At 42.5% G+C, this 144,179-nt stretch overlaps 3 protein-coding genes across 8 annotated transcripts; 1 reads left to right on the plus strand and 2 right to left on the minus strand.

Annotated features, from left to right (window-relative positions):
* The first annotated feature begins 34,659 nt into the window (after nt 1-34,659).
* unc5b (unc-5 netrin receptor B) lies at nt 34,660-92,539 on the plus strand. 2 transcript variants are annotated; one of them, XM_061837706.1, is made up of 17 exons: nt 34,660-35,258; nt 74,936-75,166; nt 75,384-75,527; nt 75,780-75,883; nt 76,731-76,911; nt 77,487-77,654; nt 78,250-78,414; nt 80,102-80,134; nt 83,880-84,074; nt 84,496-84,855; nt 85,946-86,033; nt 86,230-86,404; nt 86,493-86,732; nt 88,134-88,283; nt 88,367-88,531; nt 88,633-88,811; nt 90,166-92,539. In XM_061837706.1, the coding sequence occupies exons 1-17, from the start codon at nt 35,174-35,176 to the stop codon at nt 90,329-90,331; spliced, it is 2,829 nt and encodes a 942-aa protein (XP_061693690.1). In that variant the 5' UTR covers nt 34,660-35,173; the 3' UTR covers nt 90,332-92,539. The 2 variants fall into 2 exon arrangements, with proteins under 2 accessions (XP_061693690.1, XP_061693691.1); XM_061837707.1 differs by lacking the exon at nt 80,102-80,134.
* Nucleotides 92,540-103,673: 11,134 nt separating this feature from the next.
* slc29a3 (solute carrier family 29 member 3) lies at nt 103,674-113,653 on the minus strand. 4 transcript variants are annotated; one of them, XM_061836739.1, is made up of 8 exons: nt 113,503-113,653; nt 109,851-109,924; nt 108,536-108,854; nt 107,356-107,438; nt 106,881-107,107; nt 105,562-105,724; nt 104,356-104,703; nt 104,106-104,245 (listed from the first exon to the last, which is right to left on the minus strand). In XM_061836739.1, exons 3-8 carry the CDS (start codon nt 108,818-108,820, stop codon nt 104,236-104,238), a joined length of 1,116 nt encoding a protein of 371 aa, XP_061692723.1. In that variant the 5' UTR covers nt 108,821-108,854; nt 109,851-109,924; nt 113,503-113,653; the 3' UTR covers nt 104,106-104,235. The 4 variants fall into 4 exon arrangements, with proteins under 4 accessions (XP_061692719.1, XP_061692720.1, XP_061692721.1 ...); XM_061836735.1 differs by having other exon boundaries at nt 103,674-104,703; XM_061836736.1 differs by having other exon boundaries at nt 103,674-104,703; nt 113,480-113,503.
* A 15,862-nt stretch (nt 113,654-129,515) lies between these two features.
* psap (prosaposin) lies at nt 129,516-141,080 on the minus strand. 2 transcript variants are annotated; one of them, XM_061837175.1, is made up of 14 exons: nt 140,878-141,080; nt 137,967-138,100; nt 137,732-137,806; nt 137,516-137,641; nt 137,051-137,245; nt 136,823-136,966; nt 133,541-133,597; nt 132,660-132,824; nt 132,428-132,520; nt 132,167-132,350; nt 131,357-131,520; nt 131,201-131,281; nt 130,999-131,106; nt 129,516-130,180 (listed from the first exon to the last, which is right to left on the minus strand). In XM_061837175.1, the coding sequence occupies exons 1-14, from the start codon at nt 140,909-140,911 to the stop codon at nt 130,145-130,147; spliced, it is 1,596 nt and encodes a 531-aa protein (XP_061693159.1). In that variant the 5' UTR covers nt 140,912-141,080; the 3' UTR covers nt 129,516-130,144. The 2 variants fall into 2 exon arrangements, with proteins under 2 accessions (XP_061693159.1, XP_061693158.1); XM_061837174.1 differs by having other exon boundaries at nt 137,967-138,103.
* Nucleotides 141,081-144,179: the final 3,099 nt, after the last annotated feature.

Raw genomic sequence — 144,179 nt, forward strand, 5'->3', positions numbered from 1 at the left:
GTACTAATTGGTAGTGGAGCCTTTAATTTAGAGATGAATGTGAGTCTAAGTAGTTGTCCGTGTCACACACTAAGCACACTCAGGGAGGGGCTAACCCCGAATCCACAGATGATTTTCTTGATTGCTCCCTGAAACCTGACTTTAAAGATACAGAATGAGTTGCTCTCTGTACACTAATTGTGCGGAAACTATGAACCGAGATAATCTGTGTGCAACCGGACAAACATGGAGGGGGCTCAATCCCCCAGGGGAAGACTTTGTACTAGCAAGTCCACAAAATGGACAGGGGACTTGGCACTATATTATTGCACCAAATTTATTTTTATTGCTGTTAATTTTGCTCTTTTTGCATCGATTCTGGGATATTCCAAGAACATCTTTTCCATGTTTTTGTTGTGTTGAAGACCAACAGCTTTTTTCTTTCTTTCTTTCTTTCTTTCTTTCTTTTTAACCTTTTTGGGTGCTGGTTTCTCTGGCCTTTTGTTTATTTGGTTAGCCAAATACAAGAAGGAGGATGAATTTAAGTGCAAGGTCTTAATTTTTTTTTTCCAATCAGGAAACCCAAATTGACTTTTTATATGAGTCAAATTGATCTTTGGCCTTAAGATGTGGCCTTGTGGAAATGTAATATGAAGGTGAGATCAAAACTGGAGGTTTGCTTCTCCAAGCTCAAAGGGATGGATATTTGAAACATTTTTGGGAGGTTATGTGGATTAGGATGGTTATGAGGATTATGAGCTTTTGGAGATTTCATCCAGGATGACCCACAAAAGGTGTTAAAGTTCATTGCTATGTGTCAATGGCATGGTCTGGCCACTGCCGTGGGTGGGGCTTCCTGTGAGGGGCGTGGCCAGATGGTGCCACCCCTGACAGCTGTCTCTCAGCTGTGTTGCATACGGGACACTGATTGACCAAGCGCTCAAGTTGTGAATGTGTCATCTGGATATGTTACTTCGGTGCGCATGCGTCACTGTATTCTGGGATACTCCGCTACTGTGCGTAAGATAGTGTAGAGCAGGGGTCAGGAACCTATGGCTCGCAAGCCACACCTGGCTCTTTTGGTGGTTGCATATGGCTCGGGGAGCCCTCATAACGACATACTGTATACAGTAGGGGTGCTGAATGTGTCCGTCGCGATCGACCAGTGGTGACAGGAAAAGCTCAGGAGTTAGTTGACATAATGATTCGGAGAAAGGTTGATATATTGTGCATCCAAGAGAGCAGGTGGAAAGGTAGGAAGGCTCGAAGTTTAGGAGCAGGGTTTAAATTATTCTACCACGGAGTAGATGGGTATAGAAATGGAGAAGGGGTTATTTTAAAGGAAGAGCTGGCTAACATCCTGGAAGTGAAAAGAGTATCAGATAGAGTGAGGAGCCTGAAATTTGAAAATGAAGGTGTTATGTATAATGTGACTAGCGGCTATACACATGTTGGCTTTGACCTTGAGTTGAAAGAGAAATTCTGGAAGGAACGAGACGAAGAAGTCCTGTACATCCCAGTCAGAGAGAGAAAGTTGTGATTGGTGCAGATTTCAATGGACATGTTGGCGAAGGAAACAGGGGCGATGAAGAACTGATGAGTAAGTACGGCATCCAACAAAGGAACTTTGAGGGTCAGATGGTGGTGGGCTTCGCAAAAAGGATGGAATTGGTAGTGGTGAACACTTATTTCCAGAAGAGACAGGAATATAGAGTGACCTACAAGAGCCGAGGTAAAAGCACGCAGACGATGTAATTTGAAAGAGGTTACTGACTGTAAGATAGTGGTGGGGGAGAGTGTAGCTTGACAGTATAGGATGGTGGTGTGTAAGATGACTCTGGTAACGGCTAGGAAGATTAAGAAGGCAAAGGTAGAACAGAGAATTATGTGGTGGAAGTTGAGAAAGGAAGAATGTTGTGTGGCTTCTCGGAAAGAGGTGAGACAGACTATAGACGTACAGGAAGAGCTCCCAGAAGACAGGAATACTACTGCCAAGGTTTTCAGAGAGGCAGGCAGGAAAGTACTTGGGGTGTCTTCTGGTAGGAAAGGGGAGAAGGAAATTTGGTGGTGGAACCCCAAAATACACGAAGTCATCCAATGAAAGAGATTAGCGAAGAAGTGGGACATGGAGAGGACTGAGGAGAGATGGAAGCAATACATTGAGATTCGACGAATGGCAAATGTAGAGATGTGGCGATGGCTAAACAAGAGGCATATGACAACATGTCCACCAGGTTGGATACGAAAGGAGAAAAGGATCTCTACAGGTTGGCCAGACAGAGAGACAGAGACAGGAAGGATGTGCCGCAAGTAAAGTTGATTAAGGATAGCGATGAACATATGTTGACTGATGCAAATAGTGTGTTAAGTAGATGGAAAGAGTACTTTGAGAAGTTAATGAATGAAGAGAATGGGAGAGAAGGTAAAGTAGAAGAGGCAAGCATGAATGACCAGGAAGTGACAGTGATTAGTAAGTGGGAAGTTAGAAAGGCACTGAACAGAATGAAAAATGGAAAGAGTTGGTCCTGATGACATACCAGTAGAGGTATGGAAGCAATTTGATAAGGTGGCTGTGGAGTTTTTGACCAACTTATTCAATAGAATATTAGCGGGAGAGAAGATGCGAGAAGAATGGAGGAAAAGTGTACTAGTTCCCATTTTTAAGAACAAAAGTGATGTTCAGAGCTGTGGAAACTACAGAGGAATAAATATGATGATCCACACAATGAAGTTATGGGGATAGAGTAGTGTAGGCTAGACTCAGGTCAGAAGTATCTGTGAGCAACAGTATGGTTTCATGCCTAGAAAGAGTACCATAGATGCATTATTTGCCTTGAGGATGCTCGCGGAAAAGTACAGTGAAGGTCAGAAGGAGCTACATTGTGTCTTTGTAGAGGAATGAAGATTAGCAGAAGTAAAACAGAGTATATGTGCATGAATGACAGGGGTGGTGGGGGAAGAGTGAAACTCCAGGGAGAAGAGATAGCAAGGATGGAAGACTTCAAATACTTGGGGTCAACAATACAGACCAATGAAGAGTGTGGTAAGGAGGTGAAGAAACGGGTCCAAGCGGGGTGGAACAGTTGGCGGAAGGTCTCTGGTGTTCTATGGGACAGAAGAGTCTCCGCTAGGATGAAGGGCAGTGGTGAGGCCGGCCACAATGTATGGATTAGAGATGGTGGCACTGAAGAAACAGCATGAAGCAGAACTGGAGGTGGAAGAAATGAAGATGTTGAAGTTCTCGCTAGGAGTGAGAAGGTTGGATAGGATTAGAAATGAGCTCATTAGAGGAACAGCCAAAGTTTGATGTTTTGGAGACAAGGTCAGAGAGAGCAGACTTGGATGGTTTGGACATGTTCAGAGGCGAGAGAGTGAGTATATTGGTAGAAGGATGCTAAGGATAGAGCTGCCAGGCAAAAAAGCGAGAGGAAGACCAAAGAAAAGGTTGATGGAGGGAGGACATGAATACTGTGGGTGTTAGTGAGGAAGATGCACGAGATAGGCTTATATGAAAAAAGATGACAAGCGGTGGCGACCCCTAATCGGGACAAGCTGAAAGGAAAAGAAGAAGGTTAGCAACAGTATAATGTTATTTAAATGAATTTAGAGACTTATTGTACTGTAAAATGTTGGTCTTACATAAAATGCACAAATACACTTGTATATGTCATGATCCTGCCACTACAGCATGAGCTGTGCAGGTGCCTGCGAGGGCGCGCTGATTGGGGTGCACACCTGCGTCTCATGCGGGTTGATTAGTCTGTGTATTTATATCACCCCGATGACGACTGGTCCTCCGCCAGTTCGTTGAGCTTTATGTCCCGTTCCAGCACTCTCGTATTCCTGACTGAACCTGTGTGTACCGACCTTCGTCCGTTCTCCGACCAACCCTGTAAGCCTGACTCCTTGAGACTTCTGCCTGCGTTGATTGTTTCCCCGTGTACCGACTCCTGCCTGTCCGCTCATCTGTTCTCGTCGCTCGACGTCCCAACTACCGCTGCTGCACCGGACTGCCTGCTCGATCCCCGACCTCTGCATACAATAAACGTGTCTCTTCTTGAACTACCTTGCGTCTTCCGAGTTCCTGCATTTGGGTCCTACCTCTCGTTCCAATGGGACGTGACAGTATATAGTTTTTGGAATTACATTTTAAAATATTTGGCATTTATGGCTTTCTCAGCCTAAAAGGTTGCCGACCCCTTGTGTAGAGTAATCCTTTGTCACAGCAAGTCTGTTCCCTTTAAGTTTGACTACATCTTGTCATGTTTCTTAGTTTGTCGTATAGTTATTGGACCTTGTTTCACTTTTTTTTTTTCAGGGGGGGGGGGATCTTGCCTAGCCCAGCGTTTTTGTGCCTCTGCCTTCTTGGACTGCTTAAACTCTGTATGCCCTTAGTTTTGAATGAAAGCACTGAACATTATGCCTTTGCCTGGGAGTCCTGCATTTGGGTCCACCCCCGTGCCGCTGGCTCTTGACAGCTATGCTTGTCTTAATTTTTTTGTCTTAGATATGTTGTTGCAATGTCTTTTTGTTAATGCTCCTTTTCCTTATCTTAAAAAGCTATTCACTAATTTTCTGTTTCACATCAGTCTGAAGAGAAGTAGCTTAAAATAATCGTTGTATTCTTGCTGTCCCTCAAGGCAAGTTCATAGCAAACACAGGAGCAGCTCAAATAAGTCTTGATGAGATGGTGGATGTTGCTTTTAGGGCTCTGTTGCCCTCACCAAGCAACATCATTACTGCGTTATTGATTTACAAAACGTAAGTGGTGCTAAGCATTAATAAGTCATGAAAGCCTTTCTCACTTCTTCAGTGAAAAACGATTTGTTATCCCCAGTAATCATTCTATAATGGATTGCTCAAATATACAGTGCAATGCTAATTAAACACCCATGCTTGGGATAATATATGAACACGAATGAATAGTGACTTTAATGTACCACAAATTCAAAACTCAAACATGTGGAACTGCTGACACTCTGGTGACATTTCCTCGGACGTATGAGCCGGTAGCGCAGCTTGCATAATATCTTCCGTGAAATACCTTTGTAGTTTTTACACAGCAATGAACCATCATGACATTTATTTATTTATTTTTATTTTTTTTTTTTGGGGGGGGGGCTCAAAGCATTTCTTTGCACCAAAATGAGCTTCATGTTTTTAATCTGACTTCTTTTAAAGCTCAAAAGTGGTGAAAAGAAGAAGAAACCCCAACGTTGTCTTGTGGACTGTCCTCTGGAGGTTCGCTGTACATCCATCAGGAAGTGCTACAGTGGAGCACGCCCAGCCTTACAATTGTCCTCATAAATTGTGTGTGTTTCGGGGTGCAGAAGGGCTAAGTGAGCAGTAAATAACAAGAAGCCTAGCTGCCATCCGCTCTGCCATGGCCACCTTTCCTGATGCTGTTTGGCCGCACAAGATTACCCAGAATTCCCAAGAGGGGTGTCTTCTTCCTGCATGTGATGAATGGACAAGAAGGAATGCAAACACACCTATGCCACCCGACATCTGACGCCATTCAGGTGAGGTCCTGAAACCTTGACATTTGAAATTGATGAGTTTCTTTATTCTGGAAAAAACAAAACTACAGTCTGTATCCACCCTTGTGTATGACGAAATCACTCTTTCAGATATCTTTAACTGCCTCCATTCTTCATTGTCACTCCTTTTTGTCCGGATCCCTATTGCCCTTTTTCGACCCCCCCCACCCCCCCCGCCCCCATAGTGTTTAGAAACAAGGGTTTAGACTCTGAAGGCGTACTTCAGATTATCTCTGATTGCGTTGTCAATTTCAAACAAATAAGCATATTTTCCAAAATATGCAATTGCTTTTTTTCACCTTAAGAACGATACGGTATCAAGTGGTAACAATGATGTAATTATAATTACCTAAACCCTATTTGTAGACATTGTTTATCAGTACATTAAAGGGTTAAGTTCAGTTCAGCATAAAGCCCGAGTAATTACAAATTGTAGTGTCTTAATTCTCTACATAGTATTAAGATGATTTCATGTTAACCGGGGACACAGTTTTCCAATAATTTGCATTCCAGTTTTCTCTGTGTGGGCTATTTTCATTTCTGGTTAGTTACACACAAACATGTGCCCAGTCTTGCTCTGTTGAAGTTTTTTATGACATTTTTGCTTCATGGTGTACTCTGGGATTTTTTTTCTTTTTTTTTTTTTTTCAAATGCGAGTCTTGGCTGAGCTAAAGTTGGAAACACTACTCTGTGCCGTTGAGTAAACAAACTAAAACTGTCATACTGCATCTGTTATTATTATTATTTTTTTAATTCACCATAATATGGTTGTTGTGTTGTGTGGTGCACCTGTTCCATTCGATTTAATCATAAGCGGCACATGCGAAACAAAAGTTATTTTTTGAGTTTTTGCTATGCAATTGTTTCACACAGTCAGCTGGAGGGGCTTCTTTGCCTTCTAAATGTAGACAGCTATAAGACAAAAGATGAATGGGTTCATGTTGGGACGTGGCGCCTCTTCTATTCTAAACAGTAGCTTACGTAAGAAGCCGACTTGGACAATTGACACCGTACATCAGTCGCATCTTTGTCTGGATGAATGGGGGAGAACACTGCGTCAAACTGCATACAGGAAAACCATGAACCGTCAAATTTTGGCACATAATTTAACGATTGTCTCCCAGGAGAAAGATCAAGGGAGCAGGCAGAAATACTAAATAAGACTCATCTGTGTCTCTCTTAAAGCTACTTTACCATGTGATACTCAATGAAATTCTCACATAAAATGTTGCTTTACTACTTTAGCGCCTTTGGATGAGGATAAAATGTCTCCAGATATCTTTATAGGCACTACATATCATGTACAGATCAATGCAATATCTAATCGTTTGACGTGTTACCTTTTTAGGAATATCGATTTCCACTGAGATCTGCATGAGGGCTCACTCGTGAGTGTATTGACAGTGGTGGTATTATGATATTGTGAAGGGAGCGCGGCGACGTCTTTGGCTCAAGGCAGATGCTCTCAATGGCACTGTTCTTGACCTTTTTGACCTTCTCCATAAACCGTATGGGCTTTAGTGTTGGTAAAACAAAATGGTCTGTACTTGAACCAGGGAAAGTTTCACTCATCTCCAGTCATTAACTCTAAGATGCCATTCAAGTGGATGATGAATTGATTTTTATTTCATTTTATTTTTTTTTGGGGGGGGGGGTCTATTTTATAGGAGAACTATATAGTGCCTTGTCACTATGGTGGTTCACTCAAAAGTACTGCTTTTTAATCTTGAAATATGGTCCAAAGTCAAGAAACGATTTATTGGCACAGCAGTGTTCATGTGCATGTCAAAATCATTTATTTTTCATCTTCGTTGGCTTCTTTGCAGGTGCGTACCTTTCACCAAAGACCAAAGACAAATTGTGTCACAAAATCACAATCATAAACATCATTTTTTCCCAGCCCAATACCACCACCAGTATTCACTATTCACCCATACCCAGTCCTGATATCCCTAGTACTTTTTTGATGTATCAAATTTCAATCAACATTATTGTAAACAAAGACCTTTTGTTCTTTGTGAGGCACAAAGAACAAACTGCTCCAGTGTTGGGCCAACTACCGACGAGGACTTACATTTTTTTTTTTGGTGTATCCCAAGTATCGGTAACTGGTTTTACCGGTCTTCACCAGTACTGTACACCTTGAAATTTGGCTGGTATCGGCTCAGTACCAAAACCTTAGTACTCATCCATCCCTAGAAATGTAATTATTTCATTATTCAGGGACCAGTGGTAGTCTGTAGAATACAGACAATCTGTTGTAAACATACAGCAAAAATGAAAATCAATTTCATTGTTAGCTCTTATTGAATTAGCACTGCATCGACTGATTCATAGGCTTTAGGTGTTCTAGTCTTTTCTCACACTGAGACAGTAAATCCAGTTAGTGTATGTCCAAAACAAAAGCTATTATAAGTTGCCATCCATCCCTCGCCAACTCTCAAGTTTTATGTTGTCCCTCTGCTAACTTGGGCATCCACAAAGAGACTCCCCGTCGTTACAATGACACCATGGATCTCATCACACACCCTCTATAAGTGGCCAAGCACACTGCATAAATGAAGGACTGAACACTGTCCCACACCCACCATCACTGCCAGCCCCTACTGCTGGATGAATTAGATTGCAGGCTTTTTAATAGGGCTTTTAATGGTTTATAAATTGCATGTAATGATTCCTTTTTCACTCCCTCCTCTTGCAGTGCTTTTTTTTTTTTTACAGCCGCTCTGCTTTCCAAAGGTGTGGGTGGGTTTTAATATCTGGTGGAAGGGGCAGAATGAGGAGGAGAAGCTAGACCCGCATAACTTCCTTCCTGTGCTTTTAACGTTTCCCCTGGCTACAGCGAAGGGAGTCATGGAAATAAAGCTGGACACTGATACTATCTGGCTGCTAGCGCATAACGGCTGTCAGATGACTGTGCTTCATAACTAAACAGGACACGGGAGTAGTGCAAATAATTTGGAGGGAAAGGTGGGGCAGGTGTGAAGGAGAGGCCACACATTTGGGAGAAAGAAAAACAAATGACAAAATTTAATACAGTAGCATATACAAGAGAGAAGACAAATCACTGACAATTTAATTTTATACATATATATACATATATATTCTTTCTTTTGCACATAGATTGTAATGAGTTTTACATACGTATATTTAATCTAAAAATAATAATAAAAAATTGCAATGAAGCATTAATCAAGCTGAAGGGAACGGTTTTCGTGCTGTGGGAGCCACTGACTGCAATTTGCTCTCACCTTTTATTTGCATATCTATACTTCATAATGCATTCATATCAACTGAAGAGGAAACATGATACGCTTAGGGGCACACTTCAAACATCCTCTTTTTGCTGCAGTGACTCGCATATAACGTTTAATTTCATTGACCCAATAAAATTATCCATCCCACAATTGTTCAATTAAGCCCCTCACTCACTGTTTGCTTTGCACTTCCTCAACTTTTGGAGAGTCGTAATTAGAGCAGTGTGGTAGGCTTCCAATTCCTGTTGCATCTGAATGGATAAATCTTTGAGATCTGAACCTACGCATTTGGGTACATAAAATCATTATAAAAGGAAACGAAAAGAGTCAGCTACGACATGCACATCAGCCTGTCATTCAGTCTGGGCTATTAAAACCTCACATAACTGCTTTAAATTTACTGTACAGTAAATATCAATACACATTTCTTTTTGTTAAAATATTTATGTATATTGTGTGATTATTGTTTTGTTGTGACTCCATTGCCTTCTGCCCTGTCCTTCCATCTATCCATCCATGTTCTGATCAGCGATGATCAGAAGCAAGGTGCACCCTGGACTTGTTGCCAGTCTATCACAAAGCACAAATATAAGCCCCACCACCCAAAAAATACTTAAACCCACATTGGCTATTTAATCATATAATGAATAATGGAATGTCTGTGGAAATGGGACCAGCCAAAGAAAAAAAGATTGCAACCACTGGGACGACATGCAGATGTTTGTGTCCCTTTTTCTGGACATGAGCTGGTACCAAGTGCAGAAATGACATTTAGGTAAAAGTACTGTCATCACCCAGCACTCAAACTAGCTCCAGAAAGACGTGCTTGCAGTTCTGTGTAGAAGTACTTCCACAGAACACTCACCTCAAACCCAACAATTTTGAGGATGAACTTCAAGCGAGATTGTGAGCCAGGCCAGCTACTAAAGTCGCAATGTTCCAATGACTAAAGTAAGTTAAAACACACCTGCCTCCATTTAAAGTGCATCTGTGGTACACCCCCAAAAGCTCAGATGTTCTAGTCGGCTTTTCCTGACATTTCTTTCTGCTTTCCCACAGAAGTATGAAGTTTGTGTGCTAACACTAATTGGTGTTATTTTGGAACTCTTCGTAATTCCCTCCACCTTGACTGAGGCGCCATTTCTAACTGAAATAAAGCAGTCATTCCAAACCATCAGGCTGCCACGATCATGGCTCATTGTATGCTGTTCTTTTGGTGATATAAAAGTGTTACATTTGTGCAAAGCATCCCTTTTTGGGGTCAGCATAGCACAGAAGTACTGCTATTAGAGGGTTGCTGGTTAACGCCCCTACCCGAACACGTGCCATCATTGTGTCATTGGGCACGACACTTAACCCGCATTGCCCCTGGATGCTGGTTGAATGTTTGGTGGTGATCGCAGGGGCGCAGGCACAGAATGGCAGCCACACTTTCATCAGACTGCCCCAGGGTAGTTGTAGCAGCACCACCAGAGAGTGTCAGTGATAAGAGAAAGAATGATGCGTCCAATTGGAAAGTGTCTTTTATATGTAGTACATAAGTTGAATGCATTATGATTATTGCCCAAGAGTTCATCCTTAGTTTCAGCTTTCTTCTAATCTTTTCATCAATTTTGGAGGGATGTCCAATTTTTATTAATATCACTGTTTTATTTTCTCCTTTTGATAATTACTGTCTTCCCTGATATTGTATATTTAATGACTTGAAATTTCTTTTGTACCCTTCACTTGACTGATTTGAAAAATTAGATCCAACCCTAACCCTAACCCTTCTGAAAAGAAATACTTTTAAAGCCCAATTGACACCAAAAGCATGATTTTTAATATGGTTTTTAATTTAAAAAAAAAAAAGGCAGCCAGAATAGATCCACCGTTTTTTCACCACACAACATGATTTTGACGTATATGGCTTTTTGTAACTCCCGCCATGAAAATCTTCTTGAGGGATTTGTTTTTGAGAAGAAGCAAGAAGTGACGTTATTTACAGACGCCTACTCAGGTGGGTTTGTGTGTTTATACAGTTTTACCTGTGGGAAGGTAGCTCGTTGCTCCTTCGTGTTAGCCAAAAGGCCAGTTCGATGTATTGCTGGATTTTGCTCGAATACTCGGGAGAATGGACTAACTCTTCACACTTTTCCAAAACACCCGGTTCGTCATGAAAAATGGATTGCACAGGTGCAAAGGACGAGAGCTTTGTTGGTTCCAAATGACAGGTAGGCAAGTATAGAGCTGTTAAAAAAAAATAATAGTTGGGGACGACGACGGCGGTTTAAAAACCACCGGCGTTGTTCATCGCCGACTGTGTTGTCCATCCGTCAGCGGCGTTGTTCATCGCCAACAGCGTCGGCATTATTCATCGCCGCTGCGGAGGTGGATCGGGCGGGGAGGTGGTTTGGCCGCGAATGGGTCCTCCTGGGAACGTTAATTACTGTCATACATACTGTTGGGGAGTCTGTTATTAGTTAGAAGTGATCCCCATATCATCTAAATATGGCTCAAAACGATAGGGTAATATTGTCCCGGTCACTTGACTCGATTGTGAGATGTTCTCTTCTTCAAAAAGAGCAGTGGCTCATTGTGGCCAGGCCACAGTGGGTCAGCAGAAGGGGTGTCGGAAAAATCTGAAAATCGCTGTTGCTCCTCTCCCATAGCGGGTGGCACAGCTCTTTTCAGTGGCGACTGTCCTAGTGTGATATCTGCAGATGATGTTGCAGGCGATATGGCTGCTACTGGGATGTCAAGTGAGACTTCCGCAACTTTGCGCATTAATGACAGGCTCTCTACTATTTATTTTTTGTATAGACTTTGAAGTGAATAATGTTATATGTATTTTTCATTACAATTTCTATTTTAGAATGTTTGTAGGGATTTCAGTTGGGGTTTAATCAAATGTGTTATGGTGGCAGGTGTCTGCTGAATTGCATTTAACAGGAGTTTGAGTAGGTATGAACTGAGCCACATCATCAGTTGTAAGAATGTGCACATTATCTCTTGGTTATTTTTACTTCCCTTCCTGAAAAGATTTTTTTTCGTTTGTTCTTTTTTAGCTAGATTGCATTTGAGTCATAGGTCATATTATCTGTTAAAAAAAAAAAAACTTTAAATGATTTTTCTTGGTCTCATTTTATCATATCACAAAAACATGCCATTTAAAAAAGGCTGTGTAAACTCTTTATATCCACAGTTTATACTTTCACCTTGTTGCAATGTATCGATGACAAAAATCATCTTCTTTTATCCAACTGAGAACAGGTAGGGAAGCAGTGTCGATAAATGTCCCACGCAGTGCTTTAAAGAATAGTTCAGACAATTGAGTTTGTCAAAGAGGGACTTCTATCCTAGTTTTCCTCAGCTTTCTCTCATTTCTGCTTTTTGATGCCCCAGACATTTGAGAGAAAGCGTTTCCAGCTCGAATGTGTGTGGATCATTATAAATAGACAATTTTGTGTTTGAAAAGTAGTTTGGATGGTTGGATGAAAAACAAAAAGTATTACAATATCTGGCTCCAAAGCTCTGGGCAGCATGAGAGAGATAAGATAGGTTTGGATTTTTAGAAAAGAGAAGAAATTCACAAAACAATCTACCAAGACAAGTAGTCAGCGTGACATAAAACACATACGTATGTTGCTATTATGATTTGCCTTTATTTACCACCAAAGTGTATTTCTATTTAACGCAGAACACTTGAGGGGCTGAATATAGCACTGAAATAAATGTAACCAAATCTTTTGCTGTCGGTAACTGATTGGCGTGTACAGCCTATGCTATGTGCAGTCTTTACCATTTTAAACACATGATGCAGTATGCGTTGGGCTTTTTCCTTCCTATCATTTGGATACTTGTTGAGCTCGGTTTTTCTATCCATCCATTTTCGTTACTGCTTTTCCTCACTGGGGTTGTGGCATGCTGGAGGCTGTCCCGGTTAACACTGGGAGATAGGCAGAGTGCACCCGGAACTGGTCGCCAGCTGTACAAGGCACATACTGAATACACAATCATTCGCACTCACATTCACACCTATTGGCAATTTAGACTTTTCAATCAAGCTGCCATCCATGCTTTTGGGCTGTGGGAGGAAACTGGAGTACCCAGATTTGAATTTGTACTTTGTAAAGCCCGTGAGTTAACATCCAAGATGGTGTTTCTCGAATCTCAAGATTTTGATATCCAAACCTTCTGCAGAATATTTGTGTGTGCCATTTGGTGAGTTATTTTTTGACACGTTGACTGCTTTATTTCGGATCTATTGTGGCGGTATATAAAAGAAAATCCTGGGGGAAAAAAAACATTGTTTGAAGTACTTAAAGACCAAACGAGATAAAGAGAAGTCATAAATGTGGGGAAAGTTAATGCTATTCCATAGGTGTCGAACTCAAGGCCCAGAGGGACCAATCCAGCCTGCCACATTATTTAATGATAGTTAGTGTCTGAGAAAGCAAAAACACACATAGTTTCTGTAAGATCAATGTATTTAAAATCCATTGGTTTAAGATGTATTCCCAGGAAAAGAGAGCAGCAGCACAAATGGCACCAGGCTGGGCCTCTTGATTGGGCTTGGCTGCATGCAGTGGACATTGGCTAAAAACAGCCAAACCTGAGATTAAAAGAGCCTTCTGCAAGGGATATTTAGTGCTCAAATTTGAAATTAATTAGGGGTGTTTATATACGTTGGAATCAATGATGATCCAAAACAAACACGATTTTTGGGCCTATCAGATGTTGACCTCAATTTTTAGCAGCCTGTCCCATAAAAGGAAACATGGTCAGTCGGTCATCCTGAGAAGGGAAGATAAAGAAGCAGAGACCTTGTGCGTCTATTGGTCGTTCCAAATGAATCCCATTGTTCACATTGGGTAAAGCTGTTTGAGTGGGGGGTTCAAGGTGAGGAAAGGGAGGAAGATGTTTTTTTCCTCATTACCACCTTCTGTTAGTATACCACATAATCACAAATCTGCACCTCTGCTAATCTTCCCACCTCCCTCTTTCTCTTTTTTTCGATGGCAGCCCCACCTGAAAAGCAGATCGCTAACAGGCAGAAGGAAGCCATCAAAGCATCGACTGCAGGAGCGTGCCTGGGCCCAGTCAGCATGACACAGGACAGTCCTTTGGGTGTGTTCAGCAGGGGCGAGAATAGAGTATCTGGGGAATGTCTTCTCCTCTGAATCCCTCCTTGATGATTCAGGATTACATGAGACATGCAGAGTGTAAAGCAAAAACATATTTCCGCACCAGTGGCGGTGATGGTATTCGTCAGCATATAGGATTTGGGAGATTAGTGGTGACGGTCGTCGCTTAGCTAAGACCAAGCTCACCTTGTCACAATGTTGGGGATAGCAAAACAGCTCAGTGAAGTGTGTTGCATTTTGCCATCATAGGTTAGTGTCTACTGTATTGATTTTCACTGATAAAAGCTATAGGATTCACCCCTGTACAGTAAATGTACACGTTCTCATTAACACTCACAGGGTCACGACATTAGGTACAACAGCTTAATCTGGTAGTAAAAATGTGCTGGTGCATATAATAATGCTCAGTCTTGACTGTATGTTTATTTTGGTTATCCATAGTATAATGTCGAATATGCTGTATCATACTGAGAGCTGAGTAGCCAAAGTCATCGACTGGCTCTCAGCATAATGCAGTTGGGGTATGTGAGAATAACAGAACAGTTGTTGGGTTGCTCTGTTATTTGCTATTACTGTTAAATTTAGCGCATATGGTGTTACAGTGAGACGGGAACAAAAGAAAGGGGGGAAATAGAAACAGTTTGTTGCCTGAACCACTTTTAACTGATCATATATGTCTCCCATCAAAAGCTATGAGCTGTTTAATAGTTCAAATATAACCTCTTCATTTGTCACAGGCAATAATTACATTGTATCTAAGCTTTAATGGCTATGTGCAAAATCATAATGTGAAATCTAACTCATTACTGTGTGCATGTGTGCGTGCATGCGTGGGTGGATTTCTGTGGGGTTACCATCCCGTCAAGGCGCTTGTCAAATTTATGACAACAACTCATCTTTTTAAACCTCCAATCTGTCGAACCTTCTGACCTCAGTGACTTTTTTTGTGAGTCTATTTGTGCGTTGTGTACTTTTTTTTTTGCTGTCTCTATCATGGCCCTCACCAGGGTTCAAAGCTGCACTATTGAAGACAATCAAAATCAATACTCAGACCAAAGCTATGTAGTACATTCTAATGAAGTAATAGGAGACGTTTATAGTGTATGCCCCCTGCATTCATATGCAGAGTTCATAACAGAATTCACTCCTTGAATATAAAATCTGCAATCAAGTCGGGACGAAAAGCATATAAAAAGTGGGTTTTTGTTTGTTTGTTTTCTTTATTTAATTTTTTTCGCGGCGGGGGGTGAATACAAAATACTGTAACATTAAACATGCAGGTCATAAATATTCTGCAATGGAGAATTCATTACAAATCCAAACAAATGTGAATTTGGAGAGCATCCCGGAGCAGACTGTAAGTGACCTTGGAGGTTCTTGTGTATTTGAGGACAAAGAGAGCCAAGAAGAAGTAACAATAAACAGTGTTTCTGGAAACATTGAAATATTGCATATCTTCTTCTTCTTCTTTTCCTTTCGGCTTGTCCCGTTAGGGGTCGCCACAGCGTGTCATCTTTTGCCATCTTAGCCTATCTCCTGCATCTTCCTCTCTAACCCCAACTGCCCTCATGTCTTCCCTCACCACATCCATAAACCTTCTCTTTGGTCTTCCTCTCGCTCTTTTGCCTGGGAGCTCCATCCTCAGCATCCTTCTACCAATATACTCACTCTCTCGCCTCTGGACATGTCCAAACCATCGAAGTCTGCTCTCTCGAATCTTGTCTCCAAAACATCCAGCTTTGGCTGTCCCTCTAATGAGCTCATTTCTAATCCTATCCAACCTGGTCACTCCGAACGAGAACCTCAACATCTTCATTTCTGCCACCTCCAGTTCAGCTTCCTGTTGTTTCTTCAGTGCCACCGTCTCTAATCCGTACATCATGGCCGGCCTCACCACTGTTTTGTAAACTTTGCCCTTCATCCTAGCAGACACTCTTCTGTCACATAACACACCAGACACCTTTCGCCAGCTGTTACAACCTGCTTGGACCCGTTTCTTCACTTCCTGACCACACTCTCCATTGCTCTGTATTGTTGACCCCAAGTATTTGAAGTCGTCCACCCTCGCTATCTCTTCTCCCTGTAGCCTCACTCTTCCCCCTCCACTTTTCTCATTCACGCACATATATTCTGTTTTACTTCGGCTAATCTTCATTCCTCTCCTTTCCAGTGCATGTCTCCATCTTTCTAATTGTTCCTCTGCATGCTCCCTGCTTTCATTGCATATCACAATATCATCTGCGAACATCATGGTCCAAGGGGATTCCAGTCTAACCTCATCTGTCAGCCTATCCATTACCACTGCAAACAGGAAGGGGCTCAGAGCTGATCCCTGATGCAGTCCCACCTCCACCTTAAATTCCTCTGTCACACCTAAGGCACACCTCACCATTGTTCTGCTGCCATCATACATGTCCTGTACTATTTTAACATACTTCTCTGCCACACCAGACTTACGCATGCAGTACCACATTTCCTCTCTTGGTACTCTGTCATAGGCTTTCCCTAGATCCACAAAGACACAATGTAGCTCCTTCTGACCTTCTCTGTACTTTTCCACGAGCATCCTCAAGGCAAATAATGCATCTGTGGTACTCTTTCTAGGCATGAAACCATACTGTTGCTCGCAGATACTTACTTCTGTCCTGAGTCTAGCCTCCACTACTCTTTCCCATAACTTCATTGTGTGGCTCATCAACTTTATTCCTCTATAGTTCCCACAGCTCTGAACATCCCCTTTGTTCTTAAAAATGGGAACTAGAACACTTTTCCTCCATTCTTCAGGCATCTTTTCGCCCGCTAGTATTCTGTTGAATAAGTTGGTCAAAAACTCCACAGCCATCTCTCCAAATTGCTTCCATACCTCTACCGGTATGTCATCAGGACCAACTGCCTTTCCATTTTTCATCCTTTGTAGTGCCTTTCTGACTTCCCCCTTAGTAATCATTTCCACTTCCTGGTCCTTCACTCTTGCCTCTTCAACTCTTCCTTCTCTCTCATTTTCTTCATTCATCAACTTCTCAAAGTATTCTTTCCATCTATTTAGCACACTACCGGCACCAGTCAACACATTTCCATCTCTATCCTTAATCACCCTAACCTTCTGCACATCCTTCCCATCTCTATCCCTCTGTCTGGCCAACCTGTAGAGATCCTTTTCTCCTTCTTTCGTGTCCAACCTGGTGTACATGTCTTCATATGCCTCTTGTTTAGCCTTTGCCACCTCTACCTTTGCCCTACGTCGCATCTCGATGTACTCCTTTCGCCTCTCCTCAGTCCTCTCAGTGTCCCACTTCTTCTTCGCTAATCTCTTTCCTTGTATGACTCCCTGTATTTTGGGGTTCCACCACTAAGTCTCCTTCTCCCCTTTCCTACCAGATGACACACCAAGTACTCTCCTGCCTGTCTCTCTGATCACCTTGGCTGTCGTCGTCCAGTCTTCCGGGAGCTTCGGTTGTCCATCGAGAGCCTGTCTCACCTCTTTCCGGAAGGCCGCACAACATTCTTCCTTTCTCAGCTTCCATCACATGGTTCTCTGCTCTACCTTTGTCTTCTTAATCTTCCTACCCACCACCAGAATCATCCTACACACTACCATCCTATGCTGTCGAGCTACACTCTCCCCTACCACTACTTTACAGTCAGTAACCTCCTTCAGATTACATCGTCTGCACAAAATATTATCTACCTGCGTGGTTCTACCTCCGCTCTTGTAGGTCACTATATGTTCCTCCCTCTTCTGGAAATAAGTGTTCACTGCAGCCATCTCCATCCTTTTTGGAAAGTCCACCACCATCTGTCCCTCAAAGTTCCTTTCCTGGATGCCGTACTTACCCATCACTTCTTCATCGCCCCTGTTTCCTTTACCAATATGTCCATTACAATCTGCACCAATCACCACTCTCTCACTGTCTGGGATGCTCAGAACTACTTCATCTAGTTCCTTCCAGAATTTTTCTTTCAACTCTAGGTCACATCCTACCTGTGGTGCATAGCCGCTAACCACATTATACATAATACCCTCAATTTCAAATTTTAGTCTCATCACTCGATCTGATACTCTGTTCACCTCCAAGACATTCTTAGCCAGCTCTTCCTTTAAAATAACCCCTACTCCATTTCTCTTCCCATTTACTCCGTGGTAGAATAATTTAAACCCTGCTCCCAAACTTCTAGCCTTACTACCTTTCCACCTGCTCTCTTGGATGCACAGAATATCAACCTTTCTCCTAATCATCATGTCAACCAACTCCTGAGCTTTTCCTGTCATAGTCCCAACATTCAAAGTCCCTACACTCAGTTGTAGGCTCTGTGCATTCCTCTTTTTCTTCTGACGCTGGATCCGGTTTCCTCCTCTTCTTTGTCTTCGACCCACAGTAGCTGAATTTCCACCGACGCCCTGCAGGTTAGCAGTGCCGGGGGCGGGCGTTGTTAACCCGGGCCACAACCGATCCGGTATGGGATTCGTTAGATGAACGCTCATATTTGTTTGGCACAGTTTTTACGCCGGATGCCCTTCCTGACGCAACCCTCTGCATTTATCCGGGCTTGGGACCGGCCTACAGATTGCACTGGTATGTGCCCCCCATAGGGCTGCATTTGAAATATTGCATATAGCAAAGGTTAAACATCAGTATAGTTCAAGCCCGCGGCATCGATTCACTTCGGAGACTGTAGACTGAATTGCCCAACAGTTCAAACAGACAAGGGGAGACATCGAAAAACAGTTTATGAGGGGAGGAGACTGTGCAGGTCCCCCAAGAGCCTCTGGGCACCTGCACTGGAAATTCTGTACCACCCAACCAATTGTGATCATTCTCAATATGGATTTAGCCCATACACAATCAAAGTGTTTGGTGATTTTCTCTTTGGTCTTGTCATGATCCTGCCGCTTCAGCACGAGCTGTGCGGGTGTCCGCCCAGCTGCGCTAATTGGGAGGCACACACCTGCGCCTCATGCGGGCTGATCATCCCCTGTATATATAGGACGCGGTGACGACTGGTCCTCCGCCAGTTCGTTGAGCTTTATGTCCCGTTCCAGCACTCTCGTATTCCTGATTGATCCTGTGTGTACCGACCTTCGTCCGTTCTCCGACCAACCTTGTAAGCCTGACTCCTTGATACTTCTGTCTGCATTGATTGTTTCCCCGTGTACCGACTCCTGCCTGTCCACTCATCTGTTCTCTTCGCCCGACGTCACAACTACCGCTGCTGCACCGGACTGCCTGCTCGATCCCCGACCTCTGCATACAATAAACGTGTCTTTTCTTGAACTACGTTGCGTCTTCCGAGTTCCTGCATTTGGGTCCTACTCCCGTTCCGATGGGACGTGACAGGTCTCTTGCTTATTCTCCTTTCTCAGCTGTGTTCTGTGTCAAACTCCCAGTGTGGGAATTCAGTGCTGCAGGTGACCAGTTACTTTTGCATGATGTTTACACGGTCTCAACTGAGAAGATTTCATCTCCCTGTTTAATTGCCCGAATAAATTAATTACTATTTGCAGATCATTACCCAAGTACAGTACATCCTAATAACCAGCACATATTTCTCAAATGTTGTCGAAAGGATGAACAGCCATGCTAAGTGGCATCTTGTGTCAACATAATGGCAATAATTTATGTGTGTTGTTCCCACTGCACCCCGAGAAGAGATATTAAACACATGATGCTATGTTTACATGGAATCCTGTATACAGGTTATTTTCATATAATTTGATCAGTAATTCTAAAAACACAATTTAAAAACATTTTTCAAGCTCCCTCAATTTTATATCTTAGTATATGCCATGCTATAATAATCACATTTAAGGTCCTATTTTTAAAAAGTTATTGTTGTTAGAGATTAAAAATGTTGTAATTCATATTTAAAGTCAAATCTTACTGACAGAGCAGATGGTCGTCCCATTGAAATACACCATGTTTTATCACGGTAAAGACAAGGGTGCATAATAGTAAAATAAAACTTCATAATAATTATGTGAGTTGTACAGTTTACATGTGTTTCCCTTCAAATTCTGTGGATAAAAGTGCATATTATATTCAGAAATCATACATATCCCAGTAATCCATCCATCCATTTTCTGTACTGCTTATCCTCAAGGGGGGGGGACGAGCGAACGAGAGCCCATCCCAGTTGACTCTGGGCAAGAGGCACAGTATATCATAAGCAGCTCGCAAGCCAATCGCAGGGCGGATACAAACAAACAAACAAACAACCATTCACGCTCATATTCACACCTATGGACAATTCTTCAATGAATGCATGTTTTTGGCATGTGGGAGAAAACTGGAGGGCCCAGAAAAAAAACACGCAGGCATGGGGAGAACATGCGAGCTCCACACAGGCGAGGCTGGACTGTGAGGCAGATGTGCTCACCAGTTGGTCACTTTAAAGCCAATCTCAGAAATATTTCATTTGCTGTTTGCTATTGTCCGAGTGCAGAAAACATGCTGAAAATCACAAAACTCATAGACGTGTTTCCTGTATGGCTTGGAAAAAAATATGACCTTTTGATTGATAACTTCCAATAAAGTAAATATCCATCCATCCATTTATTTCTTTTAACAGCTGTTTTCACAAGGGTTACATTCCAAGGACAATTTTCCATCTTCAATGAACCTAAGTTTCATCTTTTTGGACTGCAGGAGCAAGCCAGAGTACACAGAGAAAAACCATGCAAGCAAGCAAAACCTTGCAAAAGCCTCATAGGACGTCTGGAGCTGCCCTGTTTCTTTAAAAGAAAAGAATAGAAAATATAGACCACACACATAAACAAAATATCTGAAATGCACAACCACTGTCAAGGAATTTCTCTTAATGGTCATCGGCGCTTAAAAACTAAAAGCTGGTAGCTTCACACTCAACATAAGGCACATAAATGATGCTTAAATGTTCCCTTGCTCAATGTTTGTCCTCATGCTGAGAGAATTCAATAGCATGACAACGTGGGAGTGCATATAAAAAGCTTTCCTTTTGCATGCTAATCTGCCTGCAGGCCAAACGGAGTGCATGAGACGTCTTATCACTCCATGGAACTGAACAACAGAAGAAGAAGAAACAAAAACAAACAAAAAACAAAAAAAGTGAACTGAGCTCCACGTTGCTTGCAAAATTATGCAAGCAGTTATCGTCTCCCTACTTTCTTCCATCAGAAAAGTGATCCATTCTCTTTTCCGGGACCCAATACAAGAGGTGATGGAGTCGAAGAAGACTCACATTGGAATGGAAACACTTTGCCTGTACAACTTGGGGCTTAACTGAGAAGTTGGCACGCTCACTCCCAACCTACATCATCGAAGTGAACAAAAAAACAAAAGAGACAGAACATTTTTACTCAATGGCCCACAATTTGAATAGCGCTCCAGGGATTGCCAAAAGGGGAGGGATTAGCAGAGGTCTATCTCTTAGTTCTGGGAACTAATTAAGTAATTATGAAAGGCAGATGGTGGATGAAATATGCATGAGCCCCGATTACGATGTTGCTGATTGTGTAATCGAATTTCTCCTGGCACAATGACCCTGTCAGACAGGTAGAACACACACAGCTGATATTACGAGTACAGCATTAAGGTAATTGAAATTAGTATCTTATCAAAGTAATAATGATTTAACAGTAGATTACGGCTTTCCTGTTTATTGGCAAAGGAAATGTCGAAACCATGTATTTTCTCAATTTGCAGTTACGGTACAGGTGCCTCGGACCAAGTGAAAAAGTGATCAACCAACAAATTCCTTGTGTGTTGTTCCATACCTGGCCATGACATCTAATTCTGATTCTGATTCTGGAGCTGCTCCACCTGGAAGGCTGGATGGAGTAGAACCTTGCATTTCATGCTTTCAGATGGACGCGGATACGATTGTTTGTTTGGCTTTGGGGGAGGGATGCGTTTCACGTCGGTGCTGTTCCAGCCACACGTGGAAAGTAGTGCAATATTGATCAATTTACTGGTTAAATGATGGTTTGGTAATTTATCAGTTTGATGTTGATGAGGGACTTCGCACCCCACCCATCAATCAAAATGGCACAGTCTCATGCTATTTGTTTATCATGGGTTCTAGCACATCATCAAATGACTCCAGCACCAGTTTCGTCCACAACTTCAGGAAATTTAGGCCAGTGAAGACATTATGAATTTTTGCTGAGGATCTGGGTAGAGGTACTGCTACTGGAATTTAACGTTACAAATTTAATGTTAGTCAGTGGAGGAGTTTTGACTCTGGTCTTCCTCGCTCAAGTGTGTTGTTATGTCTACTGTTCATTTAAGCTGTTTCCTTTCTTTGGGGTCAAGAAGACATTTTTCTGAAAAATTCTCAAAGAGAAGAAGAAACACCAGCAGGCCTGAGGTCAGCAGCCAAAAGGTACACCACAAGGACAAATCATCTTTTCTTTTTGTGCACAACAAACGGCCAATACAGGCTCAAATCATGACCACAACTGTACACAAAATGTAAATATAGACGCAAAGTTTGTTCACTGACATCTGCATGTATCGACCCAAGTGCATTCTCTTCCTTTCATTTATTTAGCTCCTCTTTTTCCCTGTGTATTGATTCCTACATTTGAAAAATGTAATCACGTCGTACTGGTATCATATTGTTGCTATGGCCATTTGTGTCCTTCTGCACCCGTCCTCTGCTGGTCCTTAATAGCCTAGACTTTAAACTTAACGATCAGTGTAACAACACAGCTCTCAATATGCTTTAATTAAAAGAAAAGAAGGCCATTCATACAAATGCAACAAAGCCACAGTAGGAATATGGGCAAAAGCCTCGGCTCTTTGTATTTCTCTCTCGGATCTACTTCACTGGAGCACTGCAGTGGGAACCCCCAGTATTTAAACCGGTCCCCAGTGTTTGAACCGTGCTCACATGGCAGACCTGAAGCGGAAAGATGAGGGGACACATACAGAGATGAAAGACTGCTACGTGCCCTCCAAAGGGAATGTGGTAGCGCAGGAGCATGTTAACACAGACTTAGTTGTGTGCTTGTTCTTTTGTGTCATATCGTCACCCTTTAGTTGTGACTTTCAAGAGGCTGCTTGGAAGGTTGCAAACACCTCTTCATCAGATTCATCAGTGTTCTTGACCTCAAGGGATTCCTCTCTTACAGAAATGACTGAACTTTGATTGCATGACGAAGGAAGTCGCATCTCACATAAATGAGTTTTTATCCAGTGACGAGACAGTGATGTTGTTTCTGAAATTACATGTAGGTGCACAGATGCGTCTCGAGCATCAGGTGGCCACCCTTTCACCCCGGCCTCTTCTCTATAAGAAGGTTTGGCTATTGCTCCTTCAGTCAGTCTCAGCTTCTGATTAGGGTGCCACTGGATCACTGCTTGGGTGTCCTTTTTCAAACTTAAATGAAATAAAGCTGGACTTAACAGGCAGCAACCAGGTATTGTATACTGAGTCTGGGTTCTTATCATACTGGAAGTGTATTTGTTTAGAATAGTCTTCCCAAAATCTAAAATTGGCACTTAAAATTGTCAAACACATGGCTTGCAGGCCGACTCTCTCCCTGCACTAATGTTAGTGTGAAAAACACCCAAACTTTCATTTCTTTGAAAAATGAGTTCTCCCATCATTAAAACAATGCTCAAATCCAAGGCAATCATATAATATGGTCGGGTGATTTTGAGGGAGCCCACACGATATCCGCCAAGGGACAATTGTGTGCCGACTATATACACATCGTCTCGCCACACGCCTACTCTGAAAGCAAACACAATGCACCTTAGTTTCTGCCGAGTAAACATCATGGTGATTGATATGCTTTGGGCAATAATGTACTAATTTCTAACTCGTTTGCAATGGCACAATGTCAACGCGAATATCAGCGGAGCACAGGGAGGGGTAAAAACGTGCCCAGGGCAAATCTAAATGTTATCTTCCAGCGATATTTAAGCAACGTCTCTGTCTCTTCAGATGGAGCCAGAGCAATAACATTGGTGGTGTTTTTAAAGCTTCATAATTCACTTTGTTCAAACTCTGACTGTTTGCGTCCTTCGTTTCCCAAAAGGAAGACAAGGTATTTCAACATTATAACGGCCCCACTAAGGCCACCAATAACTACAATGTGGTCTGAAGTGAAAATAAGTTTGACACCCTGTTCCGCTATTGAAATGAAAATAATGAAATGATCAGGAAGGCATAGCATTTCTTGGCAAGGGGCTTTCTCCATTTGTTATTTTCACTATCATTAGTTTACAGTGTAAATACATATACAGTACCAGGCAAACGTTTGAATGCACCATCTTTGCATTGCATTAGAAAATGTGTCACAACCTCTGACGGGTAAAACATATGGTCATTTTCTCTCACACACAGGAAATATTTTACAATCTACATATAGGGTTATACAGTGTGTTAATACATACTGTACACAACATCAAACAAGGTACCCAATACCCTACTTTTTTCACAATATGTTAATGTGAGATTTACTCATGATTCTGGACTGTAAGATCAATACATTACTTTACAATATTTTAAAAATTTCAAGGGAACTTGGAGATCATGGCAGTGTAACATGAGTTTAACTTATCTACGTAGTTACCCCATTTTGTTGTATAAAACCAAGTTTATGTTAAAAGATATATTTCGGTCCCTGCTCATTCCTGACATTATTCAGCGCTGAATAATTTCCAGTACCTAATTTGCGGTTGTACTCTCACCAGACTCCATGATCTGCATGTATTAGTTTTCCACCTGTAACACTGATTTGCATCTAATGAAAAGTAAAAGGACCTCAACCGGCAGACCACAAAGACCCATGATTTTGATTGTAATTGCTGTTCAAATTCATGATGACATTGAAGGTTATGGTTTGATTTACATTTAAAAAAAAAAAACCTTGAAAAAAAATGCAGTTCTTCGAGCAAATGAGCCTTACTTTCACCACCCCTAACTCGTGTTATTCCACTGCTGCTTCCACACCCAGAAATGAGTTGACATTGCAATGCCGGGAGACCATGTGGGGACAAACAAAAGCGCCCCCACACCTGAGCTCTTTTTCAATCTAATAAGATGACCACTGACTGGCTGCCCAGTGAGGTCAGCCCCTGTTCTGCATTCCCAGCCTGCAGAAATTCATCCCATTATTACCATTTTAATTGACTATTTAGTATGGAAGCCATTGAGCCTGAACTCTTAGTAACAGAACAATTTACTGTAACCTTAATTTACATTTTGTGCCTGAAAATGTAAATAAATGAAGTCATAAAAGTACATCCATCGACTTCTTAATGATATGGAACAAAAACATGGTAGTAGTTAATCAAATTAATCATACGGAAAACGACAAACATTGTAATTTGCTTGTTTTTCTTTTGGTGCATAGTTTTGTAAAGCACTGCTTTATTTGGTTTTGTTTTTGCAGCTGCTGAGAAAGTACTTTGTGTTTTATTACATCGACAAATATACTGCCGCTTTATGAGTTTGGATGCAATTATCATACACTTTCCCAGGGTGAACTCTCCTGTGCCAAATTGAAAATGTATTAAACAGTGACATTAGAGTGTAACAACTCCTCCAAAAAGGAAATACTTACATTGCATATCCACTATATATGGATATATCCTCCACGCTTATCTTTTGGAGTTTTTGTTTTTTTTGGAGGTGGGACCAAGGCCTGCCAGTTGAGGCAGGTTACATCCTGTAACAACTGCTATTCCATTGCTTGACGAGCACTTAGGAAGAGACAACCAGTCATTCTCACATTCAAATGTCAAGCTGACTGTTATACAGTGGTTTTCTTTCTCTTTTTTTTTTAATGTACGGGGGAAAATAAACGGCAACACATTGCGCTGCTAAGGCCACCTCTGTTTTGATAAAAGTACTGTCATCTAAAATTCAATTTATCACAAATTAGCACACATGCTGCTCAAACAACATCAGCAGAAAATCTATCCCGCAACACAATCCCTTTCTGTGTTAAGATGTTGAGCTTTTGAAATGATTTGTTTCCCTATCAAATATACATTTAAATGTTATCGGTTCCGCTGTCAGTGTCTATAAACACCATTAAAAAAAAACGCATATGTGTTGAATTGAAATTATGTAAGTTTTCCCAGTTTTGATATTAGGTCATGAACTCAATATGCACTTGACTTATTCAAAGATTATTTTCACAGCTGCTTCTGCGCATGTAATTTTTCTACATTATTTGTCAGCCAAATGTAAAAAGAAATCAACCACTGTTGAGGCTTTTCCCTTTCTTTGGAATAACATGCATCATTCGCTTATATTTTGTGTGATGTCATGCATTACAGTGGCCCATCTTTTGGTGTAAAGCATCTAAAGTGATTCCTTTGATGTTCTGAACTGAAGCAATATACTGGCATTTCATCTGATGCCACTTAATACATGGTTTCTCCAAAAATGTCATAAAACTCATTAGACTTAAGAAATTGTACTGTTTTTCGAGACATCTTTTGTGTCCCTGGAAGTGCAGTAGTGGCAGCTCTCAGAATATTTTTTTCTGTTCTGGCTTGTCTGTATTCCTTCCAGATCAAGACTGTGATCAATAAAACTGGCCTCCTGGTCCCCCCAGCCGATTCTCACTTTCTCCCTTTACAACTTTATGCTACTTTTGGAGCCTGTGGTTGCATCCAAAGTGCATGCATTCCTTTGTCAACACTTCTCATTCTTTCTCTCTTCAAAACTCTTACAAGAGATAATTTTACTACATTTTCTCCCATGTGCTCTCTTGAGCTAATATCACATACGGTACAGTACATCCACTCACAGCCACTGAGTAATCATGAGGAAGGAGGTAGGGGTGAATAGGAGGGATGGATGGTCAAGAGAGATAAAGAAATAGAGACGTATACAAAGTGTGTTTCCACTCGCGGGTGCTTCCCTCCATCACAAAATCTGGAAGTTATTTGTTTAAAATGCAGTTGATGGCACATTTAAGGCCTTTTGTTGCCTTTTGAATCAGCCAAATACTGTACGTAGAGAGCTGAAACCATAATGTTGCTCATACGGAGAAAGTACTGACTTACAGTGTCCCAAAGCCCTCAGCAACCATTAAAAAAAAAGAAGCAGAGCAAATGTGCTGAGCAGCCAATATTATAAAGTGTACATAATGCTTCCCTTATGAAATATCATCACTCAACAATGCTCCGAAGTCCGTCATAATAAAAAAAAAAATTTGGTTTATAGTTCATATCAGGGCTAATAGACTGAAACATTACTTGGCACGGGCCCGCAGAGGGTGCGTCTCGTCCCACAAGAAAATCATTCTGGAACCCTGATTCATCTTAAGACGGGTACTGTGTACACACACTGACAATCGGGCCAGATTTCAGCATTTTCTCTCCCTTGCAATCAAAGTCAGGGAAGGCCCAATTTTCATGTCTCTGAGAGATTATCTTGATCCTTTAAGGACTAGCTGAAGACTTGAAAGCCTTCTACTCCAAATTCCAAGAGGATGTTTTCAGATGCACCAGTGACCACCATCACACCTCTGACTTCTTCACTGAGCATCTACGAACATGATGTGAGATGTATCTTCACCAACATAAGAACAACAAAGCGGCCTGGCCCAGAACTTCTTTTCTCATCCAGCCTCAATATCTGTGCGGACCAGCTCACTCCAGTCTTCACACAAATCTACATAAGATATGTGGAACTGTGTGAAGTACTATCAAACACTCCACCGTCATCCCAGTCCCCAAGAAACCTGCAATCTCAGGTCTGAATGATTACTGTCGCCCTGACGTCTGTGATCATGAAGTCCTTTGAAGACCCCATGCACGAGAACCTATGTGAGGAAAACGGCTCTGTGTTCAACACCATCACCCTGAACTCCTCTCCTCCAAGCTTCTCCAGCTCAGCGTCTCGTCTGCCATCCAGAGGATTTGCAACAGCTTCCTGGTTTGGTGCTGGCACAAAAAAAGGACAAACTCTGACTACAACGCTCAATCAAAAAACTGCTGAAAAAATTGTCATTAACCCCGTACCCTACCCTTGAGATCTGGCATGGTGCCAGAACTAAGACAAGAACTGCAAAATGCTCTCGGACCCTTCACATTCTGTTACCATCTCATCCAGCTCCTTCCGTCCGATCAGCGCTATTGAACAATGCACACCTAAACTAACTAAACTAAGTTAACTAAAACTTTGCCCCTCTTCCCAATATCTTCTTTAACTGTTAACTTACAATTCCATTATCATATTCTCCCATGTTGAGATTGTTGTCACATATTTGCAGACCTGTTGTTGACCAATACTGGTCAGGTGCTTGAAAATTATCTGGACCATTTTCACAACTGTCACTGCTCCAGATTATGACTCTACTCGTCGGTATGCGCTTTTTCAAATTTCTTGAAGTCTCTGCACCATTTGCCCAATGGTCACTTTACCAGATAATTGCTTTATTAGTGGTTTCAAACTGAAATGTAGAGGATTCTGCATCATTTGCACATCAGCATTACCATATTATTGCTAAGATGTTATTACTCAGTGATGCTTCACACTGTGTTTTTATGTCTCAAAAGTATTTTCTGTTGTCTTACCAGAGCGGCTGCGACTACCGGGGACAAATTCCTTTTGACATACTGTACCTGGCGAGTAAAGATCATTCTCATTCTGATTTGAAGCACAGACACATAAAAAAGACTTATGTATAAACAGGAGCCGTACGAGAGCAGAAGATATGTGCTTATTTATTACTGATTTTGTGCATCTCTTAAATTTAAAAAAATATGTATAATACTGTTTGAATGATTCCCCCACACAAAGCTCAACAAAACGTTCTGATTATGATTTTAATTCTATGATTCTTGACTACCAATGTTCTTCACTCTCTCTCCTTCCCGCATATTTAAGTTTAATTAGTGTTCACGCTCAGCTTGACTCTCTCCACTTTCACAACACCTCTATTCATCACATCCAATCAATGTAACACAAAGAGCTTAACAATATCAAAACAGTTGTGAAAAAACAATTATAAGGATAAAACAAAACAAAATCCGATTTGCTTATAGTTTCAAATAACTCAACCCAGCTTTCCACCCCCCGCCAACACATTATTGTCATTGACTAAAAAGAGCACAGCATTCACAACAGCTGGAAAAAAAAAGTATTAAAACTGATTTAAGGAAAAGACATCGTCCTTGAAGAAACACAAGAGCCCTTAAAACCCAAGTAAAGTAAAAGTAAGTGAAAAACTAAGAAATTGATTCTATAAAATAATAATAAACAACTATTTCTGGTGTGTAACCTATACAAAGCAAAGAGCAAAGGTGCTCTAGACTCTAAATTGCCCCAAGGCGTGATTGTGAGTGTAACTTTTGTCTGTTTCTACATGCCCTGTTATTGGCTAGCAACGAGTTCAGGGTGTACCCCGCCGCCACGCCCGATGACAGCTGAGATAGGCTCCAGCACTCCCGTGACACGTGTGAGGCTAAGTGGGTAAGAAAATAAAAGACTTCTTAAATCTTGGCCAATTATTTAGGATCAGTAACAATCAAGATGCATCTTAGTGGTACTCTGATGTTGTTTACTAAGGACATTGGAAGGGAAGCTTGGTCTCACCATTGTCATTAGTGTGGAAAGATGAATATTAGATTTCCTTTCTGATGTGAATACTTACCCAGCAATCATATCGCCTGCTGTTTCCAATTTAACATTTATATTACTTCTTATTTCAAGAAAAAAAGGTTTCGATTTCATTGGGCTATGGATTGCATGGGGAAAAAAAAAAGAAAACCTTGTGTGACTCATCTATCACACTACATCCCTCCACTGCGAGGCAGGGTGTCAGCAGACTTTCTCGGACAACAATCTGTGTAATTGTCCTCAGCATGACACATGCAATCAGCTAAAAGCCCTGAAGCTAACAGGCCCAGGTGTGTCCAGGGATTACACGGGTGGAGGACAGGTGAGGTCGATGAAAAGTGACAGGGAGATAAGCACACACATGCACACGCGCACACACACCACACACACTTACCACACACACCACCACCATCACCACCATCATCATCATCATCGGTTTCTTATTTAAAATAAAGGAGATGTACCATGGATTTTTTTTTCACTTTTCTTTTCAAAATACTCCAAGGATCAGGAAAAGGCACACTGATTCCACTTTTAGCACCCTGGTTGAAATCATTCCGTTTTGAGTGGTAGTTTGGCTTCATGCACTTGATCGGCTGGAGCGCTCACCCCACCCAGTGAACTGCAGCTTTCATTGCCGTGACAACTAGGGGCGGCACGAGTGGGTGGCTACTTGACCGCCTAGAGACAGCATCAATTGTATTTTCACTCGAGGAGGCAGCAAGTCGCCACACTGTCAAGTCGTCTCGCAGATCAGTGCATTCAGCAAAACTCAACCTCTGCTTATCAAAATTTTGCCTTTGACATGATAGCGTTTCACACGATCCGGTCTCATCGTCACATAAAAGTGGCGGTGGATCTTCACCCAGCCAAAATCCCAAGTCATTGTTCACAGAAACTCAGTGTTGAGGCAATATTTTGTTCATTAGTTAGCATTCACCATCATAGCCTGAAGCTCATTTACGTTCAATTAATACTGTATATGAAGCACAAAAATACAAAGAACCTTTCATGTTGAATCAATTTAATTGTGATCTTTTTTTCTTATTTGTATATGTGATTGCGTAGGTGTCCTTATGTTGTAGCGCATAGATTCCCCACCACTGGCTGTATGTAAGAAAAAAAACTCCAAGTGACTGACCTTAAACTTTCAACACATCTTCAGAAAGAGAAACTGGAGACCAAATCAGAAAGGCATCTTATTGTCTGTGGTTGTCTTCATTTTTCAAAAGGTTAATACTTATTGTGGTCTGCCAGAAGCCTGCAGCCTTTATTATTATCCTTTTTTTTCTTTTGCCTTATTCACTTGAACCACAATCTATTAAACAAGTTCTCCTCTGGGCTGGGGAAAAAAAAATTAGTCCGCTGAATAGGTCAACTTAATCATTCCTGAAAATAATATTCAATTATCGCATCTTCTGGAACACCTCTTCTATTTTTAGAGCCCCTCTGCTTTTCTGAGATATGCAGTTTGCACTCTTTTATGTCAAGCCTACAATACAATTCACTTGAGGGTCTGTAATACCAAACATTCCTCGATAATGAAAAACTATCTTCTTAATAATAGGTGTTTCTCTACATCACCTTTATGGTTCCATCCCCCAATACCTCGCCCACATTGCATTAAACAGTAGATGCCCTTGACTATTTTAATTAGAGAAGGTATCACCACGAGTCAAGAGAGTTACTGTCCTTTTAGGTCTTCAATTGTGGCTTCCTCTGCCTTTATTTGAATGCCTGGTCCTCACTGTCATTTCAAAGAAGTATTTTTCCCTTAGGTGGACGTCAGAGCTCTCAAGTTCTTCTATGCCAAGCTCATCCAATCATCTTTCTGGACCTTGCGTCAGCCACTGGAACAGAAAAGGTCCTTCCACAAACTATTTCTACAAAGCTGGCATTACCATACACAATACTGCCAGTTTTCCAAATGCAGTATGATCATTGTCATCATTATTATTACGATATTGTTGTGACTTGCTTGTAGAATGTTGAATCAGAATGTTTTTACTATTTTTCCCAAATTTTGACACTATGCCAAAACAGGTGTGTTACTCATTTTGTTAAGGTCCATTAAGGTGAAGATTTAATTTGTGGACAACAATGGTGGCACTATGGCCAATTGGTTAGTTTGAATGCTCTCCTAGTGCTTGTGCGTTTTTTCTTCAGGTTCTCCAGTTTCCTCCCACCTCCCAAAAACATGCACGGTAGGCTAATTGGAGACTCTAAATTGCCCGTAGGGGTGAATGTGAATGTATTTTTGTTTCAATGTGCCATGCGGTTGCCTGGAAATCAGTTCAGGGTGTACCCCGCCTCTCCCCCAGAATCAGGTGGGATGGGCTCCGGCCTAGTGAGGAGTCTAAAAAATGGATGATCACTTAACACACCCAATCGGCCTCCAGTGTGATCGAGGTTACACTCACTACACAAAAGTTTAAATTATCATATACAAGAAGGAAATAGCAATGGCACACATCCCACTTGGTGTCAGCAGCTTCGTTGCTTTTTGGGGAATACTACCTCGATAAGAATTGAGAGAAAAGCCAAAAGACTCCAACATAAAAGCAGCGAGTCGCTTCGGAAGAATGTTTGTTATGACTTCTGCCAATGGGGTGTCAGTGTGATGAACAAGCCTGGCTTCTTGTGCTGGCAAATTCCCTGAACTTTACCCACTGGCTCCAGGCACAACTGTCACACACACTTAATGAAGTGTAGTCAAGCATTTGCACTTTTTGGACAGCGTGTTCACAGCAACTTTCACATCATTGCATCACTGGGAATGTTGGCAAACAGAACAACAGTCTTGTTGTTATTTTGTTTTGTTTTGCTTTCCAACTTCAACATAGTTGACCGGGCTACGTCATAAGGTGAATATCATGTAACATAGATGAAGACGTCATAACTATGTTTGTGTATTATGAAAAACTGTCCATAGATCAAATTAAACTAGAATGTCACTTCGCAAATACAATTTTTACATGTTCATACTCACACTTTGGCTTGTTTTTAATTGATGCATTGTTTCCTCAAAATTAAATTTTGTTCATTAATCATCAGGAAGAGGAATAATAAGTAGTTCAATACTTAATTGGTTTTTACAAAGTTTTGCAGAGGGGTGGGACACGAACTCAGGGGGAAATCATTACACTTTGCCAGTGAGTCGGTTAGTTGGTGAGAAATGTTTTTTTCACCAATCTTGCTAAAGTTTGACTCATCTTGCCAGGTTAAAGAAGTGAGAAAAGGTGTTTTCTTGCCTTTCTCTTGGTATGCGGCATCTACAGTAATTCATGCCTGACCCTTCACAGTTTAGTGAAAGAGTAGACAGTTGAAAATGACATAATTTTACCCCAAGTTCCATGGCACATAGATTAATCCTGATACCCAGATGTGATGCATGAAATAGTCCATGATTTACAAAAAGATTTAATGTCAACTTTAACAACACAAATTTAGAAATTGTGTTTCATCTCAATTACTTTTTCATCATTTAAAAATAATATTGTGTGATAATTTTAGTTCATGAAATCTAGACATCCGATGCAACTTTATTTAAAAGATTCATCCATCAGTGCATCTTCTACCACTTATCTGTTTTTTATTATCATTATCCACCCGCCCACCTATTTTCTGAGCTGCTTATCCTCACGAGTGTTGCGGGAGTGCTGGAGCCTATCCCAGCTGTCAACGGGCAGGAATCGGGGTCCACCCCGAACTGGTTGCCAGCCAATCGCGGGGAACATGGACACCCGGAGAAAACCCATGCAGGCACGGGGAGAACATGCAAACTCCACACAGGGGGGGGCGGGACCAAACTCTGGACCTCAGAACTGTGAGGCAAACACTTTACAGCTGCGCCACCGTGCCACCCATTATTTTTTTTTAATTATTATTATCATCATCATCATCATTATTATTGGCAATGCTACAAAATATCCAGAAGTAGAAAAATCCTCATGCCATTCCGCTCCATCTAGTCACATTCATCCATCCATTTTCTTTACTGTTTATTCTGTTAAGGGCCACAAGAACGATCCCCATCTGATTTGAAGGTAAAGGGCCGACTACACTTCGGACAGGTTCCCATTCAAAGGGCACAGAGAGAGATCATTCCTATTCACACCACCGCTGTGACGGAACTGGACCCATGTACCAGCACTGAAGTCAGGCGAATTTACCACCACCACATCAGAGACTCCTCTCTAGTTTAAAAAAAAAAAAAAAAAAAAAAAAAAAAACAACAACACTATGTATTTTTTTTTTAAATCCCAATTTATAACATAATAGATGGGCAATAACTTTGCAGGACCTTCCAATCTGTAATACATCCTTCTCACACACCATCAAGTGCATTTACAAGCAGTTCTTCGCTGTAGTGTCAATGTAATTGTTGTCCCAATTCAGTATCCTCGAGGTGTCCACTCATTAATCGGGCCACCCACGATACCGTCATGCAGTCCATGAAATCCGTCGTCATCCACGTAAGGGTGTAGGCTCATTAATGAAAGGCTGCTCCCTTGTGGCCACCGGGGGTACATTTGCGTAGGAGAAGAGCTGAATTGACAGGAAAGCATCATAATCGAGCGTCAGATGCATTATGATTGGTGAAAGCTTGCAGGACGATAGATAGATAGATAGATAGATAGATAGATAGATAGATAGATAGATAGATAGATAGATAGATAGATAGATAGATAGATAGATAGATAGATAGATAGATAGATAGATAGATAGTAGATAGATAGATAGATAGATAGATAGATAGATAGATAGATAGATAGATGATAGATAGATAGATATAGATAGATAGATAGATAGATAGATAGATAGATAGATAGATAGATAGATAGATAGATAGATAGATAGTAGATAGATAGATAGATAGATAGATAGATAGATAGATAGATAGATAGATAGATAGAAGATAGATAGATAGATAGAATGGGTGATTGGCTGATTGACTGATTGATTTTGTGGTGGATGCAAAGGGTCCGAGTTTTCTGTCTCGCTGCTGTGCAAGGTATTTCCTCGCCGCTTGCTCTGAACTTCCATTCACTTGTTCAGTCGTCAGTGCGATGATGATGATGATGATGATGATGGGGGGGGGGTCGCAACGTGATTGGCCAGGCGGAGGCTGCTCGTCCGGTTTGTGTGGCTCCTCGTGTGGGTGCTCTGCTTGTTTACACCTGGCGGAGCGGAAACAAGTTCAGAGTGCCTCCAGCGGACTCGGGCGTCCAGTCTGCGTTGAACAGGGCTATCGAACAGCACCGTTTGTCGGAGCGAGTATTTTCATGTTCACGTTAAGCCAAGGAGTGGCTTTTTTTATTTTTCAATGTTTTATGTTTTGGTCCAGGACGTTGGCCGTTCATTACACAGTCGCGTCCAAAGTTTTTGGTGACTTTTTTTTTTTTCAAAGCGTCTTTTTTGCCTGTTGTTCAAATCAAATCTTAGCCTGAAAGTTACTGGGGATATTGTCAATTTGCTTCGATATCGCCTTTTTTGTCCAATTTTGACACTGGAGGAAAAGTACGCCGTTCCGTTTTTGTTGTCGCTGTTGTAGCGGATGCGTTTACTGTCACTTCATGGTGGGACTGGACTGTGTTTGATATTCTCCTGCTTCACTTTTCTAAACAAGAGAGACACTTGGCGTGGCCAAACACGCCGTGCGAGCAACCCACGGACGCTTTCCAGCAGCGTAGCCCAGAAACGATGCTCTCTGTTCGGATGCAGCGTGGACAAGCTTACGGTCCGATTGTGCTTTTGATCTTGGTCGGGGGATATGTGGTGCAAACTGGTAAGCCCCAAAATTCAACCTTATTGACTTAAGACTATTACACACTATGATACATAAAACAATTTAATAGCACTGTGGTGTTATTCTGGTTAATAAATTAAATACTCAAACAGAATAACCACAATTGCCTTCCAAAATTACTTCTGGAATGTAGTTTGATTTGATGGAATTAAAAGCCTTGCACTTTGTATGAGCCCATCCTTTCATCTACCTAGAAGTATAATTAAAAATAAATCCCCCCACTGTAAATTAACTTAGGTGCACCATAAAATAGTTATATTTTTATTATTATTTTCATTGTCGCTTTTTTTTTTTTAAAGAGGGGGGAAATGGTTATATGAGTTGGTTAAGTAGCTTTTAATTCATTGAGCTGCTCATCAAACATCATTAGAGCTGCATTACATGAAGTGAGTGTTGCAGGCTTGGGGATTGTTCCACACATACACACAGACAGCTCACATGGAGATTCTTGACTTGGCGCAAATGCCAGGTCACTGTAGGTGAGCTAATGGGACTTGGACACTGTGGCAACAATGGTTCTCTCCTGTTAGTCCAGTTTAGAACCCTGGATGTTCCTCCTTTGCTTTTGTCAGCTTGAAATACAAGAAATACTGTATGTGAGGGTTTTTAGTGAATTGTGGATTAAACTCTGTTTGCAGTAACAACAAATTTTGCAAAAAGATTATCTAAAAACCACTCCAGTGAGTACAGAAGTTTTGTTTTGGCATTAATGGCAGAAGTAATGGGACACTGGCCTGTAAGTTTTTCTAGGTCTGTGCTTATTTCCTTGTCTGACCCCTCCCTGGATGCACAATACATGTCCGTATTATATCCCTAACAGGCAGAGCAGAAAAGCAGCTTACGTTTATTAAAATTGTAGACTGTTCAGAAATGCTTACATGATAGATGTAGATATTAACTGTGTGTCGTATTGCAGTCAGGTCCTGTAAGGGTAGCAGTGCTAGGAGTAGGAGGCATGAGGGACAATAGCTCAGTTTGTATCTTAGAAGAGAGCGAGCCATACTGTATATAGTATTTAGGGAAAGACACGGTGGGACACTTTTGTGTACTCCACTGGGTTCTGTGTTGTTCACTGGCTGGATGTACTTTCATTATGGCAATAAGGTCTTAGTGGTGATATACTCATGGATTAGGTCTTACTGTTGTCACTTGTGTGGAGTAACTTTTGTGTTGTCGTTATCTGCGACGTCATTTGATGTACTGCCATGTGGGATGTGTGTTATACAATGTTTGCAAGACATTACGATTAAATGCAGAGAAGACCCTGGGGGGTGTGGGTGGGAGGAATGCCAACAAAGCCAAGCGTATTGAAGTACGCAGTTGAGTATTGATATAACGTGTCAAACACTCCCTTGAAGATCTGGATGGATGCTGTTAAGTGTGTTAATCTTCTTTCTCTTGAACAACAGTTGAGTGTTTCAAAGACTCCTGTAACCAAAAGCCCAAACTGTATTATGGGTCAAAAGATAGCTTTTTCAATCAGAAGCAAGCATGATAATTGTGAAAAAGCTAACACAGTGAAGCAGGTGCTTGCCATTCTTAAAAATGCTTACAATTTAATGATGTTTGGAATGTGCTCTGGATTAGGTGCTTAAACTCATAAACAGTGTTGGAGTTGAGGAGGTGGTGGTGCTCAATCGAATAGGTGACTGAAAACTTTGGTGAATAAAGTGAGAGAGAGCTGTTCTGATCGGAATTGTTTGTCAGGCTCGGGCATGTCCTGTCCCGGAGCAATGCATTAGTTTTATGGCCATCAGGCGGCAGCGGGTGGGATCGCTGGCCAGCCACTGGCCTCTCTGCTGTATTATTCATATGTGCAAAGTGGTCTTTGTTAATATTTAAAAATGTGCTTATGATGCTCACATTGTGGACAGCAAAGGAGCAAGAAATGGGGCGGTAACAGCTGCTTAGCTCTCACCGGCGCAACTGACCCGGGGGGGTTGCTGGGGTTTGTGAAGGATTTTAGGGTACCGAAAGGCTTTTAAAGACAAGATGAAAGAGTGGCTGTTCTAACAAGTGTGCCAATTGCACCCAGAGGATGTGAGCATGCTACAAAAGAATTTCAAAGGTTGAAGGCGATCCATTTCAGGACTCTGGTCTACTTCCAATATGCTCAGATTTGGAAACAATTTATCCCATAGGAAGTCATGAAAATAGATAAGGAACATTGCCAGGGTCTGTCGCCATCATAAAACCAAAGTTTTCATTTTAATTGTCTTCCATGTGAATGTAAAAAGTTTTTTAAAATGAATGAAATTCCCTTTGATGACAAACAGGTGTGTATAAAGTGTTATGGTGGTCGAATTGTTTGCACACCTGCCTCACAGTTCCGAGGGCTGGGGTTTCAAATCCAGGCCTCGCCTGTGTGGCGTTTGCATGTTCTCCCTGTGCCTGCGTGGGTGTTCTCCAGTTAACCCGGTTTACTCCCACATCCCAAAAACTTGCGTGATAGGTTGATTGAAGACTGAATTACCTGTAGGTGTAAATGTGTGTGAGAATGGTTGTTTGTTTCTATGTGCCCTGCGATTGACTGGCGACCAGTTCAAGGTCTTCCCACCTCTCACCCGCAGTTAGCTGTGATGGGTTGCAGCATAACAGCAACCGTAGTGAGGATAAGCAGTCCAGAAAATGGGTGGATGCACTGTGAATATTAAAGGAAGCCATATAGCGTTAATCTTTCTATGCCGGCAGAATTGAGCCCTGGTAGTGACGAAAGAGAAGTCCCACAATATTTTGATGAAATGTTGCATGACTTCAAACATGATGACAGTGTGATATATAATTTTTAAATGACTTCCCTACAAAACTTGTTTTCTATATTGTATGACCCATAGGGATTGAAATATGTCGGTGTCACTTCCTATAAACTTAGAGGCGATCCAATGGTTCGGGCAGAACCAGAACGATATAGGATGAATATGCCAGTGGCACTGAAAGCTAGATTGATATCTCAGGGCTTGGCTTTTAAATATTCTTCATGAGAAGAAAAATGTTCCACAGCAGTGCCATTCAAGCATCATTAAACCTCTGGCACAGACTGAACAATGAGGCTATGAGGAGGATGAGAAGGTGAAAAAGAGCAATATTAGAACTTGCAAAGCAGCAAAAGGACCCGAGGTTTAGACTAAAGAAGGATAGAATCAGTTGTGGAGGGGCTCAAGCACAGAGCAGAAAGTGAAAAAGACATACAGAAATCCTCTCGAGAGATGCGTTTATTAAGGCTCTTATCGATGGAGAGAGCTCACAGTATAAGAGTAGACATGTTTAATACTTTGCCAATATTGTGCATGTTAGGCCGAACCATAAATCTGCTGCAAATAGTGAAGGAGCAAAAGAGCGAGGTAAATGGAGTCGGAAGCTGACAATGAAGAATGGAAAGAAGTGTGAGCGACACAGGACCATTTCAGACAACTGGGCTGACTGGAGATGAATATACTTTATTATTTACTTCCAATTTAGACTGGTAACAAATGAACCTGTTCATTCCAATAGTTTGCATTTATATATCAAAAAAAAAAAAAAAAAAGAATGGACAGGAATTCTTTTCAAAATGTCATTTTATACCAACTTGTCTGCCCGGGTCCTTCGGCATACAATGCTAGAATGTTTCAACTTAATGGAAAAGCTCAAGTGCATTTTTTTTTAGTTGCAGAAATTTTTTTGATATGACTTATTATTTTAGGGAAATTAGAGAACAGTGATGGATACAATACTTGCAAAACCCATTGATTAGATGGGAATTGGATGAATGAATGATGATGGGGGGATGTTTGTGGCAGATGGGAGCTGAGTTGCTGCTGGGGCGGCATGACAGGATCCCCCACCGCCCCTCTATCCTGCCCTTTGGAGGGGGGTGGGACATGGGTGGGACTGGCGGGGAAATGGGAAGAAAACCTCTGTGGGGTTCAATTGTACTTTGGATGAATAGGAGACTTCATAGGGGTTTTTATGCCCCTTTTTCTGGGGTGAAGGGTGTGGCAGGAGGCACACACTCGGAACTCATTTAGAAGTAGTAGTAGTAGTAGTGGTAATAAGGAATAGTTCGTAACTATTATGTGTGTAAGAGATTCTTTATGTCACAAATTGCATAATTCACTCAATCACAGGATCTGACCACACCTGCATCCTTTAGCTAAAATATCCTGCTTATTAAAATCCAAGTTATGACTTTTACACTTGAAATAAATAAGACAGCAACCCCGCACATACGAAAGGGAGCCTCTTTGAAGAAGTCAGATTTGTATATATTAATGTGGGATACCTGCTGGTGCACTGAAGTGAGTGGAGGAATTTTCATTTGAGATCTCAGCAGTACTGGGAGCATCGTGACCAATAGGATAAGGACTCACTACAGGGGGCCATGCCTGATCCTGAGCAACACCCTTCGAAGAGATGGACTCACACACACACACTCACACACACACACGTACACACACACACACTCGGCCTCGGTGAGATCCATAGATCAGAGGCACTGTCATCACTTGATTGGCTGGTCCTGTGGTCCAGCACTCGGCATGTGTCCCTGCCCTAGAAGTTCTTTCAGGCCATGCAGATTTCTCCTTATCTTCTTAGCAGAAGCTTTTTGTCTTCAAGAAGCCATTTGGAGCCAAGTTCACTCCGAGCTTAGACCAAAGTCAATCTGTTAATGCTTGTGTTTGGGCCTGTTTGTATGCGACTGTGTCTGGAGCCTTGGCTTAACCGGAGGAAAACTCTGCTTAAAGCATGTTAATAAGATACTGCGGTAGGGTAGCAAATGTGCTGCATTAGAAACACAGATGGGAGTCACACAAGCATGCTGATGTAGTTTTTTAATTTGATCTTTTGAATCTAACACTCTAAGCTACACTCCACATTAATAAATTGCCTCCTCTCATCGCCATTTCCTCTTCCTCTTCCTTCCTTCACTTGATCGTCTCATCGGGCGTATTTATAGCTTTATAGTCCCACATATAACAATCTCTGTCATCCATATCAGTGTCACACCATCATTTTTTAGCAAGTCAGCTCTCAGAGTTTGGGAATTGCTCTTTAAAAAGCTCCATGAAGAATCCCATTTCTGAGAGTGTAATGCTTATTAGGGTCCCAGCTGCCCTCAGGGTGTTTCTGAATGTGGGAGGTGTTTGAGTTGCCAGGGGTCGGTAAGACAAGGATGTTAGGGGAGAGCTTTGTCCTGTGTGGAAGTGGATATGGGTGACACCCCCATGTGAAGTGGGAAGGGGCTTCTAACACCACAGAGTGTACACTGAGCAGCTGGGGTGTAAAAAGTAGGGGAATGACACTGAGACCTCCCCGAAGTAATGGCCACACTGAGCATATGAGTCCATATCTTCAGCTCTTAAATGAACTGGATGTGTATGCCAACAGCATGACTTTGAAACAGTGTATCGTTCCTTTCAAGCCCTCCCCTCACCTTGTGTTTTTAAGTCAAACGTAATGTTTGTAAGTGGGCGTTCCTGATTAGCCGCATGTCAGCAGTGAGTTTTGGTATTGGGATTGAGGTGGAGTTAAGACACCATATGTTGCTCCATTGCTCACTCTGCCTGTCAATAATTGAGCATTGATTTGCATCTTAGTCAGAGGTTACAAGGTTTCACCTCAGTTTCAGATTTTGTCAAAGATGGTATTTGAGCATAACGTCATGCATGCACACCGTGGGCGAGATGTGCGGTCTCACACCATTTTCAGAAGAACAAGTGAGTCCATTTTTTATAATAATTTCTTTATTGTCTGTTGAAGTAATTTTTATGAGCACAATTTATCTCCTCATTATTATTGGATTTATGGATATTCTGCCTAGCAAAAAGTGTCATGTCCCTGCCGTCCAGTCCTGGCTGGGCATGGCCAGCTGATTGGGAGGCGCACACCTGCGGCTCATACGATCTGATGAACCCCAGTATAAGTAGGTCCCTGGGGACGACTGGTCCTTCACCAGATCGTTGCAAATCATGCCCCGTTCCTGCACTCTCATATCTCCAATCGTGAACCCGTGTGTACCGACCTCCGCCTGTTCTCCGACCGACCCCGTAAGCCTGACTCCTTTGACACTTCTGCCTTCTTTGATCGATCTCCCGTGCACCGACTCCTGCCTGCCCGCGGACCGGCTCTCCACGCCCGACGTCCTGACTACCGCTGCCGCACCTGACTGCATGCCTGATCCCCAACCTTGGAACAATAAACATTTTTCCCGAATTACCTCTGCGTCTCCCGAGTTCTGCATTTGGGTCCTCCCTCCGTATCGAGGGGTCATGACAAAAAGTGATCATGCAAAATGTATGCTGTGAGCAGGACAAAAATAACAATTGTTTGCTGTTTCAATGTAATGGCCATTACAAAAATTTGCTGTCTGTGTGAGAATTTGGAATATGAAACAGCAGGGCTGACAGTTCAGGAACATATAGTTTTTACTGTATTTTACTGTTTGGTGCTTTGCCAGTTTTTAGGAATGTGAAAATGAAAGTGGCTCAAACTCTGGCACCTTTGTAGGTAATCCAACATTTCTTGGAGCAATATTAGTGAAATAAAATAAAGAAAAACAAGATCTGCCCTTCCTCACTCTTTAATTCCCCTACCATCATCTCTTCCAGGACTTAAATCTTTCTACTTGTCCAACTTTTTTTTTTGACTGGAAGCTTCTAGAAGCACTTTCCTTGAATGCAACTCTTAATCACAAGATGACAGGCCCATCTTGACCCGATTTGTGTGGATGTACAAGTCTTTGCAATGGCAGCACGCTGATGGGAATCCAGCCATATTACATAGGTATTACTCCATTTTCGGCATTAGGTCAGAGTAGGGTCACAATCCCAATCTCAATCAGTGACACACACGCACATTCTTGCCTTGCCAAGATTTCAGATTGCACAGGATGCAAACTTGGTTATCCACCTGCTTCATTCCCCATGCCAGGTGAGCACGGCACATGCTCCAAGCATCTACCTGATTGATGAACTAGGGATTGTTTTAAAATGGACGCCATGTGTGAAGTATCAGGACAAGGTCCGTCCGGATGTGGCAGATGTCCTTGCATGTAGTTAAGGTGAGATTTAAGTGTGCATCAAATGTGTCAGTGGGCGTGTGTGTTTCAAGCCTCTTACCTGCTGCTGACCAGATGGGCTCAGCAGCCGACCTCACGCTCACCTCCCCCTGCCACTCTGCTTAGATTAGCTAGTGAGCTGAGCTAAGGCACGCAGGTATTATGATAGATACATCAGCAGACACCCCCCTTCTCTACTGCACCCAACCTTGAGCACAGAAATAGTCAGCCCTTTTCTCGATAGGAAATATTGAAAATGGGTGTTTTGAAAACGTGTGTTTCATATGGTTGATTGGGTCGCACCCACAACCAGTAGTTAATGGGGATTATGAAAGCAGATGGACAGCCATGCTGACTGGTGAGGGTTCATTAACTTTGTGTGTTTCTGCTCTGATAAGTGCTTCTGTTGAGAGCCAGTAAAGTGTATGTGCATGCTTGTGTGCATGCGTGCATAGTTGTGCGTGTGTTGGGGGACATATAGAGATTGCACATATCACTATCAAATGTAGTACTGACCTTAATAAAACAACGATCTTATTTCGACTCGATTTGTTGGCCATACTGTGGGTGTCTCTTTTTTCCCCCTTTAAAAACATTAACCAGTAATGACATTAGTTAAAGTTCAGCACTTTCCTTGGACCTTTAAACGGGGAGGGTTGGTATTATGCCTGAAAGGCCATGGGAAAAATATCACTGAAGAATTATGATTGAACATGATGCAATATGTTCGGCAGAGGACCATTTCCAGTGCTTTTCGGTGCTGTAATGTGGGAGATGAATAGGTATAGTTATAGTGGGGTCATTAAACACTGAGCAATGCCCGTCTATGGATTCAACCTTCACGCTGCATTCAACACCAGCACTCCTCTTTCATGACTTAATAAATGTAACATGGGTTTGTGCAGGGACAGACATACCTGTGGAGAGCCAGACAGACGGACTGGCAGCTTCCTTGGCAGATGGGTTGTTTGTAGCCCTCTCCCTGGAGGCCTTTGTACCACAGTTGGACCGGCGAACACAGTATCCTGCAGGGTTGGCAGCAATGGGATGTGCAGTAAAACCAGAGGGGAAGAAAAATGAAAAGGAATGTAGAGTTTCAACAATAATGTCTCTTCTCTATCGGTAAATTTGATCGACACATAGCTGGCTTCTTTAGTCCTGCTAAAGTTACAGCGTCTCGTGTTCAACAGTGATAAGCTATTTCTCGGTCTGGCACAGGAACCTCCTGGAGTCTATAAAGGTTTTTTGGCAGCATCTCATTGGCAGTGAGACTCCAGGATGGGTTTTTTTCCCTCTAGAGTCAGATGGTACACAGGAACTTAGATTTTCAAAGGCCCCAGGATGCTACCACGCCCTGCCCATAAAAAGTCCATCATACAGCATACAACTAACATTAACCATAACGGGGTATTTTAAATTCTATGTTTGGTTCAAATTAAACAAACGTACTACAATACAAGGTGTGTCAGAACACTTCTATGACTGGTGTCACAAAAGGTGTATTTTAAATCCAGATGAGAAGCTGTAAGTTTTCCTCTTCGATGTATTCTTCCAAGAGTCTGACACACATTCTTAGGCTTCTGTGCTGCAGGTTTCTTCAACACGGCGATGTGTTTAAGCAACTGTGGGATGCTCAGGATATTGTGAGCAGTCGTATTTTCATGTTAAAGCAGCCACAAGTTGTCCTGCCACAACTGTCGCCTCTTCTCATGCACTGATCACAATGTCGACATGCGTTTTGACATTTGTACTTTGGCTTTAAAATCTTTCTTTTAATCTTTTATGGCACCAGTCCTTAAACTTTTCTGTTTCACCTCTTTTGTCATTAACGAAAAAGCTCTCGTATCCTCAATAGTGTCAAGTGGGGGGGCTGTTGTCATGCTTATCCTTGCTATTATTGTAATCCATATTTGGGTTCAGGCACACACACAAACAAAAACAGCAAACGACACGATTCTTCTCACAGCTCACGTATAGCAAATGATCACTTGCAAGTCAATCAGATTACCAAACATTATGAGAAAATTCAGACAACTACTTGTTGCAGTTTACTTACATTTATGCCCAAAAAGTTTTCGAGTTGAGGGTTTTTCTGCAGAACATCAGCACCTTTTATTGGCTAAGGAACAGTACTCGGTGTCAAATATGTTGAAAATCAACTTAACATGTTCCCAAGTGTTAATACTGAGGTGTTGAGTCCTTGTTATTTTGCCTTGTTTTACCTGTGTCTCATTGAACAGAACAATGCTCCTCAGAGGACTAGCAGTTGTGGACACCTTCACTGCTCTAGTTGAACTTCCCAGAGCCGATGTCACGTTGTTCTACTTTTGTGTTCATGTTATTCCCCACTGACACCTTTCTCAGAGTGCATATGCATGGATACCTGCAAAGGACCTTACAGTTCAGTAAGCTTTTATGTTGACAGGCTGGTCCTCACGCTGTCCCTCTGAATACTCTGTAAGAAATCTCTGTCCATCTTAAAACACTCAGCAATGGGTTCCATAAAAAAAAAGTAACACGGAATTTTACACATCTTGAAGCAAACAACAGAAAACTGCAAGGATAATGAAAGAGAGTGGATAGAAGTAAACAAGAGACAGGGGAAGTTTATTAAAATCTAACAGACACTCTGTAACCTTTTGTCCTTCGATTATCTTTCTTTACCCCTCTTTCAGGAAAAGAAATGATTACATGCCTGTGTCTCTTGTCTTTCATCTCTGTGCGAAGAGGACAGGAATGAAGGTCTTCTGTAGCGTGTAATTACACTGAGACATGCTGGATGAGGGAGTCTGTCTCTACAAACAAAATAGCAGCTCCCTCTAACCTCCCTAAGTACCTCTTGATGGGGTAAGATCTGAAACAAGAGGTTTATGCCCGCGGGCCCCTTGTCTTTACCTGCCACTTATGGCGGGCTAACAAGTACGATTACAAGTTTATTTATTTCATTAGGTGCGCTGACACTAACTTATGCGTGGCTTGACTCCAGCCTTGTGGGAAAGAAACACAAAGCCCCACCATTAATTTCAAGCATAGACTCATAATTATGACATGTTTAAAGGCCGGTGTTCCAGTCTTGCCCATGAGTCATGTCGCTGAAGGCTCATGGAAGGGCAGATTTTTATGGCCTTACACTAGTATTGGCTCAACCTCTAATTGCCTCGAAGCACATTTGCAGTCTAGGAAGGTAATAATGGGCTCTTTGGAGGCACTTTAAATGAGAAAGCCATGGCACTGTCTGACTTAGTTGTGCTCAAAGTAGTGCTGATACCTCTAGATGGCTTTTTTAAGAGTAATATTGCAATTTTGTGTGCATGATCATACACTTACACAACACTGGAAATTGTGAACTTCTGAGCAGTGCCGCTGATCTCGTCAGCCATTTCTGAAATGGACTATTTTAATGCATCAAATTGCATTCCTTCAAACTGAGATGGAATGGAAATAAACAGAGTTAAAGTACCTGTTAGTGTTTATAAAGTAAGTGGCTGTAGAAGCCATGACAAGTCTACTACCCTCTTCTTTTTTGAGACATGATACAAAGATCCTCCAGTGAGGTCAAGCAGCTCATTGTTAGAGAGCTGGAATTGACCTGAATGTATTGAACATTTCTTTTGTATTTTTTTTTCCATGTGTAAAGCCGCCCCTATTCTTTGAGACTTATCTGTTTCTATGAACTCACTGCGAAATGAAGTGAGCCCCGCACAAACAGACTTTGCGTCGTACAATGGAGCAGGTTCTTCTATTTCACTTAGCTGAAGCAGCTGAATGGACTCTGAATAGACATTAAGTTGTGCGGCCGTGCATGCTGGACAATAGCTGGCTAAGCAGAAAGGCAGCCAGTGACATCAAGGTCTCCTCAGGCCTTGTCCACATAGACCCCTGAACCCAGACCACACAACGTCAGCCCCCAACTACTAAGGCAATCAACACATGCACATCGCAGTTGGTTATTTATTACATTAGTTATTACAAACTCAATTCCAATGAAGTCCCAGCAAGCACGGGGAGAACATGCAAACACCACACAGGTAGGATCAGGATTTGAACTGTGAGGCCAACGCTCTAACCCAGGGGTCTCAAACTGGCGGCCCAGGGGCCATATGTGGCCCAAGAGACGATATTTTGTGCTCCCAGCTCCTTAATATGAAAGTTTAATGTCCGTGAAGCCCTCGAGTTTTATTTTTATGAATGGCACTTTTACATTGTTGTGTGCGGCGCTGCCAATCAGAGTGGGGTGTATGGCTATTGGGGGCCTGCCTTTGATCTGGCTTTGTACAAGTAGAGAAACCTTTTTAGTGAGTGAAATTTACAGCAGATTGACATGGAGAGTTTTTGTAGTTTTGCACAGGAAGTGTTTACACCAGCATCCATGTTTATCTGATTTTGTGTTAAAAAGTAAAGTGTACATTTCAGAAGATTGGATTTATTTTTAATTTCCAATTTAAATTGTGTGTGTGCATGCATTTGCATCTGTGGCTCTGCCTCAGCCAGATTCTGCCCACAGCGGCCCCGGGGTAAATTTAGTTTGAGACTCCTACTCTAACCAATCGCTCTACCGTGCCGCCAATTTAAAATTATGTTTTTGTTTTTTTATGTTTTTAACAATAATCATTAACTTGGAGTTCTATGGATGAAACCTGTTCCAAACAAGCCGGGTAAGGGTCACGTTTACCACTGTGTTACATTACCTTTTCAGTGACTCACATTTGAAAAATGTACAGGTGTGGTCAGTCATGCTCGCAGATTTAAAGTTTTGGGTGTGCTCCACCAGTCATGCCCGCATATAAAGTTGCAGGTGTGATTAGGGATGGAATCTCAAGACCTTAAAATAACTTACTGGATTAATATAACATGACTTTAAATTAAAAATAAAATACATAAGTAATATAGAAAACAAAAATTTCAAACTCAAAATTATTAATTCCAATTTCAATTGATATTAGTAGAAAATGATACAAAATGGTGTTTAAAATTTTTCATCAATAAAAATTCTTGATCTGACAAACTTTATCTGAAGAAAAGTTAAATGCACTGGCCTGTCAAGGAATGAACACGAACGGTCTATAACCGCAATGTTTAAAAAATTCAGAAAGTTTATTTCAACGTAATCGGGTAATAGTGCCAACAAGCTAGTGATACATTGTAACAAACATTCCTCTCAGCAATCGTGAAATATTAATAATATTAATAATCTAGCGTAATTTACGACACTATCTATTGTCAATCCACTGTTCAACACTAAGTTTTTGCATTATTCCTGCAATAAAGATTCTCCTCTTTTTACTGCTCAACCATTTACAGAAAGTTTTATCAAAATCAAACAATTCTTCTTCGGGGCCTTCAATTTGAACGATTAACAACTCATTTACACTTTCTGTTTTGAGACAGTTCGTTAAGGACGTCTTTACAATGTTATGCCTGCTGAAGCCACGTTCTACATCAACTACGTCTTCGCAGTTTCAGCAAACTTGTGATCAGATGTCTGCTGATGCTTCACAAAGTCATCCAACTTCAGCACCACCGATGATTTTCAGCGTGTCAGAACATTTTTTTCCCACTGTCAAAACACCATTGGCAGAAAAAAATTGAGTCCCTCAATTTGAGCCACTTGAATTTAGAAAACCATTCCTGGCGAGTCTTTTGCCTCTGCCCTGCATGGGGAGTAGATTTTCCAACAGCAGACAAAGTTGTGTTGGGCCTCTTTCCCGCGTAATGGGCATCCGTCAAAGTTGGCAGCTGAGAAGCTGCACTTATACCACTGCCATCCTTTGTTTTTGGAAGATAATCCTGAAGATTTATAAATTTTCCGTAGCATCCACAGGTAGCATGAACTGATGACGAGAAAGTGTGTGTTTGACACGGAACCCGGATGCAGTTGTGTCTGATGTAAAGAATTATTTGCTCAACTTTCGGTATAGCTTCCAACGAAACTTTCGTCACACTAAAGCCAGGAATCAAATATGAATTATTGTGATATACATAAAAGTCTATAACAATACAGAATCGTATGCTAGGATAAACAGACAATTCACGTTTGCCAATTTTTTTGGCCGTTTTAAAACTTTTCTCGCCAGACTCAGTATGTGTTCGCATATGGCGAGGGCCCTGTAACTTCTGAACATGCTCAGTACGGTTAACTTGCATTTCCTGTTTCCGGGTGAATACTGATTGTTTAGGAGCAGGCTTGTTTAGTTGTTTATGAAATAAAATTAAATGTCAATAAATTAATGTCAAGACTACACAAAATAAGCAACGTCTTTCAATGTCTATTTTTTCTACTCGTAACAAATTTTATGCGTGTGATTTTTAGTGCTCGACTGTGCAGATCACAGTGACTGCCTTTTCTTTTAACAATATTCAATAAACATTGCAGGTGGAAATCTTTACCTTTCTTCCTTGATGTATACCCTCAGCTGTTCAAAATTCCGGGGTCTCCATTGGGGAACTTAATGCTTCATAATGTGTCACATATTTTCAGGAGAGAGATCTGGACTGCAAGCATGCCAGTCTAGTACCCACACTCTTTTACCACAATCCCACGCTGTTGTTACATATGCAAAATGTGGTTTGGCATTGTCTCGCTGAAGTAAGCAGGAGTGTCCATGAAAAAGATGTTCCTTGGATGGCAACATATGTTTCTCCAAAACATGTATGTACCTTTCAGCAATGATGGTGCCTTCACAGAAGTGTAAGTTCCAGAATTTCTCTTTCAACTCTAGGTCACATCCTACCTGTGGTGACTGGAGCCGGTAGTGTACTAAATAGATGGAAAGAATACTTTGAGAAGTTGATGAATGAAGAAAATGAGAGAGAAGGAAGAGTTGAAGAGGCAAGAGTGAAGGACCAGGAAGTGGAAATGATTACTAAGGGGGAAGTCAGAAAGGCACTACAAATGATGAAAAATGGAAAGGCAGTTGGTCCTGATGACATACCAGTAGAGGTATGGAAGCAATTTGGAGAGATGGCTGTGGAGTTTTTGACCAACTTATTCAACAGAATACTAGCGGGCGAAAAGATGCCTGAAGAATGGAGGAAAAGTGTTCTAGTTCCCATTTTTAAGAACAAAGGGGATGTTCAGAGCTGTGGGAACTATAGAGGAATAAAGTTGATGAGCCACACAATGAAGTTATGGGAAAGAGTAGTGGAGGCTAGACTCATTTTTTTATAAGCAGATGATATTGTCATATGCAGAGGAACAATTGGAAAGATGGAGACATGCACTGGAGAGGAATGAAGATTACCCGAATTAAAACAGAATATATGTGCGTGAATGAGAAAAGTAGAGGGGGAAGAGTGAAACTCCAGGGAGAAGAGATAGCGAGGGTGAACGACTTCAAATACTTGGGGTCAAGAATACAGAGCAATGGAGAGTGTGGTCAGGAAGTGAAGAAACGGGTCCAAGCAGGTTGGAACAGCTGGCGAAAGGTGTCTGGTGTGTTATGTGACAGAAGAGTGTCTGCTATGATGAAGGGCAAAGTTTACAAAACAGTGGTGAGGCCGGCCATGATGTACGGATTAGAGACGGTGGCACTGAAGAAACAACAGGAAGCTGAACTGGAGGTGGCAGAAATGAAGATGTTGAGGTTCTCGCTCGGAGTGACCAGGTTGGATAGGATTAGAAATGAGCTCATTAGAGGGACAGCCAAAGCTGGATGTTTTGGAGACAAGATTCGAGAGAGCAGACTTCGATGGTTTGGACATGTCCAGAGGCGAGAGAGTGAGTATATTGGTAGAAGGATGCTGAGGATGGAGCTCCCAGGCAAAAGAGCGAGAGGAAGACCAAAGAGAAGGTTTATGGATGTGGTGAGGGAAGACATGAGGGCAGTTGGGGTTAGAGAGGAAGATGCAGGAGATAGGCTAAGATGGCAAAAGATGACACGCTGTGGCGACCCCTAACAGGACAAGCCGAAAGGAAAAGAAGAAGAAGAAGAAGATAACCCAAAGACGAATTCGTCATTGACAGTTTCCTATTTTCGTGTTACATATCACACTTGTGTGCAGAATCTGTATATGTATCTGTATAGCCATTTGTGAACCGCCGTATGAAGGAAAAGAAGAAGGCGAGGCTTGATTTACGAGTTGTTTCTCTCGTTTTGTTTGTGTAACGTCACAGTCCGCGAACAAAGGGACACGTTTGTGCAGTCAGATCATTCCAAAATATCGCTCAACACAGATCAAGTGTGTCAATCATTCACACGTAGCTATGTTAATGCAAGCGAAGAACTGCTAATTCATTTATATGAGACATGTATTGAAAATCAAATATAGGGCTTACGTTCGTGCAAACATATCTGTTCCGGTTGATGGATTCAGTTGATCATGCGGTCTTCCACAAAGTTTGATCCATCGAAGACATTTTTCGTACTGGGTCTTCGGTTTTGGAAAGGGTACAAATCGAACTCCACCAACTAGCCTTTCAGGATACCTGTCGTCACTATTATAAAGTCCGTGACTACACCTCTTAACCATATCTATTGTTAAAGAACCCAAATACGCGATAAAACGCTAACAAGCTATACTGGACCATGCAACGTTGTCTGAGGGAAGTGGGGGTCCCAAAAAGGGGCGTGGTTTATGCAGATCTCTGGCCTCTGATTGGTCAGCGATGCGGATGACGCAATTTGTACGGACCCCTCTGTACAGGGCACTTAACCACGCCTCCTGAAGTGACGTCACGCCACGTGCGCTCACATAAGACAAACAGTAAAAATGGCAAATACAATACAATACATTCTGAACTGAGACAGACTCTATGGTTCTGATTTCATTCAAATCAACGATATATTATAGATTCTAAATACAATAGATTCTTAACTGAGAGAGACGCCATGCTTCTGATTTCATTCAATCATTCACACGTAGCAATGTTATGCTAGCGGAGAACGTCTCATTCATTTATACGAGATGTGTATTAAAAATCAAATTTAGGGCATATCTTCGTGCAAACACAGTCTGGTTAAGCTTCGGCCGCGAGCCAGCAAGAAAGCGACACGTTTGTGCAGTCCGATCATCGCTAAATATCGCTCAACAAAGAATAAGTGTGTCAATCGTTCACACGTAGCAGTGTTATGCTAGCGGAGAATGTCTCATTCATTTATACGAGACGTGTATTAAAAATAAAATTTAGGGCATATCTTCGCGCAAACACCGTCTGGTTAGGCTTCTGGCCGCGAGCCAGCAAGAAATCAATACGTTTGTGCAGTCCGGTCATCGCTAAATATCGCTCAACAAAGAATAAGTGTGTCAATCGTTCACACGCAGCAGCGTTATGCTAGCGAAGAACTTCGAATTCATTCATACGAGACATGTATTGAAAATCAAATATAGGGGATACCTTCGTGCAAACATATGTGTTCCGGTTGATATTAGATGGATTTAGTTGATGATGCGGTCTTCCACAAAGTTTGATCCATCGAAGGCATTTTTCGTACTGGGTATTCGGTTTTGGAAAGGGTACGAATTGAACTCCACCAACTAGCCTTTCAGGATACCTGTCGTCACTATTACAAAGTCCGTGACTACACCTCTTAACCATATTTTTTGTTAAATAACCCAAATACGCGATAAAACGCTAACTAACCCTATACTGGACCATGCAATGTTGTCTGAGAAAATGGCGGGAGCAAAAATGGGCTTTGGTTTATGCAGATCTCTGGCCTCTGATTGGTCAGTGACGCGGATTGCGCAATATCCACGGAGGGGTCAATTGGGACTAACACAGCCCCATACGATCACGGATGCTGGCTTTTGAACTTTTCATCCAAAATGGTTCTTTTCCTCTTTGGCCCGAGCGACACTATTTCCACAATTTCCAAAAGGAATTTAAAATGCTGACTCATCGGACCACAGGTCATTTTCCAAGTTGCATCAGTCCATCTTAGATGAGCTCGGGCCGAGAGAAGCATTTCTGGGTGTTGTTGATAAATGGCTTTAAGTTTGCATTGTAGAGTTTTACAACCAGTTCAGGGCTCCAGCATTCCCCATACTGCTTGTGAGGATAAGCCCCAAAGAAAACGGATGGATGGATGTAGAGTTTTAAGTTGCACTTATGGCTGTAGCGCTCATCTATATTTACTGACTTTTTCTGAAGTGTTCATGAGCCCATGTGGTATCTTTTACACATTGGTGGCGGTTTTTGATGCTTTGCCGCCTGAGGAATCGAAGTGTTGGTGTTAGGCCTTGCCGCTTACCTGCAGGGATTCTTCCAGATTCACTGAACCATTTGATAATATTATGAACCGTAGATGATGAAATCCTAAATTCCTTGGAACTGTATGTTCAGGAACATTCTCCATAAACGGTTGGGCTATTTTCTCACACACTTGTTCACAAAGAGGTGAACCTCACCCCGTATTTGCCTGCGAATGCTTCACTGGAATTGTTTTGTTGTTGTTGTTGTTGTTTTTATCAATTCTTATTTGATTTTGTATTGTGTTCCATGTGACCTGTACATACATAACATAATGGCAAATTTAATTTCAAATAAGGACTAAGGTACTATATTAATCCTCACAAGAATGCTCAGTGTGGCTTCTTGGCTGCCCAAAAATCCACTGTAAATGCCACAATATAGAATAAACATCCACACATAGGCAATGTGGCTTTCCTCTGTACTGTATTTGGAGTGGCAACCCAACTCCCTATTTGTGTTTATTCTGGGGATTATTCAGACCTAATCTCTTTAGAGCATAATTCAGATTAGATTTTGTGTTGTTATTATTATTGCTATGTCCACTCTCTACAGTCCTGCTGGGAAATCCTGGCTGCCTTCGTGCTCCTGTGTTTTGAAAATTGATTAAAACTGGTGACCAATGCCCTAGATAGCGTAGGCTTTGAAGCGTGGATGGAAAAAAAACACAAGCAAACACAAATGTTACTGTACTCTATTTTTTAAAAAACATGTATCCACTTGTGGAACTGTGGCAGAAACCTGGCACAGTAGCAGCCAGTATAGAAAATCCCCTTTGCTCTTCGTGCATTACTTCAGTATTGATTGAACATCAGAAATGTAGTCACGAATGTTCAACATTATGCTGAAATATAAAATGGGTGCCTCAATCGACCAGCGTTCCGGACAGTTATTTCTTATTGAAAAGTTGAAAACTGACATGTCAGATTGATCTTTTTTTTTTTTTTTTTACATCTCAAAAGAGCTGAAAGAGTCATGACAAAGTTTAAAAAAAAACTTCTTTGGACATTCTGGGTGTCATTCATATTCATTAGAAGCAAATCAGATCAACAAATATGAGTAAACTGCCTAGCATCATCTTGAAAAGTGGTCAGTCGTTCCTACTGAAACCAGCTTTGGTTCTGATCAAACTGTTGCTAACACAGCATTCACTTCTCAAATTTAGCTTTGTGTATTTTCAAGAGTATATTTACACGCCATCTGTTTTTGCGTCTGTTTAAATGTGTTGAAAGTACCTCAGTTGTGCCTATATGAGAAAAAACAAATTGTAAAATACTGTAAAATGAAAGGTCAATATATTTGGAAACACTAAACTTCCATCGTTTTCACTTTCCAGATGGAAAACATGTAGAAAATCCCTGAATCCCAGAAACATGTGACCTGCACTTTGCATCCTTCTAGTGCTCCCCTTTACTTGCTTGTTTTTCTCAATTAAGATGAATTATAGAATTGCGAGGGGGGGACAGGGACGAGGAGAGCTTATTGTGATATTACCCTGCGGCGTTCAATCTATGAGCTGGTGAGAGAAATGTAGAGCGCTGTGGATATTTTGGTCTCAGTGCTTCACACCCCCTGGATTCTTAATGGACCACATGATATGCAACTTTAGCCAAGGCCTGTGCAAGTGGGAGCGAAGATGGAAAATGGAAGAGCAGGCAAAGATTGGAATTATTGCTCTTATGTGGTCACGGAGGAGATAAAGGGAGTTAGATGCGGGAGATGTCATCCACATTTTGTGCTTGCTGTTGGCGACTTAAAGGTAGAGCATGCTGCAGTGTACTTTTCATTACTTTGTACTTCTCTAGAGGCTCAGGCGCGTGTGTGTATGTTTATTTTTGTATGTGTGCATCGTGTGTGCGCTTTGCTGTCTTTGTCACACTCTTCATTCACTCTGATAGCGTCACCTCTTCTGTCCTCCAACCCCATTTCCCATTCTTTTTATTTACCCCGCTGATTGTGTTCATTGTCTCAACTGCTATTAAAGTGATTGGAGACAACAATATGTATTCCGCCCCTGAATAATATTTAATGAGGAGAGATCCCAGATAAATAACTAGAGGTTATATTTTCTTGTTGTGCGGGGACACAACAGTGGAGTGGAGACCATTTCTCCACTCCAGTGGATGGAATAAAGAGAGAGGATTTTTACGGCGGCCATAAATAAGAGGTCAAGAGTCACAGACAGGTTTGGTACGCCATGGCGTAGGACCTTTGTATACATGGTCAGTGATCTGGTGGGCTTGTTTCGTCAGTGTGCTGCGAGCTGAACCGTGCCGACATTATAATGTTGGAGAGCAGAGTGTTGTGGCGTTAACACAACATTGACTGACTGACTCACAATTATTTTCTATCGTATGAGTGTAACGCTGCAAAGCTGCTTCAACAAAATCCAACCTCCGTGCACATCCTGGATGATCATACCGTTTTTCAATCAGCTATCATGTTTTGCTTTGTTTGGTCGACATACGCTGTACTTGTACTTGGTTTACGTTGATGTCTGCTGATGTACCCGTCATAATAGTTTTGATGCTCTGGTTGACCACCCAAACTGGCACACTACTTGTTTGGACATTTCAAGGTGAAGTTGTTAATACAGCAGGAGTCGTATTTCTCAAGCATGGAGAAATCCACAAATGATGATGACTTTCTTGGTAGTGACTACATTTATAGGTAGAATCACAATTTAAACAAGTACAGCACCTTTAAAGCTCAACTGACATCCCTATATACATTTTAAAATAGATATTGTTATGAAAACTACATACAATATTATTCACTTCAATACCTATCCGGAAAAAAAATGAGCAGAGAGTGTGTCATTTGTTCGCAAAGTTGCGGAAGTCTCACTCGACGTCCCGGTGGAAGCCATATTGCCTGCTACGTCATTTACAGCTGTCACCTGGGACAGTCGGCATTGAGAAGACGCTGTGCCACCCGCTATGGCAGATGAACAAGAGAGATTTTTGTATTTTTTTTTTGCACATTCTGAGACTGAATATCTTTTTTGAAGAAGAGAACATCTCAGAAGCAAGTCAAGTGACCGGGGCCACATTTATTACCTTATCGTTTTGAGCCCTATTAGACGATATGTGGATGACTTCTAACTGACAAAAGACTCCCCGATAGACGGACGAGGAGGACGAGGAACCCGATCAAATATTGAAAATGACTTGTGTATGTTGCATACTCAGGAGGATCCATGCCGGTCGAAGTAACTAGTACCCAGACACCGGTGGCTGGTGGGGTGGAGAGCTCCTTTCCACCTCCCCGCCCGATCCACCTCTGCATCGAGGCTAACACTGGAGTGTCTGCCAGCAGTTGACGATGACGCCAGGCTGGCGGACAACGACGATGCCGGAGTACTTTATGAAGTTATTATGACATGGATCTTTTGTTACGTTCTGAGATGAAAGATTACGTCGTCAGATGCAGATGGAGATTTTTATGATTGTTGCTTTTGGAGAAGTTGTTCGAGTTTGATGACTATATGTCTAGTTAGCTAGTTAGCTCGTGTTACATGCTAGTAAACTGTCTTTGTACTTCTACTTTACTGTTTTGTGTTGTATTGTCTTAAACGCAATACAAGTGCTTTGTTATATGTTGCCACCTTGATCAAAGGGATTTATTATAAAGTCACATGTAACATATGCTATAAACTGTGAGACAAATTAGTCCCCCCCATCTATTATTTTTTTAATAGCCCTGTACACGCCTACCTCTCATTTAGAATCCACAAAGCTCTCATCCTTAGCACCTGTGCAATCCATTTTTCACGACGAACCAGGTGTTGACTGAATCCATCCTCCCGAGTGTTCGAGCAAAATCCAGCAATACAACGACTCAGCATCTTGGCTAACACGATGAAAAAAAAACGTAATTTTTCGCCGGTACAATATGTATAAACCAATATAAACACTCGACCCCGCTACTGTAAAAAACATCACTTCCTGGTCCTTCTCCAACACAAATGCCTCGAGAGGATTTTCATGGGAGATGCAAAAATCCATATACGACAACATCATGACGTGTGGTGAAATTCTTATTTTTTTATTGAAAACATACTAAAAAATCATGCTTTACATGTTGGTAGACCTTTGAGTTCAATCACAATTCATATCTGTAGACCATTAGATTTGCAAACAATTTTCCTCATTAGAAGTCATGGGAAAAGAATCTGTTCCAGGAGCAAATTCTCACCATCATCAAACCTATACATGCAATGTTTTAAATAGACTTTTTACATTCTTAACATTTATGCCTCATGAAGTATCAGCTTGGAAGTAAGGTTTTGTGCAACATGAGTGGCGCATTTCCCCTACTGTCGACTGTTTCAACTATAAATAGCTAACCATTGCAACAAAGCCAGCATAACGCATGCGATACAAACCCTTCCGTAACAGCTTTGAATATAATGTCATTGTTTACGGTGGGTATTCAAACTTTACAATGTGCAAAAATGATGCTGCCAATTATGGTGTTAAGTATGGACTGTACATAAATTTGTATTTGCCCTAAATTTAGATGGCGACCAGTCCTGGCTCTCGCCCAAAATTAGCCGCCATATACTCCAGCTCAACTGTGACCCTAATGAGGATAAGCGGTAAACAAATTGGATAAATGCTTAAATTGTAATAGTTGAGCTTCTTTGCATCTATGAACAAATGACAATGATTTACTGTGAGTTACTTTCCCTGCGTTACCTTTTTGCCTCCATAAAGTGATCACCTTTGCATTTCTGTATCTTATATAGTTCAACACACAGCATTAATTTTGCAAGACAATCACTGGAAAGGACTTTTACGGAATGTTGACATAAATGACAAAAATGAACTAACTAAGTAAAATAACCCTTAAACTGCAATGTAATTTTTCGGCTGCCTGACAAATCCCACATCGGATGACGTTTAACGGGAGCAAGTCGTCTCCCATATGCTGTGTGCTAATGCTCTTTTGTGTATGTAGAGTATTTCTCCCAGTCGTGCCACTCCCGACCCGTCATACCTTTTATCTATCAGACGTTATGAGTCATCCTATAGCGTCAGACGGAGCAGCTGCCACCAGCTTCTTTGGCTTGCATTCCACCTTATTAGATTTCAAGAAAGAATCCACAATTCTGTTTGTTACTCTAGCCCAGTTTGGCGTTTCCAAGCCTACTTTAGTAAGTTCATTTATCTACTCTCTAAGCAGGACCTTCTTTTGCTTTTTCATCTTTAAGTAATCAATAGTGCTTCTACGAAAGCAGGTCGCCTCGGCTCCTGTGGCTCTTCTGGCTTATGTTGTCTTTTTGCTCCCCGTCTTTATCAATTTCTGTCTTACTCCTTCAGTTTTTTCCACTTGTCACTTGTACTCTCACTGTATCTTTGTCTCTGTACCTGTCTTCTTTCCTTTCCCATCTCATGTTCTGTCCTCCTCTCTCACGACCCATTTGATGAATGACTTTGCCCATTTGGACTGAGCCCTGCATGGTTGTTACGCTATTAGTCTCTGTACGCCGATGATTAAAAATAGATCAGAATAATGAGTGAGAAATTAGTCAAGACAGTCTCCCTCTTGAGTCTTCTCGCGTCCTCCTCATAGACTGAACTTTATTAGCTGATATACAATAAGAAGTACACGGTGACCATCCAGTAAGAGAGGATTTAACGCACAATATCCATCCATTGTCAGAAACGGCTCGTTCATCAGTAGGGTCACGGGTAATGTTTTGTATAAAGAGATGTAAATTAATTTAGTCATTTAAAATAAATGGTCCCCTTTTTAAATCATTTATTACAGGGGTTTTCAAAGTTTGTTGTTTTAAAAGTCATTGCAAGGCCTTTCATTACCTGCAATCCATGCATAGTGCTTTAATTAAAGACTCATCATCAGATGAAAATTATTTTATGTCGGAACTGGTTAACAAACTGATTTTCACATAGTGCACATAGATGGGTTCAACATTAAGCCTGTTGCACAACGATAAGATTGGGCATCAAGAATCGAGAACAGATTGGATCAGGGACAAACATTACGCTACTCCCGAATTGTTCAAATTGAAAAAGTTTGGTTCCTAAAAATGATAAATGCTCTTGATAACAAATAAGCCTCAGTCTTCACTGCGTGGATCTTCAGTCAGGTGAGTGAAACAATAAATTATACCAATCCCAACGTTGAGGCGAAACTCTCGCGATGATTGTTTTTAAGCGTTTATTTTGCTGTTCAAACCAACTAATAACAGACACCAAAATAAAATATAAAGGACTTTACCATTCTGGGAAAAAAAATTACAACAAGGTTAACATTGAGGTACAACGTCACTAAAGGTCAAATTAGCAACTTGACATCACAATGAATTGGGACAAAATTCACAAAAACATGCATGACTGATAATAATGGGAAGTATTTATCTTAAAATTAGGAGTTTCAACTTCCTGTATTCACTTAAATTGAAGTACTGTATTAGTCAATTTGTCTCTTCTTCTCTCGCTCATGGTTCAATTTCGATGAGTGCATACATGCAAGTACCTGAATATCTTTTAAATCCACCACACGTACCTTGCTTTTATCATTTATTCATTTATTTATTGATGTCATAGTCTTATTATATCTAACTAACCTTCTGAAAACCATGGTTCATTTTAAACTGAAACATTATTTTTTATTTTTTTGCCAATTCTTTGCATGTCTTTGCATTATTGTGGAATTGACAATAAAGTTTCTTCATGGTTGAAAGTACTATAGGACAGTCGTTTTGGGTGAGTTGATTGTCTTACATTTTAGGATATGTATGATCAGTATTAATGTCTGTTTGTTATTATGTAATTACCGTTGAATGAAAAACATTTTTCTCTGGCATTGTCCCAGTGTGTAACAGCTAAAGTGGGAAGTTGTCAACAAAAAGATTGCGCTCCTTTGCTGTGTGTGTCCGTCCGTGTGTGTGTGTGTGTGTGTGTGTGTGTGTGTGTGTGTGTGTGTTTGTGTGACAATGCATTGGGCTCACCTACGTGTCTCTTCACTGGGTGCTGTCTCATGTCAGGCGGTGTTTTTGAGAGGCCTGTCGAAGTAAATCCCCTGTCAATGCCTGGCCTGAGGGTGTGCACTGATGAAAGGCCTCTTCATCATCCTAATGGGTTACACAAACCTCTTCACCAGCACTGAGTGGGACAAGCAGAGAGGGAGTCAGTCCACACACACGAATACCTTAAAAAAAAAAAAAAAAAAAAAAAAAAACACTGTATTGAAAAAACATGCCGCGTAAACAAAACAAAACAATGCTGTTGGGAGTCGTTGGCCTGCTGACCCTGCCTGTAGTTTTTGGGAGGCTCAGTGGACCAGAACCCTTCAAATAATAACTTTTTCAGATTGCTCGAGCCCACCAATGCATGATGAACAGTTAAGTGTGAAATGTAGTGCCTCGTACAGACCTCGCTAGCAGTGATACACACACACACAGACCCCATGAGAATATTGTCTAAATGTGGCCATGGTTTTTCACCAAGTATACAACCGATGGACTAACCAAACATCTAAAAAAGAAAAAGTAGATCCACGCTTGTTCAAATGCCATGCTACGTAAAGAAGACCAAGATAAACCCTTCAAAACCTTCTCCATCAGCAATGTGACCGACTGTCTACAGTATACAGTATACCCTGCACAACTCATTGAAACAAAATAAATCTTTTTGAGAGGGGACGTACAAATAACATAAAAAATGTATTGTATTCAGAATGAGCTAATATCATTTAAAGTCATGTCAAATGTTATGTAATCATGCATAGCTGCTGTCATTTAAAGCGCCTCCCATTAACCCCAGAATTTAGAGTTCTTTTTTTTGTCATACTGCAACCACATTATCTGTTTTTTTAAATCCCATGTATATACTGTATATATATTTATATACATATATATGTTGTTGCATATTGAAGTATTTATTTTGTCTCATGAAAAAAATTTGTAGTTTTTAATACACGAGTAACCGTTAAGGTGGGACGGTGGGTCAGCTGGTAAAGCATTGGCCTCACAGTTCTGAGGACTCGGGTTTAATCCCGGCCTCTTCTGTGTGGAGTTTGCATGTTCTCCCCCCTGCGTGGGTTTTCTCCGGGCACTCCGGTTTCCTTCCACAACCCAAAAACATGCTACATTAATTGGATTAATTGCCCCTAGGTGTTTGTCTCTATGTGCCCTGCGACTGGCTGTCAACCAGTTCATGGTGTACCCCGCTTCCTGCCTGTTGACAGTTGGGATAGGCTCCAGCACTCCCCACGACCTTTGTGAGGATAAGCGTCAAAGAAAATGGATGGATGGATGGATGAAGTAACCGTTAATTGACAGCTTCAGCACCAGAGCTGAGAATCTGTCTGCTACATGTTAGATTTGTACCTTCACATTCGAAACAATAACCTACTCTGTTTTTACAAATTAGCTACACAGTTTCAACATTAGACAGACAATTTCAATTTGTTAAAAATTGAAAATGATTGTAGGTGAATTTCCACATTTTTCTGAATGAAAGCTTTGTCATTATATCCATGCACTGCTGTACCATTTTAATGGAGTTTGTTGTGAATTTGCTCAATTTGCTTGGCTGACTCACTACAGTTGTGACCTGCCAAATCCAGGTGATGGCAGAAGGAGGAGATGAGAAAGTCGTGAGGGTGAGCAACAAAACAGTCACTTTAGTATCGTGTATGTGGCAAAAATCTTCTATGTGACGTACACAAGAGCTTTTCACTCATTTGGGTATTACTTTTGATTTTTATGTATGTATTTTGCATATCTGTCTTTATCGGCATCCCGCCTTAGTTGTCCCAATTATGAGACTTGTTGTAACCTCTTTTTCGTGCCCCCCTTATCTACAGGTCGAGGGCATATTTTTAGCTGCAGGGCAGAGCTTCAAAAAATTTCAGTCAGGAGGCAAAGCCTCATGAATGATTGACGTGTGAATGCTGACTCATCACACTGGGGGGAAGGACTAATGTCTTAAAATGAAAATATAACATGTCAAGATCGAAGGTACGCATCGATCATTTATGTTGGTAATAAAGTTTCGAAGATGGTACCAACTTCTCTTTATGAAACAATTTGTAATCAGTACACACATGCTCTCCACATTGGGTTTGCCTTTGACAGAATCTGATATAAAAATCATTCAAATATTTTGCCTATAACCCAGCAGATACACACACAGTCAGTGAGGCTAGCCAAGTGTGTCTTGGGATTTCACTGATGCGATGGGACGTAATGAAGAAGCAGAGTGAGGCAAACGCAACAGTGTGTGTGTGGATTGTTTTTCCTCACTTGGTTTGTCCGTGTGTTGTCATTTGTGGAGAGTATCGTGAGCTCTGCCATAGGCTCTCTGTAGTACATGTACGCATGTGTGTGCTGTGATGGTCGTCACACACACACACACACACACACGTGGCACGTCGATCCGCTGTCAATCTGGCTCATCTGCTCATCTGTTCATTAGCATGACAGAGAAGCTCTCATGCCAAAGCATTTAGTCACAAGAATCAGCCCCTGTCACAACACATTATAGGAGCAAGCATCTCCAATTGAACCAGATACTGTGGCAACTGTAGTCAGCGTGCATTCACACACACACACACACACACACATACAGACACTCAGTCTTAGTTAGCAAGAGTTGCACTTGAACTGCACTCAGGGAGTATTTCTATGTCTCCCTCCATTTCTTTCTCCGTCACTCTTTGGCTCAACATAACTTAAGAACCTACCTCACATATCTCCTGGCGCAGCTACCCACTTCCACCCTTGGATCCCTCCTCTCAGCTACCAGCTTCTTGTACTTGCCCCTTCATCTCTCCCATTTTCTTGTCCTTTTGCGCAAATTCTTTCCTCAACTACCTCAATTTCTGTCTCCCCCATCCTTTGCTCACAGCCTTCGTAAAGCTCTGAGAAATGGGGCCCTTTCATTTTTAATCCATCTGTCTTCTCCCGCAATACATCAGTGTCTCTCGCCAAGCCCCCACCATTCTCCTCTCACTTAATTATCACCTGATCAGAGTGTCTGATTTCATTTGTACAGCGCCAGTCGACTTCCTGTCCCTTGGGGATCCAGAGTTGTCATATCAAATCATGAGAAACACATATGTTGTGACGCCTTCTGCCAAACCTTTTCATAATCACCGTTGGTGCCACTTGTCAAAAGCCAATTTTCACAAAATTCGCAAGATTTCTCTGAGCATGTAGTCTGAGATTGTAATGCAATGAGATAATCTGGACCACAGGTGTCAGACCAAGGCCTAGGGGCCAGATCCGGCCCGCCACAAGATTTTATGTGGCCCCCGAAGACAAATCACTTCCATGATTCTTGTGAAGATCTGTACCAAAATTTCAAATGGTCATCTATCATAAATGATAACATTAAGATATTGGAAGCATTTTTGTGTTATCAAACATAAATAGTTGAAAAACCCATAAACCTCCATTTCTGATTCTAAAACCAGGTCATAAATTCCATGAATAATATGATAAAGCGAATAAATATTTGTATGGTTTCACGGTCAAAACCATAACTACGATGGGGCCTGCGACGATAATGACACCCCTGATTCAAAGTCACTTGTCTCGGCCTTCATTTATCATCCAGTGCACTCGAGGGCACAAGGACCAATTGTTAGCTTCTTACTGGGCGTAGAACAGTTGGGTGATTTAAAAAAAAAATGTACGTGTCAGAAATACGTCCAAAATTAGGTTGGCCATGAAAATTGACTGCCTTTTCACTTACCTTCCCCAGACCAGAGTGAACGAATTGTTCGCACAAATCGCGTTTCAAAGAGTGTAGATATACACTTGTGTGTCTTTTTGCACTTATCAAGAAAGAAAGGAAAACATTACAGTTTTTTTAAAACTAACATACCCCCAGAAGGTGAAAATTATTCTTTTTCATTTGTATGAGCAACGTAAACAGTTTAATACTGAACTCTAATTTGAGTGGAAGCCAGTGTACTTGGTGAAATCTCACACAAGCAGTGGGAGAACATGTAAAAACTCTATACATAATGCCGGAACCTGGAAAAGAATCCCAAGCATCAGAGCTGTTTGCTGACCAGACGGCATCTGTGCCACCTTCGACTAACCAGAAAGTTGAAATTAGGAGAGCAAATACCTTCACTGCCTTTATCAGCATTGTGATTGTGTAACAACTGCTATTATGACTTTTGTGTTTTTAACATTGTGGAGTGAGGGATTGTGTTTATTTTTATTACACCCAAGCTTTATTTCTATGAGCAAATCAAGTAGGTTTTTTTCTATTGGATTAACTCAAAAAGGCTTCTAAGAGAAAAAAAAACTGTGGAGATGCTTTCACCTGCTAGAGGATTTCCAAGATTCTGGAGGTTGTTTTTTTATTTGTGGACTTTTTTTTTTTCTTCATAAGAATTAAAAATCAGGGTGAACATAAATTTCATGCTCAAATCCCGCTTTATTGGGGGCTGCATTAAATTTGAGCGTCTAGATGCAATCATGAGGATCACACAATCTTCTTCTTGTCCTACACAGACATGGTGTCAGAAAATGAATGAAAGAGGAGAAGGACCTCTAACCATTGGTTAGTTGCAACAATTGAGGGTGTTACATAGAGGAATGTGTAATTTCACAGTCTGTATGTCTCCACTCTGACTGGAATCCCCGACAGTGGTGGACTGGACTAGTTTTGACAAGGTCTTTTAAGTATGATGTCATGTGCACAAGTCCGCCCCTCCTTTGTGTTAGGAGTGCTAAGAGAAGCCAAAGTGGGGTGAGAAACCTGGACAGGAAAAGATGTCAGCAAGGAGTTGTCATGAGGACCGATTAGCATTTATCGAAACACAAACACTTAAAAACAAAGCAAGTCTGATTTGTTTGTTCTAGTTGTGTTTATGTGGATTGGCTGATTAATATAAATCGTAATCACTTCTTCAAATCAAATGTCCTCCTTTGTGGAGTTTGCATGTTCTCCCTATGCCTGTGTGGGTTTTCCTCCACGTAATCCGGTTTCCTCCCACACTCCAAAAACCTGCATGGAAGGGTAATGGAAGGTTCTAAATTATCCGTAGGGGAGAATGTGAGTGTCAATGGTTGTTTCTTTATATGTGCCCTGTGATTGGCTGCCGACCCAAAGTTAGAGGATAGGCTGCGGCACGCCGGCGACCCTCGTGAGAATAAGCGGTACGGAAAATGAATGCACGAATGCAAGTGGTGACGTTACCACAAAGGGTAAGGGACATCGTTGGAATGGTGGTGTGCGTGCGTGTGCATTTGTGTGTGTGTGTGTGTGTGTGTGTGTGTGTGTTGTGTGTGTGTGTGTGTGCGCATGCGTGTGTGTCTAATTACAGGGACCCAGAAATGTGAGGCCTATAATCAGTTTGTCCTCAGGAAGGAATGCCGCTCATGTTCTCGCGTAATTACTCCCATTTGAATGGCCCCAAGTTCCAGTGTATTGCTCACCTTTTCACAGTGTTTACGTGCAAACACACATAGGCATACACACGCATATTGTACTCTACATTCAAACACACACACACACACACATGCAGTAAATGAAAGATGGACAAATAGTCATCAACGAAATCTTGCAAGGTAAGCAGGCAAACCAAAAAAAAAAAGTGCAGGATCTATACTGTAGTTAATGTCTGTGTAGCCTGCAGCCCTCTCGGGGACGGGCTCCAAGTGAATACCAACTATGGCTCCCAGCCACACTGGCTAGATGTGCCATGTTGCTCATCAGCCAGCAGACAAGCATTGGCGCCATTAACAAAACCCTCACTGTACTGTTGTGACTAGACGCGTGTTGGTGTAACCTGACCTCTAAGTGCAACATTGCTCTGTAATTTCGAGAGATAATAAGAAAACAACATTGTGTTGCCCACAGTCCCTCCTCCTCCTCCTCCTCCTCCTTCTGCATCTCTTCCTCTGCACCCTTGATAGTGATTGATTGTGCTACTTGCCTACTCCCGTGTTCCCATGCAGCAGGAGGTCTCTGGGGCGCACACACACACACACACACACACACACACGCACACACACGGCCACTTTTTGATGGGCTATGATTAATGAGCTCTGTGGGGGTGGCGCCCTCTAGCTGGGGCAGAATACATTTCCAGCCCAAAAGGGCCCACCCTTTGCTTGTCCCGTCCACTCTACGGCACTGCTAGCGCCAGTGGGTTGGCTGCTACAACACAACCACAAATCCTTTTAGCGCTCCTAATCTTGCAGTCACACTTACCCACACATTTAAAAAACACACTCACACAGTCTCACTTTGAGTAGACTGTCACTTGTGTTGCACACAGGCATAATAATAAACCAGCCACTACACTGTACAAAATCAATTCTTATCACAAATTGTCGTATCTATTCATATGTAAGATTAGTAACTACACATCTGATATTAACAGGCAAATGTTGTACCTTGTTCTTCAGTTTGAATATTTATTTTCCCACCGATTCTGTCACGTCCAATCGGAACGGGAGCAGGACCCAAATGCAGGACTCGGACGATGCAAGGTAGTGCGGGGAGAAACGTTTATTATATGCCGAGGTTGAGGATCGAGCAGGCAGTCCGGTGCAGCAGCGGTAGTTGGGACGTCGGGCGAAGAGAGCAGGTGAGTGGGCAGGCAGGAGTCGGTACACAGGAGATCGATCAAGGAAGGCAGAAGTGTCAAGGGAGTCAGGCTTACGCGGTCGGTCGGAGGCGAAGGTCGGTACACACGGGTTGTCGATCAGGGATACCGGAGCACTCGAACGGGACATAAAGCTCAACGAACTGGCCCCGGACCAGTCGTCATCGGGGACATATAAACACACAAGCTAATCAGTCCGCATGAGGCGCAGGTCTGCGCCTCCCAATCAGCGCAACTGCGGGGGCACCCGCACAGCCCGGGCTCGAGCGGCAGGATCATGACAGATTCAGGGTCATCAAAAGCTAATCAGTGATTTCATTCCAAATGACTTGACTATTGAAGCCTGAAGCCTGTCTTCAACCATGAAGTCCTAATAAAAATGGGCTTTTATTGTCACTTTTAGCCCTTCCTCTATCACATCCCATTTAATCTCCCTTTACACTTTAGACATATGAGGGTATCTCATCGAATGAGCAACTTTTTTATCCACAGAAAGTGGGTTCAAATAAATATCGGATCTCAAATATTAGAGCTGATTTTTGGGAGAATTTGGTGAGAGAATGTGCCAAATTGTAAAATGTGTGAGGCGGTCTGCATACACAGCCAGGCCAATTGCAAAGTGGCAGGATGGAATGCATCCACCAGTATGTTTTTCTTCAGCTTGGCTGGGTTTGTGGTCAAAGGGAGTCTGACGTGCTCTACAGTAGGTCAAGGCAGCTCGCGGCCAACAGATCTTTAAATGTGCTCCCGATTGTTCAATGTCACTGCCATTTGTGTGTAAGCACGTATGTCATGTCCGCAAGCCTAGTCTGTCCCACTCCCACCACCCACCCAGTCATGCTGGACGGACAAGGGAAGCGTTCCTGTCACTTTGCATTTCCATCGTCTGCTCAACTTTCGTCCGCTGCCAATCTGCCTGTCATGCTTCTTGTCCCTGCTGTCTCTCTCACTCTCGTTCTCTCTTTCTCTCATACACACACACTTGTCATCATATTTTCATTGCGTATGCTATTACACATAAGATCAACGATCGTTGACATGCTTGTATATTGCTCAGACATGGCAGGCTCACACACTGCATTGCATGTGTTCTCCCTCCGTTCACATGACAGAGCCACAGAAATGCTGAATATTTCTATCATTATGAGGAACCTTTGACAAGTTGCCTCTCCTATATTTCCTTAGATGCAAGTGTATTTGATGTTGCGATGGTGTACATTGTTAGTTATGAGGAATTTGGCATCCCTGCTCTTGCTTTGGCGGTGAAAGGAGTGTGAATTCAACATTGATGTTGGTTGTTGAGCCAGAAGAATATAACCTCCATTAGGATTAAAATGGGATTTAGTATTTTCATCCACCCTCAGCATGCTAATATATCAAAGCCATAAACTCCGGAAGACGCATGTTGTGTAGTTTTGTGAATGCTACGTTAAATACAGTAGCTAGTAACGGTCAGTTGAAATATTCAATTAAACAAAGTTAAGAAACCCTTGATATTTAAAATTTGTTTATAATCACCATGTATGATTGTTTCTCAAGAATTAAATAAGGAAACAAATGAAACCGCAAAGTAAATTTACTGTCAGTTGTTTATTATTTGAATTAATATAAAAACATATATGTGAAGTTTGCTACATCTAACATAATAATGGATTGTTTGAAAAAAATCCCCATAAATTTCAAATTTAATCTGTTTTAAATTCTTTGAAATTGTCAAACTTTTTCAAACTGCCTACCAAAGTTATTACAACGATGAATTTCCATGCAGCAAAACGTTGGAAGAACCAACGCATTTGAATGCGTGTGGCTGCCCGTGTTCGGGATTAAGTCTGTTGGGAGTCCACGTGGAGACTACAAAGTGTCAGAGCCATATTGGGAACAAAATCAAAATATCGATACATGAAATTCCGAAGGCCATCACGTTAAGGCCGTGGGGATTCGGTGTTAGAGATTCGCAGGATGTCAAAATCTGCTTCCTGCCTCCCATTGTCTGGGCAACCACAATAAATTGTGGGTGTTTGTTTACAAGTGAATTCCTTATTAAAAGATGTCTTTTGGCTCTCTCTCTCTCCCTCTCTCTCTCTCTCTCTCTCTCTCTCTCTCTCTCTCTCTCTCTCTCTCTCTCTCTCTCTCTTTCTCTCTGCCAATGTTAAAGGAGGCGGCTTGAAGTGGAATTTGTTGCACAAGTGCCTGTGTGCGTATGGGGGCTGAGTCAGATGGGCAAACTCTATGAATCTTCACACTCGGTCGGCTTTTGTTGATGTGAGAAGAGATGCTGGGTCCAACCTGCCCTCAAATCGGCACATGCCAAAATACACATTCTGTAATTTTCCATGAACATATCCTCTAAAATGTAACTTTTTTTAATTCATACAGTATGTTTTTTTCCTGTCTGTCCCCCGTTGACTGTTGTTTGGACTGTCAGTTTGTCCAAAAATGACTCAATGTAATTTTCCTTTAATGGCCCCGTCACACCATGACGTTCTGGCCAGCGTCCTTTAGCGTTTGAGGAAACGTTGGTAGTCGCCCATGGTCGCCAGGATAGCTCCAGAAGAGCGTTGTTTGAACGCTAGTGAACGTCATTGATTGCTGGGAATCGGCGGAGAACACCGGTCCGGAAAAAAAGTTTTGAACATGCACAAATGTTCTCACCGAGACCAGCGTTCATCAACGTTTAATTTTAAACGCTGCAGAACGTTCAAAACGTTCGTGGAACGTTTTACTAAAGTTCTCCGAGCGTTGCACGCGTTTGGCTATCGTTAGTCAGTCGTAACTCTAGCTTTACTTGGTTGTTACTTAATCGTTTGCTTTGCAGTGAACGACTCACTGGCGACCTGTCAACGACCACTGAACAATCCCGTAGCGCACACAGCTTGTAACTAAAGTCAAACGATCGTCGTTTGGAGTACATTGAGCGTCATTCGTGCGTTTCCCGAACGTCCATTCATATGCGTATATAAACCGATATTTTGTAAGCAAGGTCCGTTTAATCATAAACTACAGTAGGGAGCACCTACTATGGAAGATCCAGAAAGCAGCTGTTCGTTTTCGCGGAAAAACTCCACCAGACTATCCTCAACAGCCCAGTCCAGGATCCTGCAATCCTTTCTCTGCTTCTTTTGTCTCTTTGACAGACCGTCCTCACTGGGGTTTGCAAGGTGTTTAGGGTGCCCAGGGGTTGTCACATGTTGTGTGACTTCGCGGACGTGCTCTTCCTCCTGCTGTTGTTTTTCCTCCAAACACATTGCTCGTGATGAAAGAGGCTTAGCTTTCTTACTAGCTAACGTTTTTTTCTTCTCGCATGATGCTCACAGCTCCAACTCACGACAACAACTGAAGTGACAATGAACTTTCCAACGTTTTAGTGCCGGTTCCACTGTAAAAATTATACGCCAGCAAAACGCTTTTCTGTCGTTATTCACCCATTGGTCACACACTCAAGACGCTCGTCTTACGTTGACAAATCGCTCGTCGCGCCCCAATGACGCGTTTGCACACGCTAATGGTTTTTAGGGGTATCTTATTTGGTCGCTGTTACATGCTTTTGGTGCGTTAGACACACGTTAAGTCATGCGTTAGACACACGTTAATCACACGCCAGATGTGTCATCCGCGTTTGAGAACGCTGAAAAATAGAACGATTGAAATGTTCAGAGGACGTTGACCAGAACGTCATGGTGTGAAGGAGCCTTAAGGAAGTTAAGGCAAGACTGTTTCACTCCATCCATCCTTGCTGCTTTGCTTTCAACCTACCTCTGTCTTAATGTGTATCTGGTTTCTGATTCTGGTTTTCTATTTCCTTTGTTGGGTCTTTAGGAATGGCAGTGTGTGCACATTTAGTGGTGAAGTATGGTTCAGCTCACAAAAAAATGAAATTGTCTTCCACAGAATTTCTGAAAGTACAATGTCATGCACATTTGTACGGATCTGGATTATACTGTACTGCTTGATAAGAACATGGCTTTTGGCTTTCTGTTCATACAGCTGTTGCTCCACAGTGACTCACTTGTACTTCATAGCTGTGGGCTGTTGTTGTACCTATTTTTCTGTTTACTTAAGCCATTTGAATCCAGCGGGCAGGACCGGATTTGAGAGAGAAAGACGAAAAGCATTTTTATGTTATGGAGCCAACTGGAGCCGAGGAAGAGAAATTATTTTCTGTTGTTTGTTGGCTTTTGTTCTGGAAGGACACCTGAACTCCAGGTACACTATATTGTGTAGGGACCACCTGCATGCATGCTCTTTATTGTAACGTCTCCCTGTAGTTTAACAGCTAAAGTTTGCACATTTGAGCGCAGTATGGAATGGTAAAGAGTAGTACATTCTTTTGACCCCACGCTGGAGTCCACATGCTGAGACTTACAATTGGGTGCTTATGATGTATGTGCAGATGAAAGGCCATTGTCGTCATGAGATGTGTGGACATCAATGAGATTTAAGAACTTAATAACCCCATCTTTTCTCCACTCGTCGATGAGTGACTCTTGATCTGACCTTGGCCAAGCTTTCTTGTCTTTCCAGCACATGTCTTTGGTGCAGACTCCCAGTCTTTAACTTCTTGTGTGGTCACGCTCCATTATTGTCACATAGAGCAGCAAGGCTCTGTGTGCCACACACTCACAGCTTAGTTTTACTCCACACGTTTTCGCCAAAAAGTACAGACCATTTCAGCTAACCACAGTACAATTTGGTACAGAGAAGCCTGACTCAATGTTTGTTTCTTTTGTGGTGTGTGGATGAAAATTCTTTGGCTCGGGCCTTTAGGGCATTTACTGTACATGTCAACTGTGGCGCCTGAAAATATTTTGTTCAATTCCGAAAAGCGAAATTGTTTAAGTCATTTATAACATGCTGTCACAATAAAACGTTTAAAAAATATATACCAATGTTGCTATAAATTGTGTCTTTGACTTTATGTTTGTGTAGATACTCAGTCATTCAAGTCATTGTAATTTACAAATGTTAAATCAAGACAACTGGGCTTTGGCTGTTTTGATTGCTTTTTCTTTATTTCTGAAAACATTCAATAATTACTCGGCCACTGATGAAGTTAGGCCAGCAATTTGAAAAAAGACATCTAATTCTGAACATTTTTAATCATTTCATTATTTTCATTTATTTCATAACACTGAAAAGGCTGGCAGGAAGAATAATAGTGTATGTTAATTGTTTTACATTTTGTGTATGCACATTGACAAGTTTCATTTGCAATCAGTGCCAAGGTTCCAGCATTGAGACTCGAGAACTGATTGGAACTGGGCCTAACGTTCAGCGTTTTATAGCATTTGGTCCCATCAATTAAGGAAAAAAATAAAATATATCACCAGTGTCGTGTGAAGTTACTTTTTGTGCCAGAATGCTTCTATGTACACCTTCAAAATAAAGGGCTACAAGCTTAAAACAAGACGTCAAGTTAAAACTTGCACATATAAAACATTTGAGGTGATGAAACAATCCGAAATAACTTATTTTAATGATGCGACATGTAACTTTTACCTGAAACAACGTCAATTAGACTAGTTCTTCCCTTTATACTTTATAGATTTTATATTGATACTTTTAATAAGGAACCTTGAGCCAAATGTTCATTTTAGTCTATGATGTAGGCTGCTATGAAAATGTATGTTCATAATTTGGACACCTTTTATTTAAACCAAGCAAAACCTTTCGACCAAACCCCCTAAAAGAGTTGTATTAAATAAGGAATCAGTCAAATTTAAGTGATGCCCAACTCCATAAAAGTAAAGTCAAAGTTTGTTTTAAATCTGTTGATGTTTGATTATATATGTTGAACCATAAACATACATTCTATTTTTAATGATTATTGTGGTACCTTTCCTACCTTACTAAACCTCTAAAAAATGTAAATACAAAACTGTATCAAACTGAGTTGAATTTTACACTTTGGACAAAGTTCTTCATGCAGGTGAGCATGTTAGCGTGTCTTTGTACGGTTTTGTTGAATAGAATGTCCAGAACCCGATGCTTTCGACCTGTTTGTTGTCCGCCTTTAGAGCAATAAAAGTCATGTTGTGTCGCACCGCAAGGAGTTGTTGTTTTGAAGGATCCTCCTATCTGCGCAAATTGCCGGCTGCTGAGCTCTGATGGATGTTTGTACACTGGCCCAAAAACACAGATTCCACTTAAAACCTCCCAAATCCATTATCTCTGAGAGACACTGGGCAAGAGAAAGAAGTTGTCTGTTGGTCTCTTACCTCCATCATCTAAAAGTGTTTTAATTAAAGTGTGCAGGCCCCAGAACACACGCACATGAAGGAAGAGGTTGATCCTTTTTCTTTCTAAGTGAACCAGCATCCTGCTCTATTGGTCTGTCACTAGTGCTATTCCCACCCTCCGTACCCCCACCACCTTACCCTACGCTCACCCGCTCTCCCCATGCCAGAGGAGTGACAGGTTGTGTTTTTTTTCCCCCTCCAGCTGATATTTGAACACTCAACAATCAATGCTGGGCAAAGAGAAAGAGCACGGGTGAAGGGTGGGGAGGAGCAACACAATTGGTTATTGACAGAGAATTCAAAGTCTGAAAGGCTGGAGGCGACATCCACGTAAGAAGGCAGAGGAAGAGAACAAACAGAGAGCGAGCGTGAGAGAAGCATCATGACAATTGTCATCCATGTTCAGATGTGCTAGCATTTTCTTTATGCTTGTGTGCACTTGCAAGTGGACCCACTTACAGTTTTGCATGTAACTTTTATCCAGTTTACGCACGTCACGCTGTGGACTTCCAAGTCCCGTCATCTTCACCCTGAACATTTAGAAGAAATAAAACATTCTTTTTCTGGATTAAGTTTCTTTTGGGGGGGCAGGTGGGTGTTCATGTCTGTCCACAAAATGTAAACTGTGAAAAATAACATCTTTATAAAATAAAACAGAATATTGGAACTTGATTGAAATGACATTAGTATGAAATGTCCGTTAGGACATCTAATTGATAACTAAGACGTTTTGGGCAACTGTAAAATTCCAATGCGTACAACCTCAGGGGCATTCAAGAGGATCACTAATTACAAAACTGTTAATTTGGTGTACTTTGCTGTCCTCCAGCCATACAGCATTCATTTTTCCTCCCATACATCACTGTGACCTCTCATTGCTTAAAAAAATAATAATAAATTGGTTTATGTCTTCCACAAGCCAAATTGTTTTGCGCCAAGAGGTTTTAAAACCCAAGCTTCCTTTTTGTCCAACATGTTTTTGGGGAGGTTAACGACTGCTATGTAGTATGTGAGGTTTATGGCGTCGATTCATTATTATTATTTTTACCAAATGGGGTAGTTAACCTTATTGCCTGATACTGGCTGTCCAGTAATAGCGTTTTTTTTAAGCCACCTACTTGAATATTCCCTGTGGGTTCCAGTTGCACTCACTACTTCGTGAAAGCATTTTGTCAGTCCAGAATCTTTGTGGAGACATTCTTTGGATGAGTTTATGTGAGAGCCTGTGAGAAGATGCTCTGTAAGGATGACTGACTAATAGGTGTCTTTGGGTTTAGAGAGAGTACTTCAACTGTACTTCCACCATTGATTAGAATCCCATAAATCCCCACTGATCTTGGCTTGAGCGGCTCCTAAACTTGCACTCCTGCTTGCCATCGCTTTCTGTGTTCCGCCTTGCTTTGCTCTAATGTCTGAGCAAAGAGTCTGTCAAGTGGAAAAGTGGGCTACAGGCTGGTTAGTGGAGAACTCTTCATGTTCCTAAAATAGAAGATTGGAACTCTCTAAGTAGTTTCTCTTGTTCTAAGGTTGTGGAATAACTGCTCATGTTGAGCTTGATACATTTACAACGCCATGAAAATGGACCTGCCCCGAGTCTCATTGTTGAAAGCTTTCACACGTTTTAGTTTTATTGGATAACAATGAGCAAGACGGGGGGGCTCGTGGCAGTGTGACGTTGCCATGTTTGAATATAAAAAAGAAAAACTTGAAGGAATGATGAATTTAGCAGTTTGGTGGAATTTTTTTAAGCACCAGTGGAGCTGTGTAAGATAAATAAAAAAATCAAACACTGTCTGCTAAAATACAAAGCCTTTCAAAACAGTAACAAAGAACTTTTGAAAGCATGCATTGTGGTTACTGCTCAGCAGCTGTGGTCCGCCATAATTTCCCTTATTGGAATATAAAAGAGTAAGATCACTGAAGTTTAACATTATTCTTCCGTTCTAGTTAACCACAAAGGTGTAAAGTTCATCTCCGTGTGCCACAGTACGGTTTAATAAACTAATCGGGTTTTGCGTTTCCATTGTGTAGCGCTAAGATGCAGTGGTGATAGCTGCTTACCATAGATGTAATTGGTTAAAGAAAACGAAAATAAAATTTACAGACTGCTGACTGTTGCACATTACCTGTCAGCAGGAAATGCAGAACATTTTGGGAACTACTGTACCAGATATGTAAAGGAGAAAAACACATGGTTCAGTTTTTATAATTTTTCATTTTAAAATTCCTCCATTCAATCTGATTCTTTTAGACATTGGATCTAATGCTGAAATTAGAATAGAAGTTGAATAGAGTTGATGAGTAAAGACTAAAAGGATGGAAGATGGTGTCATTTTATACCAGTGAAAGCTCGATGCAGAAACGTCCGCGGGTATATGTGTCGTATTGAGCACGTCGCCGGATAATGTCAGGATCAGAGCTGCTTGTCCAACGCTGGTCATCCACTTATCTCTTATTTAGAAGTCTGGACTCCTTTGATGTCTTTGGAAGGCCTGTATTGACCACATTTTGGCAGGTAGATCTATAGAACAACCAGCAATATAAAAATGTGGCAGAAGAACAATCTGTCTGTGTTTGTCAATGTTTTCAGAGAGCAGCGACTACAGTGATGCGGCGGTTCTCCCGGACTCCTATCCATCAGCACCAGCAGAACCTCTCCCAGAATTCTTGCTCGAACCAGAGGATGCGTTTATTGTTAAGAACCGACCCGTTCAGCTTCGTTGCAGGGCTTCGCCGGCAACGCAGATCTACTTCAAGTGCAATGGGGAGTGGGTCAATCAAAATGATCATGTGACCAGGGAGAGCTTGGACCAGGCCACAGGTGAATATCAAAGATGCCCAGTGGGAGAAACTACAGACACACAGCAATGTCACCTTGTATTTTACAGACCTAAACAGCATACTCAGTTACAAACATCATTTTCAGCTACATGCCCCATTAGCGCCTTCAAAGTTTTATGCGCACATTAATTGTATTTGGCCTGTCGCCAACTCACAGTAAATGTACATTATCTCTCCCTATTACGGTTTCCCCACAGGTCTTGTGGTGAGGGAGGTGGACATCTCAGTGTCAAGGACCCAAGTTGAGGAACTGTTTGGGTTGGAGGACTACTGGTGTCAGTGTGTAGCCTGGAGCTCAGCTGGCACCACCAAGAGCATCCGCGCCTATGTCCGCATTGCATGTCAGTATTTGCCAACCTTTTTGATTTTCATGTCATCTGTCAAATATATGTGCCGACTATTATTTTGTCACCCGGCATGGCTGTATGAGTTGTTGTGTGATTGACAGTTCTATTGTGAAGGTACAAATGGGAGAAAAGAGTGACAGCGTGGCACTGCCTTTACATAAAGTCTTTTTCAGTGTTAAGTTGAATGTCATTCAGCTGTCACAAAGCAAATTTCACTTTCCGCCGATCTTTGTTTCTGCCTTCTAGACTTGAGGAAAAACTTTGAGCAGGAACCACTGGGGCGCGAGGTGCGACTGGAGCAGGAAGTCCTGTTGCAGTGTCGTCCCCCAGAAGGCATGCCCAACGCTGGGGTAGGACGCTCTTACATCACCCTCGTCTTCATGTGATATTACTGTAATTATTAGAACTGGGTAGATACGTTCGATTGCCATCCATTGCCACATAGATCGTGTGTGTGCAGAACATTTGGCGCACTGTTGTTTCACACAAAATCTGAAATTGTCATAGCTAAAATGTGTATGCCCAAGATCATTTTGGTCAAGGAGCTCCTCCAAACTGGTTTATACATTACCGAAACTTGATTTTGGTAAATACATACCCGTACTGTAGTTTTTGGGCATCGCCCCACGCAGCACCTCAATGTAGCTTGCCGTGCATACGTCAAAAAAGTTTGCTGCGCGGCGAGAACCGTGGAGCCCATCTCCTGTGATTGGCCCATTTTGGTCACATGCTTTGATGATGTACTCACTCTTCCTTTCGGCGGCATGGTGGTGCAGCTGTAGAGCGTTGACCTCACAGTTTTGAGGATTGGGGTTCAATCCCGGCCCCGTCTGTGTGGAGTTTGCATGTTTTCCCCGTGGCTGCCTGGGTTTTCTCCATGCACTTAGGTTTCCTCCCACATCCCGAAGACACATATTAATTGGAGACTCTAAATTGCCCCTAGCCGTGATTGTGAGTCTCCATGTGCCCTGCGATTAGCTAGCGACCAGTTCAGGGTGTACCCCGCCTCCTGCCTGACAACAGATGGGATTGTCTCCAACACTCGTGTGAGCCTCGTGGGGATAAGCGCACTATATTTCCAGATTGTCAGAACTTTGTGACAATTCTAGGGATTTTCCAAAAAAATACTATATGTACTGTGTATTCCCACGAATGTGCAGTATTATATTTGACTCATGATGTTGTGTCTCCTTTAAGGTGGACTGGCTGAAGAACGAAGATGTCATTGACCCTTCGCAGGACTCCAACTTCCTAATTACCATTGATCACAACCTAATAATCAAACAGGCCAGACTCTCGGACACGGCCAACTACACCTGCTTGGCTCGTAATGTGGTTGCCAAAAGGCGCAGCAGCACAGCAACTCTCATTGTTTATGGTAACAAAGTTTCCCTCCTCTTTTTTTCTCCGATACAATTCAACAATAAAATGGTTCTAAACTGAGTGTAATGAGCAATTTAACAAAAAGTTTTTATGCAGCTCTTCTACTTTATGTAAGTATACTGTATGCTATGACATGTCTGTTATGTGCACATTATTTAGAATGGTTGACATGGGATGAAAAGTATTGGTGTAGATTATCACAGGTTTGCTTTTCAGGGCAATGTTTGTTTGTACAGCGTTTTCATAATGTCATTAAGTAGCGGCTGTGGCTCAGGAGGGAGAACAGGTTGTCCAGTGACCAAAGGGTAACTTGTTCGAATCCTGCCTCTGGCTGTCTGGATGTTGGAGTGTCCTTGGCCAAGACGCTGGATTCTAATTTGCTCCCAGTGGGCCTGGCAGCACCTTAGATGGCAGCAGTCGCCCATCGGCGTATGAATTTGGGTGTGAGTGGATGAATGTGAGGCTTTGGACGCTCTGGTGGTGAAGATAAAGCTCTATATTGGTGCAGTCCATTTAGCATCCAAGGGAAACAAAGCTAACATAGGCCTTGGTTTCATGTCTTGATGTCAGTGAGCGGTGGATGGTCCTCGTGGACGGAGTGGTCTGAGTGTAACACTAAGTGTGGACGGGGCTGGCAGCGAAGAACACGTAGCTGCACCAACCCGGCCCCCCTCAATGGAGGAGCCTTCTGTGAAGGCCCACCCTTCCAGAGAGTGACTTGCACCACACTGTGCCCAGGTTAGCATGATCATCTCATCTGTCGTATTTCTTGTCCTCGGTTGTCAAGCAGCTTCACAGATGACACAGAAAGGCACTTTTTTAAGCAGTTACTTCAAATAACTAGCAAGCACAATACCACCGGTACTCAATTTGCAATAAGTGAAGTTTGTAACAATTGCTTAATGAACTCTTGAAAAAGGATTTTTCCAATAAGGTCAGAAAAATGGGATTTAGTAAGAAAATCTGATTTAAAGGGGAAAAAAACAATTTACAACAAAAACTTGTCCCGAACAAGAAAAACAATAGTTGTTTTAGGAGTCAGAAAAAAATTCCTAAAGCCCATTAAGATAAAAGCAATGACAACTCTTACTTAAAAAAGAAAATGTAACCCACTATTAGGATCTTAACTGTTCACTTGTGACACTTGTTGTCTTGCCTGCCACACCATCGTGACTCAGAATCGTAAAAGGCATCTTTCACATTTCTAAATGAGCCACTTTATATTTGTCCTCCATGTCTCGTATTTACGTCATGCTCAATTCATCCCTGCTACAGAATAGCGCTGTGCTGTTGCTAGATGATTTTCCCACCTCAACTTATTCTGCCAATGCAGTGGATGGAGGCTGGACCGAATGGGCAAAGTGGTCTGCCTGTGGCACAGAGTGCACCCACTGGAGAAGCCGCGAATGTCAAGCCCCTCCACCCAGGAATGGAGGCAAGCACTGCAGCGGGAGCATGATGGAGAGTAAAAACTGTACTGAGGGGCTCTGCGCACGCAGTAAGTAAATGTCAAACTGTGCAAAGATTTCAATCACTTAGTATTTAAGAGAATGTAGTTTCTAAGGCCTCCGGCAGGACTCATCCCTTCGATTATATTTGTTGCCCTAGGTGGTCATTCAAAAGACATTAGAACATCTTTTGAAAAGCTATTTCTTTGCACAGTCAGATCATTTCATAGAGCAATTTTATACAAAAATGCATTCCACAAGGTGTAAAACATGTCAGTAGCATAAAAGAACATGAATCCTGGAGAGACGGATGAAGAGAAAAATAACTACATCCTAGAGTGAGGTTTCAAGGAGGAACATGTTTGTTCGCAAAGGCAAAAGGCAAGCGAGCCACTGCTGAAAAGCACAGATGGAGTGAAATAAGAATGACAGAAAGTCGAAAACCTCGTGCTGTGTAAAGCGTATGAGAATGAGTCAGACTTGCCCTGACACCAAGTGTGCGCCCTGTGATGAGCAGGGGTAGATTCAGTTGACAGCGCGTTAGAGTCAAAAACGTCCACACACATCCACAGAGGCCGCTTATACTTAAGATACATCTCCAAGAAGACACAAAAGCATCAACCAAATATTCGGTCAAACCCCCACGATGCATCCTCCGAGGAAAGACTGAGCTTCACTTCTACACTTGAGAAATAGGCACCATTCCTGACACAAACAGTCTTGCATGGAGCAGCAGATTAGAAAAAAAATACTTTGCAATCTAACACAACCTAACAGTCTCGGGAGGTCGCCGGGAGAACATGCAGTCAACTTATTGTGACACAGAGCGAAGATGGGAAGCAGTCCGTTGTCGACAATTGCCAATGTGTCACTTAGCAAATTACATACCCGTCACTGATTGTTAGAGTCTCTAATTAGTGAATGTTTTTGGGATGTGGGAGGAAACCGGAGTGGGTGGAGAAAAGCCATGGAGGCACGAACCCTGGTCCTCAGAACTCTGAGACCAATGCGCTACAGCTGATCCACCATGCTTTCTTTTTTAACCATTTCAAATGTTATTATTTGGTTCTCTCGAGTCTCATTATTTGTCTTCCCTTTGAGGGTAAACAAATGCAGCTGTCATAAATGTTGCTTTTTAGTTGCTGTCTTTCACTGTTGAAGGAATGGATGTGGTAATTTATTATTTTTTTTATTAATCATAGTTTTTTTGGGGGGGTTTGTGCCCACCCAGCAAGGATTTTGATTCTCGATCGGGTCATTAACATACCACTGTGTATTTTCAGATCTACTTATGAGTGTATTTTGGTGTTGCAATATAATGTTGTATGAAGTGCTGCCAGGAGAGAAAAGTTTTAACATGACAACGGAGGTGATACAACATTCTGCAGAGTGAATAGAAAGATGTTCGTAGCCTTGACAGTATGATTTCAATCATCTCCTTCACGCACCACTCACAAAGCCATCTCCTGCCACCATCTATGTTAGTCATTTTTTTTCTTTTTTGATAGCCATTCTCGATCAAACAACAAAACAAAACAAGAGCATTGGCCTTCAAACAAGGCTATTCACTCATATTTGAAGTGATTACTATTTTGTCTTTTGAATGCAGCTCAAGGAGTTTTCATTTGTATGGGAGACTTTCCTCTGTTGTATATTTTATTTTAGACTTTTATTTGTATGGCGTTGTCTATTCATTTCACATTTTTTCCTGTCTTGTTTTTTCTTCTGTTCATACAGATAAAATGGTCTCTATTGAGCATGCAAGCCATCGTAAGTTCGCCCACCACCATGATGACAGTTTTTTTTTGCGTTAATTCTCGTATTGTCTGACATCTCTCGAACATCTAACACTTGTTGTGTAGAGTGTCGTTTTTGTTATCTGACATTCACATAAGAGGATGTCTTACCTTTCTTTCTCACCTCCGCATCACAACTTGCTACGACTGAGGATCAATCAAAAAACAAAATGTGATATAAAAAGCGAATCAGCATTTTCAAATGATGTCTTCTGAGCTGTCAGGTGCAAAGACAGCACAGTTGACTTGTTGAGATATGAGATTTGGTTTCAAGTTAAAATGATGCTAATTCCTTCAGCACGATGTCACATGGACTCAGGCGATAGCAGCCCAAGTAATGCATCCATCCAACCATCCATTTTCTAAGCCGCTTATCCTCACGAGGATCGCGGGAATGCTGGAGCCTATCCCAGCTGTCAATGTGCAGGGTACACCCTGAACTGGTTGCCAGCCAATCGCAGGGCACATTGAGACAGACAGTCGCACTCACAATCACACAAAGGGACAATTTGGTTTTGAGTTAAAATGATGCTAATTCCTTCAGCGCGATGTCACATGGGCTCAGGGGAATGCAGCCTAAGTAATGCATCTAATTCCCTATTGTTCCGCTTCTCATAATAAGTGTGGACTGCTGTCAGATTTGGTTCCATCCTGCCACATGAGCATGGAAGCGCTCTTCTTCCAGCGAGTCAGCCTCTCGCTCTGATTTTTTTCTTCACGCTGTTCCTGCCCTGCATCTACTTCAACTTCTGTCCCGTCTTGTTCTTCAATGGCTTTCTTCTCTGCATTCTTATTAAATAACAACCATATACCGTAGATCTCCTCTCCATATTTTTTTACTAATGGGCACATTTCTGTCCTCTTCCTTTATGGCTGTCTTTCACTCCAACCATGCAAGCTCAGGGTTAGAATCATTTATGTCTTGGCTTGAAATGAGGATAATGGTATCTCTGCCATTGTCATAAGCACCATCTGATGATGGTGGACCAGCGAGGACCCAAGATAGCTTTTTCAGACACGTGTGCACTAACTTGGCACATGTGAAAAGATGGTTCTATTCCACAGACATGTTCTGCATCTAATTGGTTTACAGGAGTTCGGTACATTTTCAATTGCATATTGGACCATGCACCGTATTCCGCCTCCCTTCCCCCTCTAATATGAGATCAGAAGCCGCCAAAGTCGCAATTCCCCTTTGTAGCATTGATACCATCCAGAGAACTGTGCGTAAAATGAGGCCGTCTTACGTGGCCACTGTGAAAGCTGCTAGTGTTTCAATACCTTCACTTCTGTCGATTGTCAACAAATGCATTTTTACCACTATGGCGATAAGATAAATTACAATTCACAACTGTAAGGGGAACCCAGGAGCAAATAAAAAGACCAATTATTCCTAATTGCTGCTTCCGATAGTCAGGGTTGAGGAGGCTGCATTGAGCCGCTTAATCCCAACCAGTAATCAGGCAGCAGGAGAGGAAGGAGATGGAACCCAGTGGAGAGCAGATGAGCATAAGGCCAACATCTTCATCCGTGTTGCGTTTACATCTTCAACTGTTCTGCCATTGTTGTTTCACTGCATGATCCTCTTAAACGGAATTGAAGAGTGAAAACATCCCAGCAGGAGTGTTGGCAGAGCTATAAAGTCACATGCTCGCATGTAGACGAGATGTGCTACAGGCCGCTGGGATTCTTCCTCCTCGTTCTCTCTACCTCCTGCCTGTGAAGTGATCAGCTCTTCAATGTTATTCCAAAAGGAGCAGATGGAGGAGGAAATCCTATGTCCTCATTTTTGATTTTGAAACTTTATCCAAAGCTATTATTGGCTCCACGTCATTTAGAGAAGTTTTCATCATGAATACTTATCCAGGGTCTTAGCAAATGTATCAAGCGCTAATCACTACATCTCATATTTACTCACCAGTGCTCCTACTCAGGTCAATGAAAGAAATTTTAAGTAGGGTGTTTGCCCCTAGCATCCTTTGGGCTAGTTACTGTAGTTAGGGGTTAAAAGTACTTTTATGATATTAAATATACTTAAGTATTAGACAAGAAATGGGTCCAAGTAGGTTATAAGGTGTGGCGCAAGCTGTCAGGTGTGTTATGTGAAAGAAGAGTCTCTGCAAGGATGGAGTGCAACGGTAATAAAACAGCGATGAGGCGGGCCATGATGTACGGATTGGAGACAGTGGCGCTGAAAGGAAAACAGGAAGCAGAGCTGGAGGTGGCAGAAATGAAGACGTTGAGGTTCTCTCTCGGAGTGATAAAATTAGAAATGAGTTCATCGGAGCAACAGCCAAGGTTAGATGTGTTGGAGACAAAGTAACAGAGAACAGACTTCGATGGGTTGGATATGTCCAGAGGAGAGAGAGTGAGTATATCGGTTAAATAATGATGAGGATGGAGCCCCCAGGCAAAACAGCGAGAGCAAGACCAAAGAGTAGGTCGATGGATGTAGTGAGGTAAGTCATGAGGGCGGTTGGTGTTAGAGAGGAGGATGCATTCCGGTGTGGAGTTTCCATTTTCTCGAAGAGCTCGTTTTAGTGTTCGTGCGCGTATACTCCTCCCACATTCCAAAGTCGTGCACGTTAGGTTAAAGACTGAATTGTCCGTAAGTGTGAATGTTTGTATGTCAGCGTTTGTTTAGATGTGCCCTAGGATTGGTTAGTGACCATTCCAGTTTGTATGGCTCCTCTGGCCCAAAAACAGCCGGAATACGCTCCAGTGCACCTGTGATGAGGAAAAGCACTACAGGAATTTGATGAAGAGTGAGTTCATTATAGCGGTATACCTAAAGATCTGCATGTTGGCTAATGAGCGAAGTTAGCCTGAGCATTATGCAATACTGAAAAGAGAGGGCGAGAGAGAGGGATACTGTACTCCTGGTGCACCCATATAAGGGCTTCCTCATTACCTCCCTTGCCTTTCATGATATCCCGCTATCAGTATCCCTTCCACATCAGTCCAGGGGGGACAGTTCTTCTGCTTTGTGCTCCGTGGTTCAAAAATTAACCCATTCATGGGCAGGGTGGCATTTTTTTGCTTTATTGAGATAAAAGTCTCCTAACAGGCCACAATCAAAAAGATGATTCTGAGTACAAATTGAGTGAAACAGATGTGTGGAAATTCTATCGATGTGCATAACTACTGAATAGTCATATTCCAAGAATGTTCTCGGAGCTGCTCAAAATGAACTCTGGTGCACTTGACCTCAATCGAAACCAAATGAATGAACTATTGGAGACACACACAGTGTTGCCATTAGCTGTTGTACTCTTGTCTGGCATCTAACTCTGATGCTGCTGAACTAACTCCTTCATTGCAGTGAACTCCCGCTATTCTTGGGGAGCCCTGCCATGAATTGCGAATGTTTGAAACCCCACATAAAGGATTGTAGTTGCCCGAAGATGTCACAAGATTGCATCAAAGGATTTGTTTCTGTTGGACAAAGCTATGGCCTGACTAAATAAAGCTCCTCCCCTTTGTTCAACATCAATGATACAAGGGAAGGCCTGAGCACATAAACAGAGAATATCTGGTCTTTCCAGCAATTAATCCACTGATATGTCCCAGAAGAATCAGACGAGTGGTGATTTTGCAAATGTTGAATTTGCGGGCCTTTACTGTACTCACATGACTAGCATTTGTTAACCACTTTTCCTCCCGCCAATGATTTTAGCGTGTGCAATGTTTTGTACTGAATTCTGTAAATTCTCTTTCAGCAGTGGCACCAGAGATGGGCGTAGCGGTCTATGGTGGATTGGTAGGGGCGCTGTTGCTGTGCGTGATCCTAGTGCTGTGCGTGGGCGTGCTGGCATACCGCCGCAGATGCAGCCACCTCCACGGAGACATCACAGACTCTTCTTCTGCCCTCACCGCTCCCTTTCACCCCGGCAACTACAAGCCTCCCAGACAAGGTAAGATGACACAGACACACACAGTGTTTTATTTATTTTGCTCCTTTTGACCCAACTTATAGAGGTGTGTCTTGACGTTTCACTCCACTTTCAGCAGTTTTCTATTTTTATCACAAATGCTTTCAATACCATCACAGTATTATCTCCTCTCGTGTAGACCATTGTCCCTGCTTTACTGCATTATATATTTTTTTAGAGTTCAAAGCATTTGTCATTGTATCTTTTCTCTTGTTCTGGCCATCAAATATTAATGAGCAACATTAATCTATTTGACTTGCATCACTTTTTGCACTCTCAGCTAGGGCCGATTCATTTTTACAGATAAGAGAAGAGCCTCTTTCTATCTCGTGTGTGTGTGTGTGTGTGTGTGTGTGTGTGTGTGTGTGTGTGTGTGTGGTGTGTGTGTGTGTGATGTCTACAGATAACCTCCACCCTCTCCATCCATCCGCTCCTCCCGACCTGACAGCCACAGCAGGGGCTTTCCGCAGCCCGCTCTTCTCCTTACAACAGGGTGTTGGCGAAAGCCACCACAAAATCCCCATGACCACTTCCCCCCTGTTGGACCCCTTGCCAAGTCTCAAAATCAAGATGTATAACTCCTCCACACTTTCGTCGCTGGAGATCCCCGCTGACATGTGCTCAGGAGACGGCGAGATCCTCAGCCTGAAGTCGGTGGGCACCGATCGACAGTTCCACAGCCACACATTGTCCAGAGAGCCCGGGCTGAGCACCAGCGCCACCCTGGGCCATCTCGGGGGGCGTCTCACCATCCCCAACACAGGTATGCACACTGTTCAAAATTTAAAAAGTGTTGTCATCAAAACTCATCACATCAGTAACCATGTCCTGAAATTGGGAGACGGTGGCTCAGTCCTGGGACCACATAGTCACTGGTTTGATGGGTTTTACAGGCTCATGGTGAATGAAAGAAATTCATAATACAGGGACTGATACAGTACATGACAAATACTGTATGTTGCCAATCCGTCGGGAAAAATTTGCATTTCTCCTGTGTCCTCTACTGATCATAATGTAAAGATTCATCTTGGCTGGTGCTTTATGGTCTTTTCCCTGGCAGCTCCATCCTCAGCACCCTTCTACTAATATACTCACTCTCTCGTCTGTGAACATGTCCAAACAATCGAAGTCTGCTCTCTCGAACCTTGTCTCCAAAACATCCAACTTTGGATGTCCCTCTAATGACCTCATTTCTAATCCTATCCAACCTGCTCACTCCAAGCGAGAACTTCAGCATCTTCATTTCTGCTACCTCCAGTTCTGCTTCCTGCTGTTTCTTTAGTGCCACCGTCTCTAATCCGTACATCATGGCCGGCCTTGGATGCATGAGATAGGCTTAGATGGAAAAAGATGACACGCTGTAGCGACCCCTAACGGGACAAGCCAAAAGAAAAAGAAGAAGACTTTAGCGTCGATACCTCTGCGTCTCATTAGTAAATGAGAGCGAGGGAGAAAAAAAAAGTTTAGCGTGCCTATGACCCAAAATGAAAGGTTCTGGCAATTAGCATAAAGCATACCACATACCACCCCTAGTTACATACTAAAATGTTCATAATCACATCATTTTTAGGGTTTGGTATAGCAAGTCATAAAACATAACTTGAGTCGACTCAAGCCCCCCATTTCTGATTGAACTTATCTTTAAATCCCTTTTCCTGAATAACTCTGACAGTATCATTTTAAACTGCATCTTATATCTGTGAAGACAATTTTGCTGATACCTGGTTAAGAAGGATGTCATGAGAATTTCCTATTGTATCCCGTCAGTGTTACTTGCATATAAAATGAGTTGAAAAATGCACGTATGTGAACCAGTGTGTCCCAGATTACACAAAAGACACCTTGTGCTTTAGGTGTGAGTCTGCTGGTCCCGCCTGGCACCATCCCCCAGGGGAAATTCTACGAGATGTACCTCATTATCAGCAAATGGGACAAAACGACGTAAGTGTCCATGATTTCATCTTGATTTGAAAGCCACGTGTCACAGTCCTTTTCACTTCAGATGGAACTACTTTATTGCGTTACGGCTGATGTGGTGCTGCACAACAAATACGTCGACGTCAACAAAAGCACGACTGTGCACTTTGAAGTCGAGTGGGATGTTTCAACAAACGATCTGTTTGTGTGGCGTCCACAGGTTGCCCTCTGAGGGCAGCCAGACCGTGCTGAGCCCCGCTGTTAGCTGCGGTCCATCTGCTTTGCTGCTCAACCGCCCTGTTGTCCTCACCTTGCCCCACTGTGCCCAGCTAGACACACCGACACCTGACTGGACGCTCACATTCAAGACACAAACTCACCAAGGAGCTTGGGAGGTGAGAGCGCTTCGTGTGTGAACGAGACAGCGCTAGCCTTTGTGACCGTGTTGTTGAGACCCACTTCGCTCCTTTCCCTCTTCTCCAGGAGGTGCTGACAGTGGGAGAGGAAAGTTTGTCCTCTCCTTGCTATCTGCAGCTGGAGGAGGAGTGTTGTCACGTTCTCATGGAGCAGCTGGGCACCTACGGTCTCGTGGGTCAGTCGTGCCCTCCGCAACCCGCTTGCAAGCGCCTTCAATTGGCTTTGTTTGCACCCCGAGCCCCCTGCCTCTCCCTGGACTACAGCCTTCGCGTTTACTGCATCCATGACACCCCTCATGCACTGAAGGTGTGAGATGGTCTCTTCCATCCATCCTTCCATCCATTTTTGAGCCACTCATCCTCACAAGGGTACACAGTCCTCAGAACTGGGAGGTCAACGATCTAACCAGATGCTCCACCATCTCTTTTTTATGTTACTTTTCTAATTTCCTTTTTCTTCCATATGCCACCTTTTTCATGGTTTTATGAAACTATATGGTCAAGAAGTGGCCTCTGCTCTAAAAGACACTCTGCCTCAATTAGTTTGCGGTTCTTTCTACACAAGAACCCACTTTGTGTCTTACTCTGTGGGAGATTCTATACAGATACATTCTACTTATGTACTTGTGGTTTTCCAGAGTTCAAATGGAGGGAATGTGGCACACATATATGCAGTCACCCCCAACCGCAGCCCCAAACACTTTTTTTGTGCTGCTTCCATTCAGACCTGACAAATGACTGCGTTTCACTTGTAACCTGATTACTAACTTTTGGGCTTCCTGTAATTGCTGCATATGCGCAGCTTCACTGCCACACATGACTTTCATCACCGCCTTGCCCTAAAAAATACCAAATATTCAACGAGACATCGCTGATGCCAATGCCTAGCTGCCATTGCCTTGTGTAAATGGAGTATCTGTGTAGGATGATGGTGGGTAGATGGAGGGAGAAATGATAGATGGACAGACTAAAGAAAATGTAGTAGAGTTAATTACACTTTATTTATATTTATTATATATTTAGTTTCAATGTGCCACCTACAGTTTCTACATTCTGATATCTGTTTTCAAAAGCCTTACTTTTCAGACACAAAGTTAGCCTATACACAAGAACAACATGAAAGCAATATGACTTTACAAATATTGTAATTTTTTTTTTACAATGAGGCATTCATTAGACAGCGTTGTATAATCATCAATGTTTTTGGGATCATACCTACAAAGATGAGCAAAATGTTGGAGTCCTTTCTCAGTAAGACAGAACATTTTGACACAATCGCTAACTGCAACCACAATAATACACATTGAAATTAAATTAAATTAAATTAAATGAACACCTCCTAAGTGGGTAGCACATCTGGGTCACAGTTCTGAGGGCCCAGGTTCAAATCCGACCTCACCTGTGTGGCGTTTGCATGTTCTCCGGCGTGTGTTTTTCTCCAGGTACTCTGGTTTCTTCCCACATCCCCAAAACATGAATGGAAGGTTAATTGAAGACTCGAAATTGCTTGTAGGTGTGAATGTGAGTGCGAATACTTGTTCGTTCCTCCGATTGGCTGGCGACCAGTTCAGGGTGTACACCCCACCCGCGACCCCCGTGAGGATTAGTGCTATGGAAAATGGATGGAATAACTTTGATCAGATGTGCAGGTATCCGGACAAATTCAAAGGTGGGAGTAAATCCCAAAGCCTTCCTTTTCTCCAAACAGGAGGTGCTGGATCTGGAGCGGAGTCTGGGTGGGGTCTTACTGGAGGATCCTAAACTGTTGCTGTTTAAAGACAGCTACCACAACCTGCGTCTGTCCATCCATGACATCCCTCACACTCACTGGAGAAGCAAACTGCTGGCCAAGTACCAGGTGAGTCCGCAATGCTGTTCATAGCATATCAACATTTCGACATATTAATAATAGATACTGACTTGTTTGATTATTTCAACCAGGAGATCCCTTTCTATCATATTTGGAGCGGCAGTCAGAGACCTCTGCATTGCACGTTCAGCCTGGAGAGAAGCAGCCTGGCCGTATCGCAGCTCTCTTGTAAAATCTGCGTGCGACAAGTGGAAGGGGAGGGCCAAATTTTCCAGCTGCACACCGACATCCAGGAGGTAATTTTGCCCCTCGCTTCGAGGTCCTCATCGCAAATCACCAAGAACCTTCCTGAGCCTTTTCTGCTTCTCTCTTTCCCCCCCCCCCATGCTCAATAAAGACACCACCCCCTCACTCGCCGCACCCCTCAGCGGGCTCCTGTCTGCCTTCTTCTCAAGTAGGACCGTATGCCTTCCGCTTGCCTTGCTCTATCCGCCAGAAGATCTGTGCCAGTTTGGACGCGCCGAGCGCCCGAGGGTGTGACTGGAGGCTGCTGGCACGAAGTTTAGGCTTTGACAGGTCAGCCACAAGCTTCATTCTGTCAAGACCAGCCTTTGTTGAGTATAGCCACATAGTTTAGGTTGAAAAAAAAAAACAAAAAACTTACAGCACACCACCAAACATAAATATCACAAAAAGTATATTGACTGGAATGATGAAAAATGATGAGAAGAAGAATACTGTCAACAAGTTGATACACGCATTCAGTGTACCTTCTGCCATCAAGTAGAAAACCATTTCATTCTTCAGCCATCGATAAGCAAAAATACAGTATTTGTACTAAATAATTTTTGGAGACTCGCCTTTTTTTTCAAGCCAATTATAATAAGCATCAATAATTCACAGATTTTCACAATTCAAAATTTTACAATTGGAGCACTGAAGATATGTAGATACAGTATATACTTTTTTCATTTATTACATATTGTATGGTTCATCAACTAGAGATAAATGGGAAATTCTAAATTACCACACACAGCAAAATTGAGAAAATATTTTGTATTTGTAATTGAAATAAACTGTTTTTGACCCATTTGCCCATTTAAAAAATTATGGGAAATTTGACCCTTGAACCCTGTCCATCCCAATTGCTGAACATATAGACACTTTCCCAAAAATTAGAACAGCATGCAAAAGTTTATTTATTTCCATATTATGTTTAAAAAAAGGGTCCAAACTTTCAGCAATTTCAAACATTTGTTTATTTTCACATAATTTGATCTTCCAGCTCATGAAACCCTACGAAATGAAGAATTTTCAAAAAAATAAAGAATACTTTGAAGAAATGAGCCCAAGTTTGTCCGGCCATAAACATTTTAGAGTGTCACAAACCAATTACCTAAACTCAAAGCGCCACCACAGGTTTCCTCAGGTGTCATTAAATTGCGTCAGTTTCAGTTCACCAGATCTGAACCCCACTGAGAATCTCTTGCACCAGACCAAAAACCAAAGAAGAACTGAGAGCAGACATCAAGGATATCCGGGCTTCCATTACTTTCCGGCACACAAAGTATTGACGATAAACAACGTTTTGAAAGTACCATATATTGATGTGACCTTAATTTCTCTCCTTTTTTCCTACAAAAACGTTGAATAAATTATTTCTTAAAATTATTCTATTTTTTTTTCAATTCCCAATTTTGTGGATTTTACAAGCTGGAAAGTCAATTTATGTAAAAATAAATAAATACTTGAAATTATTTCAATTGTTAGCCTTGAATCTATCATCCAAAAAAAAATTAAACTTTATGAATATTGTTAAATAAAACCATACAGCACGAAAGAGGGACTATATTGTATTTTCTTGTAATTATATGGAATTATCTGTGATGGACCTTCCATTGAGTTGGTGTACAATATCCCTTTCTTCAAGGTATTTGAACTACTTTGCAACGAAGCCCAGCCCCACAGGAGTTCTGCTGGACTTATGGGAAGCTTGTCACCAGGGTGACGCAGACCTGGTCTCACTAGCAACGGCGCTTGAAGAAATGGGCAAGAGTGAGGTGCTCGTCGTCATGACGACAGATGAGGACTGTTGATCAGCGGATAACGAACGAGAGCATAAATAAAACTAATTATAAACATGGCTACAAATATGTCGACGGCGACACGGATGGTGAAACATTTTAGTTCCTTTTCATGTACTACTCTATTACCTCTTTGTCATTTTTCACCAATTCATTTCCATAAGCAATCAGCCTGAATCCTCTGAAGCAGTTTTGAGATTTGAAAGATGTTTTCTCCTTAAAAGTCTGAAAATGACCACATTCATGTAGTGTATATAAACAGAACTGCTTTCAGGGTAGAAAAAAAGAAAAAAGAATGTATTCAGCCCCCTGAAGTCTGAACAATACGACAAAAGCAAACGTGGGATTACCCGTGTTTGAGTAGCAGCATGGAAGTGCATGATGGAATGCCGTCACACCTCAGGCCAGCCACCCGCTTGCTTGTTTTGTCACCAATGCACCCAGAACCCGTGTGATCCAGCACCTCGGGCTGCAGACAGAAAGCGCTCGCTCATTACTCGGCTCTTGCTTATTGGCTGCGGACGAATCAAACGAGGACAAAAGGGAGTGTCCGAGTTTGAACGCCTGGCTCCGGGCTCTTCTTATCTCATCCAGTAGAACGAGGGAGTGTTTCTGTTGTACTAACAAAATGCCTCAAAGCCTTGGCGTCTGCACTACATCATCGCAACTGGCAAGGTGTGTAATCTCTCCTCACACTTTGCAGCATTCCCATCCAGTGAGGATAAATTGCAAGTTTTCTGTTCATCCTTTAAAAGTTTCCTTTGGGGGAACGCTCTTTATATTTGGGGGTTGTTTGTCATGGCTGTTCTCTTTTTTCCCTGTTGCTCGCCCGTGTACGAATTCTACTCCGGTCCAGCCAGCCATGGATTAGATTTAAGCGCACCACAGGCCACTCAGTCGTGGAGAACAACAAAATTTTGTCCTTTTGTTTTCACTCCGATGTGCGGCAGAGGAACCTCCAAAGTCGAACACCATCTGCTGTGAGATGCAGATTAAATGTCACTTTTGTCGTAATCACTGGAAATCATTCAAAATGGATGCATCTGGTCCAGAGTCAACCTGCTGCTGTCATTAGTGTTCTTTACTGCCGTACAAGTATTGCGTTGCACATATACTGACAGATTGTGTAGGAAATTTAAAAACTGAACTAAATAAAAGTAAACTTGTCCAAACACTTAGAGTGTTTATACAACAAGACTGTCACTTTGTGGCTGGACTCAATGAAGCCTCGAACGTTTCTCTTCCTAATCAGTATGAGAACACAGCCTGTGTTTTGTGCTGGCTATTAATTGTTTATTTGCACAATATAACAAAAGCAATACAACAACATCACCAGGATCACAAGATGAGATGGTGCAGATACAAAATTCAAATATAAACATCATGTGGTGTAGGACATGAAGGAGGCCTCGTAGCTCAGTGGTTAGAGCACTGGTTTGGTAATCTGAGATGACACGCTGTAGCGACCCCGAAAGGGACAAGCCGAAAGAAACTGCTGGTGTAGGATGTGAAAAATGAAAGAAAAGAAGATGCTTGTGCTCCAACATGTACTGATTAAGAAAGTAATCATCAACATTGGTTGTCGGAGAAAAAAATGCAGTGAGTTATTTGCAGAGGGGTATGTGACCCACCCCAAACAGGTGAAAAGATGTGATTTCAGACCTTATCGAAAAGTCTATTTTACATAATACATTACATAATTTCCCTTTGGAGGTTCCACTGTATGTGAGAAGAGGGGCTTAAATGGGCCCTTGGAGTTCATCACACATACATTTGCCACAATTGATGAGTTTGGACTTGAGGCAGGCAACTGTGCGTAACTTTTACCTCAACACTCGCTCGGCGTTTCAGTCTCATCAATGTTGTTTGTTGACTTGATCACGTCCGCCCTGTTTTGTGGTCAGGACCTTCAAGCTGTCTTCATCTTCAGTGTTAGTCAGCAGCCAGCCATGTTTGAAGCCATCGTTATGAGGGAAGCACTGATGATGTCGGTTACTTCTGGTTTTCTGACAATGTGTGCAAAAAAAAAAAAAAAAAAGTTTATAACTTTGGAGTCTCAAAACCAAAACACCGGAAGTATGAATGTGTGTGTGTGTACATGCTGTCAAAATATCTTCGGGCCACAAAAACCTTCATACAGCACCATTATTATGTGTACATTTATTTGTGTGTACATTTCAGCTGGTCTGCCCAATCCTTGACTGTGTGTGTGTGTGTGTGTGTGTGGTGTGTGTGTGTGTGTGTGTGTGTGTGTGGTGTGTGTGTGTGTGTGTGTGTGTGCGTGCAGGGGTTATGCGGGGTGCACATTTCTAAGTGCTATGCAAGCGCAAAAGAAAAGAAAAGCATCTCGACTTCTTTTGCCTCCCGGAAGAATAATTCTATTTTTTCAAATAATAGCATAACACAGACAGGGTTTTTGATTTTGTATCAAACTATAAGTGACACAGGAATGCTTTTTTTCCCTTCCCTTTTTATTTTCTTTCCTTTTTTTTTTTGTGAGGTGCAATTTTCTGAATGGGATGACTGGATCAAGGACATGGATGCTATTAGTGGCTTTCTTGTTGCCGAGTGGTTAATGTAGACCAGTATTCTGAGATCTTTTTGGATTGTTCAATGTAGCTCTGATACGTGTTGCTGCACACGGACTCAACTTCTCTTTGCGTTTGTTCAAAAAGAGTTTCTTTGAAAAATAAAAACCAATTTTTACAAAAAAAAAGTTCAAAAATGTATTCCAGTGATGTTTTATCTCTGTAATGTACCAATTGTAAATAAACATCTAGCCTTCTTACTTGTAACTAAATATAATTTTTATGCAATAAATTATATTTCTTAGTTTAAAAACTGTTTGTGTGGCTTGTTATTTTAGTGAAGCCCAGCATAAAACGATGAATGCTTTCAAACTACTTATAAATATATACTGTATGTCTATTTTTAGATTAGGAAGACAAATAATGCAATATATGGTAAATTTTGTGTGAAGTTGTTCCGTTCGTCATTGTCAGAATTTGTGGTCTGGGGTGCTCAAAGACTCGTTAAAAAGGTTGACAGGGGTGTGGGGGGGGCAATACAAGAACTTTCATGTAAAGGCCAGTACATGAACACAAAAATCCAACAGTCTGCCAATGACTTCCTTTCTCCTGAAAAGTCAGAAAAATGCCTTTGAGACAATTATGGTGACCGTGCTGGAGCCGACAAGTTCCTCGGTAACTCGTGTAAAAATCTCAGAGTCAGCAGAACTTGCGAGGTTCTGGGAGCAAACGCACAGGTATGCAGTGGATTTTCATCTGCTCTCAGACAAACTCGCCATTCGATGCACACGAGAATAGTCAATGTGATCGTCTGGGGAGTGGAGGCAGGGGGGTGGAGATCGAAAGAAGCTTACGACCACTTACTAAAATTTACTAAAAGCACTTCCTGTCCAAATACCTGTAGAAACAGAAGGTCCCGCTTTTCAAGGGCACTGGTACACCAACATGTTGGTTACGGCGGGAGAAATCAAATGCACTCAAATATAAGAACAATGCACAACAAGCGCTCATAGTACAGTATTACCTATCTTCTTCTTCTTTTCCTTTCGGCTTGTCCCGATTAGGGGTCGCCACCGCTTGTCATCTTTTTTCATCTAAGCCTATCTCATGCATCTTCCTCATGAACACCCACAGTCTTCATGTCCTCCCTCACAACATCCATCAACCTTTTCTTTGGTCTTCCTCTCGCTCTTTTGCCTGGCAGCTCTATCCTTAGCATCCTTCTACCAATGTACTCACTGTCTCGCCTCTGAACGTGTCCAAACCATCCAAGTCTGCTCTCTCTCACCTTGTCTCATTAGCTCATTTCTAATCCTATCTAACCTGTTCACTCCGAGCGAGAACCTCAGCATCTTCATTTCTGCCACCTCCAGTTCTGCTTCCTGTTGTTTCTTCAGTGCCACTGTCTCTAATCAGTACATCATGGCCGGCCTCACCACTGTTTTGTAAACTTTGCCCTTCATCCTAGCGGAGACTCTTATGTCACATAGAACACCAGACACCTTCCGCCAACAGTTCCACCCCGCTTGGACCGGTTCTTCACTTCCCTAACATACTCACAATTGGTCTGTATTGTTGACCCCAAGTATTTGAACTCGTCCACACCTAGCTATCTCTTCTACCTGGAGCTTCACTCTTCCCCCACCTCCCTTCAAATTCATGCACATATACTCCGTTTTACTTCAGCTAATCTTCATTTCTCTCCTTTCCAGTGCGTGCCTCGATCTTTCTAATTGTTCCTCCACCTGCTCCCTGCTTTCACTGTAGATCCCAATATCATCTGCGAACATCATGGACCAAGGGGAATCCAGTCTAACCTCATCTGTCAGCCTATCCATTACTACTGCAAACAGGCTCAGCGTGGATTCCTGATGCAGTCCCCCCTCTACCTTCGCCAACATGTCTTTTGAAATCTGCATCAATCACAACTCTCCCTCTCTGGCTGGGATGCTCAGGACTTCTTCGTCTAGTTCCTTCCAGAATTTGTCTTTCAACTCGAGGTCACATCCAACCTGTGGGGCACAGCCGCTAATCACATCATACATATTACCCTCAATTTAAAATTTCCTCCTCATCACTCGATCTGATACTCTTTTCACCTCCAAGACATTCTTAGCCAGCTCTTCTTTTAAAATAATCCCTACTCCATTTCTCTTCCCATCTGCTCCATGGTCAAATAATTTAAAACGTGCTCCTAAACTTCTAGCCTTACTCCCTTTCAACTTGCTCTCCTGGATGCACAATACATCAACCTTTCTTCTAATCATCATGTCAACCAACTCCTGAGCTTTTCTTGTCATAGTCGCAACATTCAAAGTCCCTACACACACCTGTAGGGTCTGTGCATTCCTCCTCTTCTTCTGACGAATAAGCCGCTTTCCTCCTCTTTTTTGCCTTCGACCAACATTATCTGAATTTCTACCTACGCCTTGCAGATTGACATTGCCAGAGGCAGGCACATTTTGCCCGTGCCACGACCTATCCGTTATAGAATTCCTTTCATGAATGCTCAGATTTGTTTGGCACAGTTTTACACCGGATGCCCTTGCTGACGCAACCCTCTACATTTATCCGGGGTTGGGACCGGCCTACAGGATGCATATAAATTGTGCCCCCCTTCAGGCTGCAGGTAGTCAAAACAAGCAATCAAATAAACAAAGCCAGCACCTAAGTAACATAAATCACATACTACCTAGTCTATGTTAAAGGGCTACTGTCATGAAATGGATGATTTTTAGTATGTTATTAATGAAAAAACGTCAGCCAATATGGGCCCATGCATTTTTTCACTACAAAACATGATTTTGACGTATACAGCTTTTTGTAACTCCCGCCATGAAAATCCTCTCGAGGGATTTGTTTTCGAAAAGAAGCAGGAAGTCACGTGAAGGACTGTGGCGCCCCTAAGTGGATTTGTTTGTTTCCATTAGCTTTACCTCCAGGAAGGTAGCTCGTTGTTCCTTCGTGTTAGCCCTCATTACATTGCTGGACATTGCTTGAAAGCTCGGGAGAATGGATTTAGCCTTCATAAATTTGCAAAAGACCCGGTTCGTTGTGAAAAATGTATTGCACGGGTGCAGAGGACGAGAGCTTCGTGGGTTCCAAATAACAGGTATATTATATATATAGTATACAGCTACTAAAAAAAATAATAGTTTGGGGCGAACCACGTAATCGGTCTCTCATAACATAACAAAAGATCCGCGTACGAAATATGTCGATGTGCGCGTCGGACGGCAACAGGCTGGTGCGCGGACGGCGGCGAATCTGAAGAACCCAGGCAAGAATGTCTCACTAAGCCGCGTGCGGGCAGTAATGTGCCCCGGGCCGACTGTGTTCATCGATTACTGTGGCGGCTTTGAACATCCCTCTAAAAGCAGCACAGCTCGGCTCCCTTTTATGCCACCATGGCGCCGAAAATCAGCACACCCGCTGAGGCGCCGCGTTCGGCGGTCACGGCTTCTGCGAAGGCTGAGCGTCGGGCTTTGCGGATGGGGGCGGCTCTGAAGAACCCAGCCGAGAATGCCTCACTCAGCCGAGTGCGCACAGTAAAGTGCCCCGGCTCGACTGTGTTGTTCATCGCGTACTGCGCTGTCTATGAACACCCCCCTAAAGCAGGACGGCTCGGCTCTGTCATAAGCCATACCGGCCGGCTGCGATGAGCAGTGATGGCTCATCTCCGCCGCGTAAGAGGATCGGACGGGGATGCGGTTTGGCCGTGATCGCATATCATCTGAATATGGCTCGAAACAATAGTGTAGTATTGCCCCGGTAACTTCATTCGGTTGTGTGGTGTTCTCCTTTTCGAAAAGAGCTTCCGTGTCAGAAGGGGCGTGTTTGTCTCCCATAGTTAGGGTGCACCGCGTGTTTTCATTGGCGAATGTCCGGGTGATGTCACGGACGGAGGATCCAGCCAAGATGGCGACCACTTGGATATCGTAGAGTGACACTTCTGCAACTTGGCACAAGGATGACGCGCCCTCCACTCACATTTATTTTTAGTATAGACATTGAAGTAAATAATATTATATGTATTTTTCATTACAATGTCTATTTTAAAATGTTTATAGGGATGACATTTGGGGTTTAAGGTTAAAAGGGTATGTGGGTAATGTCATGATCCCGCCGCTTCAGCACGAGCTGTGCGGGTGTCCGCGCAGGTGCGCTGATTGGGAGGTGCACACCTGCGCCTCATGCAGCCTGATTATGCTATGGATTTATATGACCCCGATGACGACTGGCCGGCGCCAGTTCGTTGAGCTTCATGTCCCATTCGTGTGCTCCGGTATCCCTGATCGAACCTGTGTGTACCGACCTTCGCATGTTTTCCGACCAACCTTGTACACTCACGATTGGTCTGTATTGTTGACCCCAAGTATTTGAACTCGTCCACACCTAGCTATCTCTTCTACCTGGAGCTTCACTCTTCCCCCACCTCCCTTCAAATTCATGCACATATACTCCGTTTTACTTCAGCTAATCTTCATTCCTCTCCTTTCCAGTGCGTGCCTCGATCTTTCTAATTGTTCCTCCACCTGCTCCCTGCTTTCACTGGAGATCCCAATATCATCTGCGAACATCATGGACCAAGGGGAATCCAGTCTAACCTCATCTGTCAGCCTATCCATTACTACTGCAAACAGGCTCAGCGTGGATTCCTGATGCAGTCCCCTTCTACCTTCGCCAACATGTCTATTGAAATCTGCACCAATCAGCTGTGCAGGTGTCCGCGCAGGTGCGCTGATTGGGAGGTGCACACCTGCGCCTCATGCAGCCTGATTATGCTATGGATTTATATGACCCCGATGACGACTGGCCGGCGCCAGTTCGTTGATCTTCATGTCCCATTCGTGTGCTCCGGTATCCCTGATCGAACCTGTGTGTACCGACCTTCGCATGTTTTCCGACCAACCTTGTAAGCCTGACTCCCTTGACACTTCTGCCTTCCTTGATCGATCTCCTGTGTACCGACTCCTGCCTGCCCACTCACCTGCTCTCTTCGCCCGACGTCCCAACTACCGCTGCTGCACCGGACTGCCTGCTCGATCCCCTACCTCTGCATATAATAAACGTGTCTCCTTGAACTACCTTGCATCTTCAGAGTCCTGCATTGGGGTCCTACTCTCGTTCCGATGGGACGTGACAGAACGAACTGGCCATCACAGGACCCAGCAGGAAAGACCCGGCATCGCCGGGACCGACGCAAGGTAGACCGTCTGCAGGAGGACCAAGCCTGTCCGATCCGGTTAGGCTTCCTGATATCCTCCGCTTCTGTGTCTTACGCTCCGCCAGCGAGGTATGAATACGTCCCGAACACGACCCGTCCGGCTCCTCATATTCTTCTGGACTCTGACTTTTCGGAATATGAGGAGGACCACGATTTGTATGACCGGCTGCCTGAGTATGACTCCGGCGACTTTGATTTTCAATCTCTTTGCCCGGCTTTTCATCCCAGTCAGTTTGCTCCGCCTCCCCGGGTTTCCAGCACCCGAGCGACTTCGCCCTGTAGATCCAAGTACACCTATCGGTACGAGGGAACCTGCTTGGCCATCTACCCGGGACCTCCGCGTGGCGGCCAGAGGAGACGCCCCGGCCAGGCGCTCCCTTGTGCCTCCCGCTGCGCGGCAACTAAGACACAGTCCTCCCACTCCTCGCCGGCAACGGCGAAACCGGCAGACCCGCCGCTGGTGGGGAAGCTTCCAGCCCAGAGGGAGGAGGAGCCGCCAAATCACGAGGCATTCTACCGTGAAATGCGGGCGGAGATAGAGCGGCAGAGCGTCGAATTGGCGGCTCTCACGGCCCAGGTCCGGCAAGGATTGGCGAACCAGCCAAGCTACTCTGACGTCGCAACGGCGACGGACTCGCTGCTGATGCAGGTTCACATGGCAGTTGGAACTGACCCGCTCCCGAGACACGCCCACGTGTCAGGTTCGACTGACTCTCCGCCTGCTCAGGTTCACGTTGCCGTGGAAACCGACCCGCCCCCTTGCCAAGTGCACGCCACAGTAGGAACGGACTCGCCACCTCGCCAAGCACACGTGGCTGTGGAAACCGACCCGCCCCCTTGCCAAGTGCACGCCGCAGTGGGTACGGACTCGCCTCCTCGCCATTCCCACGTCGAGGTTTTGGCTGTTCCGAGCAGAGTTCACGCGGCAGTCGGAACTGACCCACTCGCGAGACACGCGCACGGGTCAGTTTCGACTGACTCTCTGCCGACTCTCGTTCACGTTGCCCTGGAAACGGATTCGCCACCGCGCCACGCCCACGTTGCTGTTTCAACGGATGATGCACTGCAAGCTCACGTGGCAGTGGGGACCGACCCGATGCCGCCTCACGTTGCTGTCCAGGAGGTGGCGAAGGTGATGGGGTCGCCGCCTTCTCACGTTCCTCTCCAGGAGGTGGCGATGGCGATGGGGTCGCCGCCTTCTCACGTTGCTGTCCAGGAGGTGGCGATGACGATGGGGTCGCTGCCTTCTCACGTTGCTGTCCAGGAGGTGGCGGTACTGGCGCCGCCTTCTCACGTTGCTCTCCAGGAGGGGGCGATTGTGTCGCCGCCTTCTCACGTTGCTGTCCAGGAGGGGGCGATTGTGTCGCCGCCTTCTCACGTTGCTGTCCAGGAGGGGGCGGTACTGGCGCCGCCTTCTCACGTTGCTGTACAGGAGGTGGCGATGACGATGGGGTCGCCGCCTTCTCACGTTGCTGTCCAGGAGGGGGCGGTACTGGCGCCGCCTTCTCACGTTGCTGTCCAGGAGGGGGCGGTACTGGCGCCGCCTTCTCACGTTGCTGTCCAGGAGGGGGCGGTACTGGCCCCGCCTTCTCACGTTGCTGTCCAGGAGGGGGCGGTACTGGCGCCGCCTTCTCACGTTCCTGTCCAGGAGGGGGCGGTACTGGCGCCGCCGCCTCACGTTGCTGTCCAGGAGGGGGCGGTACTGGCGCCGCCTTCTCACGTTGCCGTCCAGGAGGGGGCGGTACTGGCGCCACCTTCTCACGTTGCTGTCCAGGAGGGGGCGGTACTGGCGCCGCCGCCTCACGTTGCTGTCCAGGAGGGGGCGGTACTGGCGTCTCCGCCTCACGTTGCTGTCCAGGAGGGGGGATACTGGCATCACCGCCTTCTCACGTTGCTGTCCAGGAGGGGGCGATACTGGCGCCGCCTTCTCACGTTGCTGTCCAGGAGGTGGCGATGACGATGGGGTCGCCGCCTTCTCACGTTGCTGTCCAGGAGGGGCTGGTACTGGCGCCGCCTTCTCACGTTGCTGTCCAGGAGGGGGCGGTACTGGCGCCGCCTTCTCACGTTGCTGTCCAGGAGGGGGCGGTACTGGCCCCGCCTTCTCACGTTGCTGTCCAGGAGGGGGCGGTACTGGCGCCGCCTTCTCACGTTCCTGTCCAAGAGGGGGCGGTACTGGCGTCGCCTTCTCACGTTGCTGTCTAGGAGGGGGCGGTACTGGCACACCTTCTCACGTTGCCGTCCAGGAGGGGGCGGTACTGGCGCCGCCTTCTCACGTTGCTGTCCAGGAGGGGGCGGTACTGGCGCCGCCGCCTCACGTTGCTGTCCAGGAGTGGGCGGTACTGGCGTCGCCGCCTCACGTTGCTGTACAGGAGGGGTCGGTACTGGCGTCACCGCCTTCTCACGTTGCTGTCCAGGGGGGGGCGATGGCGTCGCCGCCTTCTCACATTGCTGTCCAGGGGGGGGCGATGGCGTCGCCGCCTTCTCACGTTGCTGTCCAGGAGGGGGCGATGGCGTCGCCGCCTTCTCACGTTGCTGTCCAGGAGGGGGCGATGGCGTCGCTGCTTTCTCACGTTGCTGTCTGACAAGAGCTGGGAAGTTCTGATGAGCCACCCCAGAGCTGGAGAGACTTCGGGATGGTAATGGTGGCGGTCATGGCTCTGGTCCTTCTCTCCATCATCCTATTCGCTCCAGATGGCTCCCAGCCGCTTCATGACTTGGCCTCATTGGTGACCAATCCACGGCTGCCTACTGACCAAGCCTCGGTGGCTACCAATCCCTGGTTGTTTGGCAACTACGGCGTGGGAGGTTCTCGTCCGGAGCAGTGGCCTGCCTCGTTCTGGTGCCTGCTTCTTCGTTTGGTTCCTCACAGAGGTCGTTCGCCCGAATAGCCTCGTGGGGACCCTGGTGCTTGGCGTCCAGGTCGTCCTCCTGAACCTGTCCACCCAGACGCCTTGTGTTTGGTGGCCTGGATGGCCACCAGTCTGGGGTTCAAGGGGGGGGGAGCCGTGCCTTTGGGGGGGGGGGTACTGTCATGATCCCGCCGCTTCAGCACGAGCTGTGCGGGTGTCCGCGCAGGTGCGCTGATTGGAAGGTGCACACCTGCGCCTCATGCAGCCTGATTATGCTATGGATTTATATGACCGCGATGACAACTGGCCGGCGCCAGTTCGCATCATCTTCATGTCCCATTCGTGTGCTCCGGTATCCCTGATTGAACCTGTGTGTACCGACCTTCGTCCGTTCTCTGACCAACCTTGTAAGCCTGACTCCTTCGATACTTCTGCCTGCTTTGATTGTTCCCCGGTGCGCCGACTCCTGCTTGCCCGACGTCCCAACTACCGCTGCTGCGCCGGACTGCCTGCTCGATCCCCTACCTCTGCATACAATAAACGTGTCTCTTCTTGAACTACCTTGCGTCTTCCGAGTTCCTGCATTTGGGTCCTACTCTCGTTTCCGATGGGACGTGACAGGTAAGAATGTACAGTATTACGTATGAGTAATGGAAATAGATATACTGTAATGTACTCATGGAAAAAAAAATATTCGACCAATTGTGAAGTTCTTGTTCATTTTTAAACTAAAAGTACATGGACAAATATAATCATGACATGATATTATGCTTTTCGTGCTTTTCTTGATCATAACACAAATCCTATTCGGTAATTCAATTAAGCTAACCCTAACCTCTTCCGGTGAAAATCCATTTAGTGGTACCAGGCATTAAAATGAAGAGGAAATTGAAGAAACAAGGGTGATGTAATGTTTTTATTTAATGACTGCATATACTGTATCATAAGCTATACATTTGTACACTTGATTTGTCAAATAAAATACTTGTGTATGATGTTGGCATTGATTGAATTAAGAGTGACGTTACAAATGTGCTGATTCCATTTTCAAGTTTATTGAAATGTTTTAAATTCATAAAAATACACAAGTATTTGGGGCCACTGGTTAGTACAACCCCCTCACTATTCTGAGGACCGAAGTTCAGATCCCAGCCCCACTTGTGTGGAGTTTGCATGTTGTCCCCTTGCCTGTGTGGGTTTTCTCCGGGCACTCTGGTTTCCTCCCACATCCCAAAAACAAGCACTGATTGGAGACTCTAGATCCCCCCCTGGGAGTGATTGTGAGTGCGAATGGTCAATTGTTTCTGCGTGCTCCGTGATTGGCTGGCGACCAGTTCTGGGTGTAGCCTGCCTCTTGCCCAGAGTCTGCTGGGATAGGCTCCAGCTCCACCATGACCCTACTGAGGATAATCAGAACGGAAAATAGATAGCTGGGTAATGAATGATAATATTTCATGTGCGTGTGTGTGTGTGCATGTTATAAAAGCATAAAATTACCTATAAAAGTGAGAAGTGGAACAGTTTGCAACAAGGTAGTTAATCAAATCAGATCATTGTTAGCCTAGCTTGACTTTTATGGGGGCGTTCACCGTGTCTTCACCAACGTGGTTTTCTAGGTTGGCAGAAAGTCACTGGAAGTCAATAGCAGACAAGAGTTTTTACTTTCATTTTCAATAATTAACAAATGTTAGGGTCATGCGGCGTCATGATTGTAAACATATGATTCTTCGAGCATTTTTGACAACTTTAAAGACACATGAAGCCCATTGAAAGCTTATGTAACGCCATTACGTCTGCTGGGGGAGCCGGCGGGATACCGGCAGACCGCCCTTGGTCCCTCAGCGTGCGACGTGTCTCGTCCCTTGGATGGCTCTCGGGTGGGCCCCTGGGTGCGATCCTCCCCTCGATTGATTAGGTGGGGTCCTCAGCCTCCACGGGGCAAGCACATCAATTACAGGACGTTACTATCATGTAGAAGGGTAGGAGGCCCCGTAGCTCAGTGGTTAGAGCACTGATTTGGTAAACCAGGGGTTGTGGTTTCGTATCTCACTGGGGCCTCCACTCCCTGAGAAGGGTTGCGGCAGGAGGGCATCCGGCGTAAAAATTGTGCCAAACATAAATATGCGTTCATCTGAGATGATACGCTGTGGCAACCCCGAAAGGGACAAGCCGGAAGGAAAACAACTATCATGTCGAAGGGTGGCAGTTAACTTCCATGTGTCCGCTGTTTGTTTTCAAGTATTTTCCAAGGGTAAAACATTGTCAGCACTAACCACAGAACGGCGCTCCAAATGTTGCGCTTTGTTGCCCTCTGTTGGCCAATCTAAGTAAGCGCAATTTTTCCACTGGAAATCACACAGCAACTAACAATTAATACCAAGATCAAGTATTGAAAGCTGAGTATATAAAAAAAAAAGATGATTAACAATGGGGAAAAAACATTACATAGAAAAATTTTTCTGTTTTTAGTAAATCAATTGAAATATTGAAACTCATTTTCCATACCAATTTCCTTAACTGTAAGCTTTTTCTTAAAATGTTGATTTGGGTTGTGTGTGTCTGTTTTTTTCACCCGTCAGATAGTAACATCAAAATACTTATATTTAAAGCATGTCATATTTCAGTTTATTGAATGAAATTGAATCTGTTAAATAGGTTTCACTTTTTGAAATGAAACAATGAAAGTTTTTCACAATTTCTTTAGCTGCACCTGTACAGGGATTTGGAAGTTTTGCACAACAGCACGTTCACCACTTTTTCAAGCATTTATTGTAAAACTACATTGAGATGAAGACAAAAAAAAAAAAGTCTTGAAAAATCATGTACAGAAAAACCATGGTTTGGCATTTAGATTTTTTTTTTAACTTATACACCTATTTGCTGATTTTGTGCTCATGCCAAGGCAATAAAATTATTGCTTTATCATTATCTTGTGTCATTTTGGTGACAAGATGGTGACTTAAGGAACTCCACTTGGACAAAAGTCATGTTTTGGCACCCTCTCATGGCATCTACAGAAATACTAAATAATAAACCACCTTATAGTGTATCAATCACTCACGGATTTTCACCTGTTTTGTGGCAGAGCTGACTCCGAACTCACTCTTGTGAGATAGTGCATATTGCAACGTTCCTTAAAAGCCAAATCCACGCACACATAATCAGATAGCGTGCACAATAACAAGCGATAGCACGGATCCGCCAGCGAGTCCCAACGTGAGGAAGAACGACATGACCACGCCAGTGGCCTCTGCCAGCTCCCGGGGCACAACCTTGGGCCCGTAGATCATCGGCAGTGTCCCCAGGTAGCCGTTAGAGAAGCCTAAAAGGCAGTGGAACACAATGGGATAGACATCGTGAGTGAAGAGCACAGTGTGGAGGTGGTCCCTGGGCTGGTAGTTACAGAAGATAATGAGCGGCACCAAGACGGACCGGCACACAACCAGTGCGGGCAGAAGTCGGCTGGTTGGGCCCGGCACCTGCACCCAGGCGGTGGACTGCCTGCCGCAGAAGTCGGCAAAGTTGTAAAGGAGGAAGCCGGCGAGAGGGACGAAGTACGTGTTGGTCCAGGGGCTCCCGTTGTCCATGTTGACGGACTGGATGCCAGACACCACCGAGGGAAACACTACGATGCTCACACAGAATACGCAGAAGACGCTCAGGCCTAGAACCCAGGTCTTGTTGAGAATGGGCCGCAATGGAGGTGTTTGGGCAGGTCCTGTTGCTCCTCCTGCCTTCCTCTCTCCTTGAATGGTGAACGTCGCAGCCATCATGTAGTATCTACGAGGATGAAATGAGCAACATGCAGGATAATCAATATTTCAGTGATCATCAAGCAGACACCTTTTTCTTTTATTCATGTTTCTTGCAGTAATGTATGTTGTGTTCTTTATTAAGGTTACATCCATCAATCCATTTTCTGTCCAGCTTATCTTCACTCGGGTTGCGGGTGTGCTGGAGCCAACCCACCTATGTTTGGGTGAGAGGCGGGGTACACGCTGAACTGGTCGCCAGCCAATGGCAGGGTACGTACGAGATAATACTTACAGTAGCTGAAACATCTATTGTTTCAGATTTTGGCTAATAGTCTTAACATGGCACATGTTGGCAATATTTGCCAACGCTTCCTTAAAAAAAAAGCATAGAAATGTCTCAAATACTGAAGCCACTGGGAGCTATAATTTGGGAAATGTGACATTTTCCTCTGAGCACACATGTAAAGGTTTTGAACCAAAGTGGATAGCAATTATAATGTCACGGAAATCAATTCCCCTTGACTAAAGCTTTTAGTTTCCACGATAAACAAGCCAACAGCATGATACTGCAAGATTCTATTCATTTTCATGACAAGTACAATGGTCAGTACATTTAAAATGACAGCATGCAATATTCATTATTTGGCAATATTCAGTGCGTCTTTGTGAGCACAACAGTGTTATGTTAATTTTGTTCACGTTGCACTCGAGACTGTCATTATGGTCACCATCTTGTGCTCCTGGAGCATGTGAAGTTTTGCATCTGTGTAACTAATGAAGGAAGACGTTCTCTTGAGGCTACGACTCAATCTCATATCTATGCTCCTCACATCCACGTTTCTTCTTTACCAAATATGTGTTGTTGTGGGAAATATTTTTGCACCTTGAAAAGGCCAGCCTGGGGAGCAGCAAGTATGCAAAGATGCAGAGCAAGATGAAGACGTCTGCAGTCAGGAAGTAGGCCAGGGCGCTGTCTGTCACATCCTCCGAGAGTGCAAGGTCTGCTATTGATGCTACAGCACTTAGTGTGCCTCCCATAGCCTGACCTGCGAGACACAGTGCTTAAGACACTAAAAAAATGACAGGAAGACACAACAATGCGCAGTTATTGACTCAGATTAACCCCAAATATTTGTCTTTGATCATTAATAAAGTGGCAGCAAGGAGGTCTACATCAGTGCTGAGGTTGGGAATTGCTATCTTGCCGATGTTTGCATGTTCCCGTGCTTGTGAGCCTTTTCACCAGGTATTCTGGCTTTCTCCCACTTTCCAAAAATGTGCAGATCAGATTTAGTGACAACTCCAAATTGTCTTTACTCACTTAGTTTTTCCAAGCACTCCAGCACTCACATAAAAATACGTGTTTTGTTAGGTTTTCACTTGCCACAAATGCGTTTGTGTTGGATATAACTTAACAATGGGGTGGAAATTTGAGACAGCGCACTTGGAAAAACTGCTCTGGGAGATGACAGCACCAATTCCCATAGTGCACTGAAATCAAAATATGTAGATATAAAAGGAATTTTTTTTTTATAGAAGAAATTATATCACTCCTTCGATCATTTATAAATTCTAAAATGTCATTGGAGCTTAAATATAATGGGATCATTTTTGCTTGTGGCATTTAAAAAAACATTTCCGAGAGTGTTCCTCCCGGTTTTCACCTGGCTTTCAGATGCAGTATTTAAAGATGCGAAATAAGCAATGGAAGGGGTCATTAATATAATGCCCCAGGTTGTCAATTAGAACCATACGAGCAGTGTTTGGGCCTGTTCTGAAGAAAGCTCGTCAGTAATGGTACAATGCAATTTCTTAGGACTGTTGAAAAACTGATCAACTGCTTGCAGAGATTTATAGAAATAAATCATTTCGTGACAATATTTTTTCTCCTACATTAAATACCTGTTGATAAATATTCTAGAAATTCATTAATTTGATCAATGAATTCACAACGATAGAAAACATTCATTATTAATAACATAACATAGAAGTTTGGTGACCAACTGGCTCAGGTTTAATGAATCCCACACGACAGTATTTTCATACAGTACTCCTCCAAGAATATACAAAAAGAACGGCAATGCAACAAAGTCTCTTTGGCATAAAGAATCATGATCCCGCCTCCTTAGATAGGTTTCCAAATCTCTTTGCATGACCCATCAACTTTGCACACATAAAATAAATTAGCCCTGAAATGTGTACCTGATATGAGGGCTTGAGAGTTCCTCATCGGGAAGTGTCCACTGATGCCAAAGACGCTGCCACAGAAGATGTTAGAAGCTCCGCTGACGACGGCCACACTGGCCAGCGTCACCGCGAAGAATTCCACCCTGCAGCGGGACACGTCCACCTTTACCAGCACAGTCGTCGTGACGAACACCAGCAGGATGACAACGAGAGATGACAGGATGCGCAGATGTGGAGACAGCCTGGAAAACACAGCATTGTGAATCAGCACCACACAGATGATGTGCTGTAGAGTAATTTTATTGTTTGATATGGATTCATGATACAATTGTGTATGCATAAAACTGTCTCACAACCCTTGCAGTACTGTTTTAGGGTGATTTGTTTGATTGATTCCCTCATAGGACTATTATGACGATATATAACTACACCATTTTGAAGGAATTTTTGATGAGAGTACACCATGTAATGATGATGATGATGATGTTACCTATTCACAAGGATGTAGTTGAGAATCAAACACAGCACTGAAGGCACAGTAGAAGCAAATGTCAGATAACTTTCAAAGTAGTCCTGTAAATAGTAGAGGAAAAAGAAAAAAAAATACTTGTTCAAGGAAATGTTGACATTGTGCACACATAAATAAAGATGGGAAATTTTCAACAACAACAAAAAAGAATATTAGTGATGAAGCAAGAAGAAATGATCCAGTTTCTTCGGTGTTTTCTGTAATGACAGCCTACTATTTAAGGGCTTCATATAAAACCATCTTAATATTAACTCAAACTAATAAGCAATGGAGAACAAGAAAAGCTACAAAGCAGTGACAATTTCTTAAACACAATTACATTACACAGAAAATATAAATGAGAATGTCATTCTCAGTTCACCGCAAAGCTGATTTGGTTGGAGCATGTCAAACTTATCCAACCATGCCCATGTGGACCTTGTTGTGATCACTGGTGCAGTCATGTTAGAACAGAATAGAAAATGTATTTAGCGGCAGAGTAGAGAAGTCTTCAAAAAGCTTTGTTTACACAGCCTCTAATATTTGCCATTTTCCCTGCGGACACAGAATGGGAGGACAAAGTCCACCTAACAGTTTTGCACCTTCAGGGGTATTGGACCAACAAAGCAAGGGAAATGACGGCTATGTGTAAGGCAATTCTACAGTACTGTACTAGGACAGCCGTGATGTGTTGAAAGTAATTTATACATCACATGAGACAATGACGACATCACATATCTAATAAGCTGATTGGAGGAGATGCAGTGTTAATGTATGAAAGCGCTCAATTGTATCAATAATCCCCTTTGCTCGGTACTGTATAAAAAGTGGGGGAATGCAGGTTGTTCTTTTACGTCTAATTTGGCAATTTGGTGTAATCTGTGTGAAAGAGGCAAACTAGTTAATAGTTCGGAAGTCCAATTGGTGTTGCTTTGATAGAGCTTTACTGGATCTTATCTTATGTCCATCTTTCTGTCTTTTAACTCTGCTAACTTTGACCAAACGGCCCTCGCCGAGTTTTCAAGGCGCTTTTAATTTTGTCTTTGAGTTGCCAGTTACAAAGTCACATGCATTCCTGTGACATACAAACACACAACAGCTCTACTGTGGATATTTTAGAACATGGACTAAATGGAGAAGATCTTTTATATGTCGTACTCACACTGAGGTCAGAGCGCTGCTCCTCTGTGCCGTTGCGCAGTTTGTAAAGCCAGTAGCTTTTGGCCGTGATGAAAAAGTTCCAGGGCAGAAGAGAGCCGATGCCCATGAGGAAGAAGATGAAGTAGACCAAACAGTAGCGGTCATCGGGAGTGTAGCGAACGGCCAGAGATGCTGAGGAACGAGTCTGATCCTCACTCTCCTCATCTTCTGATGAAGTAGAGTTGTCAAGGCCAATGGGGATATAGGAGGAATTGAGGCTGGGGTGTGCTGGTGCTCTTCTGTCCATTTGCCAGTTGCAGTGGACACTGTTACATAGAAATCTGAGAATGGGATGAATGGTGTGTCAGAAGAAAAAAGCTCAACTTGAAATGCTATTGTTAAAAAACAGTGAAATCCCCAAAAGTGGTACAATTTAGTGTTCATCAAAATTATCAGGAAAATTATTGTGTGGGTCTACAGTTTTGTAGTTGCACTTGCTGTCTGAAGAAGATTTGAAATTTTGACGAGGTGTTTCTGGTTAAAAACGTGAAATAAATAAACACTGTCAATCTTCCAAAGTGAGCAAACGTCATAAATGCAAGCAGGGAAAAAATAATTCCTTCCCCCTAAAAATGCCATCATTTTTCTTTTAAGAAAGGACTTTGTCATGCCTTTTCAACAAATATTGTCATGCATTCCTTCTCATATTTTGTACTGTCGTGCAACTTGCTGAGGATTTATCTCCCCCCCCCAAAAAAAATTTCTTTGCCTTGTTTTGTGATGCTACCACAGGATGGTATCATGTACCAGAGATGCCAAACAGGTGTGTGTGTGTCTCATAAATGTAGCGATAACGACAGCGCCACAATAGGAACTTGCTGAGGGAAAGGATGGAGCAACTTCCTCAATACAATTTAAAAAACGCAGATAATTACATAGCAATTATATAAAATATTATCAAAAAGATGCTAGAATTATTGTACCCTAAGTAACAGGTCTGAGATCATACAAAACATAAATCACTATTTCATTCACATTTTTCACATTTTCCTTTTGCCTCTCAGGTACCTGCCTGACAGGCATTTTTAAAAAGAGAGTAGTTTTATCTTGTCAGATTATTATTTATATATCACTTGTTTTTCTTACTTGTTTTACCATATTATACAGTGATTCTCTTTTCTTTACATCAGTTAATAAATGTTTTACAATGGCAACAGTTTGAGCCTGGAAAAAAAAATGGATTCACTTTAAACAGCTTCCTAAGTGAAATATTTTGGAGGTCAGAGTCACAGATTGTGTGCAACTATGGATACTTTAATGTATAAGAAGAGGCTTACCATTTCCTGCTTGTTCAGAAGACCAGACTTAAGTTGTTTCATTATTTTGGAAATATTTCTTGAAAGCGTACCACCTGTATTGAACAATGTAAACAAGAGGGGGAAATGCGACTCATCAAATACAGGATACCTGCACAATGAGATCCAATTCAGGAACAGTATCATAAAGGTTTTACAAGTACAAGAATGCTTGTGTTTTGTTCGGATTGGCATGATAAGTTAATATTTTCATTAAAGCAGTTATCCTCTACAGTGTTGTAAAACTTTATTGTGCTGCATCACACAGTAATTATTTTAGGATCAGCACATACTGGAGAAAAATTATTATTTAGTCCCCTGCTGATTTTTGCCCACTGACAATAAAATGATCAGTTTCTATTTTTACGGTGTGTAAACATAAATAAACAAATTCTTCAAAAACTTTGGAGAAAAACACTGCAGTAAATGGTTATTATTCATAGATGATCATGGAACCCCAAAAATTCTTGAATGAAAAAGCTTGGACAAACCACCAATACATGTCTGGATAGGCTGGTTCACCCGCCACCCTAAAAAAAATAAATAAATAAAATAAAGAAGGAAAAAATATTAGGGGAATGAAAAAAATTGGGACATTTTACTGAAAAAAAAAATCCATGGGTGAACCCATTCATCCATTTTCTGAGCCGCTTATCCCAGGAGTGCTGGAGCCTATCCCATCTAGATTTGGCCAGGTGCCAGCCAATCACAGGGCACATTAAAACAAACAAGCATTCACACCTACAGGCAATTTAGAGTACCATGGATGTTTTTGGGAGGTGGGAGGAAACCAGAGCACCCAGAGAAAAGTCCACACAGGCATGGAGAGCGCATGCAAACTCCACACAGGTGGAGCTGGGATTTGAACCTCAGAATGTTCTCAGAACTGTGAGGAAGATGCGCTAACCAGTCATACACCGTGCCGCATGGGTGAATCCATTGGGGCTTATTAAAGATGGATTATACAGTTCTAAATTTTATTTTCTCAAGGAGAATAAATTTGTGGTGGCCAAGCTATTTTTTTGCGGAGAAGCCCTTGTTGGTAAGCACAGAGATGGTCAGGTAGAGTATTTTTTTTCGTTGGGCAGCAAGTTTGCACACATCCCAGGAGGAATGTTGGTCCTATCCTTTTTTTTTTTCCTGGTAGAATTGGACACACAATGAAGTGAAGTCATACTTTGAGCTCCAGAACAGCATTTCAACTTCTGTGCTTGATGGTGGGGATGATTTTGTCAAAATCAATACGCTGCTCCCAAACGTAGGGAGTGAAGTGACGGCAAAATGATGACCACATCACATCTCCAAGGTCTCCGTACTGGCCTGGCTTGTAATCATGGATGTTTCAAATAATCAAATTTAGTTGATGTGACCAGAATTTGAAAAGGAATCCAGCCAGACAACATTATGACTGATGGAAAATTATTTTGTATTCTTCCATTTACTAACAATCATAGCAACACTTGTCAGACTCATCAGGTTCTTTTTCTTTTTTTGTAGCCAAATCCAGCCCTGTGATCTGTAATCCTTCTCGACAGCTCTTTATGATGATGGTGGTGGAATTTTTATTGGAAATGACTTTGAGTTTTCTTTCATCAACCATCGGTGGTGATGAGTTCTTTCTTAATGTCTCAGGATTAATCTTATAGTCTTCATACAATGTGTTTTTCTCGAACTCCTGCTCTGAAAAACAAATCGTGTACGGGTTTAATCCAATAGTTGCATTGGATTTTATTCCACTTCACTTTCACTGAACTTAACCTTAACAGTTTTTTGCACTTTCAGCAGCTTCTCCATCTTTTCATGGAGAGATATCCACATCTTGGAATAATATCAATGGTGTTATAGTCTTGATTACCTCCTGCTGGCACCATAGTACATGCCATAATAGTACTACGCCAGTGGTGTTTTACCAGGTTGACTCAACATTTAGCTTATGGTTAAGGGCTTCATCATCTTCTAAGTAGTCCCTTTCTTATGACCCATGGTTACAAAAAAAAGAAAGTCTGAGTAGAAAACAACTACTTTCACGAAGAATAGTTCACAGGGTCTTCTGATCGCGACTAGGAACTTTTTGAGTGGCTGCGCTGTGCTGACTAACTCTGATTGCTTGACAGACATTTGAGCTTTGATTGACTTTGTCAATCACACAGCCACCATTACTGGATGCGGTGTTCCACAAGGCTGGAAACAAAATTAAAATACTGTATACTGAAAAGCAAATCTACAAAACATTGATCTTTACATTTTCCCGCTGAGCCTAACTTTGTGGACAAGAAGCAGGCTGGACATTGTATGTTCGCTGAGTTTACATTTTCGGGTTGGTCGGCGATGAACAATGTTCACCACTGGTCGACACTGTCCCACTAAGGAATGGAGACCCGGTGGGGATGCTCTGACGGAACAATCGTCAGTTGCAGGGTACAAAAACTTTAAAAAAATAAATTAAACTTTCGCAGGCAGGAGCACCTCCAGCCTACAGAAAAATGCTGCGTCAAAAAAAAGTCTCGGTTTGTATGATCACAAATAAATAACCACAATGTATGATGTTTTTTTTTTCAGTGCAAACAGATTTACAGATACCAAATATTTCACAATGATATATTTAAAACTAATTTAGGGCTGTCTGTGAAGTTGTGTTTTTTGATGTTTGTTTTTTTACTGAACCTTTTTTAGGAAAGATATTTTCAATGCCTGGGTCCAGACAGCAGAGTAAAACAAAGCAAAATAGAACAAATACGTATACATAGAGCATGTGACATACTGTAGTAACAAGTTAAATATTACATGACAACACATGATGGATAAAAGGTCCATAAAAGGCATATGAGTGGATATTCATTAAAGCTGAAGAACTTGCATGAAGAAAAATTGAATTGTCGAATGCCAAAACATTACAAAAACTTGTATTTTTTTACAATGAATATATAAATGAATGTACAAGGCTGCAGATTGACATGATTCATTGTTCCCAAATTTGTCGTGGAACTGTGTCAGGATTCACACTCATGTCCCTATTACATTTTCAAACTGATAAATCACATTGGTAGTCATCTTCAAGCTTATTTTGGACAATCTATTTATGTGTCATATTGGACCAGGTGTTGTCAAACTTGTTTCCATCATGAGCCATATTGTAATTATCTTGCAGTGCCCCCCCCCCCCCCCCCCCCATAATGCAGTGAATGTTTCAAACTATTGTTAAAAATGTTGAACTTTTACCAATACGACAACACTGGCCAGATGCTTCATTCTCTTCATGATATACCAAAAGACTCGAGGAAGGTGGTTAGCCAATCCAAATGCGTTATATGGAAGCAATGAGGAAGAAGTCTCTTCACATGACACTTGCGTGGAAAATGCAATGACACGCTTAAAAACTCGAGACTGCAGACTGAGCATTTTCAAGCTAGCAAGTAACAGGAAGACTTGTCCTCCTCGGTGAACACAACCGCGTTTGCGTTCAGCGAAATGTTCTTTTAATTATTGTGACGATATGCGAGTGATTAATTAACTGGCGACACAAATGTTTTAAGGTATTCCACACAAGAACTGTAAACACAAGCGTTTAACACAACGACTGCCACGGTGCTTATCCAAATAGCAAAACATACTTTAGTGTTGCTCGGCCACTTACTGTTGCTTGTGTCTCCTCCTGTCACAGCGACCCAACAATAAAGCTCCCTCGCGTCTTGTCTGGTCTCGTTTGGTGACAAATAAGCCACAACATGCATCCATTCCAATGACGAAGAACTACTACTGTATTTCCGGTATTAGATTTTCAGACAAAAAGATATCTTGAACATACATGCTATTCTACGCCATCGAAAACCCAAGACCTGGAAATTCATTAATGTCCGACAAATTATATACATTACAGATAATTCTGTAATGGCGTGAAATGACGTAAAACGCGATATAAATTTGTCAAAAAAATAACTCTTGCTCTAATTCTGAAAACCGGAGGCCAGGCTTGTGTATGAGATCAGTTGGAAACGTTCCATAACATAAGATAAAGTTTGAGAGCGACCAAATTATGAGTTTATCTCTAAAATTAGTCAGAATTTTAATCCTTAGTCGTGGTCCACTTTACTTATGGTTCCAATTTGGCTACCAAGGGCGACGGACTTCACATACGCGGTTTCGAGGTTACGAACGGTGCGCTGCAATGTAGATACGCAGTCTAGCGTCACGTGTATTTACTCTTTTTTTTTGGAGGGGAAGGGGGGTTTATTTTTAAAATAATTTATGGCTAAATCATATTTGTAATGTATTTATGACTTTACTGATGCGTTTGCTGAGATTATTGACATGTTCCGGTTTATGTACACATTTGGATTACATCAACGATATGAATTTACAGCGGTATCATACTCATACTTCTTGACTTCTGCATTGCAAATCACACAATATCCATCATGTTTATGCCAACTTCACATACATAAAATAACCGCAAAACGGCAATTTTGCTCACTCACTTTGCTTTACTCACTAGATCCTTTACACCAGTGTGCCGGGGTACATTAGTGTGCCATGAGCGCTATTCGGGTGTGCCGTGGGAAATTATTCAATTTTATGTAATAAAAAAACATTTATTCCAAGAAATAATGTGTCTTTATTCATCTATTAATGCTAGTGAGGCACAATGACAGACAGAACAAACAAATCCTCTTCTATTAGATGGCAAGAAGTACATACAGTAGTTAATCGATCCAATTTTGGTGACATTTACTTTTGTTGGTGTGCCGTGGGGATTTTTCATTTGTAAAATATGTGCCTTGGGTCTATAAAGGTTGGAAATCACTGCTTTACACAGTACCTGCTAAATATTCACATTCATCTTTAAAAACCTATTTCTTTCATCCATCCAGCCATCTTCCAGGATGCTCATTCTTACAAGAGAAACACTTTTGAATATCAGTTCATGGGTTGCAGTCCTCTCAAAAGCCAGTGGGTGGCCCCTTGCATTCACGTTTTAATAATAAACAAATCTAGCGCCTCTGTCGTATAAAATACTTCTACGAGGTAGCCACCTGAGTTCTTTTCTTACTCCAAAGTATGAAACTAATAAATTAACTTGACCTAACCAGTGTTCAAATGGTTCCTCTCCAGGTGGAGTGGGCAGCAATCCAGAAAAAGTTCGTACTCTACAGTAGCTTCAATTATCACTAAAAGGTTTGGTCTTGCTGAGTAATTCGCTAACTACTTGTAGTAGGGCTTCTGTAGATCTGGTCACATCCTCTTACGGCGAAGATGATGTAGGTGTCTCATTTCTGTATGTGCCATTTGCTTGCTGTTGTCCGGATAACCTTTGACTTATTGCATTGGTCTCCAGGCTTTTATCTACTGTGACGACAGACCACGTTCCACCACCATCGATGGGGTACACATCAAAGGGAACCATTTCTCTCTTCACAGCTTCTTTACATTCACACAAAACGAGTTACCCTCTGAGACGCACACGTCCAAGACTCTTCACTGTTTCCGTTGTCTCTTGGATGGCTTCAGTATTTACTTCTTCATGCATGAGCACCAAGACAGCATGAGCCAGATCTAACGACTCCTGTTGGCACCATCCTCTGAATTGACCCCTCCGTACAGGGCACTTAACCACGTCTCCTGATGTGACGTCACGCCACGTGCACCTACGTCAGACAAACAATTAGCAAAAAGGGCGGCGCAGCAAGAAAAGAATAGAGCGAAACTGTCCGATTTACCGGCTGATTTCTCACTCGCATTCTTAGCTAACAGTGAAATATCGTTGAAAAGCAGACAGCAGGGCTTCAAGTATTTCAGCGAGAGGTATTTCAATGGTATTTACATGCATATCGACGGAGAAACCATTGATATTAGCGCAAGATCTTTCCAGAGTCAGAGGAAGACCGAGAAGCCACATAATATAATATATTATAACCCAAAGACGAATTCGTCATTGACAGTTTCCTATTTTCGTGTTACATATCACTCTTGTGTGCAAAATCTGTATATGTATCTGTATAGCCGTTTGTGAACCGCCGTATGAAGGAAAAGAAACGTTTGTGCAGTCAGATCATCGCAAAATATCGCTCAACACAGATCAAATGTGTTAATCATTCACACGTAGCTATATTATGCAAGCGAAGTACTGCTAATTCATTTATATGAGACGTATTGAAAATCAAATATAGGGCATACCTTTGTGCTAACAAAGTCCGGTTTAGCTTAGCTTGGGAGCCGCCGAACAGAGACACGTTTGTGCAGTCAGATCATCGTAAAATATCGCTCAACACAGATCAAGTTTGACAATCATTCACACGTAGCTATGTTATGCAAGCGAAGAACTGCTAATTCATTTATATGAGACGTGTATTGAAAATCAAATATAGGGCTTACCTTCGTGCAAACATATCTGTTCCGGTTGATGGATTCAGTTGATCATGTGGTCTTCCTCAAAGTTTTATCCATCAAAGACATTTTTCGGACTCGGTCTTCTGTTCCGGTTGATTTTAGATGGATTCAGTTGATGATGCGGTCTTCCACAAAGTTTGATCTATCAAAGACATTTTTCGTACTGGGTCTTCAGTTTTGGAAAGGGTACGAATTGAACTCCACCAACTAGCCTTTCAGGATACCTGTCGTCACTATTATAAAGTCCGTGACTGCACCTCTTAACCATATCTATTGTTAAGGAACACAAATACGCGATAAAACGCTACCAAAAGCTATACTGGACCATACAACGTTGTCTGAGAAAACTGTGGGTCCAAAAAAGGGGCGTGGTTGACACAATTTCTACGGAGGGGTCAATTGTTTTACCAATCAGTCTGTGTATCCATTTTAGAACTAAAGCAATCAAAATTTACCAGCACAAAATTTAACAAAATAAATGCACAAATAAATTTCACTAGTATCCCAGTGGTGCGTCCAATTCATGTAGCAGCTCATTAGTATAAAATACTTTGACGAGGTAGCCACCTGAGTTCTTTTCTTACTCCAAAGTACGAAACTAATGAATTAACTCAATAGTAATTACTCTAATATTCACATTCATCTTTAAAAACCTATTTCTTTCATCCATCCAACCATCTTCCAGAATGCTCATTCTTACAAGAGAAACAATTTTGAATATCAGTTCATGGGTTGCAGTCCTCTCAAAAGCCAGTGGGTGGCCCCTTACATTCACGTTTTAATAATAAACAAATCTAGCGCCTCTCTCGTTTAAAATACTTCGACGAGGTAGCCACCTGAGTTCTTTTCTTCCTCCAAAGTATGAAACTAATAAATTAACTCAATAGTAATTACTCTAAATGTCTATTACAACTTTACTTTTTAGTTTTAGCTAGCGTTAGCTGGTTGCTAGCGCCCAAGCCAAGTCCCATGCATGCACTTAACCCCTGTGGTAGCGGCTAACTCCACCACGTTACGGCGTGATTTGAATAGTCCACTCAAACGACACACTATCCCAGTTGAACTTTCAACAGTCCTTGTCGAACACGTTGATCAACTTTTGATAAATGTCCACCATTCACTTTCTTTGTCCTTTCTTTTTCTTCAAAACAACCACTCATATCTTGCACTCCCGTCCAGCCCTTTTTTCCCCCTCTCTCTTTTGCTGCGTCTCCTCAACATGTCACTTCCTGTCCTTCTTAAACAATGGTTACAACAATAAAATGACAAACAAAAGTATTTCTTTTTCACAAATGAATCAAACATTTAAATTCAAATGGTACTCTATGATACGGAAATTTTACCTGTATCAACTTTTAACCGAGCTACACAAATATGCATGAATGAATAGTTCATTGCTGTATCGATCTGTCCTTTTTGGCTGGTGTCAGTTCAATCAAAGAAAATGAGTCTTTGATGACTAAACTCTATACGAGACCTGCTAATTTGGTTAAGGTCCAGAAGGCATCTTCAAGTGTTTGTTTGGCACAGGAGCGGCCGCTTAGAAGAAAGCAGTTTATCAAGTCGTAAGAGAAGGTTTTGGCAACTGGGTGAGAGTCACTACAAGAGGATTGCAAAACAAAACCCATTCAAAAATGTGGGGGAGATTCAGAAAGACTGGACTGCAGCTGGAGTCAGTGCTTTAAGAACCACCATGCACAGGCATATGCAAGTCATGGCTTTCAGATGTCGTGTTCTTTGTCTCAAGCCACTCTTGAGCAAGAGACGTTGCTAGAAGTATCTCGCCGGGGCTAAGTGGCGTCTTTCACAACAAAATAAAAATGAAATAAGATTGTTGTAGTAAGTGTTTCTGGATGATAGTTGTCTGCAGTCCCCCTTCACCAGTTAAAGACACTGCAATGGCAGTGTGCAGGGCATCACTCCTGTTCTCCAATAGCAAACTTCAAAGTAATGATGCAACCAGTTAAAGACACTGCAATGGCAGCGTGCAGGGCATCACTCCTGTTCTCCAATACCAAACTTCAAAGTAATGATGCAACTGTTTGGTTTGGTGGATTTCGGCAATTAAACATGATGGATGGTACCCAACCAAATACCCATGACTGTGTAGTGATCACTTCACTTTGGGTAGGAATTATTCTTCCCAATCTCAAATTCCCAAGAAGTATTTATAATGCCAATTTGGCTAATTTGAGAACAATGCATATTTAAAAAAAAAAGAAAAAGTGAGTCGTCTCCAACATACATGGAAGCGTGTTGCGGCCAACCTCTCCCCGACACTTTTTTCTTTTTTAAATATGCATTGTTCTCAAATTAGTCCAATGCATATTTAAAAAAAGAAAATAGTCGGTCACGCAGAAGTTTATGTAGCCTCAATACGCTTCATGTACAGAGGAGCTGACTCAGTCTTACTTTGTTTCATGAATTGTTCTCAAATAAGCCAACTTGGCATTATAAGTACTTCTTGGGAAATGCTACAGAGGAGCAGACTCACTTGTCCTACCCACTCCCCCCCAATCATAGTTAATGAATACGAGTTTGTGTAAAACCAGGTGTCATTTACTTAAATATTGGTATTTGTATTGAATGCTATCTGAAAAGATCGATGGATTTCAGCCAAGGTCAACGTATAGCCGAACACAGTTCCGCGTTCATGAGCAGTCCCCATTGAGAACAGATCCAGCAATAAAGTATTTGTATGCGTCCAGACTTTTCTGCGCTTTCAAACCCTTCCGTGTAAATCTCGACGACTTACTCACCAGATACATGCGGAGATCCAGTTGTCCCAGACAAGCGCAAGCGGGGTAATAGTGTAGCGCCGGAGCAAAGGAGTCGGAGGCGGAGTGTCGGACACAGGAACAGAACTTGCTTTATTGTTCGACATCAAAACACTACTCGCATAACGGAGGTTCGACCAAGATGGCGACCGAGGCAGACGCTTGTTATCGCAGCTGAGCATTTTTGGATCTCTATCCCTTACTCCTGCTATGTGAGTTTTACTATGCGGCTATAAATGTCTACAAGCAGTGTTTAAACAACCTCCCGGAGTTTTGGGACGCTTGTCCCACAATTTATAAAAGGATATTTTTTCCCCACGGCGGACGATAAACAGCTAAGCTTAAGCTAAGCTAAAAACAAGTCAAGGCTAATCTAAAGAAACAACGGAGTGACTGTACCGAACTTAACTAAACTTGACCATGCTAAGCGATAAAGGAACAAAGCGCAAAGACAAGAATAAAGAAGTTGCCTACCAAGAAGGAATGATTTTTGGCGTGCCCCTTGACGTGAACAAGGCTCGGCGTTCCTCCGCTGACGCTACGTCCAGGACTTCTTCCCATCCTTCTTCGGTCAATATGGACCATGACTATGACTGCACAGGTCTGCAGACCCAGCTCGATGGTGATGGTGGTCTGGTTCCTCTACCGCCATCTGCCACGGATACTCCAGTCAAACCAAGAGAGAAAAAACAAAAGGCAGAGATGTCTTTAGCTGATCTACAAGCTAGCATCCTCACTGCAATCAATGTGCGCGCCGACAACTTGGAAGGCATGATTACTAAGAATGCGATGAGCATTGATGCCCTTAAAAAATCAGTTGATTTTGCTTTTGCTGAAGTTGAATCTCTTAAATCTAACATGAAGGAAGTCCAGGCTGCTAGCGTAAAATATGAACAACAGATTGCAGACTTGCAGCAAAAGGTCAATGAAGCAGAACGTTATACTCGCAGATGGAACCTCAGACTTCACGGCATCCCTGAAGACAACCCAGAAGACATCAAGGCCAAAGTTATCAACATTTGCTGTTCTATGTTGCCTGGTTCTCAGCAGAAAATTACAGATAATATTGACATTACACATCGCCTAGGGAAATACCAGAGTTCCCAAAACCAGCCAAGAACCACCATCATCCGCTTCACAAACAGATCCACAAGAGATCTTCTGTGGAGAGTGGCAAAAAAGAGCGGATACCTCAAAAACCACAAGCTGAGATTTACTGAAGATCTAACAACTGTGGCCAATGATTGAAGCGGCAAGGAAAAATGGGAAAAAAGCTCACTTTGCAGGCACCCGTGTTATCATCGATGGAAAAGAAACACGCCCAGAGAATAGTGATGGTTTGCAGGCTAATACCCCATCCAGTGGTGGATCCACTCACAGTTAAAAGGTCACTGAACTCAACGCAACTTCACTCAGGATGATCGACAAAGAAAATTGAAGAAGAATGAGGAGGAACAGAAGTGCCTTTACAGGTTGTAAAACACTGAAGACAACAGACAATACAAGGGCTCGTTATCACAAGTATGACTAAAGTTTTAAGGGAGGAGCGTTAAAATTCAAAGGACAATTTTGGACCTTTATCTCTTCCCACTTAACTTCTTGTCCTTTTCTGGATTAAAAGTTTAAGTGTTGCTAAACTTCTATATGTTCTACCTCATTGATGGTATGTTTAACACTGGTTTATATGTTAATAGGTACATTTTTAAATTCTCAGGGATAGAGATTTTTTTTTCTCTTCGTTACTTGAAACTATCTTTCTATAGTTCTTGTTCTTAGTATATTTTTTTTGTTACATTGTCTTTCACTGTTGTTTCTCTTAATGTCAGGGGGTTAAGACAAAACGTTAAAAGAAAAGCTTTATTTTTATTTGCAAAACAACAAAAAACTGATTTCGCTTTCTTTCAGGAGACACACTCGCTTAAGAACGATACAACTTTTTGGAAGGCCCAATGGGGCAATGACATCTGGTTATCTCATTGTTCAGAAAGAGCAGCAGGTACAGCTGTTTTAAATAATTCCTTCAATGGGAAAATCTTGCACAGTGAAGCTGATACTAAAGGTCACTTTCTTATTATAATTATTAATACCAATGATACCATAATTTTCTTAGTTAACATATATGGATACAATTCAAAAAGTGAAAATGATACCCTATTCGGAGTTTTAGAATCTCGTTTCCTATATTGGCTCTCTAAATATCCAAGCGCAAAGATAATAATGGGCGGTGATTTTAACATTGCTCTTAACGGTCTCAAAGATAGGTGGCCTCCGCGCTCTAATCCCTCATTAGCATCTACTCTAATACAGTTCATGCATAAATTTGATTTGATTGACATATGGAGAGAAAAAAATCCTGGAATGTCCTTATATACTTGGAATAATAAAACTAACACTAGTTTGTCAAGAATAGATTTTTGGCTGATTTCCAATGGATTTGACAAAAATGTTATTACTGTCAATATTATTCCAACTCCTCTTACTGACCATAAAGCAATATCAATACAAATCCTTCTAAACCCTCGTACTTGTCGTAGGAATTCTTACTGGAAATTAAACAGCTCTATTCTTAAACATGAAGCTGCTTCTAAGACCATCCGATCTTTAATTGATCATTACTGGCAAAAAGCCTTACTTGAAAATAAGTTTTGCACTAATTGGGAACTTTTAAAATTCGAACTATCAAAATTTTTGAGGACATACCGTAGTTCAGTTGTTAAAGCAAAAAAAGCTGAAGAAGAAAACATTATCTCAGAAATAACGGCTTTGACACAAAAAAACAGAGCTAACTTATCTGAAAGTGAATCTCATCTCTTAATACAGTTACAACTTAAATTAGATGATTTATATAGGATGAAAGCTGAGGGGGCTTTTATTAGAAGTAGAAGGAGGTGGATGGAGGAAGGAGAACAGAATACTGCCTATTTTTTCCGGCTTGAAAAATCTCATGGCAAACTTAATACTATACAAAAACTAAACATTGACGGAAACATCACAGACGATCCCAAAAAGATAGCTAAATACTGCTCTGATTTTTATACCAAACTCTATGATTCTAAATACTGTGAAGACCTCACCAGCCACTTTATGGTATCTCTCACAAACACTAAGTCAATTGATCTCGGCCTGAAAGAGTCCTGTGACCAACCACTAATAATACAAGAAATTATCTCAGCAATAGATCATCTTAAATTAAATAAATCCCCAGGTACAGATGGCATTACTTCCGAATTTTACAAAGCTTTTTCTAAGCAGTTAGCTCCCTTCCTCCTCGCTCTCTTCTCAGAATGTATTCATAATGAATCCCTCCCTCCAACTTTAACTCAAGGCCTTATAACTTTAACACCCAAACCCAAAAAAGATTTACTTCTTATTGATAATTGGCGCCCAATATCATTACTAAATAATGACTACAAAATTTTTGCCTCAATATTTGCCAAAAGAATGAAATTTGTTTTAGATTATATAATTGATGAGACTCAATCTGGTTTTATGAGAAATAGACACATTTCCAACAATATAAGATTAGTTCTTGATTTAATTGACTATGCAGATCTATGTCCAGACGAAAGTTTCATCCTTTTCTTAGATTTCTATAAGGCTTTCAATACAATTGAACATAACTTTATATTCCATGCACTAGACAAGTTTAATTTTGGCCCACTTTTCAAAAGTGCTGTCCGAACAATGTACAAAAATGGAAACTCATCTATTAAACTGCATGCTGGCACTTCCCCCCGATTTCCTCTTAGACGTGGAGTAAGACAAGGATGTCCAATATCACCCTATCTCTTTCTTCTTTGTACACAGCTTCTCACCGACTCTATTAAGCTCAGCCCATTGAAAGGTATTCTAATAGCAGACAAAGAAATTTTCATAAGTCAGTTGGCCGATGATACTACACTTTTCTTAAAAAATAGATGTCAGATTCCTCTTGCTATTGATGTGGTTAACACTTTTTCTCTTGCCTCTGGGCTCTGCTTAAATATTAAAAAATGTGAACTACTTGCCCTCAAGACTTGTAATATCTCTTCAATCTGTAATATACCTGTAAAAGACTGTGTCACATATTTAGGCATATTTATAAATAAAGATATGGAAACTAGATGTGATTTAAACTTTAATCCTGTTATCGACAAAACTCAGAAAAAACTTAATCAGTGGCTGCAAAGGGATTTATCTTTGAGGGGCAGAACTTTATTAACTAAAGCTGAAGGTATATCCCGGCTCACCTATGCTGCCTCATCGCTTGGTGTTAATAAAAACATTCTAAAAAATATCGACAAAATGCTCTTTAACTTCGTATGGAAAAATAAAACTCACTATATTAAGAAATCGGTTGTAATGAATACTCATGACAAAGGAGGCCTAAATTTTTTAGACTTTCAAACATTAAATAATACTTTTAAAATTAATTGGCTGAAGCACTTCATTAAAGACCCCTCCTCAATTTGGAATTTCATACCAAATTTTGTCTTCTCTAAAGTAGGTGGCCTACATTTTCTTTTACTGTGCAATTACAAGATTGAAAAAATCCCATTGAAATTATCAAACTTTCACAAACAGATGCTTCTCTCATGGTCTTTAATATATAAACATAACTTCTCTCCGCACAGATATTACATATGGAATAACAAAGACATAACATACAGAAACAAATCCTTATTTTACCCTGCCTGGTTTTCTCATAATATACTACTGGTTCACCAGCTGTTTGATTCCGATGGCTTGCTGTTTACTTATGAAGAATTTATTTCAAAACACAATGTGTTAATCCCTACTGACGAATTTAAGATAATCATTAATGCAATTCCTGCTGGTGTCTCTTTGCTATTTAGAAGCCCAGCGGACCAAATACCAGCTCCTTTGCATCTTGATCCATCTAAAAGCGAAGTAGGCAGGATTTGTTTCTCCAGAACACGTAAAAACAATCGTTCCATACGTACTTTATTTCAAAGGGACATAGTGTCTCTTCCTCACGTAACATCTTATTGGAATCAATTATTACATAATCTTGACTGGAAAAGAATCTGGATCTTACCAACTAGATATATGATTAACAACAAAATAAAAGAAGTATCTTTTAAGATAATTCATCAAATTTATCCTTCCAAAATATTTATTTTACAGCGTTTTAAAAAACAAATTGATACTGATTGCTCTTTCTGTTCAAATTGCCCTGAAGATAATTTTCACTTATTTTGGTCTTGCCCTGTCTCCAATAATTTCTGGAAAGATGTTTGTATTTTTATTTCTACTTTTATTGACAACAGTTTTACTCTTTGTTTTGAAAATATACTGTTTGGTTTCACGTCTTTTACCTCATCTAAAAACAGACACTATTATATGATTAATCTTATAATTTTACTAGCTAAATTTCATATTCATAAATGTAGGTGTATAAATAAAAATCCTTGTTTTATTTTCTTTCAAAATGAAACTAGACAGTATATTCATACCATTAAGAATTCTTTGAACGCTAAAGCCATTAAAACGGTAAATTTGTGTAGTTTATTTCATGTTTTTTTTGTAGAATGTAATCTTCTTTTTGACCCCCCTGGCAAATTGTCTTCTGCGTTGAATTGTATTGTTCTGTTTAATGTTCAATAAAGGAGAAAAAAAAAAAAAAACTACTCGCATAACGGCGGGAACTCTGTTAACCTTTCCTCCGGAAGCGCAACAACAAAAACAGTCCGTGCGGAACCCCGCACCCCAACTCGGGGTCCCGGGGGTGAATTATGTAAACACCACACAAGCCCCCCCAGAATTCACCCATAGTCAAAATCGTTGTGCCGTGGAGGGATGATGACCCGACCCCGGCGGGTGTGCACTGTAGGGGCCGAGGGGGGCGGGGCCGCACTGTCCATTGAGTCACGGGACAAGGGCTCAGGCGGGGTCAAGGGTACCCCGGCGGGCGCAGGGGCACAGGCCAAAGGGGGACGACCCCGGCGCGGGGGGAGGGCCAACCCCAAAGGCTGGTCAATGTCCAGGTGCGCGGGTTTGACCCTGTCCACGGAAACAGTCTCGGGTCTGCCGCCAATGTCCACGAGCAGGCTCTTATCCCCGTGCTCCAGGACCCTGAACGGCCCGTCGTATGGAGGGCGGAGAGGTCCACGGTGGGCGTCATGACGAACAAACACAAAATCCGCAGAGCGCAGGTGACGGGGCAGCTGGGGTGCCATGTTGCGACGTGGGAACCGGCGCGAACCCTTTTGCGGCCTCCAGCAGGGAGGACCGTTGCCTGGCTGCGGACCAGGGCGCTGTGGCGTCTGGGATGAATTCGCCGGGGACCCGCAGTGGCTGGCCGTAGACGAGTTCGGCGGATGAGGACAACAGGTCCTCCTTGGGGGCGCACCTGAGGCCGAGCATGACCCACGGGAGCTTATCCAACCAGTTGCCGTCCGTCAAGCCGGCACGCAGGGCTGCTTTCATGGAGCGGTGGAACCGCTCGCAAAGACCGTTCGCCTGGGGGTGATAGGCGGTAGTGCGGTGCAGCTTGACCCCCAAACTCTCAGCGACTGCGTTCCAGAGTTCAGAGGTAAACTGAGGGCCACGATCTGAAGAAAGGTCGCACGGTGTGCAACCCACGTGCCGATGAACGCCCGGGCCACGTCTGACGACGTTGTCGAGGAGAGGGGAACGGCTTCGGGCCAGCGGGTCGTCCTGTCCACCATGGTGAGCAAGTAGGTGAATCCGTGCGAGGGAGGAAGTGGACCTACCAAGTCAACGTTGACGTGGTCAAACCTCCTCTCGGGGACAGCGAAGGGCTCCAAGGGGGCTTTTGTGTGGCGATGCACCTTAGCCCGCTGACAGGCCACGCACGAGTCGACCCAGGCCTGCACATCTTTCTTGAGACCGCGCCACACGAACTTCTGGGCCACCAGCCTCACGGACGGTTTCCTTCCGGGGTGGGAGAGGTTGTGGACCGCCTCGAAAACAGCTCTTCGCCAGTTTGCAGGGACCAGCGGCCGAGGCTGGTCAGCTGAGAGGTCGCACAGCAACCTGACGCCCGAGTCACCAACCGCGACTTCCTCCAGGCGCAAACCCGTGTCAGAAGTCTTGAGGGCCTGCACCCCGTGGTCCGAGGCCTGGTCTGCGCTCATGCGGGAGTAGTCGAGACCCAGATGCACAGTGCCGACGATCGCCCTGGAGAGGCAGTCCGCGACCACATTGGATTTGCCGGCGATGTGTTGGATGTCCGTAGTGTACTCAGAGATGAACGACAGTTGCCGTTGCTGGCGGGCGGACCACGGCTCGGCCACCTTGGACATGGCGAAAGTGATGGGTTTATGGTCCACATATGCCGTGAACTCACGGCCTTCCAATAGGGAGCAGAAGTGGCGGATCGCCAGCCAGAGGCCGAGGAGCTCTCTAACGAACGTGCTGTATTTGTGCTCCCTGGGGACCAGCTGACGGCTGAAAAAGGCAAGCGGTTGCCAGGCGCCGCCGACCCACTGTTCGAATACGACTCCAACAGCGTAGTCCGATGCATCGGTAGTGAGAGCGACAGGGGCCCCGTGGGTCGGGTGAGCCAGCATAGCGGCACGACTCAGTGCGGCCTTCGTAGCCTCGAAGGCTTCCATCCTCTCGGCCGTCCATTCAACGTCCCGGTTGGGGGCCTTGTCTTTAAGAGCCTCATAGAGCGGGCGCATGATGTGGGCCGCCCGGCGGATGAACCGGTGGTAGACAGTCACCATCCCCAGGAACTCCCGGAGGCCCCGAGCCGAGCGAGGTCGGGGAAAAGCGGAGACGGCCTCCACCTTTGCCGGAAGGGGGGCGGCGCCGTTCTTGTCTATGAGATGCCCGAGGAACTGGATAGAGGGCACCCCGAAAACACACTTCGCCGGGTTGATGATCAGGCCATGCTGCTCAAGTCTTGCGAAGAGGTCGCGGAGGTGCATCAGATGTTCATCCTCCAAGGAGCTGGCGACGAGGATGTCATCCAAATAGACGAACACAAATGGCAAGTCCCTGAGCACAGAATCCATTAAACGCTGGAAAGATTGTGCCGCGTTTTTAAGACCAAACGGCATCCTCAGAAACTCGAACAGTCCAAACGGAGTGATTACAGCTGTCTTGGGAACGTCTGAGGGGTGCACGGGAACCTGGTGATACCCGCGCACCAGGTCGACCTTGGAGAACAAGATTTTGCCTGCCAGGTGGGCTGAGAAGTCCTGAATGTGTGGAACAGGGTAGCGGTCGGGCGTAGTGGCGTCGTTAAGGCGGCGGTAGTCACCACACGGTCGCCACCCACCACTCGGTTTAGGGACGATGTGTAGTGGCGAGGCCCACGGGCTATCCGAGCGGCGGACGATGCCCAGACGCTCCATGTTGGCAAACTCGGACTTAGCGACTGCTAGCTTCTCGGGATCAAGCCGTCGGGCCCTCGCGTGGATCGGGGGGCCCTTGGTCTCAATGTGGTGCTCGACCCCATGTTTAGTCGTGGCAGAGGAGAAAGTGGGCCGTGTCAAGGCAGGGAACTCACCAAGGAGGAATTGGTACTTGGTGCCGTCCGATAGCGAACTGGAGAGACCACCTTAAGTCGCCTCATTGCGGACGCAGGCGACCGTGGAAAAAGTCAGTGCATCCACCAGACGGCCCCTCTTAACATCCACCAGCAGCCCGTGGGCACAAAAAAAATCAGCGCCGAGGAGAGGGAATGAGACATCCGCAGTGACAAAGTCCCATGTGAAGCGCTGACTCCCGAAACACAAGTCCACAGTCCTCATGCCATAAGAGCGGATAGGGGAGCAATTAGCGGACAGTAGGGGTGGCCCATGAGTCCCGCCAGCGGCGTCCTCCGCAGTGGCCGTCAGGACGCTCCTCTGGGCGCCGGTGTCGCAAAGGAATTTGCGCCCGGAAAGGTTGTCCTTGACGAACAGCAGCCGGCTCTTCGCGCCCACGCTCACGGCCGCTGCGAAGCGTGGGCTTTGGCGTTTCCCGACGCGTCGTAGTTGCAAGGGGCGCGGCACCTCTTCGCTTTCGCACGGAAACGGGCATGGAAGTAGCACAAGCCTGTGCCAGCACGGCCGTCGGTGCCGAAGGGGCCCCTGCTGGATGCCACCCCCGCGCCCGAAGGTGATTAACTGCGCGTCGCGGCCAGCGTCTCAGGGGAGAAGCGCTGGGTTGCCAGGAAGAAACGGTCGGCCTCCTCGGCCAGGGCCCGGGGCTCAGTGGCAGTACTGTTTGCGAGCGCCGTCTGAACATGCGGTGGCATTTGCCTGAGAAACAGTTCCATGAAAATGAAATTGGGCTCTTCCGTGCCCAGCAGGTTTAGCATCATTTCCATGAGTTCGGAAGGTTTGCTGTCCCCCAGTCCATTAATAGCCAACAGACGTCGGGCACGTTCCGGCCGTGAAAGCTCAAAAACCTTGAGAAGGTGAGCCTTGATCCCAGCATACTTATCTCGGGCCGGGGGAGAGGTGATGAAGTTCACTGCTCTGGCCGCCGTTGAGCTCCCGAGTGCTGAGACAACGTGGTAGTAACGCGTGGAATCATCTGAGATCCGCGGAGGGCGAACTGAGCCTCAGTCTGTGCGAACCACGCTGCCGCGGACGTCTCCCAAAACTCCGGCAATTTGAGGATGGCGGTTGCCATGTTCGTTTCAGTCTCGAAAACGCCGGGACTGACGTCGGGGTCACCAGTGTAGCGCCGGAGAAAAGGAGTCGGAGGCGGAGTGTCGGACACAGGAACAGAACTGCTTTATTGTTCGACATCAAAACACTACTCGCATAACGGCGGGAACTCTGTTAACCTTTCCTCCGGAAGCGCAACAACAAAAACAGTCCGTGCGGAACCCCGCACCCCAACTCGAGGTCCCGCGGGTGAATTATGTAAACACCACAATAGTCCAATTTCTTATCGGCGAAAACATCGACTTCGGCATTAAATATGGGTCCTCTATGCCAAGTGTCTCTCATTTTTCCACATACCTTCGTTTATTATCACATTCTAAATGTTTAACAGTATCGGACAAAACTCTGGGCGTCGTGGTATAAGACATTTTCTTGCCGTCTCCAATCGAATTAGCATTGGAGAACGCTTTCCTTAACTGACACTTCCGGCCAGTGACGTGATTTGATGACGTAGGTCAGGGGTCTCAAACCCATTTTTTGTTCCAGGCCACATTGTCGGGATCATTTCACTCAAAGGGCTGTTATGACTATTAAGCCATCAAAATCTTTAATTGCATCATCAACTTGAAATTTTGCTACAGATTTTAACAAAAATCATGGATGTTAACACGCGAGTTGCCTTTGCGGGCAACATAAAATCACGTGCCAGGATGTATCTGGCCCTCGGGCCTTGAGTTTGACACCTGCGACGTAGGTACATTAGTTCTATACCAGGAAGTTTTAGAGCTCGTTTTCAATCATTTGTGGGAGTATTTTGTCATGGAATAATCTGAAAGAATAGTCAAAAGTTCCTAAAAATAATTGTGGACTTTTAAAATAAAGTTTTAGACTAGTAAATGACACATTCAATTCCAGTGATTTGGATCATTTTAATAACTTTCAGATTAATTTACAAATGGGCTCAGGGTATGAAGCTTGGCTACCAGTTAAAAACAGCTGTGAAAGTGCAAACAATGGAAGCAACACAAAAGGCCTTGTCACCTCCCATTATTTCCTAAAAAAAGAAAAAGAAAAGAAAAAAACATGACAAAAACAAACATTTGGTTTAGAATGCAACGTGCTGCTAAAGGTTACATCTGTCGTTTTTTTCCATACGCCATCTGCTTTCTCCTGCAAGGAGAAAAAGCCTCAACAACAACCAGTTGCTCTTGACATAGTGCCACATTAAACCAAACTTTTATTATTACGCTATATAAATCAGATGCAGCAAGCACAAAAACACAAGTACGCCAAACTTAATCTTACAGTGGGAAATTGGCCTGTTTTCAGAAAGCACATCTGTGTACATGTAATTAACCCGCACCCATGCTCCAGATGGGGAAAGAGTCCAGTCCCTTTCCACAAATCACAATAAAATCAAACAGTCACCTGGTCTAGTACAGACAAGAATAAACAAATGGTTGAAGTAGGAAGCAGCAATGCAGTTAATTCCCTAAAAAAAAAAAAAAAAAAAAAAAAAGTGTCTGTAGACGCTGATCCCCTTTTACGCCCACATGTGGCGTTTGCAGTGATCGACAGCCTGAAAGACCACCCAATGTTTACGGTTACAATCACATCAATGTTACTCAAGTTATAGTAAAATGTATACCAATAAAACAATACTTCTTCCAATCAATAAACCTCAAATAAGGATATGAGGCGCCGAATCAAATTTCAGGATGAACTTATAAAGTGCACAACAACCTTTACAGGTGGATTTAATTTGACAATCTCAAACCTTGACCTACTGTGGTGGTGTGACAATTATGACTTTATTACTATGCCTGGATAAAACACCTTGATAAGACTACTAAAACAATACCATGACAAAAATCTAAAACAGTACATGCACTTGAATGAAAACTGACAACATAACTTCAAGTATTTTGTAAATTTTTTCATCAATTCAAAATACAAGCTGTGGGAAAAATGTAACGGGAATTAGCCCATTTTGAAGTGATTAGAAAAAAAATTAACAATACCTGCCTCATACAACAAATTCATCTCTCTTCAGTAGGCTCTGAAATATTCCACTTATGGTTTAGCAATTGCTGAGATTTGTGGAGCAAATTTTCAACATGTTTTGGCCAATATTTCGAATAAACCATCCACTAATTCGTAGGGTTGTGTATCGTTAAGATTTGAACAAGGAAACATATTGGTCAATTTATGGTTTGAATGCCTGTTGTGAATTTTGTCAGAGAACCGTAAAAAGGAATGAAAGATCCATTTAAAGGTTTAGAGATTATCAAATTAACTTCAACTGTGAGGTTTGTGTATTTTTGGTTCATCCTCAAATTTCACCCGAAAGCCCAATATCCTGAGTTTTTTTTATTTGTGTAAGTGCAAGTGACGTACATCACATTGGATTGCTGTCTCAATGCTCCTGCACCAGAATGACGGTCCCAAAATGCACTGCTCTCTTCCCAGCAGCCTGCGGAGTGCCTCAGGACAGGCGCCCACTTGCTATTAAAAGACACAGAGGCACAAAGACTAAAAGCCCCACACAAAACTTTTCTGGCCTACACAAGAAGTTGAAGATTTAAAATAGTACACCTACCAGGCACACAAAATCAGGGTCGAGCATCTGAAGGAGCATTTGCACAAGCATGGGCTCATATTGCTCAACCAGCTGATCACACTGTTGAGACATGCGCACAGGCATGAAATAAAATGGCAGATTAACAGATCCTAAGTCAATGTGAACGGTCATCACCTCTGTCTGGAAGGAGTCTGGCAAGAAACTGCAAACTTTTAACACTGCTTCTTCAATCTGTCCCTCAGTTGCATTCTTTTCAAGGATTCCATCAATGTAGGCGACAGCCATCTTGCACACTTTACAATAGCCACCACTTTTGAAGTCCATCTTATCAAGGGCATCTAGAAAGCAACAGACCACCACCATTGCACAACTACAGTAATTTTCAAGTCCTTACACAAAGAACAAGCAAGAAATAGTTCAGAAAATGTCAACAAAAACAGCTACATTGGGGGTGCAGACAATTTATTTTGGCCATTTCTCCACATGAGAAAACTTAGCAAGATGCTTGAAAGGCGCTTCTATGCCAATTTCAAGCAGGGGGGCTGCTGAAAATTGAATCGCCCCCCTCCAAAAAAGGGGGTGGCGTGGCCAAAAAAAAATAGTTTTTGAAAACCACTAGTCTAGCAGCAGACTGTCATTGTTTGTTGAGTATTATATTTATTTAAATTTTACAGTCCACAAATAGGAAAACAAAAGCAGTATTTTTGTAACAAATTATTCATTTTGATCTTCTGAAACTGGTGTATTCATGTTGATCAATCTGTACTGTTTGACTAGCGGTAGCAGAGTGAAGATCAAGTTAAAGTAGGTTGCAAACATTGCCTAAGATTTTATAACAGTCCCTGGAAGCCATAATCTATCATAACAGGAGATTATAAATTAAAACCTGACCCCAACTGAAGTTTGGGCCAGCAACACAAGAAAAATAAAAACTGGTTTGGTGGAGATTTTTGCATTTAATGTAGAGGAGCATTGAGAACTTACGGACATATGCACGTGTGGCATCTTTGCAGAGTGACAAAACAGTGCAAACAATCTTAGGGTCGGCCTCCTGCACCAGCAATTGAATGATGGCCTGACCGTAGGTGTCGATTAGGTCCTTGCACTGAACACTGAGACTAGAGGGCAAAAATGTACAAACTTTCTCCACAGCTGCAATCACCTCCTCCTGAAATAGATGTAGAAGATTGAGCCACAAAACAGAAACCGCTGTGCTCTCATTGCTTTACATGGGACATGTCCCACCTCGGTTGCCTGATCTTGCAACATGCTTTCCAACTGCTTCATCACAAACTCACAGATTGCACATTGGGGGGAATCCCGAACTCGCACCATAGGCTAAAACACAGAGGATCCATTTTGAAAATGTATTACACAGTGGAATAGTTTGAACCATTTAAAAAAAAAAAAAAAAAAAGAAAAAAAAGTGTGTGTGTGTGTGGGGGGGGAGGGGGTGTCATCCGGCTTGACTGGTTACTTTAGTGAACTTGGCGACAGATTCCACCTTGGTGGCAGGAACAAGACTGAGAGCAGGCATGGTATCGGCAGCAGGCAACGTTTGGGAAGCCTGCAGCTTCAACATGGGAGTAGACCTTTTAACAGCATTACAAAAGCCAACAGTTGAACAGAAAGCATTGGGATCCTACGAACAGAGAAAAGATACCAAGTTCAGAAAATTGCCTAGGTCAGATCTCATGCTTGAAGGTATAACCTGCACACACTTCCACAGTTTTTAAATCAGCAAGCACACTAAGAAATCATCAAAATGTAACGAGTTGGAACCTTGCACAAAAGCATATATTCTCTGAGCAAGTGTACATCTGTGCAGCAGTGAGTAAAGTGATTAGAAGAAATCCTCCCCAAATAAGAACAGGGGTGTGAAGTCAATTCAGAACAATGCAAGCCATAGCTGACCAATTTGCTCAAACAGGTTACAAGACTCAAGAACATATCTATTTAGTAGGCTCATTTGATGTAAAAACACAGGCAATTACATTATTCCAACCAGCAAAATGTTATGGTTTGTTAAGACAGTGAAACTAGTTTCCAGACATGCATCTCTACAATGTTGTGTAACACTTGCACAGGTCCATGAATAACAAAAGCTAAGGCTTAAAAAATTTACAGGCCGGCCAGACAACACCTACCTGATCCTGACGCGCAGCAGAGGGGCAAAAGAGAAGACACGAATGAAGGAGAGATTAAGTATGGGTGAGAAAAACTGAAAGGCGAGGGGGCTGGGGGGAGAATATAAGAAGGCCAGACTAGACTAGCATCACCAATATGAACAAAATATTGTCCTACCAGTTAGGGTAGTGGGCATGTTCTACAACTGAATTTATAGGAGGAAGGGCTCACCATGGAAAAGACTTTTTGAAGAACAAGGCTGCCATACTGGCTGATGTACTCCTTGCACTGTAAGGAGAATGACAGTTAGCCAGTGAGAAATGGATGTTAAAATTTACATTTAATTGTTTAAAAGAAGGACTTGACAGTTGCAGATATTTGCTTACCAAACTGCACTTCACAAGAATACTTAAGTCTGAAGGTGTTCTCCTTTTTATGAAGGACTGCGGTAAGAGTAGAATGTGGGCAAAATATCCATTGTATGCTGAGGTGTAAAAAGTGGACTCATTCATCGCAGAGATTGTGGTGTCCCGTTACTTTTGTCCAGCATTAGAGAAGGTTTCAGTAGGCCTTTGCACGACTCAAAACTAGTTTGTGAAATAATATTTTTGTTCAGTTACGGTAATTTAGTACTTAAAAAAATAATAATAATCCTGCTCACTTAACAGGTCCGTTATTGGCAAATTGTGAACAAATGAGTGAATTTCAATCTGCTGTTATGCAGTTTAGTCCATAGATTTGACAAAAAGAAAAGAATTCTTTACTTGCTGTGAAGTGCCTTGCTGCCACCTGCTGGTCATTTGTGATGAAAAAGTCTTGTAATGTTTATAATATTACCCCTTGACATATTTGTGTGACTGAGAACGTTGTAGAGTGAGATGCATTGAATTACAGCTATATTATGCATGAGCCATTAAGCATGTACTGTTTGAGTATTTTTAAAAAGGAGAAATCCAGTGCTTTGCATTAACAGTGTATCAATAGGTCATGTAATATGTACCCTATTTTGACAATGTGATGTTAAATCCTCTCATTTAATAGTGTTTTGAGAATTTTTTTTTTTTTTTTTTTTTTTTTTAAAATCAACAATGACGAATTTTCAGGGGCGCTGCCATTTTCGCGAGTTACATGATCTACGTGGCCGTATGTGATGTGTACCGTGCTGTTCGAAACGCTCCATTTATGCCCAGCGCTGATTTCTCAGATTTATCCTCATCTGATGAAGAAATGGCAGTACCGGTTGATCGGGAAGACTGAGAAATGCTTCCATACAGATTTCAACCTGTGGCTGTAATATATTCAGATGGTTCTTTGGGCGGAATGACTCGGAGTCTGACTACTCGGAGGCCTACGTGCGACATTAAGTGCGTAAACAAAGGCCCCCGGGAGCTCCGGGCCGGCAACTGCAGATGGTTCTTCGGACGGGAATGTAGCAGAGTCTGACGAGCAAGCGCCGACAGCCGAGGTTCCAGGCGGCAGAGGCCATTAGCCCCGAATGCCGAAGCTCGGGCAAAGGCCTCCGCCACCTGAGCTCAATCGTCAGACTCCGCGTCATTCCCGTCTGAAGAACCATCCAAATATTCAACATTAATTACAGCCACAGGTTCAAATCTGTATGGAAGTATTCCTCAGTCTTCCCAATCAACAGATACTGCTATTTCTTCATCAGTTGAGGATAAATCTGAGAAATCAGCGCTGGGCATAATGGTGACCCATGTAATCCAGCATTTGGAACGGCACGGTACACGTCACATACACCCACGTAGATCATGTGACTCGCGACAATGGCCGCGCCCCTGAAAATTCATCATTGTCGATAAAAATCTTCTCGAAACACTATTAAATGAGAGAGGATTTAAAATCACATTGTCAAAATACGGTACATATTACATAACCTATTGATACACTGTTCATGCAAAGCACTGGATTTCCCCTTTAAGTTGGCAACGCACATAATTTTTAACTTCTGATTTATATATTGACAGTAATGTTAAAGTACTAATCCAGAGCTACTGACTTCTTGTGCATGCATAAGAGATCACACAGATTTCAGAAGCAATGAGTGTTTTTCTTAACTCCGAGGACATGGAACACAGTGAGTGGCTACACAAACTGCCGCAGGTAAATACCTAGAACATACATAAAGGGACCCAACCCATAACACCTAGGAGAGGTGTATGCCCCTACTCGGCATAGTGACAAACAACCAATAATCTACAGAATGCTTTGTGGAAGAGATGGGAACTGGAGGGGAAGAATTTTCTTATTCTTCCCACGTTCAGAAAACATCCCATGTAGGTGTAATTCAACCATATATGTTCGAACCGGTGTGACGGTCTGAGCGTCGAATGCAACACAAGGACAGGATTCGCCAAGACCTGACAAAGTTGATGTGGAACTTCGCACCCAAAACACAGACTGATTGGTGCCTGAAGAAATCTACGTACACCTTGTTGACGAAATAATCTAATTCAAACACGTTTAAACGTGTGATGCTGCTTGGACACAACAGTGAGTAGTTTGTTGTTGTACTAGCGACTGAGTCGGCGTAAAACAAAAATTTAAACCTTCGGTATAGTTCTGTGTTTAAAGACTCAGCCCATATTTTAAATAATGCACCCAACTTAAGAGCACACACACCGCTGTAGTCGAATTTCATCAAGACCTCAGTGTCAACAGTACACTAACTTTATACAGTATCCAAATTTCATCACCTCCAAAACATGGATACGGATATTAGCTGAAATATATATGTATCAGTATTGTACTTACATTTAAAACGAGGTAGAAACTTGTCAATACTAAACAATTGAACACGTATGTGCTTACTGTACTTGCTACCAAAGCAAAGTGAACGCTGCACCGGGTTTTCAAACCAGTCCTCCGTGAAATGCTTGGAACATATTACTGTCCACTTTGATTTGTAAGTCCAATGGACCGGCTTTGTCTTCAAAACCTGGTCCATACCCTGCCTATCTGTTCATGTTTCGGTCATTCACGTAAGATGACTCAGTCAACGTTTGACGCAGAACAGTATGCAACACACTTCCTCATTATCGTTGCTAGCTTTTTCCACTCTCTGGCTAAAATTTTGTCGTGACTTGACGTCACATTCCGGAGAGTACCAGAACTTGCCGAACCTAAATAACATTTCGAACAAAATCTTGAGGGTGACTTTGAATCTAATTAATTTATTTAATTTCTGTTGTGTTGAGAATTTTAAAAATATTTTAGCTACACTTATATGATAGACAAAATATATTTCCTCTGGATTAGTACTTTAAAGGTTATTTGAAAACTTGTAGCATTAAGTTTTCTAATGGGAATCCTAACAAATGAAATTAAATGAATGCAGATAAACTTTGAGGATTCCCCATGTATACTGTGAAAATATTATGAAGTCTGACATTTATTTTTAAAAAAAATGGTAATAAAAATATAGAAAATAGCCTACATCCAAACAGTATTTTATGTGAGGACCTGAAATATAGACAACTGACATGCAGCACTCACCATGTCTGACAGACCGGGTCCCAAGTTGTCACAATTCTCCTCAAATTTCATAATCAGAGAGTTAACAAATGAGGTGTTGGCCTTTCCTTCTGCTTGTGCATCAGTCATGAATTTGATGCAGTCCTGGCACACAACTTCACTTTCCTAAAGAGGGACAGATAGCAAGGTTAAATGACCACCAAGAAATTTGCTTGTTCACAGCAATACAGAGGAATTGGGAGACCATACTTTGACTGGACTTTCTGGTTTGGAGGTTTCCTGCGGGTACAAGAGCCCAGGCACATTGAGAAGAAACGGTGTTGCTGATTGAGAGAGGTCAACCTGTGGTATCTCATTGGAAAGGAACTGGTCCTGAAATTTAGTCAAGGCCATCTCCTGGGAGACACACAAACCAATGGCGCCACAAGCTACACCGGGATTATCCTAAAAAAGAAAAAAAGAATGAACACTGATGCTTACTATGTAGAATCAGGTGAAAGGTAACAATGATGCCAGTCATGAGGTTCTCTCTTGCATAATGGCTTCTCGGTTTCTAATTCAAAGTGGATTCACTTCCCTATTATATAGCTCTTTGTCAGCTCTCTGCACTTCACTGAAAAGATACTTTTACAATCATGCAGGCAAAGTATTTTTTTTTTATCTCAGCGGTTAAAGATAAAGCAGTATGATCTCGCAATTGAGGAGACCACTCACCAGCTCTGCAATGACGATGCCTAAGACAATGGGGTAGTAACTATCAACCAATTCCTTGCACTCTGAACTCAAACCTTGGTCAGGAATGAGCTGGCAGGCTTTCTCCATGTAGCCAAGAACCTCACTCTGCAAGCACACCAATAACTTAACATTTGGAGGAGAAATATAATTATAAGTACCATATAGCAAGTTTATTATAAACTTGCTCTTTCTTACCTCTGTGGCATTGTCCTTCAAAACGTGCAAGATAACCATGATCACCTCTTTGCACAAGTCACATGGCACAGATTTCTATAACATGATTTAAAAAAATAAATGAATAAAAGCCTAAGAAGTTACAATATTAGGAGTGTTACAGAGGTCTCTTCTTGTTTGGAAAAATACAAAATTGAAAGCAATGTTTTACAGAAATGGAAAACACAAGTAACTGCGCGGAAGGCAGGAGTCTCACCATCTGGGGTTTGTTCCAGACGTTCTGCTGGCAGTGAGTCACAGCACCACAAAGAGATGCAGTTTTAACATTCTGACACCAGTAAGGAGGTCCACGGGCACACTGCTCTGTACCCAGAAGAGGGGAAGCCACAGCTGCTAAAGAGTCAAAGAACAATTGTTGATGGATTACTGAGGCAATCGAAAAATAAAAATTCTTCATTCAACCTGTCTGACTTTTATCTGCTCAACTCCACATATTTGCAACCAAATTGTCATCCCGTTCACCCTTTACATTTTTTTGACAGCTAAAACTACGACATGCAAAATGAAAGTACCACAAAAGAATATTTGGACTTTAATGCGTCTTTCTTGACAAGAGGACGGTTTGCATATGGAACACAAGTTAAATGCAACAATATTACAGGTAGACATGACGCGAAGCAAGTTTATTTGTATATATTAAAAACAAAAGTACAATTAAAAACTGTGCACAGTGGATGAAATATTAAAATTGGAAATATTCTAAATAGCAGGAGAAAAAAAGAAGTTTTCAACCTGGATTTAAAAACAATCACATTTTGGCCTGACATCACCTCTGTTGGCAACTCCTTCCATTTGTGTGCAGCATAATAGCTGAATGCTGCTTCGCCATGTTTGCTTTAGACTCCGCGCTCCACTACTTCAGTCAGCCGATCTCAAAGCTCTACTGGGTTTGTATTCCGTAAGCATATCTTTCATGTATTCAGGACCTAAACCACTGAGTGCATTATAGACCGGGAGCAGAACTTTAAAATCTAATCGAAAGCTAACTGGAAGCCAGTGCAAGGACTTTAGAATTGGAGCTACTGTATATGCTCTGACCTTATTATTCAAGTCAGAAACTGAGTTTCACCATTCTGAATGAGCTGCAATTGTGCTCTTTTTGGGGAGTCCAGTCAGGAGACCATTACAAAAGTCAAGTCTACCTGAGATAAAAGCATGGATGAGCGTCTGCTTGACACATACAAGCCTTCATTCTAGATATGTTCTTCATATGATAAAAGGCAGATTTTGTGATTGATTTGATATGACTGTTGAAAGTCAGATCGGAATCAATCAGAACACCTAGGTTTCGGACTTGGTCTTTAAAGAATTTGAGTCCAGGTGTTTACTAACAGCAATTCTCTTTTCTTAATTTCCAAATCAATTGTTTTAGTTTTGTTGTTGTTTAGTTGAAATTTTTACTCATCCAGTTATTCATCTGCTTTAGACAGTGGCACAATACCTCAATTGAACTGTAGTCATCTGGTGACACTGCTATATATAACTCTCATCTGCATAGCTATGATGGTCGAAATTTGCTGTGAAGAATTTGACCCAAGGGTAGCATATACAGGCTGAACAGGGGGGTCCAAGAATTAATCTTTGAAGGACCCCATAGGTCGTTGCCATTTGTTGAGATTGAGCACTTTCAATGGTTACAAAGGTCATTTAATCCTACCCATGTTTCCAATCTGTTCAGCAGTATATTATGGTCTACCGTATCAAAGGCCGCACTGAGATCCAACAAGAAGTGTAAAAATACCACAGTACCTGAAAATCATTGTGATTGTTTAAAAGAAAAACAATTCGGTGTTACCGCCATGTTTTCGATAGGAAATAGAAGCTTGTTTCCAGCACTGCAAACAATATCAGCAATCAAGAGTGACTGAGTGGCTGCACAGATAAAATACTTAGCAAAGCAGATGAAACCCCACACCCCCTTTAGTTGAGTCAGGTGATTATACAGCAGAAATAAGCTGTTCTCGAAATCCCACTACATGGGGTTTGTTTAGGCAAAGCAAAATTGAAAAAAAAAGTAATAATCCTGTAACAATAAAAAGATTGTCCAAAAACAACCAATTTTCCCCATGCAGTGTGGTTCATTCATCCAAACAGGATTGTTTGAAACTAAACACAAAAACTCTTCTCAGTCGGCTTGCACTTTCACTTGAATGAGCCTTTAGCAATCTTAGGGACAAATGCGAACAAAGTGAAAAGTAAAAAGTGCACAGACTGTTATTTATTCTCACCAGACATGTAACAAAAGAAACACTTTACACATACGGCCGAAATGTCAGTGTGTTTTGAAACGCGATAAAAATAAATAAATAAATAAAAAGGGATCTCCTCCTCTAAGAGCAACTGTATAATAAAGCATGCGTCAGTCAACCACTTTATTTCCATGTACGTTAATTTTTCAGCTTGTGGTGGATATCTGAAAAACTGTAATCAAATACCAAGGCAAAGCAGAACAGGAACGAAAATTGCAGAACAGAAAAAAGAAGACTTTCATCCCTTTTTAAACATTGAAATGAAAGCTTGTGATGGATGATCTTTGGAGAATTTCCCTTTTCAACTTGAGAAATAAGGAAATAGGTCAAGTTACATATGACAAAAGTATCTTTGACCTAAAAATACATTTATGTCGTTCCATAAAAGATTTGAAAGTATACAGTCTGAGTTGATTAGAAAACGTCTTCATGCATTATTTTAGTTGTGAAAAACGAAAAAAAAAACCCCAAAATATTTTGGGTCATGCAGCCTTTACTAGCTTTCATGCTTGGGTCATGCAGCCTTTACTAGCTTTCGTGCTAACAAGCTACCATAACAGGAAGCGCCGGTTATTTTCTTTAACCTCGATAAATAAATACTCATAAAACTTACTCACACACGTAGAGAACGTAACACAATGTGGATTTTACACCAAAAGATACTCGTTAGTGAAGGCAGCTACTACCGGTCGAAGGTAATTCCTGGTGTTTACTCTTTACCAGGGTTACTTTGTCACGCTTCCTCCTATGAACCCATCAACTACTTGGAATACAAATCAGCGTCGTCACGGTAGCTATGCTGTTGTAAATATATATGTAACACCAAAGCTCATTTTGCCTTGTGTGCCTCGACATTACCTGAGGACACGAAAAGGAGCGTTAGAAGCATCATGACTCCGCTGTTTTCAGGCTCCTCTGATGCTTTCACGATGTCGGCTAGCCAGTTGAAGCAACTTGGGCGACGAGGCGCTTGCGTTCAAACCTTTATGGCGGATCGCTGCTAGTCAGCTGACTGCTCAGCACAAACATGTGACTCAACAGCACTCGTGACCTCGGACAACTCGGTTGCATTGGTTCATCTTTTTGTACCCCCCAAAAAAACAATCAGCGTCTTGTTTTGTACGGGAAAGATTCGTTTACGGTAGGAAAAACATTGATTCTTGTATGGAAGAAGAAAAGTACTACTAAAGACAAAAATAAATAAATGCAAACACTAAATGCAGGAAGAAAAATGACATCACAAAGTCCGACATTTAAACTTTCACAATAAGAAAATTAAAAGAATAACTAGAGAGCAATTATACTTATTTACATATTCTCATTGTCTGTTTTTAAGGCATGGGAAAACATTTTTAATATAATTAGTAAATCCAGAGGAAGACTTACCATTTCTTTGTTTGCTACAATAAACATATTTACCCAGACAACAAAACAAAAGACATCCAAAGAGAAAACACTATGGCACAATTCAAAATGTGGAACATCATTGACTTTCACAGATACCACTGCTAAATATTTGTCCAGAAGCTTTGCGATAGGAAAAAAAAAAGATTCAGTGCTTTGTCAGCGTTGTAGCAGAAGGAACATTGATTGATTTCAAATTTACATCATTCCACATCAGAAATTGTCTGTCCTTTTGTCTGCTGATTGTGAGAAATATTTTTTTACAAAGTACAGTTGTAATATTGTGCTCTTCATTCATTTAAAATGGGTCTGCAAAGTGAACCTTGAGTTTTAACCAAAAACATTTCTTTTCAATCAGGATTACACATGGGTCAAATGTGGACAACAATTTTTTTTTATTTCTGTCAATTTTGCAATATTTCCTTAATGTTTCATTACAATTTTCTTTACAAGCCATTTTAAGAAATCAAATATGTAAATGTAGCTGTCCAATAACTGAGTGGCCATACGGTGGTGTTCTTGGCACAGTAACTCCATGACATTACTAAGGTTTGAATCTGGGCTCCAGCGTTCCTGTTTGGAGTTTGCATGCCCTCCCTGCTCTTACATGGATTTTCTCCTGATAGTACTTGGAATTCTTCCCACACTTCAAAACCAAACTGAGTTAATTGAAGACAGAAATCAGTTCCCACCTCAGCAACATGGTGCCCAAAGACATCGGGTAGCTCCCAAGGACCACCTGTGTAGCCTCCAGACCTGTTCTAAATATAGCTCACCAGCAAAGGGACATTGTGAAAATTGTTGAATGTTGTACAATAATTAAAAAGGAAGTTTCTTTCGGCTTGTCCCATTAGGGGTCGCCACAGCGTGTCATAAAGTGTTACATATTGAGAATTAATTATTTTAAATCACTGGTGTGTGTGAGAAATCCTTAATAGATCAGTATCTTTATAAATTCATGTCATTAGTTATTATTATTATTATTTCAAACGATAATAATGAGGCAGCACGGTGGTTCAGCTGGTAAAGCATTGGCCTCACAGTTCTGAGGACCTGGGTTTAATCCCGGGCCCACCTGTGTGGAATTTGCATGTTCTCCCCATGCCTTCTTGGGTTTTCTCCGGACACTCCAGTTTCCTCCCACATCCCAAAAACATGCAACATTACTTGGACACTCTAAATTGCCCCTAGGTGTGATTGTGAGTGCGACTGTTGGTTGTCTTCATGTCCCCTGCGATTGGCTGGCAACCAATTCAGGGTGTACCCCACCTCCTGCCCATTGACAGCTGGAATAGGCTCCAGCACTCCCCGTGACCCTTGTGAGGATAAGTGGCAAAGAAAATGGATGGATAATAATAAGAAATAATTTAATGTAATTTCACTATTTTTTTTCATTGTAGAGGTGTATCAAAGTAGCAGCTCTTCACATTAATCAGTGGGCTACCAAAGAAGTGGCTCTTAGTTTCAAAACTGCTGGTGACCCCTGCTCTAAATTGTTCATAGGTATGAACATGAGTCAATCATTCAATGAATGCTGTCCATCGTCATGTCATGGACAGATGAATCATAATTCAAATCATTCAGTACTTGTCCAACATAAGGTTGAGGACAACACACTCTCACATCTGCAAACTTTAATGGTGTATATGGAAATATTTTGTTTTTGTTTTAATCATGCTTCTACTTGTGGATGCATATTTGCTTTATATTATATCCTCTTTGTCTGTGCCTGGACCTTGAGTCTGTAAATAAAACTGATTGATTGAAATAACGATTCTTCCAATCAACTTTTGATTGGTTCAGATTTGAAAACTGCTCCCCTAAAAAAAAAAAAAAAAAAAAAAAGTTAGGAACTTTACAGTCATTTTTGTAATTACCCTTAACACATTCATCAGCGCTATTCTGATATTAATACCGACTGTGTATAGAAAAAACAAGACATTCTTGAAACACTCATTTAACTCATCAGGGTGAGTCAGATGCAAGATCCTATTTTGAATGTATTTTCATTTTAAAACATTCTTAATGGTCATAAGTGTAAAAAGAAGCTATCCATTTAAAATGTAAAATAAATAAATAAATGAAACAATTAGTGGGACTTCCATCCATCCATCCATCCATCCATTTTCTATCGCTTTTCCGGGTCAGGTTGCGGAGGAAGTAGCTTCATGCAGGGATACCCAGACTTCCCTTTCCCCAGCCACTTCTTCCAGCTCTTCCGGAGGGAGCCCAAGGTGTTTCCAAGCCACCAGAGAGACATAGTCTCTCCAGCATGTACTGGGTGGTCCTCGGGGTCTCTTTCGGATGGGACATGCCCGGAACACCTCACCAGGGATGTGTCCAGGAGACATCCAAATCAGATGCCCCAGCCACCTCATCTGGCTCCTCTCAATGTGGAGAAGTAGCGGCTCGACACTGAGCCCTGCCCGGATGACCAAGCTCCTGACCGTATCTCTAAAGGAGAGCCCGGACACCCTGCAAAGTAGGGATATATTTTACCTGAAATTTGTATTCTAATTCCAAATTGTCCAACGTGGGTAGTTCAATTTTTGAGGTTCCACTGGTGCTGATTTGATCCACTTGTGAGTTGGGAGGCTAACCTGGCTACATTTTTGGGTGAAAGGTGGGGCACACCCTAGACTAGTTGCAAACCAACCACAGGCCACATTTAGACAGAGCTTTCATACTGATTTTGGCATCAATTGACAATTTTGAGTCTTCAATGAACCTAACAAGTTTTAGGAATGTTGGAGAAA

The sequence above is a fragment of the Syngnathoides biaculeatus genome, chromosome 12 (assembly GCF_019802595.1).
Source record: "Syngnathoides biaculeatus isolate LvHL_M chromosome 12, ASM1980259v1, whole genome shotgun sequence".
In the NCBI taxonomy this organism is placed as follows: Eukaryota; Metazoa; Chordata; class Actinopteri; order Syngnathiformes; family Syngnathidae; genus Syngnathoides; species Syngnathoides biaculeatus.

Excerpts from the sequence above, each read along its gene's own strand:
- unc5b (XM_061837706.1), top strand. The coding sequence starts at position 35,174 with ATGCTCTCTGTTCGGATGCAGCGTGGACAAGCTTACGGTCCGATTGTG. Across the intron at positions 75,167-75,383 it reads GAGCTTGGACCAGGCCACAG|GTCTTGTGGTGAGGGAGGTG; the intron begins GTGAATATCAAA and ends GTTTCCCCACAG. Across the intron at positions 88,812-90,165 it reads CGAAGTTTAGGCTTTGACAG|GTATTTGAACTACTTTGCAA; the intron begins GTCAGCCACAAG and ends CCTTTCTTCAAG.
- slc29a3 (XM_061836735.1), bottom strand. The coding sequence starts at position 108,820 with ATGGACAGAAGAGCACCAGCACACCCCAGCCTCAATTCCTCCTATATC. Across the intron at positions 107,439-108,535 it reads AGCAGCGCTCTGACCTCAGT|GACTACTTTGAAAGTTATCT; the intron begins GTGAGTACGACA and ends TACTATTTACAG. Across the intron at positions 105,725-106,880 it reads CTCTCAAGCCCTCATATCAG|GTCAGGCTATGGGAGGCACA; the intron begins GTACACATTTCA and ends TGTGTCTCGCAG.
- psap (XM_061837174.1), bottom strand. The coding sequence starts at position 140,911 with ATGATGCTTCTAACGCTCCTTTTCGTGTCCTCAG. Across the intron at positions 132,825-133,540 it reads TTCAAAAAGTCTTTTCCATG|GATCCCAATGCTTTCTGTTC; the intron begins GTGAGCCCTTCC and ends CTCTGTTCGTAG. Across the intron at positions 131,107-131,200 it reads ACCCTGATTTTGTGTGCCTG|CAAGTGGGCGCCTGTCCTGA; the intron begins GTAGGTGTACTA and ends GTCTTTTAATAG.